Genomic DNA, 142,317 nt, shown 5'->3' with positions numbered 1-142,317 from the left:
ATGGCTGCTCTCCAGCAGATCCTCCCCTGCTCACACATGTCAGAGACACTGACACGGCCTCCACACCAGCTGGGGCCACATGTCAGAGACCATGAAGTGTGTCTGCAGGAACATGAAGGTGCTGTGGTAACTGCTTAGAAAACAAAAACTCGGCTGTTGTCAACCTGAGCCCTGAGTCGTGAAAGAGATCACTTGGGCCTGGGTGGCGGGGGCGGGGGGTAAGGAATCCAATGCCACCAGCAGAGTGCCACCCTGCTCCATGAATCTCTTCCGCACTCACATCATCTCCTCATCAGACACAGGCCACTAGAAGACAGATGCTCTGCGTGGCTTGTTCACTGGCCCCAGGACCCGGTTAACAGAAAGTGCTCAGCAACATGGGTGAATGCTGGAATCTGTGAATAGTCCCTGTTCTTCTGTACTCCATGCCCTGGGGAGGGGAGTGCTGGGAGCAACTAAGTGTGGCTCTAAGGACAAGGGCCTTCCAGGGTGGAGTGGGAGGAGGGTTGGGAAAGGGGGTGGGGTGTTGAAGCAGCAAGGGAGAAGATGGAATGGTGTCATCACCAGGGTTTTTAGTTGCCAGAAATAGAAGCCAAGTCTGGATGAAATAAGCAGGAAAATAATTCAGCCCTAACCAATGATGGGTGGTAGGTGATGTATGGAAGCCCAGCTCCCTCCCTCCCAGCTGGCATAACTCTTCATTGGCTCTGGTTGCCCACATGGTAACTTGCTGATCATGCCTCTTTTATGGGCACCCTCCCTCCCCTGGCCTACTACCCCTTTCCTCTACTGGGCTATCTGGGGTCACCTCCCACATAATTGCCTGGTCTCAGCATCAGCTTCTGTAGGAATCCCATACCGGAGCCAGTTGCATCCAACTGGTAAACCAGTCACATGTCTTCTCCTAGTTGCAGGGGAGGTTGGAGAAGCAAGAATAGGGCATTTTCAGCTTCCAGGGCAAAGTGGCTCCTGGTGGTATGTCATCAGCACCCCTATAAGAAGCTGTCCTAGTCTGTTCTGGCTGCTATAACAAAATACCACAAGCAGGTAGCTTACAAACAACAGAAATTTATTTTTCACAGTTCTAGAAGTCCAAGATCAAGGTGCTAGCAGATTCAGTGGGCTTGCTTTCTGGTTCATAGAAGGTATTTTCTCACTGTGTCCTCACATAGGGGAAGGGCCCAGGGATCTTTCTGGGGCCTCTTTTATAAGGGCACTAACCTACATTAAGAGGGCCCCACCCTCATGATTAATTAACTCCAAAGGCCCCACCTTCTAATACCATCACCCTGAGGATTGCTATTTCAATACATGATTTGTGGGGAGACATAAACATTTAGACCACAGTCTGAGCATATTCAAATTAGAATTTGAGGAGGGTTTATAAAGGGGGCTTCCCAGGTATCCCTAGTGGTAAAGAACCTGCCTGCTAATGCAGGAGCAGGTGAGACAAGGGTTTGATCCCTGGGTTGGAAAGATCCCCTGGAGGAGGGCATGTCAACCCACTCCAGTATTCTTGCCTGGAGAATCCTGTGGACAGAGGAGCCTGGTGGGCTACTGTCCATAGGGTCACAAAGAATCGGACATGACTGAAGTGACTAAGCATGTGCATGTGTATTTATAAAGGGCCTCTTGACAAAGATGTAGGGGGCTTTCGAGAGGCAGAAGGGACAGTGTAATAACTCAGGATTGGTAGTGGTGGAGCAGTCACCATCCCTAGGTCTGAAGGGATGAGGGGAGGGAGCAGTGTCTGGAACACAGAAAGAGACATGCAGAGACATTCCGGAGAGGAGTGGTGACACAGGGACAGTTAGCCCAAGGCCACCTCATTTGTCTCTGAGACCTCCCTTCCTCCCTCCCTCCCACCTCCTGCCCAGTGACAGGCTCAGATATGCCAGCCTCTGGGCCAGAGCAGGATGGAGCAGGATGAGGATGAGATGTGGAGGGCGGATGGAAGACATCAGGCACAGCAAGGAATTTCCTGAACAAGCGAGGGGCCTCAAGTGTGACAAAGTGTCAGTGGAATGTCAATGAAAGTGTTGCACTGGAGCTGAGGGCTCCGTGGCTGCCCCTCAACAGCATCAGCCATTCCATTTCCTTGGTAACACCACCTCTTTCCCTGTGGGCCCTTTCCCCGCTGGTCTCTCCAGAGCTGTGCTCGGAGTAGAGTGCCCATGACTCACAGAGACCTGGCTCAGCCAATGACCTCTGCAGCCCCGGCCCAGTCACTTCTTCTGAGCCTCTGTTTCCTTAAATGCAAAACCAGGAGGGTTAATCAGATGACCTCCCAGGATCGCTTCTATAGCATTGACCTTCTGGGAACGCTCACCATCCCCTTCCAAATAGTCCTGGGAAGGGAATAAAACGGATCGTCTTTTCGGGGAAATCAAGGCTCAGGGGGACTTTCTGGAGGTCACTGACCACATGGGGACTGGACCAAGACTGCCAATCTGGTCAGAGCTGTTTCTGGAGCCAGGCCTGCCCTGGCCCCACTCTCCTCAAGGGTACGGCCCATAGCCATGTTTATTTTCAACAACTAAGTAGCCAGAGTGAAGCTGCATGCTTTGTCTTGTGCTCGTATGTGTGTGTGTGTGGTTGTGAAGGGAAAGGTGTAAGAACAGCAGTTTCAACCAGGCTTCTAGAGCTTGCCAATCCCCCTGCCCCACTTGGGGATTCAGGGTCAGTGTAATGTCACTGCTGGGCTTTTGAGCCTATGGGCCTACAGACCTCAAAGGGCTTAATTTGTAGGGAGTTTCAAAGAGTTGCAGGAGGCCTGTGCCAGCAACTCTGAGCCCCGCTGACAGTGGCCCTGCACAGCTAAATCCTACCAGGTCTAGGAGGCCACCCACCCCATGGGCCTGTGTTCCAGGCACATGAAACTAAGACCAGATCATGTTACATCACAGCCTGAGGCTCTGAAGGGCCCTTCATGCCAAGGCCAGGAGCCCTTGAAACCACTGCCTTCCCTAGAATTGTAGGACGCAGAGAGCTGTTAAATCAGTCAGGTTCTGAAATTAGAATTTTCAAATGATTGCTCTGGAACAATCATGACCTGAGTACTTGTCCTCTGGCTTGTACTGCGCTTGCCCATGTTGGTTTATTTTTACAAAGTGAAGTGAATTGCCAAGTTAGAAGTCAAGCTGGGATTTCTGGTTACTTTAAGGAATTGGAAAACCTGGCAGCACCAGGCTCACATTCCTGCCTGGGAACCTTTGGTTGTTGCAGAGATGCCCCTCCTCTCCCCCGACCCTGGATAAGACATGCCCTTCAACTCATCCCAGTCATCACCATTCCCTCTTATCTCCCCGCTCAGAGCTGAACATCCACTCGTGTTTATTACTGTTTCTGCTGCTCTTTCTCGAATCAGAGAGTTATGAGGAGACTGAGATATTTTGGGTCCTCCCCATTTCCAGCAAAATTGGGAAAACAGTTTATTTACATTACTTGGCTGCCCCTGGGGTCAACCACCTGTTCTGTTGGGTAGGGCTGCTAAGGTCGAAGTTTATCTCCAGGGCTGTGTCCGGTCTCTGTCCTCTCCTCTGCTACCACCACCACCATCATGGTCACCATCACATCACATTTATTGGTTAGACTGTGTACACAACGAGACAAGTCAAGATAGTCCTGGATTTTGGTCGAGAGGCAAAGCTTGGTGAGCCAAGAAAAGAGAGTAAATGAAGCAGCTGGGGCCAAAGAGGTTAGGTCTAAATGTGATGAAGAATTCACCACGCTAGAAGAGGGGCTGCAAGGGAATGGTGTAAATGACACCAGCCTCCTGGCTTTCCGCCCTGTTCCTGACCTGTAGGGCAGTGTAGCAGTGGCTGTAGGGCCTAAAGCAGCTCCACCTCCTTTCCTGGGCTCGAGAATATTGAAGAGCTAAGGCAATTTGGATAGGGCTGAGGGCTGGCCTGTAAATTCAGCCACCTCATTGGAAAAAAAAGAGAGTCTCAGTTTTCCATCTGTCTAATGAAGATATGGAGATATAGGCCCTCTGGGTTCCTGCATGGGACCTTTCCAGTTTGGCACACTTGTCCTCTCAGGACCCGCTTCTCTCACCACACTGGCCCACTCCGGTTTCCTGGAGGGTCCCCCAGAAGCCCTTGGGGGGCATACTGCAGGCACCTCTCCCCTGTCAGGTGAGGCAAGCATTCGACCCGGTAGGAGAATTTCAGGTGACCGTGGTTCATGGAGCACGACACCTCATGTGAGCCAGACTTTGGGGTGCGGTCACAAGTGCCGAGAAGGTCATCGTCCCAGCCTAAGTCTGCGTCCCAGACCTGCACCCTCAGGGGGCCCCCGGTGGCCAGGAGCACATCCCCGAAGTCCAGCCGCGTCATCCACCTGGGGTTGTTATCGTTCCATACTGTGGCGGTCCTCTGCTCCTGGCCGGCAAAGAAGACCTTCAGATAGGCGTCTGTGGCAGTGATCCAGTCTCCCCACAGACCTGATGCCTTGAAGTTCATGACCTCCAGGTGGGCCAGGCCCCTCTTCCGGGGACAGCAGTCCTGGGTGGTGGCTGCTGAACCAGGGCACATGCACTGGCATGGGTTCTTCGGGTTCTTGTGCTGCCCCGGGGGGCACGAGCGGCTGCAGTCCCTCCAGCGTGCCCTGTCAGTCACGTACTTGCTCACAGCTTGCCTGAGGGCCTCCCGCCGTGGGTCCTGGCTCTCCACAAGCATGTGCAGAGGCTCCAGCGTGTAGTCCACCAGGCCGGGGCTGTCCTGCAGCGAGGCCACCCAGGCTGAGAACTGCTCGGGCCCAGCCTGGTTCCCGAAGAGCAGGTCATGCATGGTGGAGTGGTGGCCACCATCAACGCTGGAATGGCGTTCCCGGTAGGCCTGGTGGAAGGAGGTCCCCATCTTATGCTGCTTCTTCTTCTCCTCACATGCCTTGAATGATGGCGAGGCACGGGCTTTGTCGCTTATGCTGACCTCAGCCTCGACAGTCAGGCAGTCCTCGACCTCATTGGCCGTGAGCCCCTCCAGGGCCAGCTCACAGGTGCGCAGGGCAGTGAGGGCTGAGATGCGGCCGCCCAGCTCCATGGACCGGATGAAGTGGGTACCGTAGCTGGAGATCAGCCTCCAGTAGTTGGGCTCAGTGGAGGTGTTGAAATGGGGGGGCAGCATCTTGAGGGCCCTCTTGAACTCAGGGTGTACTGGGGGATTGTGCACCAGGTGAAAACTGAGGGGTGAGAAAAACAGCAGGTGATCCCAGTGGTGGGCCCCTTTCAGTAACCCCCTTGAGATTGCCCAAAGTGTCAGAGCTAGGACTTGAACCCAGATGGCCTGGCTCCAAAGCCCAAGCTCTGAATCACCAAGCCAGCAGGGAAACCCACTCTGCCCATTGCCCCTTGGTAACCTAGGTAGTTTGTATAGGTATTTCTGTTTCTCTTACTCAAAAACGTTTGTTTTTTTCTCTTTATTTTCTAATTTTAAAAGCAATGATACCTTACCGTTGGTAACTTTCTGGCTTTGGAACCTAGTCCTGTGGACTTTGTCTGTCTGTCTGTCTCTTGGACGGGGTCCTATGTGCCTAGGCTCCTGACAGCTCTGGCTGTGCAGTCAGGAGGTGCCCTGTCTCACTGTGTGGGAAACATGGCCTTCCATGAGAGAAATCAGGGTCGGTGACTCTAGGTCCCATGGAGACATGCATTTCTCAGGGTGACGAGGTCCCTGAGGACTTGGGGCGTGTCTACTTTTGTTCAACCTGTAGTCATAATTCCCAGCACAGAGCCTGAGAAGGCAGAAATGAAGAGTGCTTGAGTGGATGAAACAGGCCCAGGGAAAAGAGGGACTGAGCCGGGTCTCCTGCCCACTGGAAGCTGGCAATACCCAAGAAAGAGGGGGTTGGGCATCTCCTCCTGGTGGAAGCAGCCTCCGGTCCCCCCCTTACCTGGTTCCAGGACTCCCAGATCACCCCGAGTTTCCCATGCCTTTTCTCAAGTCCCCTCCACCCCCAGTGCTCACCTGTAAAAGCGACACTCCACTAAGTCCAGGCTGAAGCGGTACTTGTCCTGGTGAACCTTCTGGGCGGCGAAGTTGGCAGCCTGGGAGTGGGAGCCCGCCACAGTCACATGCACATTAGCGTCTGGCTTGGGAGACACGTCCAGCCCCAGCTGCCAGTTGTTGCGGATAACGTTGGCCGCCTCCCCAGCCACATCCTCGGTGGAGCGGCCCTCATGCTTGACCACCTTGCGCTTGCAGCCCGCTCCCTGGGCACGCCAGTCGGTGATCGCCAGGGGCAGGCGCTGGAGGGCATCCTTCTGCAGGGCATTGCGGCAGAGTGTGCAAGTGCCATCGGGCCGCAGGAAGCGCTGCGTGTCCACTGGGAACGAGCCTGAGCGCTGGAGGCTGGTCACGTCCACACCCTCCCCTGCCAGCCAGGAGCCCGGCACAAACTTGAGGGCACGCTGGCACTCAGAGCGCGCGGCTGTGTAGCAAGGGGCAGGGGTGGGCGTGGGCAGAAGCAGGAGGATGCCGAGGAGGAGCACTCGGGCGGCCATGGAGCTGTGGAGACAGGGGGCATTTGGTCTCCCAGAAGCTGTGGGCAGGGGCATAGAGGGTGGTCAACCCTTCCTCCAACTGTAGGTTATCAGGACATATGTGGTAGAGAGGGATGGAGATACATCTCTTAAGTCACTGTATGTCAGAGCTGGTATGGCCTTTACAAATCTGGTCCACCCCCTGCATTGTACAGCTGGACCCAGGAGGGGAAGGGACTTGCCCAAGGTCACACAGAAGAGAAACCACACAGAGACGACCAATAACAGCCAGGCGGAGACCCTTAGTAGGATTTCAAATAGGAGTCCAGATGGATGGTTTTGTCCCCAGGACCACAACTACTGTTGGTGGAGAGGGGTTCTGCATGCAGAGGAGGGGGCAGAGAGTAGTTGGAGCAGATTTGAGGAGGAATCTGGGGACTCTAGGGAAGCCTGGATTCTGGAGAGGGATCATTTTGGATTCAAGAACAAGGCATGCTTTCTTTACCCACCCCACCTCTCTCACCCACCCCCACCCTGCCCACCCATTATTAAGCCCTTAGCAGTATTGGGAAAGAAATGAGGTCACGCATCACTATCTTCCTCCCCATTGCGCCTTGGGGGCCTCCCTCTGAGCTCGTGGAAGAACATCAGCCTGAATTCTAGGATAAAAGCTGCCTGAGCACCTGTGTCCCTAGATCCAGAGTGGGGAGGAGCCGTTCGGTTTGCTCTCCTCCTGATGCTCGTCTCCTCTTTGGCCTTCCCTGCCCCGCTCTGCGGAATTCTGCTCATATCTGTGAGCTGCCTGTCACTAAATGCTTAGCTAAAAGGTTCTTCCTCAATTGGAGGTGGCTCAGGAGCCTCACTGGGGCTGCTTATGAACTGGAATCTCCAGTCTATCCCTGTCCAAACTGAGCTCCTCAGAGGCCGCTCCCCTCTCGCACCTACCAGGGACAGCAGCTTCTCGGAGGCCCAGGGGATTATGACGGGCAGGAACCTGCTCTGCATTCTAGCTTGGAGCCTCCCATGCCTTCCCCAAAGGAGTGGCGAAATTCCAGGGAACACAGCAGGCCCCAGGGAGGTAAACAGGAGAAGGGGAGTCTTTGGAATACCCTCAGATCATCTCACTTAGGGAGCCAGCATGGTTCATAACTTTAAAAAACTGAGTCTCAGGACCTTTCCGAGGGTTCGGCAGGTAAGGCTCTGTGCTTCCACTACAGGGGGTGTGAGTTCCATCCCTGGTCGTGGAGCTAAATCACATATGCTGCATGACATGACCAAAAAATATTATTACTCATTTCCACCCTGACCCTCATCATATTATCTTCCAGGGAGCCTGTTTCTGGGCTTTTTTAGTTTTGACTGTCAGCATTTGAAGGGGCCTTAAAGACGACATACTCTAACTTCTTCATTTTGTATAACAGAAAACTGAAGCCCTAGGAGGGCATGAGGCTGCCCAGCGAGTCAGTGGTAGAGCGCAGTCTAGACGCAGGCCTCTTGTCTTGTGGGTCACAGCACTTCCTGCTCCATCAGGCTCTTCCCCAGACAGGCTCCTGTGCCCCTCTGTCCCCACCCAGGGGCTCCCAGCCTCCCTGGGCCCCTGCTTCCTCCCTACCTGGAGTCCTGTGCTGAGATGCTCCTCTGCAGACACTCTCTCGCCCCACGGACAGCTCCTGAAATGGTGATGCAGCCCCCCAGGCAGGCTCACCACACTGCTCATCATCCAGGCCACAGCTCACATCACTTCTGCTTCCTGCCCCGCCCCCACCAGCTCTAGTCACAGGTCCCTTATTCTCCCCCCCCCGCCCACCAGCACCCACCCTGTCCTCACCTCCTCATCCGGGCTGCTGACAGCCCTCAGGAAACAAGCGGTGAGGGCCAGAGGCTCATCTGCCAAGCAGTGCTGCCTGGGCAAGGGAACCTGGGGCAAAGAGGTGAGGTTTCGCAGGTGGAGCAAGAACACAGGGGTGTGAGAGCTTTGAGATTCAACTCTGGAGTTGATGACAGGCCAGCAGGAACAGTTTCCCTGCTTCTCCCTGCAGCATCGCATGTGTGAGCTGTAAGAGGCAGTATAAAGTAGGAGCTTGGGAACCAGGCCGCCTGCACTTAGGCCAGCTCGGTTGCCCAGTAGCTGTGTGGCCTGGTCAGCATCTTTAGCCTCTCTGTGCCTCAGTTTCCTCATCTCAAAATGCGGGTACTCTTAGTGTAGACCCCATGGGTTATGAAGATGAAGGTGTGAAGTGCTCAGACCAGCGCCTGGCCTTCCGTGAGTATTAAAGCATGTGACCATTCCTTCCTCCCGGGGCAGTGGGGAGAAAATAAATTCTGTTCAGACCTCTTTGCTCACTTCCTGCCCACACCTGCAGCCCAGCCCCAGGGCCAGGTTCTGGACCCCAAACACATGTTCCAGGACAGCGTCTCCTGCTCCCTAGTCTGTGAGGAGAACCAGTGGCCTCACTGGTCTCCAGCCTCCGCACTAGCCGTGGTCTGGAATAGTACCCATGGCATGGATGGGTGGACAGCTGTGTGACCCTGCTGGGGAGAAAGATGTGGGTGGGACCAGGGGCCCGGGGTCTTCTCCAACTTCTGTCTTTACCTGAGGTTTCCATGGGTTAAGTGACTCACAGAGCAACTTCTTGGTGGGGGGCAAGATCATAGTGGTCTGAGGTGGAAGCATCTCGGTAAGTGGGGGACTGTTCTTGTGAGTTCACCCTCCAACCGCATCAGTAACAGGAAAAAATAGCCACAAGCCCCAGACCACGTGTGACACCATGGGATGGCTCATGCCTCTGAGCTTATGCCCCCTGCTGCGTCCCCTGCTCTTACGGGAACTGGGACTTAAGCCGTCTTCTCGAAACCCAGCCCTATCTCCTCCCCACAATGTCCCCCTTTCTCTCCTAGAATTTGCAGGCTCCTGACCCCCTTCTAGCTCCTGCCTGTGGCCAAAGTCAGATATCCAGGCTGTGGAGTTTAGTTTTGCCTGTGTTCAGAAGACCAGCTTAAAGAGCGTGGAACCCTGAGGAAAATCTGTAGGAAGACAAAGGGGAGATAGGGGAGACTGGTTCCAATCCCAACTTCAGTGTAGGCTTGCTGTGTGACTCTTGGCAGTAGAGTTTTCACACCGTTCTAGGTTAGTTTCCTCATCTATAAAATCAAAGGGAGGACTTTGAAATTTCTAGGGATCCTTAGGCTCCTAATGATGAAATGTGCATTTAGCAGTTTTCATCTGGTGTATAAAGTAGCTAATGTCCAAGAGATGCTGGTGAGGGGCAGTCTGTGAAAGAGCAGTGATGACACTGACGTTTGCAACTTCTGATGACAGCTGTCCTCTCCAACTGAAACTTCACACTTGAAATGTGTTTTAATCACAGTTTTTCCTGAGAGACGTAAGTTGCAGTTTTCAGAAATCATCTGTATGGTTTATTGTTAAAAATTTTGTTGAAATATAATTCACATACCATATAATGCACCCATTTAAAGTATATAATTCAGTGGGTTTTAGTGTATTCACAGAGTTGTGCAGCCATCACCACCATCAATTTTAGAACATTTTCATCACTCCCTCAGAAAAACCATGTACCCATTAGCAGTTACTGCTCATTTCCCCGGATACCAATCTACTTTCTGGCTCTGTGGATTTTCCTTTTAACTGAATCATACAAGGTATGACTTTTTGTTTCTGTAGTATTATTCCACATAATATTTCCAAGGTTCATCCAAGTTGTAGTATGTATCAAAACTGCCTGCCTTCTATGGCTGAATAATATTCCATTGTATGGACATACCACATTTGTTTATCCATTTATCATTTGATGGATGTTTTGGTTGTTTTCGCTTTCTGGCTATTGTGAATAATGCTGCTATGAACATTTGCATACAAATTTTTTTGTGTGAGCATATGTTTTCATATGTCTTGGATCTACATGTAAGAGTGGAATTGATGGGTCTATAGTAACTCTTTTTCATAGAACCGTTTTCCTATGTGCACCGTTTTACATTCCCACTAGCAGCGTACGAGGTTCCAATTTCTCCGCATCGTTGTTATTATCTGACTTTCTGACTACAGCCATTCTTGGGTGTATGAAGTGTGGTCTCACTGTGGTTTCAGTTTGGATTTCCCCAATGGCTAATGATGTTGAGCATCTTTTCATTTATTTGTTGGTCACTTCTGTGTCTTCTTTGGAGAAATGTCTATTGGAGTCCTTTGCCCATTTTTGAGTTGGGTTACTTGTCTTTTTATGATTGATTTATAATAGTTCTTTATCTACTTCAGAGTCTAGACCCTTTTCAGAAATGTGATTTGCAAATATATTCTCCTATTCTATGAGTTGTTTTTTCACTCACTTGATGGTATGTTTCGAAGCATGAATGTTTTTAATTTTGATGAAGTCCGACTTACCTATTTTTTCTTTTGTTGTTTATACTTTTAATGCTGTATCTAAAAATCTTTGCCTAACCAAGGTCATGAAGATTTAATCATATGTTTTCTTCTAAGAGTCTTATAGCTAGCTCTGACATTTAGGCCCATGATCTACTTGGAGTATTGTACAACTTCATTCTTTTGCACATGGATATGGATTTATATGGGCTTCTCTCGTAGCTCAGTTGGTAAAGAATCTGCCTGCAATGCAAGAGACCCACGTTTGATTCCTGGGTTGGGAAGATCCCCTTGAGAAGGAAATGGCAACCTACTCCAGTATTCTTGCCTGGAGAATCCCATGGACAGAAGAGCCTGGCAGGCTACAGTCCATGGGGTTGCAAGAGTCGGACACGACTTGGTGACTATCATCTCATCTCTCTCATAGAGTTATATATTTATTTATATATATTTATATTTATCTATATTATATATATATATATATATATATATATATATTAAGGTTACAAAATGTTGACTCTTGACAGAAAAACTTCATGGGTACTGTAGTAGAATGCATGAGAAAGATATTGATCCTGATGGTATCTACCTGCATAAACTATACCTACAGTAGACATGAACCATAATCAAAGATGGAGATCCTTTAACAAATCCAGTGTTTAGACTGTACTTACTGTGCTTATTTTAGAGATCCAAAATATAGTCCCAGACATTGTTCCCTAAATCCTGTCATCATTCTTTGTTCCCTTTTCTTTATAGATTTGTGAAACTTTGGGATTCTTCCTCAAACGAGTTATCCATAGTTATGCTCGAGTTACCACCTTTAGTTTCATGAAATAAATTGGAGTTTTTCCCACTTTCTCCATGCTGTGGCAGAGTTTGTGGAAGGCTCAGTCTTTGTAGTTGGGTAGATTTGTAGATTTGTAACTGTAGGGTCCATGTCTTCAATAGCTCTATCTGGGTTTTTTTTTCTGGTATTGGTTTTGGCAAGTTACATTTTTTTTTAGGAAACCTTGTCTGTAAAATTTCACACTTGTAGACATGAAGTTGTTTACAATTGTCTCTTAACACTTTTTTTTGAATCAGTAGCGATACCCCTTTAAAAGATTATAATTTTTATTATGGTTTTTCTCTTTTTTCTAGATCAGTTTTGTTAAAGATTTTCACTACTTTTCTCAAAGAATCTGCTCTTGGCTTTATTCATCTTCTTTATCATTATTTTTCATTTTGTTCATTTTATTCTTATCTTTTTATTTGCTTCCTTCTTCCTGTATTCTTTGGACTTTTGTTCTTTTTCTAACTTCTTGAGTTGAATCCTTAGTTCATTAATTTTCAGTCTTTTTTTAAACTGATGTGTAATTGACATGTAAACATTAGTTTCAGATGTATAACATAATAATTTGATATGTATATATTGTGAAATCATTACTACATTAAGTCTAGTTAACATCCGTCACCCTGCTTAGTTACAAAATCTTTTTTTACTTGTGATGAGAACTTTAAAGATCTATTTTTTTAACTTTCAAATACACAGGATAGTACAATTAACTATAGCCACCATGCTGTAGATTATATCCCCATGACTTACTTATTTTATAACTGGAAGTTTGTACCTTTTGACCTCCTTCACTCATCTCACTGACCCTCCAATCCCTACCAATTTATTTTCTGAATATATGAATTTGGCTTTTTTAATAAAGGAGTCCATATATAAATAAGATCATATGGTATTTGTCTTTCTCTGACTTATTTCACTTATCATAATGTCCTTAAGATCCATCCATGCTGTTGCAAATGGCAAAATTTCTGTCTTCTTTATGGCTAAATAATAATTATATGTGTATATAAAATTATATATATATATATATATATATATATATGATTTTCTTTATCCACTCTTCCATTAGTGGACATTTATGTTGTTTCTATATCTTGGCTATTGTAAAGAATGCTGCAGTGAACATGGGCATGCAGATGACTTCTCAAGTTGGTATTTTTGTTTTCTTTGAACAAATACCCAGAAGTGGAATTACTGGATTAGACTTGCTTCTTTTTTAATGTAAGCATTTAAGCTTCTATGAATCTTTCTAACTGCTTCTCTAAAGTTTTGGTGTGAAATGTTTTCATTACTGCCTAGTTTTTTCATATTTTCTAAATTTCCTTATGATTTTTCTTTGACCTATGAGGTTTTTTTTTAAGTGTGCTTTTTGCGTTTTCAGGAAAATGGAGTTTTAAATGCTTTCTTTTGGTTATTGGTTTCTAACATAGTTGCATTGTAGTCGGAAACATGTTGTCTGTATGACAACCGTTCTTTGATGGTTGTTGAAATCTTCTCTGTGGTCTACTAAATGTGCAGTTTTTGTAAATGTTCCTGTACTTGAGAAAAATATCTATTTGCTAAGTTTTGGAGGTAGGGTTCTATATTCAAATCTTTGGTTTTGTTGATACACTAATTACTGAGAGAATCATGTTAAAATCTCCTACTGAGAAGACAGTGTTCAAAATCTGTAGCTTTCTCCCTGCATCTAGAGTTCTGTCAACTTTAGCTTTATGTTTTGAGGCTGTTTTATGAAACAAGTGTAGTGTTGTTTCATCTTCTCAGTGAATTGAATTCTTTGTTTAATGGCCCTTTTAATCCCAAATAATATTTTTGCCACAGTATCCATTTTGTCTCATGTTAATAAAACTATCCTAACTTTTAAAAAATTATATTGCTGTTTTAAACTGTGCTAGATTACATGTAACATAAAATTTACCCTCTTAATCATTTTTAACTGTATCAACTTTCTTTTGATTAGTACTCACTGTGGAGATTGGGTTTCCCTGGTGGCTCAGTGATAAAGAATGCACCTGCAGTGCAGGAGATATAGAAGATGTGGGCTCGATCCCTGGGTTGGGAAGATCTCCTGGAGGAGGGAATGTCAACCCACTCCAGTATTCTTGCCTGGTGAATCCTGTGGACAGAGAAACCTGGCGGGCTACAGTTCACGGGGTCACAAAGAGTGGGACACAGTTGAAACAACCACGAACTCACACACTGAGATCCTCTGCCTTAACTGTCAAACTCCCTGTGTTCTTATGTTTTAAGTGGGTCTCTGCTAAACATAATTAGATTTTGTTTTGTCATCCAATTTGAGTAACTACATAATTGCATTAAGTCCATTTACATTTATTGTGATTATTGTTCTGTTAAGAGTTGATTTCTACCATCATGGGTTATATTTTTTTCCTTGTACTGCTTTTTCTGTGATTCTATTTTCCCACTCCTTTCCTGCCAATCAATTCTTTTAGATTGACTAAACTTTAAAAGAAAAAGTACATTCTTTTTTTTCTCTAATGGTTTAGCTCTTAAAATCTTTCTGATTTTTTGTGGTTACCCATAAAAATGCTAATAACATCCATTCTTTGCCAGATCTAACATTCTTTACCATTATTCTTCTTTCTAGGGATACTTAGTATGCTATTACCTAAAATCACCCTTACTCATTCTGAGGATTATTTTTTTTCCAGTATTTTAGTTCTAGCTTACTTATTCTCTACTAAATTAATCACTATTAATACACTCAAAGTCTGTTTCTATTTCCCTACACATTTACCAATTTCTTTGCTCATTATTCTCTGGGCTTCCTTTGAGGATAATTCTGCTTTTTCTTAAAGTGTGCCCGTTAGAAGGGTTTTCAATGGGTGTCTCTGGTGGTACACACTCTCAGTTTCTGTTTACCCGAAATGTCTTTGTTTCATCCTTGTTTTTGCATCATGATTTCAGCTGTCTGATGCTTTGAAGTTATTGCTGGTTGGCATCTCTCAGCTCTTTGAAGTTTTTTTTTTTCACTGTTTCTGGCTTCCATTGTTGGTGTAGTTTAATTGTCATTCCTTTTATAGAGAATTTGTCTTTTTTTGTGTGCAGGGGAGAGACCGTTTTTAATAGCTTTTCATTTTTGATTTTCTGAAATTGTACAGCAAAGTATATATCCAGATATGAATTGCTTTTAATTGATCTTGTTTGGGATTTATTCTTCCTGCACCCGAGGATTCACATCTTTCATCGTTCTAAAAATCATCTTGGCTGTTATCCCACATATCCCATCTCCCTCATTCTCTCTATGTTTGACTTTTGGAATGCCAATTAGCAACAGAATAGGCCTTTTCATTCTCTCTTCCTGGTCTGTTATATTCTTTCTTATTGTCTACTTTTTGTCTCTCTGTATTATGTTCTCATTATTTTTTTCCAGTTCTTGTTTCAGTTCACTGATTCTTACTTTAGCTTTGCTATTTAATTCATCCATCGAGTTTTTGTTTTGAGGTATGGCTAAATTTATTTATTTTTATTGGGTTTTTCTCTTTTCATTTTTCAGAAGGCAATTTGGACAAGTTTCATATTTTTTTAAAAGACCACAGGTATACTGAACTGATAAAATGTATGGGTTTTAGAGTTGATTTGGAGCTTAGATCCCAGCTCTGTGATTCAGCTTTAGCAAGTGAATTAATTTCTTCAAGCTTTTTATTTTCCTCATTTTTAAAAAAGATAAAATTGATGTATTAATGATATTTCATCATTAAATACCAACGTCTTAGGGTATAATCTATAGTTTTGAGTAAAAGGACTACCCTACTGGGTTATGAAATGTATTTAAGAATTAGAAGCCTGTTATAGTCACATCAGCAAAATTGCTAGAGACTGTGGCAGGTGAGGAACAATTCTAGTTTGGAGAGCTGTGGAGATCTGGAAAAAAAAGAAAAGGAAAAAACCTACACGAGCAAAAGTTAGATATGAATATACATTTTTTCTTCAGTAAACATTTTACTTTTTCCTATTATTATGACTTGCTTAAATTAACATTTTAAAAGTGAAATTTATTTCTTATTTCAAAAATTAAAAAAAATATTATTGGAGTAAAGTCAATTTTAGTTTCCTCATCTTAAAAATGGGGTAACAGTAGCACATAGCTCACAGAGTTATTTTAGGGACCAAATAACACGTGAAAAACACGTAACATAATACCAGGTATAAAATGCAAAATATCAGCTACTATCTAAAAATCCCTGAAAAGTCTCCACTGCCTGTGTGGAAATCTAGAACTGAGATTTTAGCTTAGGTATACATTCACCATGATGCAAAAATCAAAACAATAAAAAGATATACAGTGAATAAGCTTCCTGATCCTTGCCCCACCTGCCTAACCCTCTAATTTATGTTCACAGGTGCCACTTTTTTCTTTTCTGAGTTTTTTTGGTACCTTCTCTGATTTTTTTTCCACACTAATATAAGCAAATACTTGTAAAATTTTTTATTTTCTCTCCTTCTCACACAAAAGAAAACATGTTATACATCTTGCTTTGCAGTTTGATTTTGTTATTAAATAATATTCTTGGAAGATATTTACATATCAGCATATAGAGAGTTTCCTCATTCTTTTATTTTTCAAACACTTGCATAGTATTTTATTATGTAGATGAACCATAATTTGGCCAGCCTCCTGTTGATGGACATTTGAGTTGTTTATAGTCTTTTGCTCTTACAAACAATGCTGCAGTGAATAATCTTGTACATATCTCATTTTGGATATTTGTAGGTATATCTGTGTATAAATTTCAAGAGGTTGAATTGTTAGATCAGAAGCTTATTTATGTTCAATTTATGTTTACATGCACAGATGCATATACATATACATACATATATTATGCATATACATATACATATAGAGTATACACACACACACACACACACACACACACACGGCTGTAGTCCATGGGCTCTCAAAGACTGAATGACTGAACAACAACAATATATACACATACATATGTATATATATTTATATATACCCTCCATAGGTTTGACATCAATTTTTGTTCTTACAGCAATGCATATGTAGGCCTCTTTTCCTTAGTCTTATCTAAAGAATATGTGGTCAAACTTCCCGATTTTTGTTCAGTTCATTTTTACTTTCTTTTTTGGCCATGTCACATGGCATGTGGGATCTTAGTTCCACGACCAGGGATTGAACCTGTTTCCCTGCAGGAGAAGTGTGGAGTCTTAACAACTGGACTTCCAGGTCCCTCATTTATTACTTTCAATGATTTATTTTTTACTTATAAACTCTGTTTCATTTTGTTCCAGCTTTTGTGATAATGTTTTCCATTCCTTTAAAAAATTTGAAAAACATTCACACACACACACACAAAGAAAAACATTCACACATACTTATTTAAAATTTTATGTCAAGTCATGCCAATACCCGTCACCCTTGGTGCATCAACATCTTTATGTCGTTATGTCAGCTGAATCTCCCCTCTTAGTGGCTTGTATCTCTGAGCGTTTTGTTTGTAAGTTGAGATTGTGGGCTCATGCTTGACTGTCTTCACCTGGGTTGAAAAATTCCTCCAAAGTAGGTTTGCATTTGGTTTTGTGAGGCACTTCCCAGTTTGACCAACCCAACTATTTGTATTTATTTTTTGGCTTGGCATATTCTGATCCATACATGTGGCACAAATGTGAACCTCAAATGAAGGGAGAGTAGATCTGTGGTTATGATGTTTTAGGAGAGATTGTGTTTTTCCACTCAGATTTGAGAGTGAAACAAACAAGTGCCTTTCTTGGCTCCCTTTCCCAGTAAATAAATTTCTTTTTCTAGTCTACCCTTTCATTTACATTATTAGCCCTTTGAGCATTTATTTAGGTTTTATGTGAGATGATTTCAGCTTCTCTACCACCATATCCCTCCCCAAGACATGGTTGCCTTTTACAGCTCTGGTCATTGTAACTTAAGCTCTGGTTTTCCTGGATAGACACATGCCCTCAGGGCATCCACTGCAGGTCTGCCAGCTTTTCTCCGTAATTATTACTTCTTTGGTTTTTGGCACCTTGGGATTTCTCTTACTTATTTTCAATTTCATCTGTGTTTTCTGATACATGTTACTATATTTACTCTGGCCTTTCTGGTGTTTTGCAGAAGGGGAAATTTTAAGGATAATTATTCTATAATATTTGATCTCACAAATATTCATTTAATAAGTATTTGTTCAAATGTTCATATTATTCAAATAAAATAGCACCTACTATGTGCTAGGCTATTATATTTTTTCTATTTTATTCCAGAAGATTCAAAAGATTATGTTTATTAGTATAGCAACCACCAGCTAATTCACACACTATTAAATTAATGGGAAATGCTTTCCTATTTTAACAAAGAGATCTAAGCATGGTGGATGCTGACATTTTCATGTGAAGTCAACCCAACTTGGATAGCCCTAAGAGGGCATTTGTAACACTCTTGTTTGAGGTTCACCCCACCACACTAATCTCTACTGATAAATCTCTATTAATAAAACAACATTAATAAAACATTCTAGGAATCTAGAATGCTAATGTGTATATCACACAAATGAGTAGCAAAAGTAGAATCTCCTTTAAAAATTCCTTTCTAATTTGTTTTTTTATTTTTTGGCTCTACCATGTGGCATGTGGGATCTTAGTTCCTTAACCAGAGATTGAACCCCCACCCCCTGCATTGGGAGTGCAGTCTTAATCACTGGACTGCTAGGGAAGTCCCTTAAAAAAAAAATCACTGGAGATAATGAAGGTTGCTCTAAAGATATGTTACTGTGGCAATCTCTCAGAATGTTGAAACTACGAAGACGTCAGGCTGTTCCTCTCTCCTGTCCTTTCTGTATTTCTCTTTCAGACTATGAACCTCTTTATCTCCTCTTGTTTCTCTGCTCCACTCTTCAGTTTCATTAGGTGCCTTTTTGGCTCCGTCAGCTACTTCAGTGGTTCCATCATGGCTGTTTAAACATGGCAGCCCTGGGAAGCCTGGTGGGTCAGCCGGCAAACATGGCAGCCCAGCCTTCCCAGTTGGCTCCCAGGGCTCACCCTTTTGATCCTATAGCATGGATTTTACGTTTATAAAGACTGTCACACACATTATTGAATCTATACCTAACAGTGTTGTGACCTAAGCAGAATCTTGTTCTTCCTAATTATTTTATTAAATGAAAAACTGAAACCCAACAAGTAGTACTTGCCCACCATTACACAGCCAACAATTGGCAGAGCAGGGACCAAACCCAGGTTTTCTGGCTCAAGACCGAGTCTTTCTCAGGAGCCCAGCTCACATACAGATGCCTGGTAAGTCCAATCCAAATGAAATTCCAATGTCTGGAAAAATTGAATTTCTAACTCATCAGTGAGCTCCCAATTTTCTGAGATTTCTATTAAAGAACAGAAGGTCTGGGATTTCTTTGTGAGAATGGTGGCCTCAGAGTTTAGAAAACCAGTGTGGGTTTCGTGAATGTCTTGAGGGCTCTGCTTGGCCATATTGGGAGTTTTGTAGTGGATTACTAGTGGCCAAGGGCTTGTGAAAATATACACGTCTCACTGAGCTTAAACCTGAATGGAAAAAGAAAAAGAATTTCTGAGTAAGAGTCTGACTAATGGCTCTATGGAAGAAATTGAGCAGTGTCTGAGACTTTTCCATGTGCCTTTCAGCTAGAAAAATTTCATCTTAAAACTCTGTACTGTGCACAGTCATCTATTGTAACTCAATGATGAAGTCTTTACTGAACACCTACTATAAACTAGGTGCTGGCAGTAATAGAACCATACAAGGTAAGACTCTATCTTTAATGGAGACTAGAGTCCAGAGAAGTTTTGGCACCCTAGCTGAGTTTATAGTCTTGTGAACTAGACTGCCTGCTCAAAACCACTGCTTGATCCCAATTGACCATCAGCCTTGGATAAGTAATCTCTTTCAGCCTCAGCGTCCTCATATGTAAAATAGGGACAATGATTGTACCTACTCAGCTGTGCCTATAACTCAGAGTATTGCTGTGGAGATTAAAAGGTAACGTATGTAAAGGGCTTGGCACAGAGTAACAGATCTAAACAAAAGGTAAGTTGTTGGCATAAAATCTTAAAGAGGGTTTTGGATGTATGGCTTAGAAATGAGGAGCTAGAATAGTCCAGAGTGGTGGCTTTAGATTCAGTTATCCCACTGATGTCACCAGACTAAGATGCTCTTGAAGGATTGGCAGGTGGCAGACACTGTGCAGAGGTTTTCAGGGAGTGGAATAGCAGGAGCAATGGCAGAAAAGAGACTCACATCAAGGAAACAGCTTGTGTTTATGAGTAGGCCTAGTATGTAGGGGAAAGATAGGTAGGTATTAGTGACTCTAAATATTATAAATATCACACATTTAATACTCACTATCTGCCAGGAACCTTGAGAATTGCCTTAAAATTATGATGTAAATTAATCTTCCCAATACCACATGAAATATCCCCATGAAATGCTGAAACTTGTCAGCCAAATACCTCTTTTAGGACAAAGCCCTACACTGAAGAGAAATGGTTAGGAGTAGAATCTGAACCAAATGAGACAGTGAAGAGTCAAGTACGTTGGCCACCTGATGCGAAGAGCCAACACTGGAAAAGACCCTGATGCTGGGAAAGATTGAAGGCAGAAGGAGAAGTGGGTGACAGAGGATGAGATGGTTGGTGACATCACTGACTCAATGGACATGAATTTGAGCAAACTCCAGTAGATAGTGAAGGACAGGAAAGCCTGGTGTGCTGCAGTCCATGGGGTGGCAAAGACTCGGACACGACTGAGTGACTGAACTGCTGCTGCTGCTGCTAAGTCTCTTCAGTCGTGTCCGACTCTGTGCGGCCCCATAGATGGCAGCCCACCAGGCTCCGCCGTCCCTGGGATTCTCCAGGCAAGAATACTGGAGTGGGTTGCCATTTCCTTCTCCAGTGCATGAAAGGGAAAAGTGAAAGTGAAGTCACTCAGTCGTGTCCGACTCTTAGTGACCCCATGGACTGTAGCCTACCATGCTGCTCCGTCCATGGGATTTTCCAGGCAAGAGTACTGGAGTGGGGTGCCATTGCCTTCTCCAAAGTGACTGAACAATAGGAAGCAATTCTCAAATTCCTGTCATGTTTTAAAGACATTTTACAGTACAACAGAAGGGGGAGACCTAGAGTCATGAATCTTGGCCAAGAAATCTGCCCATTCTTCCCATTCAGAAATACAGGGAAATCTACCCCCCTTAAACATGGGCAACAGCAAAGAGCTGAAGGGAGAAACTCAGGGTCCTTATAAGAAAAGCAACTGATGAGCATAATAACAGGCCAGCAGACAATTAAGTTCTCTAGAAAAGCATGCCTATAAAACAAATGAAAAATTTAATATTTCAAAATAAGTTAAAAAAAATTTTAAATGACTAAAGGTATGAAATGAAAGCATAACACAGGATAATAAAAATTCATAAATGAGATGATGGGACAAAGAAAGACTTAAAAAGAGTTCATGTAGAATTCAGTAAGGAAAAACTGTTTTTCTCCTCTAAAAAGAAAAACCATCTCAGAAATGAAAGCATGTGAACACAAGAGGGAGTAAATAACACAAATAATATCATAAGAGAAATAGAAGATAAAAAGGAGGAAAATTAAAAAGAAATAAAAATAAACTGGAGAATGGGGAAAAAAAGGATATGAGAGAAAATGGTAGATATGGAAGAGAAGATCCAACCTGTGTATAAAAGATTACCTGAGGAAAATTCAAGCAAAGAAACAGAAAAAGGAACAGAGTAAATACACAATCTCAATGACAGATTTTAATTTACTTCTCTCTGTAACTGATTAAACAGACAACAATAAAATCAGTAAAGATATAAAAGACTTGAAAAGCACAATTGGTAAGCTGATGCAATTAATATGCATAGAACACTGCACTCATGTACCGAAGAAATACATCTTCTTTAAGTGTACACTGAACATTGCTCTAAATCATCTATCTGTTGGGCCGTAAAGTAAGTCTCAGAAATAGAATCAGATTCAATGGATTGAAAATTTACAGGGATTATTGTTATGTAATGGTTTTAGCTAGAAATCAATAACAAGAACAAAAAAAAGAAAATCCCAAGATGTTTGGAAATCAGCAAATAGACCCTAAGACAAAGAATAAATTAGACAATGCTTTAAACTGAATGATAATAAAAATATAACATGCTAAAATATGTGGAATATGATAAAGTCATGCTTAGAGGGAAATTTTCAGTCATAAATGCATGTATCAGATAAAAAGAAAGATTTATGATCAATAAAAGCAGAGACATTACTTTGCCAACAAAGGTCCATCTAGTCAAGGCTATGGTTTTTCCAGTGGTCATGTATGGATGTGAGAGTTGGACTATAAAGAAAGCTGAGCACCGAAGAATTGATGCTTTTGAACTGTGGTGTTGGAAAAGATTCTTGAGAGTCCCTTGGACTGTAAAGAGATCCAACCAGTCCATCCTAAAGGAGATCAGTCCTGGTCGTTTATTGGAAGGACTGATGTTGAAGCTGAAACTCCAATACATTGGCCGCCTGATGCAAAGAGCTGACTCATTGGAAAGGACCTTGATGCTGGGAAAGATTGAGGGCAGGAGGAGAAGGGGACGACAGAGGATGAGATGGCTGGATGGCATCACCGACTCGATGGACATGAGTTTGAGTGGACTCAGGGAGTTGGTGATGGACAGGGAGGCCTGGCGTGCTGCAGTTCATGGGGTTGCAAAACTGAGCGACTGAACTGAACTGAAGGTATCTATTTCAAGATGTATAAAAGGGTAGCAGATTAAATCCAGTGTAGAAAAGAAATGATAAAGAGAGGAAATTAATGAACTAGAAAGCAAATATACTATAAAGAAAAATCAATAACACTAGCTGTTTTTTTTTAAATGACAAATAAAAATCATTAACCTTTAGCAAGATATATAGAAAAAGAGAGAAAGAGAAGGTGCAAATTGACAAGATCAGGAATGAAAAAGGTGATATCATTACAGGGCCTATGAACATAAAAAAGATCATAAGATGATATTAGGAACAATTTCATGCCCATAAATTTGACAATTTGGATAAAAATCAATACTTTTCCTAAAACCGTAGCTTACTAAAGCTAACATGGAGAGAAATTAAAAACTGGAATAAGCTCATACCTAGAAAATAAATGTTTTTCCTTTTTATAATTAAGATTTGTGTTCCACAAAAGTCACCCTTTTAAAGTATAAAATTTAGTGGCATTAAGTACACGCGCAGTGTGGTGCAACCGTTACCTGATCAGTTCCAGAACACTTTCATTACTCTTGAAAAGAAACCCGTATCCATTAGCAGTCACTCTCCAATTTCTCCTCCCCTCCCAGTGCCAGTCCCTGGCAACTACTAATCTACCTTCTCTCTGTGGATTTGCCTATTCTAGAAATTCCTTATAAATGTAATCATATGATGTATATATGTGGTCTTGTGTGTCTGGATTCTTTCACTTAGCATGAGCCTTCAAAATTTATCCATGTTGTAGCATTTACCAGTGTTCTATATTTTTCATGTCTGAATAATATTCCATTGTATAGTTATAGGTACCACATTTTGATTATCTAATTTTCACGTGATAGATTGTTTCCACTTTTTGACTATTACGAACAATGGGGCTATGAGCATTCATGTACAAGTTTTTTTTTTTGTGGACATACTTTTTCATTTCTTTGGGACATATACCTAGGAGGGAACTGCTGGGTCATATTGTAACTCTAGGTTTAGCTTTTTGAGAAATTACCAAACTATTTTTCCAAAGCAGCTGCACCATTTTACATCCCCACCAACAGTGTATGAGGGTTCCAGTTTCTCTACAACCTACTCAACACTTGTTGTTATCTGTTGTTTTGATTATAGCCATCTTAGTACATGTGAAGTGGCACTGAGTTATTTATCTTACCATTTAGTTGTAAATTTCTTTGATATATTCTGGATACTAGACTCTTCAGATGTATGATTTGCAAAACTTCACTCCCACTCTGTGGGTTGTCCTTTTCACTTTCTTGATAGTATTCTTTGAAGCACAAACGTTCTTAACTTTGATGAAGTTCAATTTATTTTTTCTTTTGTTGCTTATGTTTTTGATGTCAAGTTTAAGAAACAGTTGCCCAATACAAGGCAGGATTACCTAATCCATGAGGATTTACAGTTGTATCTTAGTCTATAAATTTTGTGATATCAGATTTTGCCTTTAGGTCTTTAATCCACTTTTTTTCAGGTGATAAATTAGTCTTGCTAAATATCCCAAGAAAATCTCCACTATTAGAAAAACATGATTACTATCAATGATAAATATTACCATGAAAAAGACAGTATGGATATGAAAAATCTAATCCTAAAGCATACAGTCTGAATGGTGTAATGGTGGAATAAAGAGAATTCCTGCTTACTATTATTTTTCCCTTTCAATTTTATTGAGATACTGTGTAAGTTTAAGGTGTATGTACAGCCTAATGACTTGACTTGCCTATGCTGTGAAATGATTACCACATTTCAAACAAATGATTAAGTTAACATCCTTTGATCCATTTTGAGTTAACTTTATAAATGATGTGAGGTAAAGGTTCACCTTCATTTTCCCCCCATATGTATAGCTAGTTGAGGCTTCCTTGTTGGCTCAGCGGTAAAGAATCCACCTGCAAGGCAGGAGCTGCAGGAGACATGGATTCGATCCCTGGGTGGGGAAGATCCCCTGGAGGACGAATGGCAACCTAATTCCAGTATTCTCACCCAGAGAGTTCCCATGGACAGAGGAGCCTGGTAGGCAACAATCCATAGGGTCGTAAAGAGTCAGACATGACTTAACACAAACACACATACACAGCTAGTTGTTCCAGACCATTTGTTGAAAAGACTAATTTTTCCCCATTGATTGTTCTTGGCACACTTGTTGAAAATCAGTTGACTATAAAAGCATATATTTGGAGATTTCCCTGGTGGTCTAGTGGTTAGGACTCTGCACTTTCACTGCCAAGGGTGCATGTTTGATCCCTGTTTGGGGAACTAAGATCCCACAAGTTGCACAGCGTGGCCAAAAAAAAAAAGCATGCGTTTATTTTGGGGTCCTCAATTTTATTTCATTGATATATGTCTACCCTTGTGCTACACCTAAGAACCTTATGAAGGGCATTCTCAAAGAGCCAGACCTCCAGTTACTAGGAGTGTTTTAATTCCATCATCAAGCTTCTCTTCTGACTGTGTGCACTGGCACTGGAGTCAGCTTACCCTCTCCTGTGGCTTCTGTTGCCATCAGAGGCTGATGAGCCTCACATTTCTCCGCAGCTCAGGGAGCTGGGATGGGTTCCCTTGACTGAGTTCCAGAAACCTCAAACCTTTGTCTCAACCAACTTTTCCCTTTCGCTTCTGAACTTCTCTTCCTCATTTCAGGGGATGACTCCCACCAGCTTCCAATCACCAAGGCAAGAACCAATGGGATCATCTTTATTTGATCCTCCTTTCGCGCCTCCCTCCAATCCATCAACAACAATGTATAGTTACTCATCTTCTCAGGTTTGCGTCCCCTTTCCTAGACCTAAAGACAATAGGATCAGGCCTCCAAATCTTGCCCGTGGCTTATTGCACAGCCCCTCATGTGCTCAGATCCACTCCTAGTGAACAGATTGCTCCCCTATCCAACCACCTTCCATGCTCCCTACCACCTAAGGGATAAACATCCAACTTGGGAGGGGCTCCAAATATCTGGAGACAAATCAGATAGAATCATGGAGGCAGAGGAGCTGGCAGTGGGGGAGGGTGCGTACTGTGGATGGTGGAGGATTAAAGATCGAGTTTAAAAATATTGTTTTGAGCATCTTCTGGGACAGACACTGTGTTAAGCCCTTAATGTGCATTATCTCATTTGATTTTTACATAAGGTCACATAGGAAGCAGCAGAGCTGGGTCTGAACCCAGACTGAGTGGGCTCAGTCCCGAACTCCTGCCCTTGACCACCAGATGGCTTCTGTGCGGGGCTGTGGGCAGCCAGTTCTGCACCACAGCAGTTGGGGTGAAATACCAGGGAGGACAGTAATCCTTGCTCATCCTCTTACCCCTCATTTTCTTGTCCTGCTTTTCATTTTGCAGATGAGGAAAATAAGACTCAGAGGTCCCTCAGCCAGCAGAAAGCAGAGCTGGATGACACAGAACATCGACCTCAGAGCTTCCTGGGAGGGGCATCTGATGTGATGAAGGTAGCCCTGATTGAGGAACGGGGAGGCCCAGCTTCCAGGCTGGTGCACTCACGTGTGCATAACCTGGAGGTGATGGGAAAGTATCACCTCTTCATCTGTTCTCAAGCCAGCCCTGTCTACTGCCAGGGCTATTGTGAGGCCCAAGGAGCTAAAGCCGGTCTAGTGCTCCAGGGAGCAGAAGCACACTATGCATGAACACAGGCCGGTGAGCAAACATCAGAGGTCCTTACCGCTGTCCAGTGATGCTGAGGGAAGGGGGTGTCTGGGTGCCTGGAGAAAAGATTAGACCATTAGGGAGGAGGGCATTCTTGAGCTTAAGGTGAGAAACGACCGTCTTAACAAGTCAGAATCATCCTGTTTTGAAATGAGCATCCTTCAGAGGTACTGAGCTCCCACCCCTGGGGAGAGGCAAGCAGCTGATGGAGAATGTGCCCTAGGGGAGACAAGACATGAGTCATCTCAGTTCCAAGACCAGTTCATATTGAGATTCTAGCTTTCTGAGAGGCTGTGCTTCTCAATGCAAAGAGAGTTCTGGGGGTAGACCCTGCTATGTTTGAAAGCTTATTGACAAGAAGTGAGGAAAATGCTATTTTAGGTTTACCAGCAGATTTTTTTTAACCAAGGAATAGTTGATTTACAATGTTTCAGGTACACAGCAAAGTGATTTAGTTATACATACTTACGTGTATATATATTTCAGATTCCTTTACATTATGAGATATTGAACTTAGTTCCCTGTGCAATAGAGGAAGTCCTTGTGATTTATCTATTTTATAAATAGTAGTGTGTATATGTTAATCCCCAAATCCTAATTTATCTCCCCACTGCCCCTCTCCCCTTTGGTAACCATAAGTTTGTTTTCTGTGTCTGTGAGTTCTTTTCTGTTTTGTAAATAAGTTCACTTGTATCATTTTTTTTTCTAGATTCCACATATAAGTGGTATCATATTTTTCTTTCTCTTAGCTGGATCATCCCTAGGTCCATCCATGTTGCTGGAAATGGCATTATTAGATTCTTTTTTATGGGTGAGTAATATTCCATTGTATATATTAATATTTACCACATTTCTTTATCCACTCCTCTATTGATGGACATTTAGGTTGCTTCCATATCTTGGCTGTTATAAAATAGTGCTGCAATGAATCCTGGAGTGCTTGTATCTTTTCGAATTAGAGTTTCCATATTTTCCAGATATATGCCCAGGAGTGGGATTGCAGGATCATATGCTAACACTAGTTTTAGTTTTTAAGGGAACCTCCATGCTGTTTTCATAGTGACAGCGCCAATTTACATTCCCATCAACAGCGTAAGGGGGTTCCATTTTCTCCACATCCTCTCCAGTACTTATTATTTGTAGACTTTTTGATGATAGCCATTCTGAGTGGCAGATCTTTTATTGTTTTTGTTCTTCATTTCGTTTGGGAAAGAACTAAAAGATAAAGTTTATCTTTGGGTTAAAGATGGAGCTTTGGTTAAAAAGGGAATCCACTTTAAAATGGGCCTTTGGAGAAGAGGAAGAGAATGGATCAGATTCTGAGGGGCCTTGGGATCAGGCCTATGGGTCTGAGGTGGGCAGTGAGGGACGGAGTCGTTTTCCCTCTGACTGAGACCCACAGGAGGCTTCAGAGCCTGGTCTCTGGGGGTGGGGTGGGAAGTGTGATTGTCTCCAGTCCCACCCAAGGTGGGCAACACACAACATGGCAGCAAGCAGAGGACATCTGAGGGACAGGAAGTCAGGAGCCTCCTTAGAGGTGGCCAGCAGAATCCACTGGCTTCAGACCCAGGGTCGGTTTGAAAGTGGTCTTTGCTGCAGCATAAGGCCCTCTGGAGAATTATAAAATGGTTTTGTTGAGCGTTAGCAGCCCAGTGACTGATACATCTCTTTCTTCTCGAAAAGAATTTCCATCAAAAGAAATACACTCATGATAGGCATGTTTGTTGTTCCTTGGAATCTCAGAGCAGCTTCTACTGATTTCAGAGGTATCCGAAACTTTTCCATGAATTGACCACCTGGAGCAGGTGATTAGGACTGAGTGGGGTGAGGAGGAGGCTAGGACAGCCCTGTTTGGCTCCCATTCCAGGATGAGGAGGATGGAAACAAGGCCCCTAAGTGGTCTGAGGAGATTTGGGACTAGAGCAAAGTCAAGTTCATTGTAGCCCCTTCACTCCCTGTGCAGCAAGGGGCCCTGAGCAGGGCAGGTAGGGCCCGAGAGCCACCCAGAGCCCACATTACAGGGTCCATGTACTTAACAGCAGGCTGTCCTCATTCTCAGAGCCCAGCAGCATGGATCTCAGCACCCGGTAGAGCATTGGAGGGGCCAGCTAAGGGCTGTATAATGATTCATGAATTCATTGCACAGCCAGGGCACCTTCACAGAGCACCTGGTAGAATAAAAAGCAAGGGAAGTCATACCCCCATCCCACCCCCTCCCAGTAGCTCTTGATCTGCCCCATCAGCCACCTCCTAGCCCTCTGTTTCCTGGACAAAGGACCTCAGTGGAGCTTCCTGGGAACCCAGGCATCCCTGGTTGCTCTTGGGGAAGGCAGCAGGCCCAGCCTTTGGGTTGCATGGGATGAGCCCTCCCCATAAACCCCACCACAGTTCCTGGGAGCTCCCCCCAGACTTCCTGAGGGCTGGAGTGCAGGCATCTACTACTCTCGGGTGTGGGGCACCAGGAGCCTCAGGTAGGAACTCAAGAGACCCTTCACTGAGGGAACAGGAGTCTTTGACCTCTGACTTCTGGGCAGTAAGCTTGGGGTCACAAGAGCCAAGGCAGTCATTGTCCCAGCCAGAGTCCTGCACCCTCAAGTTCCCTCCACCCTGTGGCCAGGAGCACGTCCCCAAAGTCCAGCCGTGTTGTCCACCTGGGATTGTTATCATTCCACACTGTGGTGGTTCTCTGCTCCTGGCCTCCAAAGAAGACCTTCAGATGGGCATCCGTGGCACTGAACCAGTCTCCCTGCAGACCTGTTGTCAGGAAGTTCATGACCTCCAACCAGTCCAGGCCCCTCTGCTGGGGACAGCAGTCCTGGTTGGTGGCCACCAAGCCACAGCACACACACTGGCAGAGGTCACTGGGGTTCTTCCACTGTGCCTCCAGGAGCCAGAAAAAACTTTGTGCAAGAGGCACTGGGTATGGATGAGCTCATAGCTTTGATTTTGTTTAATGTTTCCCTCTGATTATAAAAGCAATACTTACTCATGTTAAAAGTTTAAAAAGTATAGAAAAATTATTCAAACAACATAGTAAATGCTCTCTCGGCAGAATTCTCCGTCTCCATCTCCAGCCATATCACTGACTCCCCTCTTGGTAAGCTAGCACTGCAGGGTCAACCCTATCCCAGGAAGGCTTCTTTGAGACCTCCCAAGCGGCCTCTGCTCATCCCCCTCTCTGTCTCTATGCTTCTCATTGCAAACGGAACATGGCTACTCCTTCCTTCCCAGCATTACACTCTCCTTGCCCTTTCCCCCACCCAGCAGGCCTCACCTCTGCAAGAAGCGGCACTCCACCAAGTGCGTGCAGAAGCTGTATTGGTCCTGGAACATCGGCCAAGCCCCGGGTCACTTTCTCAGGAGAGTGGGAGAGCTGGTTTTGGCCCTGGCCAGGTAATGCTGGGAGCTGGAGCCCTGGGTGGGCCAGTGGGTGAGGGTCTAACGCAGGTGTTGCAGGGTAGCCTGCTACAAGGCATTAGACCAGGGGGTGTAAGTACCACTGGGCCACAAGAAGTGCTGTGTGTCCTCCAGGAAGGAGCCCAAGTGTCAGAGGCTGGTCACATCCATGTGTTCCCCCACCAGCTGCAAGCTGGGCCCAAGGGTCACAGCAGGAGGTGGGTGCCTGAAAGAGCTGTGGAGTCAGGGGCACTGGCTCACGGGGAGCTGAGCCCGAGAAGGAAGTATAAGAGCAGGTCTCTGCAGCTTCTCACCTCCCTCCCTCCTCAGCCTCTCCACGCACCACTGACTCAGCCACACCTGCCCTCTTTCTAGCACCTCCACCTCCAGCACGGGTAGGTCTCCTTGGCAACAACAGAGTGAGTGTGGGGTGCAAAGCAGGAGCTGAGTGTGGCTCTGCTGAGTGTTCTCAGGGGCCCTCTGGAAGGGAATAGGCCCCATTCTGAAGCCAGTGGGCCTTGGTCACTGGTGCTGAACTGAACTTGGGTCTGCTCGTCCGACAAGCAGTAAAGCCAATCAGCTGACACCGGGTTGTGGTGAAGGAAAATACAGCATGAGTTGCAGGGTGCCAAGCAAGGAGAAGGGGCAGCTCACGCACAAAACAGCCAAACTGCCTGATGGCTTTCAGGCTAGGGTTTCCACAGGCACACTAGGGGTGAGGGTCGTGGGGTATGTTGATCAGCTCGTGGACGTTCTTCTGATTGGTTGGTGGAGAGGTGTTATTTCGGGAAGCTCAGTTGTCACTTTCCTAGTTCCAACCAGTCTTGGGTCTGCGTTCTGGTGGTCATCATGCAGTTAACTTCCTCTACCTGGTGAGGGGGTGAGGGTGAGTCTTAGTTTCTGCAAAACAACTCAAGGATATGTGTTAGGATGTTATCTATAGCCCTTGAGGAGGAACTAAGTGTCCTTGACCTCGTTTTATGGCTAAGCTATTATTATTTTGTTTTATTTGACTGCTTTCCTTTGTGCTCCTCTAGTTATTAACTCATTACATTTGTTCTCTTGAACTTGGGGAATGCCTTTCTATAAGTAAGATGCAGGGGACAAAGGAGGTTTGTCCTGGGAAGGCACCACCAGTCCTGCTCGATTTCATGACCAACCATCCCAGTTTGCCCAACAGGGACTTTGATTCTGTGACTGGAAAAGTCCTGGGCAAACCAGGAGGAGTTGCTCACCCTTGTCACCCACTCAGCCAACATTTGATCTGTGAGAAATAGGGCGGAGATCCTCTAGACCCACGCGGCTCTGGCCCCACTGTGGTCACTACATCTTTGAGACCTTGGATGCTGTGCTGAATGGGTTCCAGTTCTGGCTCGGTGACTGTGGGCCAGAGCCTCTGTTTTCATGTCTGTAAACAGGAGCACTGATAAACACTTGCCCAGCAAATCACACTGGATCATTGTGGATGTGGAAGGACCTAGTGGGGACCTCTGACGAGTGGCTGCTGGCATTCTGGTTATCTTCACCTCTATTCTCATTTCAGTGGGGAGAGCTTAGAAAACTCAGCCCAGCCTGTGGTCACCATGTCCGTACCCTGCTGCAACTCTGTTTACTTGCTCTGCTTCCAGTCCTTTGTGATGGAAGCACGTTTGTGGGCCATTAAATCATTGCCTCTCTCACCTGTACAGCTTAGTACAATATAAAGGGGCTTTCACATCCACGCTCAATTTTATTTGGTAATTTTTCAATTTTTCATTTACAGAGCACAGACTATACCAAAGCCCCCAGACCCACATATCTGAGTATTTTGTCATCCTCATTTAGAGCAAGAATACTAAATGCAGTCAGAATAACAGTGGACATTTATCAAGTCCTTATGATGTGCCAGGCACTCTGCTAAGTACTTTGCATACAGTGACGGTCCAACAAACCAGCTCTGTGATTTTCCCACTTTACAGATGAGAAAACTGAGACATGGTAGGGTGGTTGTTCAAGAAATATTCCCCAAGTCACAGAGCTGGTAAGTGGTGAGCCAGCATTGCTTATTTTCATTAAGTCCTTCTGGATCCTACATCTGACAGGGACAAACCAGTAATAGTCCATAGAATACCCCTGCCACAGTATCTACTCCCTGAGTTGGGAGTAGCAGGCTGCTGAGGTTGGAGAGAAGATGGAAAGAAGGAGGTGGAGGTGGTTGATAAGGTACCTCCAGTTAGTGCCGTGCCCTGGGCAGGATGTGGGAGGAACTCAGGTTGAAATATTAGACTTATGTTCTCCTGAGGTATGGCTTTGGTCAGTTCACCTCCACTTTCTGCCTTCAGTTTGCCCACCAAAGAAATTGTTGGCATACTAGTAGTCATCATTTGGAGCACTCCTACTTTGTGACAGCTTAGCATTTCCTGTGGGTTATCAGATTAATCTTTACAAGATCCCTCATGAGTAAGTACCTTTTTACTTTTCATTTTACAAATAGGGGAAGTGAGACACTTCAGAGGTGAAGTAACCTGTACGAGGTCACTTGGGTGGTTGGTTAGTGGTGTACAGGGCTTAAACCTGGGCCTGTTTGGTTCCAGAGCCCAAAGCTTTAACCTCTGGGCTAAATGTGTGGAGGCCTCAGGTTCCTACCAGCTGGATGAGATCTGGGTTCCTTTGGGGCTTTCTCTCTTGCTAGGGTCAGGGAAGTAATGTGAATCAAGTAGGAAAGAAGTCCCAGTGTAGGAGTCCTCTGTTGGCAATCGTATCTAAGTCAGGGGCTGCACTCCAGGGGGGCTCCATTATCAGCTTGATGTGGTCCAAGAAGTGCCCACTCCGTCCTTAGGCTCCTTCCATCTCCTAGACTGCAGTCACCTGGCTCTACCACCGGCTGTCACCTGGAGTGTCTTGGATTCTGCTTCCAAATGCTCTCGTCCAAGGTAGAGCTCAGCCAAGGGAAGAAAAGGATGTGGCTCATGGCTTGCCTTTGTACTTACGAAGCAGGTAGACTCTCTCACTTAGCTTATCGTCTGATATAGCCCCCACAGTATCTTTAGGGAGATGTCTGTGGGTCTCTGTATGTGTGTGTGTGTGTGTGAAGTCTCTTCGGTTGTGTCCGACGCTTTGTGACCCCATGGACTGTAGCCCGCCAGGCTCCTCTGTCTTTGGGATTCTCCAGACGAGGATACTGGAGTGGGTTCCATGTCCTCTTCCAGGGGATCTTCCTGACCCAGGGATCAAACCTGTGTCTCTCAAGTTTCCTACATTGGCGGGTGGATTCTTGACCACTCGCACCACCTGGGAAGCCCAGAGTGTCTGTATATGACTGTATTTTTGAGGATTTTTGTATAACAAGACAAAGATCTTATCTCTCCCCAGGGCAGAGGGCATATTTGTCCGCTGTGCCCCCAGAGCAATGATGAGGCAGATTTGCTAGTTGCCCCGTATTGTGAGATTGGAATTTCCTAAGCTCGGGGTTCCTCATTTGTGAACAACCCTCTGTGAGCACAGTATCCACCTAGGCCTGCCTCCAACCTGCTGGGGCTTTGGGACGAGGGGACGTGAAGCTCATGTTGCTTAAAATGCCATGAGCAACCAGGTTCTTGGTCTTCAACCCAGGAGTTTAGGGGCTTCCCAGGTGGTGCTAGTGGTAAAGAACCCATCTGCCAATGCAGGAGACATAAGAGATGTGGGTTCGATCCCTTGGTCTGGAAGATCCCCTGGAGGAGGACATGGAACCCACTCCAGTATTCTTGCCTGGAGAATCCATGGACAGAGGAGCCTGGTGGGCTATGGTCCATGGGGTCACAAAGAGTTGGACACGACTGAAGTGACTTAGCATGCCAAGAAACTGGGGACTAGCCTCCAAGAAGGGTGACATCTCAGACCCTTCATAGCTCTTCACAGGTTTGATGATGAGGATGAGTAAAGATGGAGACATGTCTTTCTCAAAGAGGAAACGCTAAGCGCCTGATGGAGGCAGATCCCCATGGATGTGGTAGCAGAGGCTCTCCAAGTGTTGGCAACTGGTTGGGGAGTGAAGGTCCTTCACTGTCCTCCCTGTTAATGAGGCTGTAGGGTTCGAGGAAGGAGGGAAGTATGCTCTCTGCCTGTCACTTTGGCTGCTGTTCACACTCCTGCAGCCAGGAGGAAGGGGGGCCAGGAGTCCCGGAGGCTGGCAGACAGCACTAGCTGGATCCTATCTGAGCCCAGGCTGCTGCAGCGCTGCTGCAAACCCAGAGTGTGGGATGGACCGCAGCTGTGGGCATCTCTTCCGGTGATGGCTCATTCCACCTGCTTCCTGAGCCATTTGCCCTATGACCGCAGTGCACCTTCCAAAAGCCGCTCCCTTGGGACAGAGGGAGGGCCCTCCCCTCTGTGAGGCACTTAGGGTGTGGCTGCCTCCAGAGAGGGCTCATTTCTCAGCTGCTCTCCGGACCACAGGGCTTCAGGGATGTGTGGACATATTCTGACCACTTGGTGGAGGTCAGTCACTTCCGAGTGGGAGAAGCCTCCTTTGGGCCAGCTGGAGTGGACTCAGGGAAGCGCATGACTTGGGAGCCCTGGTTTTGCAATTTGGACTGTACAATCTGGGGTCCACTTTTAGCCTATTCTGGGTCTGGGTTTTCCCTCCGTACCTCAGTTCTCCCTGCGCTTTGCTCTCTTCATGACCTTGTCTCTATGTCTCTACCCCTCCGCCCCAGGCACAGCTCCACTGACCCTAAGTAACCATGTGGTGACTGAGTCAGGGGCCCTGGGAGGGATTTCTGACCCAATTCCCACCCCTACAAGCCTCCCAGTTTCCCAGGCTGACTTGGCTAATTGATCTGCAGGCCTTGCCAAAAAACATATCCTGGAGGCTTGCGGAGTGTAAATGTGCGCGGCTGGCTGTGGGGCTCACTGGCCTCAGCTGCTTGGAGTTATAAAAAGAACAGAAGTGCCAGTGGCGTTGGGGTGACTAATGGTGACCACTGGGGGTGTGGCCGTCAGCTGTGAGATGATGTGTATTCAGCCTCACTCAGTTCCCAAGGCCTGAGTGTCCCTGGAGGCTGATAGCCTTTCTCAACTTCTAGATGGGGTTGCTTAAGCCAGTGAGAGCTTAATCAACACACAGAACTCAACCAGGCGTGGAACTGAATCAGTGACCTGCAGAGCCACAGCCACTGAGAGCTGGCCGTGGGTCCAGCACTGTTCTAGGCACCGTAGGAAGCCATGCGCAAGGAGGAACCATTGTGACCCTAATGATTTGGTGAGAAATGGTGTGCTTGCAAACCCCCCAGGAGCTTGGAGAGGGTAGATTTTGGAGTCTGAAGAGCTGACTCCAGGTCCCAACACTGTTGCTTACTTGGGCTGGTTATTAACTTCTCTGGACCTCAACTTAAGTCTCATCTGTAAGTGGAACAGTCCCTACCCAATGGGGATTACATGAATCAGGATAGTAAAATAAAATTGAACCCAACATTGGGTCCTATGGGAAGGAGATGTTGTCCCTGGCTGGGTCACACTTAGAATATGCAGCCACCACCTCACCCCTACCCCCAATATCCCCCTGCCTGAAGGCCGAGCTGACCTAGCCCTGCCCTTAACAGCAGCCTGTGGTACCCACAGTTTGGGCCACCAACATATCATTATCATTATTATCTAGTAACAGGAGATAGGAGAGGCTCTCTCACTGGGGACTTTTTACTTAAGCCCACGTCCATAAACCATGGTGGTCATGGTCCTCTTGGGCAGGCTGTAGAAGCTGGTGTGTTTTCCTCTGCAGTTATCCACCTTGCCAATGGGAGCTTGGCCTGCAGCTCCCCACACTGGTGCCAGTGTAGATATTTTCTATCCTAATCTAATACGAATCCACATGCCCTCCATGGCAATGAGTTCATTCTCTTAGAGAAATCACTGAGCCCCATGGAGAGTGCAGCTCACCCAGTGTGGAGGGCCGAGGGGAGGGGACCTTGATGCTGGTCCATGAAACATACATCCATTGAGCATCTACTGGGGGCCCAGCCCTGGTGAGGCAAAACCTGAGCCAAGAATGGCCCCATCCTTAAGAAGCTGATAAGAAATGATTCAATAAGAAATATGCGTCTTTTTCCAGACCACGATAAGAATCTAACACCACAGCAGACTTTAGAAAGCACTAATGACTAATTGATGCATTCATTCGTTGATTCGTCAAACATTTACAAAGCATTTACCATGTTTCAGACTATGTGCTAGGTAGTAAGTAAAGGTGGGATGAGCCCTTTAGTTCATAGTTATTAAACTGATTAAGTGCTTTCAGCATAGGGACTTTCCAAGATAAAGATGTGGAGCAGAAGAGGGAGTGATTGGATGTTTTGCTAGCTGGGAGAGTGGGAGTAGTATTGTGTCTGGGAGCATTTCATGGAGGAGGTGACCACTGATACAGGATTTGAAGGAAGAGTCTTGGCCTGCGGGATGGAAACATGAGGCAAAGGTCCTGCCCCCCGCTGAGGAAACAGCCTTTGCAAAGGCCTAGGGGCTGAATCATGGACAGTTGGGGCTCAGAGGCACCACAAAGAGGACCTCATCCCCCCACTCCTGGTGCAGAGGGTTCAGGGACTGCTCAGAGCCACCCAGCCAATCAGCAGCTGTGTTCTGAACCTGGCCTCCTAACTTTCCTGCCAAGTGTTTCCTCTTGCTGAGCCAACACTAGGTTTTGTACAAAACATCGTCTTCCCGACTTGAATCATGAGCGGGTACACGTTCAGGTCATCTGAATTTAGTTCAGAGTTTGTAGAGCAGAACTGGAGGGGCTGATGTCTACTGGGATCTGTGCAGTGCTTTCCATGGTACCTTGTACAAAGGTGTTTTTCAGTCACTCAGTCATGTCTGACTTTTTGCAACCCCATGAACTGCAGCACACCAGGCTTCCCTGTCCACCATCTCCCGGAGTTTGTTCAAACTCACGTTCATTGCGTCGATGATGCTATCCAACCTTCTCATCCTCTGTTGCCCCCTTCTCCTCCTGCCCTCAATTGTTCAGTGCAGAGTTGGTGCTCAGTGTCTGTGGGCTTCTCCATGGCTAGATGGTGGGTGACAGCCTCTCCCTCTTTTGGAGGGCGCACGATGACAGCTTTCAACTCATGATGGCTTGAAGCTAGGGCTTGGGAAAGCTCTGTGCACTCGAAGGCAAGAATTTCACAGGCCAAGCGTGAGCACCTGAGTTGCCCTCAGTTTGAAAGGGGGCAGGTCATCCTGGAAATGAACGAACATAGATCACCTCCTGCTGCTCTGCCCTTTGAGTGGTGCAGGGAGTGAGGCCTTCTCAGTCACTCAGGGCTTTCAGTTTTAGGACCTAAGAAGGAAGCAGAAGTGCCAATAATATTATGCTTTTGCTGTTCTGATTCTTAAAGAGCTTTCAGACATGACTGGTATGGTGTGTGTCCATTCTTATGGGAGATAGATATTTGTAGTCTCATTGTCCAGGTTTAGAAAACTGAAACTCAAAGGTGCTACAGCCCAGGGTAACCTTCGGAGCAAAGCTGGACTTGGGTAAAGAGAGGGAAATCACCACTGCCTAAATTGTGTTTCAGAGACTCAATTTTACCATCAGACTGCTATTCCACTGTTTTGATAACATATAGAAACTGAGTAGTATTCTCTTTCTGAAGTGTATCAAATATATGAACCAAAGTGTATATCTTGATGTTATAGTCTATATTGATATATAATTATATAACACATAGTTATTAAATTATATTATACATTAAACATAAGCTATGCATTTAATATCATAGCTTATGATATAATATCATACATTTATATTTATATAAGATATATAATATTTATTGTTGTTTTTCAGTTGCTCAGTTGTGTCTGATTCTTTATGATCCCATGGACTGCAGCACACTAGGCTTCCCTGTCCTTCACTATCTCCCATTTTATAGTATATATTATATAAATTATATATTAAAATATAAACTATAACATAAAGATCTACGCCTTAATATATGTATATCTGCTATATTTCAGAAAGAGGATGCTGTGATAAGCACCCTCTTCCACTATATCTTAACATTTTCATCCCTTTGGGCTCTAAACCCTCAAGTACTCAGTGCCACAATGTGAACAAGGAATTTGAGAGCAGTTTTTAAGTCTCACTGGCTTTCTAAATCCTAACGCTGCCCCTGTCCACTCATAGAAGCTTTCTAGTGGCTGCTGAGAGCCCTCTGGATGGACCAGATCCCTGGACACGAACTTTCAGGCTCCTCGAGGTCAGATCCACTCACCTCTCTCCACCAGCCACAGGGCACTTCCTCCAGGAAACATCTTCCAAAGGCTCACCTGTGGGTTTGGAGTCCCTGCTGTGTGCCCTCAAGCATCTGTGTCCACACCCCTCCAAGCAGGTCATCCCCCCACCTGGACTGCCCAGGTCACCTTGGGGTCACCCCTTGTCTGTCTGACCCTCACTCGATGGTGAGCACGGAACACCCAGACTGGTTTGCCAAGGTCACTTCTGGACCCCTGGTACCCAGCACAGAGATGGGATGTGGGCATGCCAGGGGGAGGTTAGATGTTGGCTACGAGTTCGAAGCTGGAGCAGCGAGAATCCATGTCCTGGGAGTGAGGGAGGTTGCCCTGAGCCACAGAGGGAGATGGGACCAGCTGTGGCACTTTGCTCAGCAGGCCCATTTTGGAAGGTTGGAATCATCCTGAGTTCCCCCCTTAGTAACCTTTCACTCCCCTCCCTCCTTCTCATAGAAACCTGATTTGTCCATCTTCCTCGGAGCAGCTGTGTCTTCCAAGGAGGGCCTTGGCCCTTGTTGAGGACTGGCTGAGGAACAGGCTTAGGGAAATTCTGGACCCTGAGGGCCAAGGGAGCCTCTGGAAGCCACTACCTTGTTCTTCAAAGGGGACACAAGAAAATGCAGAATTCTGCAGGACAAATGTGCTGGTTTCCTCAGTTGAAAAAATGGAGAGGGAAAAAGGAGGAGGAAATTGTTTAGATAAGGGATCTGCAAAACTTCTCTGGAAAGACCAAGGAATAAATATTTCAGTCTTTGTGGGCCGTACTGGCTCTAGAGAAACTAGTCCCCTCTACTTTTGTAGCTTGAAATGATCCCAAGAACATGTAAACAAGAGGAGGTGGCTGGGAGTATTTACAAAACAGGCGGTGGTGGGGGATTTGGCCACAGGTGTAGTTTGCCTGCCCCTGGTTTAGATTAAAAGACTCTTCTGTGACGCATCAGCCAAATGCCTTGTGTGGACTTTGTCTGGACCCTGGTTTGAACAAAGCAAGTCTTAAAAGTAAAATTAACAGAACAAAAAATTCTGTGACAGTTGGGGAAATTTGAACAATGATTCGATATAGGATGGTTTTAAGGAATTGTGGTTAATTTTGTTAGGTGTGACAGAGACATGATGGTTTTTGTTGTTGATGTTGTTTTGTTTTTAAAGAAGAGAGTTGTTGTTCAGTCACTAAGTCGTGTCCAACTCTTTGGGACCCCATGAACTGCAGCACGCCAGGCTTCCCTGTCCTTCACTATCTCCTGGGGCTTGCTCAAACTTATGTCCATTGAGTCAGTGATGCCATCCAACCATCTCATCCTCTGTCCCCCCTTTCTCCCCTTGCCCTCAACCTTTCCCAGCACCAGGGTCTTTTCCAATGAGTCAGTGGCTCTTTGTATGAGGTGGCCAAAGAATTGGAGCTTTAGCAGCAGTCCTTCCAATGAATATTGAGGACTGATTTCCTTTAGAATTGACTGGTTTGATCTCCTTGCTGTCCAAGGGACTCCCAAGAGTCTTCTCCAGAGCCACGATTTGAAAGCATCGATTCTTCGGCACTCAGCCTTATTTATGGTCCAACTCTCACATCCATACATGACTTCTGGGAAAATCATAGCTTTGACTATACGGACCTTTGTTGGCAAAGTGATGTCTCTGCTTTTTAATATGTTGTCTAGGTTTGTCATGGCTTTTCTTCCAAGATGGGGAAAAAGTGGAAACAGTAATAGATTTTATTCTCTTGAGCTCCAAAATCACTGCGGATGGTGACTGCAGCCATGAAATTAAAAGATGCTTTCTCCTTGGAAGAAAAGAAGAGAGAGTCTTTATCATATTAACTACTGATACTAAATGGGAGATTATGCCTGAGATCCAACCACCTTCTAGGGTATGGAAGGTAGGGAGTAAAGAAAACAAGACCATTTATGTGCTGGTAATGATTGAAGCTGGGTTATAGGTAATAGGGTGGGGATCTTCATACTATTTTATCTTCTTCAGTATATGTTTGAAAATTTGTGCAGTAAAATTTTTTAAAAGTTGGGACAAGAAAGAACTCCCTCTTCCATTGCCTCTGGTGATCATCGCATCTGGTGAACATATGTTACTGGCGCTAATGCAGCTATCTTGTGACTAAGAGGGGATAAGCTGGAGGGTGAGATTAACCACCAAGCCTGGCAAAGTGAAAAAAGGAAGGAACTGGGTGCTGGATGGTTATGTTGGGTTGCCAGATTAACCAGCCCAGAATGTGCCTGCTTCAGTATTCCATATTATGCGGGGTAATAAATTAAGCTAATATTTAATTTTTTTGTTGTTACATGTAACTCCACTGATCTAGAAAGGGGAACAGAATGGAGGCCTGGCTCCTCTCTGCTGCAGGGTGCCACCATGGCATCTAAGGGGACACCAGCGTTGTAAGAAAGGTTTGTGAGAAGTGGGTCCTTGCCAAAACTCTGAGTTTTTCTAGCAGATCCAAGTGGCTCCAGGAAATGGAAGCAGTCCCTGCTTGTGGCCTACCTCTCTTGAACCCCAAGGGGCCGGTGTCAGGCTGCACTGGGCTTTGGCTAGAAGGATGGGATGCTAATATTTCAATCATAGACTGCTAGTTTTTGGAGAGGAAATGGCAGAAGCAGAGTTACCGAAGGACAGCTGGCCTTTCTGGCATCCTTCACTACAAGGACAGAGAGAGCTCTTCTCCCTGAACCCTCAACACACAGTAACCACAACCACACAACGTCCACACACAGGGCACAAACAGCATTGTTTCTAACTGATCTCATGGTTCAGCTGGTCTCAGGGGTATCAGCTGCTCTGTAATATATGACAAATCACTGTGGTTAACTTAACCCATCCGGGTCTCCTAGATACGGTCATTAGACATTTGCCAAAAAATGTGCAGAGGGAATTCTGGGGGATAAAAGGAGAAGGTGATGTGGGGAAGGGCCACAAGGCACGATGTCTGGTTCCTCTGGATGCCCCGGAGCTCTGCCCAGGACTCAGAGGTCACATAAACTCAAGCCCAGGCTTTGGAGATGAGATGGGAGGTGAGGGGGGCAGCCTTCTATAAGGAATAGGTCCCAAATCCTCAGTGAGTCTGTTTTCAGTCCCAATTTGGCCCTGATTTTCAAGGCTTTGCTTACGACAGTGACTATAGGCTTCCTTGATAGCTCAGTTGGTGAAGAATCTGCCTGCAATACAGGAGACACTGGTTTGATCCCTGGGTCGGGAAGATCCCCTGGAGAAGGGATAGGTTACTCACTCCAGTATTCTTGCTTGGAGAATCCCCATGGACAGAGGAACCTGGCGGGCTACAGTCTATGGGGTTGCAAAGAGTCAGACATGACTGAATGACTAAGCACACGTGTGTGCACACACACACACACACACATCTTGTTGTTCAGTCACTCAGTTGTGTCTAACTCTTTGTGATCCCATGGACTGTAGCAACCCTTTTAGATACCATGGACTGCAGCACACCAGGTTTCCCTATCCCTCACCATCTCCCCGAGTTTGTCCAAGTTCATGTCTATTGAATCAGTGATACCATCCAACCATCTCATCCTCTGTCACCCTCTTCTCCTGCCTTCAATCTTTACCAGCATCAGGGTCTTTTCCAATGAGATGGCTGTTTCCATCGGGTGGCTAAAGTATTGGAGCTTCAGCTTCAGCATCAGTCCTTCCAATGAATATTCAGGACTGATCTCCTTTTGGATTGACTGGTTGCATCTCCTTGCTGACTAGGGGACTCTCAAGGGTCTTCTCATGTACATATATATATATATGTATATATATATATACACACACACACATATATATGTAAAATATGTATATATATTTATGTATTGGGCAGTGCCATGTCTTGGTTGCAGCACACAAGATCTTTTAGCTGTAGCATTTGAAGTCTTAGTTGTGGCACGTGGGATCTAGTTCCCTGACCTGGGGTTGATCCAGGGTTCCCTGCTTTGGGAGTGTGGCATCTTAGCTACTGAAGCATCAGGGAATGCCCTCAAGTGGTTCTTAACTGGGATCATCAGAATCCCCTGAAGGACTCATTAAAACACAGATTATCTGGCTGCACCGTCTGAGCTTCTGATTGAGCAGGTCCAGGGCCTGAGAATCTGCATTGATGATGGACTTTGAAGTGATGCCTTTTCTGTTGCTCTGGGGAACCCTGATTTGAGAACCACTGGCCTAGAACTTCTTGGCAGGACAATGGGTCTCAGGTATCAGGAAGAAGACAGTCAAACTTTTGTTTGTCGTCACTTTGGGCTGAGGTGGGAGCCAATGATAGATGGCCAGAGAAGGCTCATCCAGGGTGGGAGGAGCCTAGAGTGGTGATGCTCTAAAGTCGTCTGACCAGGAACCAGGAATCTTGGGGTGTTATTTTGCTTCTGAGTCATCTTGCTGTATGACTTGAAAAGATCGTGTTTGCTCCCTGGGCCTCAGTTTAGTGCTTTATAAAATGAGAAGATGGCACTTTTCTGTATGTGTTATAGTTTTCAAGGGGGTTGAGGATAGAGACTCCAAGGCGGTTGTGAGAATGGAGGCAAGTATGCAAAGTGCCTGGTCAGTAAGTGGCAGCTGTGATGACTACTTCGTTATTTTTAATATGTTTTCAAGGCTTGGGGGAGACACAAAGGCAACTCTTCTCCCCCATCTCTTCCTGGAGCCTAGTGACCTTCATGTTGATGGTAGAATCAGAACTTGCAAGTATATGTCTCAGGTTTCCCCCTGGAATGATTATTCTGGGAAATACTAAACTCTCCAAATTTTCTTTCTTTCTTTCTTTTTTAAAACAGCTTTATTGAGATATAATTCACATACCATAAAATTCATTCTTCCAAAGTGTACAATTCAGTGTTTTTATTATATTCAGGGAATTGTGCAACCATCATTTCTATCTGAATTTAGATGGAAGTCCCAAATAGCCATTAGCAGTCACTCCCTATTCTTTTCCTCCCCAACCCCTGGCAGCAGATAACCTACTTAGTATCTCTATACAGATTTATCTGTTCTAGCCAGCTTTTATACATATCTCCCCAAATTTTCTATGAACTGTTCCTTCTCCAGCCCCCCTTTTGATTATTTAATATTTATTGAGGGTCCATTAGGTGCCAAACACAGGACAGGCACTGAGGATGCAAGATGGAAAAAAAAATTCAGACAATCTCCCTGCTCCCTGTGGAACCCATGATCTAGGGGGGAAGCATATGTTATCTGTGAATCACACTGAATAGGTAAAACTTAACAGCGAGAAGTGCTGTGAAGGTCACATCACAAGGGGATGTGACCTAGTTGGGAGGGCAGGACAGGCTTCAGACAGTGACGACAGGGATTGTCTGGGCAGAGGCAGGATAGAGCATCCAGGACAGAGGAGACAGCCTGTGCAAAGGCCCTGAGGCAAGACGAGCATGGTGCATACCTGGAGCTAGGCTGGAGGGCTGTGAATGTATATGTCTCGGGTTTCCCCCTGGAATGATTATTCTGAGAAATACTAAACTCTCCAAATTGTCTTTCTTTTTTAAAGCAGATTTATTGAGATATAATTCACATGCCATAAAATTAATTCTTCCAAAGTGTACAGTTCAGCGTTTTTATTATATTCACGGAATTGTGCAACCATCGTTTCTATCTGAATTTAGGGGGGACATAGAGGCAGCAAGGTCAGCAGGACCATCCTGTGCAGAGCCTCAGAGACTGTGTTAGGGTGTCTAGTCTTCATCCCCAGAGTAAGAGAACCTCTGGAGGTTTATAGCAGAGGCAGTTACATGACCTATGGTGTGTTTTAAATATGTCCTCAGATGCAGTTGGAGTAGAGGTTTCAGGGGGCAGAGCTGGGGGGAGAAGGATCTGTTAGGACAAACTTACAGCAGTGGCCAGTGAAGGGATGCTGGTGACCTACTGGGGTTGGGGGGCACGTTTGAGATGGAAGTAGCTGTATTTGGGGGCCCTTTGGAGTAGATTCCACAGGGCTTGGAGTTGAGTTGGTGACTAGGGTGGCCTGGCTGTCAGGCTTCCTAACTGGGTGGATGGTGGCGGCTCTCACTGAGCTAGGGCAGGATTCCCTCTCTCCTTGCCCGAGTGTGTCAGAGCCCAGCAGGTCACTGGTCACAGCAGGAGTTATAAGCAAGGGATGCTCTGTGTGTGTTTCAGGGTAACATCTAAAACACAGCAGCTGGCACTCAATGATCGACAGCCACCTGCTGTGCCCCCGAACCGTGACAACACTGCACCACCACTGTGTCTTGCTCTTGTCCCCCCTGCCCCCTCCCAGGGGCTGCCTGGCTTCTTGCTGTGGAGACCTGTCTCAGGCTGAGACTCTTACTTTTTTAGGGGGCATCTGTGGCTCCCCCTATGAGGGGAGATTTTTTTTTGTCTCAACTGGAGACCACTTCCTCTTCCTTTTGGAAGGTGGAGCAGGGGAGGGAAAGAAATGGTGCCTGGAGGAGACAGGCTGTGCTCCTGCTAGTGAGCTAGCAGGTGCCCGGGTTCTGAAGCCAGGGGTCCATTCTCGCTCTAGCTGGGTGAGTAGAGGCAGGTCCCCTCCCTCTCTAGAGGGCACCTGTGAAATGGAGGGTGGGGCACTGGCTTGGAGACTGTCTCAGGGCATCTCCAGCTCCAGTCTCTGGGGTTTTGTCTGTGCTCGGAGAACAGGCTGCCTTCCTCCCCAGGGGGTGCTCACAGGTGACCCCGCTCCTTCATCCACAGGCTGCTTCACCATCCCCCTCTCCCCTGGTTGTCAGGCTTTCTCACACACCTGTCACGTCTTCCAGGGGGTTGCTGACTGTGCAGTGCAAGCTGTTTGCATCTCCTCATTCCCTACCAGGGCCTTGGATGGGAGGAGTGTTGGGCAAGTGTCGGAGGGCTGTGAGCATGAGAAACATCCAAGCCATTTCCCCACCCATGTAGGATCTCAGGTGAGAGACTGGGGACTCAGAACTTGCCTTCCTTGGGGAGTGCCAGCAGATGCCTGTAGATTGCTTTGCTCTGGCTCTGATCTTCTCCAGAAACAGGGCCGGCCACCCAGCCATTTCCCCCACCTTCTGGCCCAGACTCTGCACTCTGCTCTCATGTCCCCTCTTCCCAACAAAGGCTTCCTCAGTAGAAAAGAGCTTGGACATACATTGTTTGCCAACACAAGCAACCATCGTAGCCCCAGGGAAGGGGGTTGGAGTAGAGAACCAGGGTGAGGCTTTGCTCTCTACTTGCCAAGACTGGCTCCAGGGAAGGCTCCAGCCCACAGTTCATGAGTCAGGCTGCTGGGGTCCCAGCTGTAGTCTCTCCCTCTTGACTTAATCAAGTCTAAGGCAGGAAGTAGGGGGTGGAGTCCAGGGAGGGCCTTCTGTTACCACAGGGCCCCCCACTCTGCAGCTGGGGAAACTGAGCCCCTGAGAAGGGAGGCAGGCCATTTTATCCTGAGCTCCCCTGCTGAGTTCGTGGAGGGCCAGAATGGAGACAGTTCACTGCCTCTCCTGCAAGTTCCATTAACATATGGGTCCCCCTCACACTCTTGCTTCATCAGCCCTCACACACAAAATCACACTCTAGCCCTTGACTTCACAGATCTTAAAGAACCAGAAAGGGGAGAAAGAGAACTCTATTCTTGCCAGACTTAATATAGATCAGTTTGGTAATGCCATTTCAAATAACTGGATGCTCTGATGTTGCATGGAATAGAACACACATTGCATTTCCACAGGACTTCGGAGTTTATGTCTGTGGCTCCCGGTATCTTCACTCTTTGACCTCACCTTTGACAGAGGAGGAGTGCAATACAGAGAAAAATGACTTGCCCTTGGTCACTTTGTGTTGGGCAGAGTCTAGCCCAGAACAGTCTTCTGACCCCAATCCTTGTCTCTCTCTCCCACTCAGCACTAGATTCTGGGTTCTAATGCCAGCTCAGCTGCAAATGAGCTGTGTGACCTGAGACATGTCATTTCAGCTCTCTGAATCTGCTTCGTAAATGTACTGGCCCTCCAAAATCCTGATGTCATTTCATTCATTCCATGAATGCTGCCTCTCAGGAGGCCCTGAGTCAGGTCCTGGAGCTGTGAGAATGAGTTTTCTAGCTCTCTGCCCACAAAGCGGGAACATATTCAGAGCCCAGGGAGGGTATAGACTAGGAAACCTCATGTGGGGAGAAAACAGCAGGAACCCAAGTCCTCTTTCAGGGGACCCAGAAATTCCTAAGAGAAGTCAGGTCAGAGAATTTCCATCCACACGTTGGCTATGACAAAATGTCTGAACTCAGAAGCAGAAAGATTAGGGGTCTTCATACACTTTACAGAAAGATTCTTTTATTTGGCGATTCTTAAAAGCAAAACTGCTTTCTCCAATTCCCATCTCTGGATTTACAGTGCATTTACAATTGTTAGGAGCACATTTATAGAGTAAAGCAGGAAAGAAAGCAGGAGTTGGGCTTTTTGCCTGACTACTGAACGGGTCTCAGCAACATTGCAAAACCAGCACCCATTCTTATCTCTTAGACTCATTTTTTCCCACCGAAGGCTGTTTGGCCGATACGTGGGTGGTAAGTTTGGAAGCACAGGATGGTTATCATTTACTGAAACCTAACTATGTGCTATAATTAACACCCATTTCACAGATGAGGAAGCTGAGATGCAGAGCTAGGATTTCAATCAGGGCTCTTTGACTGTAAAGGCAGGGCTCTCTGCCCACCTTGCTCAGCCCCGCTCTGGACTAGGACACAGATCAGTCACTGCACTTGGGGGCAGGTGACTAGATTCCAAAATGGATAGATTCAAAGGGTGGAAGAATACTGAGGGCATCAAGACCGTTATGAGAGAAAGGAGACCCTCTCAGGGCGGAGGGTGGGGGTGGGGGTGGGGTGTTCACTATCTCCCATCCAAAGGCAGTGGGACATCCCATCGGCCCAGTGGCTCTGGAAACAAGTAAAGTAAGGGGGGCCGTCAAGTAAAGCGGAGCGGAGGAGCCTAGGAAAGTAAGGGCCGTCACTCCGGGGGAGCCAAAGAGGCCGAGGGGACACTCGCCCAGGGCGCCCGGAGCCCCAGCTCTGGCTCCGCGTGGCACTTCCGATCCGCGCCCTGTGCCCCGCCCACGGGCGCTCTGCGCCCCCTGCTCCGACCCGCGCCCGGCCCCGCCCCGCCAGTGTGCCCACCCCCGGCCCGCCCCGTAGTCCCCTCGCCTGGCTCCCGGAGCGTCCAGGAGCGTCGAGGCGCTGGCGGACCGACCCGCCGGCAGTTGGCACTGGGGACGCTGGCGCGTCGGTCGCTCCGCTCTCCCGCCGGCAGCCACGGGCGCCCGGAGCCAGCGGTCCAGGCGGCGGCGCCGCGCAGGGGGCCGGGATCGGGCGGCAGGAGGCTGCGAGGCGGGAGGCGGCGGCGGCGGAGGAGGAGGCGGAGGCCGGCCGGAGCCCCGATCGCGCCCCAGCGTCGCTTGCAGCCCAGAGCTTGGGGCTCGGCGCCCGCTCGGCCCACAGCCACATGGCTCCTTTCTGCGCACGGCTGTCCTGCCTGTTGCTCTTGCACTGTGCGCTCTGCGCCGCCGCGGGTAGCAGGACTCCAGGTGCGTGCGGGTTGGGTGCGTGGGGGCGCACCGGTTCGGTATGCACGAGGGTCGGGGTGGCCCGAGGTGCCCAGCAGCGTTGAAGTGGGTGGGAGGCTGTGCGCACACTCTGGCTGTGCTCTCTTTTCTTCCCCCAGTGCCGCCGAAGCTGTCGGGGATTTCTCTCCGTTTCTGGTGCGAGACTCCGAAGAGACCCCAGGAGAGGATTGGGGGAGAGAAGCCTTTTCTGAGGGGCTGTGTATCTGTCTCTTTGTCTCAGTGTTTCTTTCTCACTCTCCTCTCTCTCCTCTTTCACTGCCTTCTCTGTCTCCAGCTTGTATGCATGTGTGTACAGATAAGTGCCTGTAGGTGTGTGTCAAGTGGTTGCCCCGCACCCCAGTGAACACCAGGCACTCACACTCTTGCACAAACACACACATATCTCTCTCCCCCAGTATTGTCACCCTGAGCCTTGCACACACCCTCTCGCAGACACCAGACACACTCCACCGTCACCCGTGCAGAATGGGATGCCCTTCTGGTGTCTCTGAGCATGGGGAGGGCGCTCTGGTCTTTCCCCGGCAGAGTGCCTGCTTGTTTGAGCTCTGTTCATGTACGAAAGAGGATCCCTTTGGCTGAAATTTTGAGGGTCTCCTGCTGAGCTGGATAGAACCAGAGGAGAGTTCGTTGTCCCCCACCCCTCATAACTGCCTTGGGCACGAGGGATTTTCAGGACACATCATTTTCTAGGTTTTTATCAGTGCAGTGAAGGGGGCTGGGAGGCAAGAGATAGAGCCGTGTGGAAATGAAAATTCCTCCCAAGCTCCTATCCATGAATCACTCGGCCTGGAAGCCAGGGAGCTGTCATTCCTGCCCAGCCTGGCTGGGCTTAGCGAGAGCTGTGTAAGAACGGGCCGCTGGCACGTAGCCTGGAGCATGGGGCCATGACCTCACACTTAATTCAGTCCGAGTGGGCAGGTCACCCGTGCGTCTCCTTTTATTTTTGAAGATCTATATTTACCCAGCTTGGGGCTGGGCCATGTAGAAATTTCGGCAGCCCTGTGCTGCTTAAAAAAGTTTCCTTTCTAAACTTGGAAAAACGTAGAACCTGTATTCCTTCCCTTCCCTCTCCAGCTCCTCTTTTCTCCCTGATGCATGCCCAGGATGCCCTGAGTTTCTAGGTGTGTTTGTTTTGCCAGCTGTGTTCCAGGAGCTCAGCGAGGAGGGCCCTACCCTAGGCTGGGCTGGTGACTTCAGTTCCCTGGGGAGTTTGGGCACCCCTCTCTTTGCCCAGGGGCTTTCGGGGAATTTCGTTTGTAGTGCCCAAGTTGGAAGGTTTGTTGCTAGAGTGACAGGATTCTGTTTGGCATCATTTACTTTCCTCTGCTAAGTGTAACAAAGACCTGGGGATTATTGCGAGCAATTTGTGTCTAGCAATTTATGAACTTGAACACCCATCATCTGAGTGCAGAGATCCAAGAGCTGAGGAAGCACTGGGTGAGAAAGGGATGAATTTGGGCTAAGAGGGTCCCTCCAAAGTGACCGTCAAGGTTGCAGATCCTTTCCTGTCCCCATGGGGTTTCCAGCTTTGCAACCCGATGAACTGTGCCTGCCAGGCTCCTCTGTCCATGGGATTTTTCAGGCAAGAAAACTGGGGTAGGTAGCCATTCCCTTCTCCAAGGGATCTTCCTGACCGAGGGACTGAACCTGCATCTCTCGTGTCATCTGCATTGCAGGCTGATTCTTTACCTGCCAAGGCATCCGGTAACTCTTTCTTTATTTCCAACAGAGCTGCGCTTCTCAAGAAAACTCAGTGACTATGGTGTGACAGTGCCCTGCAGCACAGATTCTCAGGGACGCTTCCTCTCCCACGTGGTGTCCGGACCAGCGGCAGCCTCCGCAGGGAGTATAAAGGGGGACAGGCCGCCCTCACCACTGTCACACTCCAGTCACCTGCGGGTGGCTCGAAGCCCACTGTGCCCTGAAGGAGTGACCCTGCAGCCTGGCAGGACGGGGCGCTCCTCCCTCTACTTCAATGTCACTGTGTTTGGGGAGGAACTGCACTTATACCTGCGGCCCAACCGGCGGCTGGTTGTGCCCGGAGCCTCGGTGGAGTGGCAGGAGGACTTTCAGGAGCTGTTCCGGCAGCCCTTGCAGAGAGAGTGTGTCTACACCGGGGGTGTCACGGGCATGCCAGGGGCAGCTGTCGCCATCAGCAACTGCGATGGATTGGTAAGGGACAAGCCTCTCATCAAGTTGCACTCCCCCATCCTCTCCCTCACTTCCCACCATCCCCCCCTCCGCCCATGAGCCAGACCAGTGTGGTTTTCTCCTTGGCTCCCATGTGTTTGGGGTTCCTGTGGGCATGGCCTGAAGTTTGGGCCAAGTTGGGGGCTGCGTTGCCTTCCAGAGAGAACCCCACATGCCCCACTGGCCACCAGGTTCACACTCTGTTGGCTTTAAAGTGGCCAAGATAGGATGGTACCTTATCCTGTTGATCCTCCACCATCTACTGACACACCGGGACCACTGTTCACCTGTTAGGGATCTGGGTACAGATGCACGCAGGTGTGAGGCAGGTGTGCTTTGCTGGGGTTGGGTCCTGGCTGCGCCACTCATGAGCCACCATGCTTTGGATATGTTACTTGCCCTCTGGTGGTCCTTTCCCTTACATGTGGAGCGGTGTTTAATCTGCACATATTTACTGTGCGTGCTCCTGTGTCCAGGCTGGCGGATATGGCACTGCCTAAGATAGACATGGCCCCTGCCCTCCTGGACCTGATGTGCTGGTGATGACAATATGACCAACCTCACCAGGCAGCATGGCCAGTGGTTGGCACCTGCTTGGCATATGGTCAAGGCTGTCAGTGTCATCTGCTGTTACTATCTTTACTACTATGTCCTTTCTCATGCCCCACTGTCTCTGGCCGCGAAGCCAGCCTGCTCTTCTGTGGCTCTCTGCTCTGAGTTCCCTTTCTTAGGACTCTGTTTTCCAAGGCACAGGGAACCTCCTGCTAGTTGGTTCCATGTTGCAAACCAGAAAGCCATGGGTGGCTTCTGTCCTTCTCACACTCAACTCCTGCTGGATCCCATTTCCCTCGCTGCTCTATCTGCTGTGTGTCAGGCCCCTGTGAGCCTCCGTGGCAGCTCCAGGGCCTGGATGGGTGCTGTTTTCACGGTCTCTGCTTTACCAGGCACAGGCTGATGTGTCCAGGAAAGGACCTGCTCGCCCCTCTGCCTTTCAGCTTTAAAAGAGGGATGAATCATTTGGTGCAATTGTAAGGGGGGTTCTTTCCTCACTGGCAGGGCTGGGAACACTTCTTACCATTTTCCCATTCTTAAGAAGTGTCTTCCTGCTCAATGTCATGGCTCTTTTGTCTAGATCAGTGTTTCTCAATCTTTTTTTTCATTATCGTCCCCCGGAGGAGCCTTTTAGATACGTTTCCTCTAATTGCTCCCTGATGAAACCCTAATACCATAACTATATTGAATATGTCTTTAAACTCTCTGTGTATCTATGCTTTATGTACAAAATGCATGAATTTTTTTGCTTCCCGAAGAATCAATTTTTGCCCATTGGAGACACCAGAGCCCCCACTGAAAGGCATGGTCTAGGCAGTGGTTGTTTCTTAGAGTGGAGTGTATACCAGAATCACCTGGAATGTGAGGGTTCTGTGGAGCAGACTTGGAGGAACCCAGACGGGAAGGCCAGCTGGAGGAGGCTGAGACCTTGTCCTGCTGCCAGGGTGAGCCTTGGCTGCCAGCCCACCCTGGCTCAACAGTCCAGCGACTCTCCTCAGCAGGAGCCCTCAGTTGGCCTTGGCTAGCACTGTGCAATGGCCACCAGTTTGGGTTGAAAATCTAGAGTGACATGGGAAGTCATCCAGAGACGCAGTGTCTTTATGACAGAAAGCACCAGTGCAGGTCGGTGGCTTGGGCTGAATGACAAGGTCACCTGAAGTCATCAGTCACATGGGCTGTAAGCTGTTCGGTGACAGAGATGGTCTCCTTGACCACCTCCATTAATGTCTATGGGGATCTAAACAAAGGCTTGAGTGGTGATCATTGCCAGTAATAGATAGCTACCCACCCTCTTTGCACTCTGGAAACCTTGTCATTGAACCAGCTCAGCAGGTGTTGACAAGTGGTCACTGGACGCTGATATTGATGACTTGTGGTGGCCTCTGAGTAAACGTTCTCATTGGCTGTGTGACCTGGGCAGGCCACTTCCCCTCTCTGGGCTTATTCTTTCCATTTGTCCAAAGAGGGGCTGCCCTTGCTGCTTGCTGGCAGATGGAAATCGATTCTGCGTGACATTTGCAGAAGTTGGGTCCAGTGTCAGAGGCTGTCCACAGATAGGCTTCTGGAAGCCTGTTCCACAGTAGAACTGAGGCTCTGGGAGTGCCTTGCCTGGTCCCTTCGCCTTTGGTAGGAGGAAGAAGTGGATGTCGTGGGCTGGGCCCCTGCTTGTGCCCTCAGCTGTCTCCAGAGACCAGTCCCTAAGTCCAGCTCTCGGGAATCTCCCCAACCAGTTCCCTGACAGGGATCACGGTCCAGCACAGAGGCCCCCTGCCCAGGCAGGAATTTTCTCACTTCCAGTCCCCTCCAGAAAACTGCCCTATGTCCCATGAGATCAGATGCTCTTCTCTCTCACCCAGCTGAGCCACCTTGGGGTTCAGAGTCCACAGTGCAACCCTTCTGATGATCAGATTTAACTCTGCATCTTTATGTGCCCTCTGGATTTAAACCCCATCTTCCTGCATATCTTAAATACTAAAATACAGTCATTCATTCCAGAAAAATATGTAATGAGAGCTGGCCACAGGCTGGATCCACAGGGAGATGGAAGAAAGTGCAAGTGACACAAATAAGAACAGTGACAGTCACAAGCCATAGCCATAGCCTAGGCGCAGCACACACTGTCATATGCATTCGTTAAGCTCATCCGTTATGTAGGTGGGGAAACTGAGTCATGGGGAGGAGATACGGAGATAACACAGATAGCTTCTATTGGCACAGGACTTCATAGTTTGTAAAACTTTCAGTTGTACAAACTATGCACAACTATGAGTTGTGTATGCATATAGAGTTGTTGCCCTGCCTTGCAGTTAGGTCCCTGCCCTTAGGGAACTTGGGGTACCCCACACATAGCTTCAACATTAACTTTTTGGTTTTCCATAACATAGTGGGGATGGGTACTTGGCAAGTAGGAGTGATTATTATTGTTGTCTTAGCAAAGATGATATTTGAACTGAGCCTTGCAGGATGAATAGAAGTTTGTTAGTGCCAGAGAGGGAGGAGGGCGTTCTGGGCAGAGGAAAGAGCTTGCCAGTGAGGGAGCAGCATGCTGGTGGGGCCAGGGAGGGGATCCTAGAAGACACACTGGGCAGGTGGGCCTTGCTCTGACCATGAAGGAAGCACAGGATGGGAGAGGGGGCCCAGGACAGTGATGTGGCAGTCTGTCATCTGAGAAGTCTGGGCCATGTGTTGGGAGACAGGACTGTGTGATCCCAGGCAAGCTACTATCCTGGGCCTCTCTTGCCTCCTGGGTGTCTCCTGGAGCCTGGACTGGATAAGCTCAGAGCCCTTCCACCTCTGGCATTGGTACTTTGTGACACAGGGCAGGCCTTGATGGAGGAGCTTGAAGCCAGGCTGCTGTAAGTCTATGGTTGACTGCCGCTTCCTGGTGGGGCCTGGGGCCTGTTCTTACCAGGTCTGGGCAGGGCAGCAGGTGCAGAGATGAAGGACATTAGTCCAGAGCTTGGCCTTCATGGCCTGGCAGACTTTCCAGCTGTAAATGGTCTGAACAAACCCACCTTTGTGTGGACAGCCTTGCAGCCTTTTGGACTTGAGCTGTTCTGGTGAGAAGTGCTGTGTCTAAATAGGTGACTTGATCCTCATTTCCAGCTGGAATCTGCAGTGGGAGGCAATGACCATGACCTCTTCCACTTCTGTCATCCCAGAGTCGCTCACCATGGGCACCAGGACAGATACAGGCGGATTCTGTGCACTGTGGTTAAATTCATACCTGAAACTGAGGAGCAGACACGTTATCTTACTTCCTATTGACTCTGCTGGAAGACCTGGTGTGTCAGAGTCAGAAGGGGGTCAGAGGAGGGACCCAAGAATGAAGAAGCTAGGATCCCTGCCCTGGATGAATCTGGAGGGTAATGAGACTCAGACATAAAAGCAGACAGATTGCAACCTTTTGTGAGGCAGCAGGGGGAAGACCCATTTGTTTTGATTAGGTCATCAAGGAAGACTCCTAGAGGAGGTAGAATTGGCTCAAGACTGTTCAGACATTACAAACACAAAAGTGTCAGGCCCTTGGTCAGCAAGAGAGAACTGCTGATCCACGGCAGCCTTGAGGATGTGTAGGGGTGGGGGATAAGGGATGTGGGGAGGCCCAGTCATACCTGTAGGGGGTTTCCTATGGGGTTGGGGGCAGCTGTCAGACATTGGGGTCCCAGATTGGGAGTGGGCCCGGGCAGTGGCAGCAACCTGCTGGACTACTCTGCAGGGCTTCCCTTGGGGAGCCTGAGCAATCAAAGCGGCAGTCCCCTCAATGCTCCTGTGACCCTAAACCTCAGGGTCTGTGGGCAGGGAGGGCCTGGGTCATCTCAGGACCCCTGGTGGGAGGCAGGTGCAGAATAGACTGTCTGCTAATAACTGTGGCTCTGAAGTCCTGGGAAGCACGTGAAAGCCTAGGATGGGGGCCACTTTGTGAGTCCTGGAGGGATTGTGGGTTGCAGGAATGGGGTCAGCAGAATGGGGCCCCTGTGAACCATGTGGAACCCAGGCAGCCAGCCTCCTGAAGGCCACTTACCCCACTGCTGTCTCTGTCTCCTGGGGTTGAGCCTTGCCACCTCTGCACTGGGGTGATGGGGGCCAGACTGCCTCATGTCCTCCCTTTGCCCTCAGTGCCCCTGTGAGTCACAGGCCTGGCGCAGAAGCAGCCGCACGTGTAAGATTTGTCACCATCTGGTTCTGTTTTCCACCCTCTGTAGAACGTGCATTTTTAATGGGTTACAGAGGAGACAGACCCCTGGCAGGCAATGTGGGGAGAGGGCAGGGGAGGCTGATGCCGGCTCTGCTTCCTGCCCCTGCCTAAAGTGCAAGTCCCAGCAGCATTCTGAACCTCAGTCCTTTTGTCTTTAAAATGGAATCACAGTGCCTGGTGGAGGGAGTGTGTATTGGGGATTGACAGTTTAAATGGTCCAGGGTTTCTTAATGAGGTGATGAGATGTCCTAAACTTGATTGCGGCGATGGTTGCACAACTTTATGCAGATACTAAAAACTATCACATTCTGTACTTTAAATGGGTGAATTGTATGGTACATGAATTATGGTTCAATAAAGCTGTTACCAATAGTACTTGGCCTATAGAAAGCCCTGTAACAGGCATTTTTAGTCATTAGGAGGAAAAAGTGATTTTTAATCATTAGGGTGGCAGAAACTGTGGGGTCGCTCTACTCTAGTGCAGATTAGCTGTGTGACCTTAAATAAATTTCTAAATCTCTCTGTGCTTTGGATTCCTCATCTGTAAGGAGGCAAGGAGAACAGTCATCTATAGGTGTTCAGAGGATTAAATAAGTAAAAAAGCGAAGGGTCTGATATATGTTCAGCCTTAAAATATGGGGATTATTAATAGTAACATTTGTTGTTTTTAAAGTAATTACTACAATAATTACAGTTATCATTAATGGTGAGAAATAACTGTAAATATTGTTAAAGTCCCTTGTACTGCAATGGTATGTAGAGTATCAGTGCTCTCTGATGTGAGCCCTAGGCTACCTCTGGTTCCCAGGTTGGCCAAGCCCTGCCTTCCCTCTGCTACGGCAACTTTCTCTGCAGAATGAGTCAAATGATGCTTGTTCAGTGCATGGGAATATATAATGACTGGTCTATAATACCAGTCGTATCCGGACAGATCCGACTTTTAGTCGGATCTGAAAGTATCTGGACAGATACTTTCCAGGGCAGGCAGATACTGAGAGGTGCCAGGTGGAGCATTCTGTTAACAATCTATGGGCCCCTTCCCCCAGCCAGGTCCTTGACCAGGCTCTGGTGATGCAGGGTTGAAACTCACACCTCTCTCCCTGTACTCCAGAACCTACAATTTAAAGAGAAGACAAATATGCACACTAGACAGCATGAGACAAGTTCTGCATAAGGTACTTGGTAGGAGGCCTGCAGGTGAGTAGTAAGGAGAGATACTCAGGGAAGGCTTCTTCACCAACTGAGCTGAGACCTGAGTTCGATCCTGGGGTCGGGAAGATCCCCTGGAGAAGGAAATGGCAAACCACTCCAGTATTCTTGCCAGGGAAATCCCATGGATAGAGGAGCCTCATGAGCTGCAGTCCATAGGGTCGCAAAGAGTCAGGCACGACTGAGTGACTAACTCAACTCAGGGAAGGCGTCACAGTGGAGAGTACTTTTGGACTGAGTATAAAAGCATAAAAGCATCAATAAGAGCTTTTAAAGCCAAGAGGTAGGAATTGTAGGCATTCATAGGGAAGGAAATCTTGTGTCTTCATAGGATTCAGGAAATGGCAAGTCTTCACAGCTCTCTATGGAAGAGGAGAGTGATGAAAACGTAGTTTAGAGAAGCTGTGCCTCCCTGTGGAGCTCAGCCTTGCCCCTGGGCCATAGGGAGCCATGGGAGGTTTGTAAGCAGGAGTCACATCTGTATTTTGGGAAGATGCTAATCTTTCCAGCTGCATCCCAGCACGGTGCCATTGTAGCAGATTTGCCTGGGACTCATCGGTGTCTTTGTGCCAATATCCATCCTTGCCCTGGGTTTGCTCCTTGCTGGTTAGGGAGTAAGTGAGCTTTCCTGACAGCTCCTTGGGAAGCTCCTGGCCCTGCCTTGCTGTCTGTGCCTGTCCTGGGATGTGGAGTATGAGACTTGGAGTTTCAGAGATGCCCTCATCCAACCGTCCAGCATGCCTGTCCCTATACATCTTGACCTGTGGGCTGCCTATCTCTACACGTCTGTGCCAACAGCCATGGAAGGGGCAGAGGATATCTGGCCCCGCACTGATGCAGAGATTGTCTCCTTGCTCCACGTGCTTCTCCAGCCTTGGTGGTGGCACTTGCTCTTCAGACCCTCAACCCTTCCTAGCCGGGCTGGTGTGTTGTCACCTCACTTTGCAGACCCTGCCTTTGCTCATTCTGTTCACATCTCCCACAGTGCCTTCCCCTTCCCTCTGCTTGAGGCATCTGCCATCTTGGCCACCCTGTTCCCAGAAGTCAGGAACTGTCTGATTTCTCTGCATGCTGAGCACGGGGCTGGGCTCATGATACAAGGGAGGTCATGACTTCAGGAGCAGGGCATAACACAAGAAAGAGAAGAGGGCTAAGTGCTAGGGGAGAGGTGGGACTGTGGCAAACTCCTGTTTGAAGGGAGTGCCAGTCTGGTATCACCTTTGAGTATTTTAAGGCAAAATCAGAAATAGGGATCTATAAGCAAAGTATTCTATTTTTTAAGACAGGGCATGGGCCCAATATAGCAATTTTTTTTTTTTTTTTTTTTTGGCCAGTGAGCAGTACGTGCAGGGGATGAGAGCATGACCCCTGCAACCAGACTGCCTTGGTTGAAATCCCAGCCTTACCTTTTTCATGCTTTGTGGCCTTGGGCAATTGCTGAGCCTCTCTATGCCTCTGTTTCCTCATCTGTAAAGTGAGGATAATATTAGTCACTCTATAAGAGTTGTCATGTGTGCAGAGAGCTCTTTTAACCTAGTACCTGATAGGCTTCAGCCCTTGCTATTGAATGATGTGGATTTATTGGTTGAGTCTGCCAATCTGAGGGATTAGGTGTGGGAAAGAAGAGGAGAGGAAGTCAAGAGCACCCCAGTTTTCTGTGTGACACCCCTAGAGGGGTCTCTGGGCCTTCATCTGGGAGGGCAGAGCCTGTTGCTCCCAGCCTCATCCAGGCCTGTTCATTTTTTCCTCAGGCTGCAGCTTGCTCCTTGCCCCAGTTTGCATTCTTCCCCTGGAACATTCCCATTAGTCTCCTGAAGGCCAGGGTCTGAGCCTAGTGACCTGTGTGTCTCTACAACCCCAGCACTTGCCTCAGGATAGACCTTCAGTGGATGCTGTGTGTCGACGGATGGGGAGAGGGAACATAGACGTCTTGCTTTCAGAAGTAGCTCATGCTGGCATCTTCTCACCCCCACCAGAGAGGGAGGAACAGCGTGCCTGAGCTCAGGGACAGGAGGAATTGTGTAGCCATCTTTGCAGTCGTTCTCCCATACAGACCCTAGGCAAGTGGGTTGATCTCTCTGAGCCTCAGTTTCTGTATCTGTAAAGTGGCTATCCCTACCTTGTAGTTTTGTTGATTAGGAATCAGGCACTTAAAAGTGGTGCCACAGTGCCCAGAACAGTAAGTGGTAGTGTTTGCTACTATTATTGTGGGTCTCTTGGGATAAATACAGAAACTGTGGCAGGTTCCATAGTGGGTTTGTTTCCAGACCCCTGGCTGCTCATTCTACTGCTCTTGTTTCTCAGAAGACCAGTGGGGCCTCTGTCTGAGTGGCCCAGGGTCTGGGTCCTGGGTGGTTTTCCACTCCTCAAGGCATCTGATCTTGTAGTCGTACCTTTCTAGTCTCCCCATGGCTGTGCCTTGCTGTCTGCCCTGGGTTAATAATGTATGTAGGATATGGAGTAGAAGCCAGACATCAGCTCACTGCCACTCCTTCCGAGCAGAGCCGGCCTCCCATTCCAGGGAGGGTTGGTCTGGGGGCTGGTTTTATTTTTCTTCCCTGGCATCTTCAGGTTGGCTGGAGGCAGGGTAGCCTCTGGGCTGCTCTGTGGGCTGGTGAATGTGGTAGGGGCTGCGCTTGCTTTCCATCTGCCTTCCAGCCTCAGTGCGGTCCAGGCCCAGGGGTGGGCTTTTGGTGAGGACTCAGGGAATTTCTGCATTTCCTGGACCCTGCAATGGAAAGTTCCCAAACCATCTGCCAGGCCTGGGCTTCTATCTTCAGCATGCAGGCCTTCCCCTGCCTTTAAAGCCTTAGAAACAACAAGAACAACAACAACAGGAAGAACAACAGTAATATTTGTAGACTGCCTCATTTCTGGCAGCTCCAAGGAGCTCCCTATCAGCGTAAATAACCCACGTGTTATGAACACCTCCAGTTCAGCTTCATTGCCAGAGTTCACCCTAACTTTGGCCTGAGTGTGGGCAGCTATGACTGGAAGAGACTTTGGGGGCCTCTCGGTCCCCTCCTCACTTTCCAGACAAGGAAACTGAGGCTCAGGGAAGGGAGACTCCCCCAGGGTCACACAGTGGGTGACCATCAGGGCCAATGGGGTTCAGGCTCTTGAGTCCCAGTCCAGCGCTCCTCCCCCGCCATTATCTCGTGTAGCCTCTGCCGAGGTAGTAAACAGGAATTGCTCCTCAAGGTCATAAACCCTGAAAGGCCAGGACTTGGTGGCCATGACAACGACTTCAGAACATAGGTGCTTAAGGGACTGGTCCATCAATTGCCCCATGGGGGGCGTCCTGGGAGTCCTTGTGCCTGGGTCCTGAGTGGGCGTGTTTGTAAGGCTCCCACTGTAAATGTGAGTGGCTCAACTTCTTCAAGTCATTGTCGTGAAGACTGGGAAGCCCCTTAAAAAAAAAAAATGCCAGCCTCCCTGTTAGCAGTATTTTAAGCTCAAATGAAACTTCCTGGTGCTTGTCAGCTCCAAGTGGCCATTGCCACTGTTTTATCCGTTTTCATAATTTTGGAGGCCAGTGGGCTGCTGTTCTGCACACACTGCTTGTCATGGACTGTGAAAACCCTGTGGTCTCCTTTTCTTCTGCTTTCCATAACATGGCAGAGAGGTCAGTAGAACAGGCCCTTTTAGAGAAACGTCTGAAGGTAGGAGTGTTTGCTAGGGCACAGTCATTCTGAATGTAAACCTTATTCCCAACGGGTTACTTAAAGCCCTTTGTCAGTTTTTGCTTTTAAGCCAGCCAAATATTTGTACCTTTGATCTGTCCAGAAGACACTTATACCCCCAGGGTGCCCCGCCCCGCAGCAGAAGTTCATTTCCGTCCCTTGAGGTTGGCAGGAGCCCACACTCTGAATTAGCTCCTCCAGCGCAGAGAAACCTTGTTGAGCCCTTGATGTTTCATCACCTCATAATTCACAGTCCCGAGGCTGTCCCCTGAGCCACAGCCGCATTTTGTGGGAGAGGTCTCTCTTATTAAGGGCCCAAGAGGGTTCATTTTGGAGACTTGGATTCGAGGATGTCTGCTGAAGGTGATTTTGTTCTGAAGTTGGTCCTGTGTTGTGGATCATTATTTGTCCCCCTGTGGAGAAGCTCACATCTAGAAGAGGGATAGACAGACCTATCTGGGAGGGATAGAGGATCTGCCAGGAATCACTGGAGGGGGCAGTGATGGGAACATTTGAGCTGAGCCAGAAGGGATCCACAGAGCTCTCTGCAGGGCACAGGCATGAGACCAGCGTGGACAAGCATGGCTCCCAGTACAAAACAGGCTCTGTTTGGCTTTCGAGGGGTGATTTTTGTCGCTAATAATCCCCAAAGGGAAACAAACAGCTTGACAAGAATAACAAGTGGTGGGGTGGTCCAAGGGTGATGGCAGTGCCCTCCCTAACGGCCCTCCCCACTTCCATCAATGCCCCTGGCCATCTCTTTACCATCAGCAGCCAGAGCAGTCTTGTTGGAGCCAAGTCCTCCCCATGATACTCCTCCAGGAGAAGCCAAGCAGCCTCCCTCCTTCCAGGCTGCCTGTGACACCCCTGCCATCCCTCCATGGCCCCCTTCACTCTTCTCCCTCCCCAGATGCTGCATGCACCCACCCCTCATCTCACCCCTTGCTTGTCCTCCAGGGTCCCCTCTTAGCAATATCTTCCCTGACTCCCTTATTTAAAATTTCAACCTCCAGTTCTCTCCTCTGCTTCCTGTTTCTCTACTGGTGTGCTATGTTCTTATGGCTGCCTGTCTCACCTCTGGTGAAGGTCGGCCCCAAGTGAGGAGGGATTTTTGGCTGTGTCCCCTGCACACCTGGAATGGGGTCTGCTCAGCAATCATCTGAGGAATGAATGAGTAGTATTACAGACAGAGGTTTAGGAGAAGTAAACTGCAGAGATGTAAGTGAACATGTAGAGTGAGTGGGGAACCTGGTGAGTGGCCTGAGTGACTGCTGCTGCTGCTCCTAAGTCGCTTCAGTCGTGTCTGACTCTGTGCGACCCCATGGACAGCAGCCCACCAGGCTCCGCCATCCCTGGGATTCTCCAGGCAAGAACACTGGAGTGAGTTGCCATTTCCTTGTCCAATGCATGAAAGTGAAAAGTGAAAGTGAAATCGCTCAGTCGTGTCCGACTCATAGTGACTGCATGGACTGCAGCCTACCAGGCTCCTCCATCCATGGGATTTTCCAGGCAAGAGTACTGGAGTGGGGTGCCATTGCCTTCTCTGCCTGAGTGACTGGGACGTGGGCATTTGAACTGCTAGTAATAGGGGTTAACACAAACAAGCTCTGGGGAAGTGTCAGAGTTCTAAAAAACTTGGAAAACATACAAACAGTGCCGGGCCCTGGGCAGGGTTAAAGATAACAATGGGCCTCATTTGATGGTGCTTTCTAGCTAATGTGGTTTTGTCCACTTCTCCCCTCTGTAGAGGAAGGCAGTGATGCCTAAATGTTGTCAGGAGACTGTCAGGAGTTCAGGCATCTAGGTCCACTCATCTTTCCATTCTCCTGTGCTCACGTGCCTTCTGTAGTGCCCTCTGGAGTAGGCTGATGTCAGGGTGGATCAGAGGGGAGCCCTGGCTGGGACAAGTGACCTGCTGGGGCCCAGCCCTCAGCTGCAGCCGCACCTTTTCCTGGCACCACCCCACCATCCTCTGGCTTGCCTCTGATCTGTAGGATTCAGGCCTTGATGGGGGGAACCATTCCCCAGCTCAGGGCCTGGCAGCCACACTGCCTCCTGGCATTTGAGGGCTAGTTCCTGTCTCCTCGTCTTGAAGCCCCGACTGCTGCCAGGACTTTGAGCCAATCAGGGGGCCAGGCAGAGCTCCCAGCCCAAGCTTGGTGGGCCATCCATGGTGGTGACAGAGGGATAAGCCTCAGAGCCACGTGGCTCCTAGGCACGGGGAATGGAAACTGGTGGCGGCTGCCAGCCTGGCAAGGTCTGCCCTGGACTCTGCCTGGGCTCCAGGGTGGGGGTTTGCCGCACAAGGGGACTCTCTGAGCACCTGCAGGTGAGGCCCTGCCCTGCTGCTAGGCCAGGACCCATGCTGCTGGGAGGCAGGGCATCATAAGAAGTGAGTGCCCTCCCTTTAAGCACATTTGCCAGGCTGGAAGAAGTTGCAAGAAGATCTAAGCAACTCTGTTCTCCAAGGGGCCAGAGGACAGAATCACTCACTGCTTTCAGCAGCAGCAGCAGCATAGAAAAGATATTGTTACTAATTGTCCTTAATCTCTGCACTGTGGGCTCCTAGCTGGGGGGTTGTGACATCATTGACTGGCCACTGGCCACACCAGTAGGTCACAGATTCCCTCCTTGCTTCCCAGACACACTCAGCTCAGGGCAGTTTTAGCAACTCACTCCTCACTCACAGTGGAGTGACACCTCAAGGGGAGAGGGTGGCAAGGTTCTGAGACAGCACCTAAGGCATAAATCACATTTGGTCCAGGTGATCCTTGGCCATGCTCAGCCCAGGAAGATGCTCACACTGTAACAGGTGTGCAGTCACCCGGCCTGTCCTGGCTCCCCTTCCCCGAATCCCATTCGGTCAGGGAGTGTACTCATTGTCCTTTGTCCCCTCTCTTTCTTGTGCATTTCCTGTATAATGGCAAACTAATTCTGGTCGAACACAGCCTGCTGCTACTGCTCTTTTTGTGAAACATGGATGATCACTTAAACATCCATTTCGTACCATTGCACCATTTGGAAGCTTCCAGAATTGAGGCCAGGGGTTCCGAGCCCTGGCTGCACATTAGAATCACCTGTGCAGGTTTGAGACACTACTGATGCTTGCTCCCCTGACCCCACCACAGATATAATTCATTTGTCTGGGCTGTGGCCTGGGCATTAGGCGTTCTGCAGATTCCACAGGTGATACTAATGGGCATCAAGGGGTAAGACCCACTGTAGTAGCATTCTGGGAAAGTCTGCTTTGTGTTTGATGGAAAAGCTGGGGAATCGGGAGAGCCAGGCTGAAGAAGGAAGGAAAGACTACCCTGCCTGGTGTTAGGTTGGGCTTCAGGAGGGGACATTTTCCTCTCATTATGTCATTCCCTTTAGTTTCAGGAGTGGAGACTGAGGCTTGGAAAGCATCACCCAGCAGCTTGAGTTGGAGCAAATTCCGGGAGATAGTTAAGGACAGGGAAGCCTGGTGTGCTGCAGTCCATGGGGTCGCAGAGAGTCAGACACGACTTAGTGACTGAACAACAACAACCCAGCTGGCAAAGGTGCTGCCTGGGTCCCAGCCACAGGTGTTTCACTCCCAGGTGTAGCTGCTACATCCTTTACAAGGAGGTTGGGTGATAGAAGACAGGGGTTCCATTGGGTTTATTTCCTTTTAAACTTTGTTTTAAAATCATTGTTATGCAATTTTTAGTTGCTTATTGTAGCAGGCAAACGTTCTGTGCAGAATCAGCTTTCCTATTTAGATAGGGGAATCAGAAAAGTTAGAAGACACCTAAACGTTTATAGAGAAGGAAATTGCCTACAACTTCACACTTAGGTGGTACATTTTCACTAACCTTTTGTCTGCCTGTGTTCCTTTTAAAAATGTTTTGTTGGAGTATAGTTGCTTTACAATGTTGTGTTAGTTTCTGCTGTACAGCAGAGTGAATCCGTTATACTATACATATATCCACTCTTTTTTAGATTTCCTCCCCATTTAGGTCACCACAGAGCATTGAGGAGAGTCCCCTGTGCTGTAAGTAGGTCCTCATTAATTATTTTATACATAGTAGTGTATGTACACTAGCCAATCCCAATCTCCCAGTCCATCCCACCCTCTACTCCCCACCTTGGTAACCATAAGTTTGTTCTGTACATCTATGACTCTCTTTGTCTGCCCATGTTCTTTCTCACATTTACAATTCCTGAGAACCAGCCTCTTCTTAGTAAGGACTTTTTCCGTAAGGATGCTTAACCATTGGTATTTTTTCTCAGGGATTTCTTCCTATGTACAGACAGGGGATCTGAGCAGGTCAAAGCCAGGTTGCAGTGGAGCCAGGACTTAGGGGTGAACCATCCATAGTTCCAGAATGTTGCTCCCTTCATGAGCCACTGGTACTCCCAGGCCCACTTTGAATCATAGTCATGCTAATCATGGCAGCACAGCAAACTCTAACACTTAGACAGCCTTGCTGCTGGCTCGGACTGTTCTAGATTCTCCATGTGTGTTTCTCCAAGCAACTCATAAGATCAGTACCCTTATAGTCCTGAAGCACAGGGATGTTTAGTAACTTGTCCAAGACTCCATGGTTTGAGCCATGGCAGGCCCCAGGGATCCTGGCTCTAGGGTCTCTGCACTGACCCAGCACACCCACCACATTGCTTCTCCTTGAGAAGGGTCTTTGCTGCCAATGGACTGCTAGCTTCCCTAGCCTTTCACCCAGCAGCTCCCAGGGTGTGGGGCCTGCAGAGGTCATGACCCTGGAAGTGGGCCGAGCCCGCACGCGTTCATCCCAGAAAATTGCCTCCAGCTGGTGGAGGCCGTCTGCTTCCTGGGTCTCTTCCGAGCCTCCGGCGGTTCTGGGAGCCCTGATGCCGCCCGTGTGGGGTGTGTGTTGCTCTTTGGGGCCAAGCCTGGCGGCTCCCGGCTCCATCCTCTGAGGGTACCTTCCTCCAGCCTGTCCCCAGGGCTGCAGCTCGGCGTGAATCAGCTTTCAGACTCTCCTTGGCTTGGGCCCAGGCCTTGGCAGCCCAGCGTCCAGCAGAGCTCCTGTGGCTTGGGGCTTCACATCAGGTTTGAATTATGTGGAATCTCAGTGTCCGCAGGCTTTCATCCTGGCTGTGCTGAGTCACGCTTCCGTGGTAGCAGGCAGCCTGTATGCCTCCTGCATGTGAGTTGGCTGAGGGCATGTGTGGTGTTCGCCTGCTCGTGTGTTGTGTCTCTGTGTGTATTGTCCCTTTCTGTGCTCTGGGTGCTGCATGTCCCTTGTTTCCACGCGTATATGTCATTTCTCTGCCTGTCTCATATCTCTGTGTATACCAGCCTTATTAACGGCTTTATTGAGATACAATCTACATACCATGCAAGTCACCCATTTAATGTGTACAGTTCAGTGGATTTTTATTAAATGCACAGAGCCATGTAATTATCGTGTCTGTGTACTCAGTCTTGTCTGCCTCTTTGCGACCCCATGGACTGTAGCCCACCAGGCTCCTCTATCCATGGGGTTTTCCAGGCAAAAATACTGGGGTGGGTTGCCATTTCCTCCTCCAGGGGATCTTTCTGATCCAGGGATCAAACCTGTGTCTCTTGAGTCTCCTGCTCTGGCAAGCAGATTCTTTACCACTGCCCCACCTGGGAAGCCCATGTAATTATTACCATGTTTAATTTTAGAACATTTTCACTATCTCAAAAAGAAGCTCTGTGTCTTTTGTCAGCACCTGCCACCCCAAATTCATTACCTCAGCCCCTGGCAGCCACTAATCTATTTTTTGTCTCTATAGATTTCCCTGTTTTAGATTTTTACATGAATGGAATTGTATAATATGTGACTTTTTGTGATTGACTTCTTTCGCTTAGCATAATGTTTTCAAAATTCATCCATGTAGAATTTTTCAGCATTTCTTTCTTTTTTATGGCTGAATAACATTCCATTGTACAGATACACTACATTTTGCTTATCCATTCATCTGCTGATGGGCATTTGGGTTGTTTCCACATCTTGGCTGCAGTGGACGCTTGTGTAAAGGTTTTTGTAGACTTATGTTTTCATTTCTCTTGAGTTTATACTGAGTAGAATTGCTGGCTCATGTGGAAACTCTGTTTAATATTTTGTGAACTGCCAGACTGTTTTCCAAAGCGGCTGCATCATTTTACATTCTCACCAACAATTTATGGGGGTTACAGTTTCTCCACATCCCTGTCAACACTTATTAGTGTCTGACTTTTTGATTCTAGCCATCCTTGTGGGTGTGTAGTATCTCACGGTGGTTATGATGTGCATTTCCATAATGACTAATGATGCTGTGCATCTTTTCATGTGCTTAATGGCCATTTGTATATTTTCCTTAGAGAAATGCTCAGATTCTTTCCCCATTTTTATTTCATTTCTTTTGCTTTATTTTTTTGAATTTACTTATTTGTTAATTTATTTATTTGGCTACCGGGTCTTAGTTGCAGCAAGCAGGATCTCAGTTGTGGCATGTAGGATTGAACCTGGGCCCCCTGCATTGGGAGCATGGCGTCTTAGCCACTGGACCACCAGGAAAGTCCCTCTATCCCCATTTTAAAATTGGGTTGTCTTTTTATTACTGAGCAGTAAGTGTTCTTTATATATGTTAGGTATGTCACTCACAAGGAGAGCTGAGGCTGGTTTCTTATGTTTATGTACCCCCACCGTCAAGCCCAGCATGCAGTAGATGCTTCATGAAAACATGAGGACCTATTGAGGGAGGAAAGGGTGGCCTCAGGGTATAGGGGTTTGTGGGTAGGGCTGCCCCCACAACACTTGTCAGGAATCAGACAATGGCCCAGGATGATCTCTCAGAGGGGCTGGTCCCTGCAGGCTATGTCGGATGCATCTTTCATCCAACTGAGTTAACAAAACTGTGAGGGAAGTTGGAAGACCTGCAAAAGCCTAATCCCTGGGTCCACCCGTTCCCTTGATTTTTGACTTGAGCAACTAGGGAAAAGAGTTTCATTTGCTGAGATGGGGAAGGCAAGGGGAGGAATAGGTCTGTTTTAAAGGTTGAGGTGCCCAACAGAAGCCCAGGGTCTGTGTCAAGGAGGCTGTTGGACATTCCTCCATGGAGTTCTGGGAGGGGTCAGGGCTGAGAATGTAATTTGGGCTGCTGCTGCTGCTAAGTCGCTTCAGTCGTGTCCGACTCTGTGCAACCCCATAGACGGTAGCCCACCAGGCTCCTCGTCCATGGGATTTTCCAGGCAAGAGTACTGGAGTGGGTTGCCATTGCCTTCTCCTGTAATTTGGGAGGTATCTGCAAATACATGGTATGTAAAGCCATGGGATCAGGCGAAGTCCCCAGGGAGCATGTGTGTGGCTGAAGGAGCTGAGAGAGACCAGGACAAAGAAATGATGTCTGGCTCTGAATACATGAGGTCTCAGGTGACTATGACGAGGGCAATTTCTAGGAAGTAGTGGTTCTAGAAGTCCCTGTGGGGTGGATAGAGAAGAGGTACAAGGCACAGAAGTGGAGGCAGTGAGAAGTGTGGACAGCTGTGCTGTGGAGGGAGAAAGAGACCCTGGCAATAGCTGGGCAGGGCTGGGAGGGAATTGCACAGAGATCAAGTGCATTCATGTGTCAGCGAAATGATCCAGGAGAGAGGGAGGGCCTGGTGATGCGGTAAAGAGGGATGCTAATTGCAGGAGTTAAGTCTTGAGGAGGTGAGATGGGGATGGTCCTAAGCTCAGGGTATGGTGGGAGGAGGGGGGGGCACAGCTATGGGAGTTCATGCTGTGATGGGAGGGCGTGCTTGATGGTGTCTGTTTTCTCCTTGAAAACAGGAGAGAGTGGGGGTGGGGACGGTGTTAGACGTCCAAGCCCAAGGGAAAGTGAGAACACCGGTGTAACTGGTAGTGCTGCAGATTCCCCAGTCAGCATTATGTTCACCTGAGAGCTCTGGCCACTGATTTCAGGTGAGACTTGTGAGGACCATGTGCATTTCCTCTGTCAGTGTGCAGACACGGAGTGGGTGGAGACTTGGGTTAAACCGGGACAGAGGCTTCTCTGGGAGAGCAGGATGGAGGGAAGTGTGGGAGAGAGTTATGAGTGTTTGCAGAACTATTATGTATTGTGATGGAGAAGTCCAAGGTGATGAGAAGGGAAGTAAGAACTTGGAGGGGAGATTGACAGTGGTGGAATGGTGGGTTCATGTGTTGGAAGTCTTAATGAAGTTTAGTGGTAGCTGGAGCCAGCATGTTGGAGTTATTGAGGGAGACAAGGAGATACCCACAGTCAAAGTTTCTGAGGTTGTAGCAGGTGATATGGTCTTGGGGGGAGCCTGGCTGGCAGTGGCTGGGGATAGAAGCAGGTGGCTATATTGGGGGAGAACCTGGCGGAAGCCACTTCTGATTCTCATGCCAATCCTAGTTGTGTGCATCGTCCCAGCCTCCACTTGCTGGGTTATCTTTTGTCTCTTCCAGTGGCATAGTTTCAGGTTAAATTTGCTGGAAGCCTAGAACCTAAGACAGCACAGCTGGCAGTAAAAGCCTCGTGATGGAATTCCCAGAACAAGTTCAAGCCTGAGAACACACTCTCCTTGGGAGGTGGCAGGATGCTTGGGTTGGGGGTGGCCTGCACTGCTTGATTCCCTACTGGGGAGGCCCCACAGAGACTGGCTTTGGAACGAGAAGGAAGGGGAGACTGGCCCACTACTCCATCTTGAAATGGGCCCTCCTTCTGGGCATTTGACACAAGTTAGCCAATCTGAGAGTGCAGCAAGAGACCTCAGGATTCCCTTTTCCCAGAGGACCTGCAGCTGTCCTCTCAGAGTCAAGCCACTGGCTCTGCCTGGACCCAAGTCTGCCCCTTGCTCACTGTCTCTGCATCTGACTCAGCACAGATGGACCCTTGCCCTAGTCCTAGGCATCCCTTGGGGATTTCTTTCTGTGGCCTCCCTGGAGATCTGACTGTTGGTTCATTGTACCCTCACCTCCCAGTTTACATGCAAGTATGTGCAACTTTACAGTAAACATGTTATTCTAACATGTATGTACTAATTTCAAAATAATGTGACTTCAATTATCTGCTAAAATATTTGAGTCCTCACCCTGATGACAGATAGCTGCTGGTAACCAAGTGAACTCATTTATGACCCACAGTAGTCACCTATCCAGTCATCACCTGGCTCCTTCAGGTGACCTGGAATTACGCTTTGGACTTGGGTTTTTTCCTGAGGGGAAACTGGACTGGAAAACCACAGTTAGCATGACCTGAAGGCCTCTGGATGAAGATTGCAGCAGCAGGTGTCACCTTTGCAACCAAAAACAACGTCACAGCCATACTAGAAAATTCAAACCGGCCCCTCCATCAGCCACGCACCTTCCAGGAAAGGACCCTCAGAAGCAGCCTTGTTAAAGGGTTCAGACCAGGGCAGAGGGGGCCGGGCCTGCCCACTGGTGGGTTTCTATTTGGAGAAATTGCCTGAGGGCCTGTACGATGTGTGGTCCAATTGGATAGAATCAGCTATTTGTTGTTGTTTTTATTGCATGAAGATCCTTTCCAGTATATATTTCCTGCTTACTGTTTCCAGAAGAATAAGTTATGGGTGAAAACAGATATGGCTGACATTTATTTTCCATTCTACCAGGATTTATTTTCTCCCCCTTTCTTGATTTCTTATACAGAAATTCGATTTGATTTTAGTGTCTTAAAATTAGCTACCACTTTTCAGAAATATAAACATCTCATAAATTGAGAGACAGGAGTAATTAAGAGAGGAGGGGGAGAGACAGAAAGTTCCTGTTGCCAGTCTGTCTGCCCTGAGTGTTGCCTGGTTTCCTGGCCAGGGCAGTGCTGAAGGAGAGCATGGGCCAAACCTCTCCTGATGCAGATGGGGAAACCAAGGGCCTTGGGGAGGGACCAGCCCAGGCTGCCTCCTGATCTGGTGGCTGGGCCTGCCTTCCCATCCCTTCTCCAGGAGGAGGGTCTTAGACACTAAGAGTGAGCCCAGACCTGGATTGGAATTGCTTGTCAAGACCTGGGGGTGATGCCCAAAATACATGAAGATGATCATTAGGGAGGTCCTGCCTTCAGTGCCAGGGAGGGCTGGTGAGATCCTCAGTTACAGAGAGGTTTGAAGCTTATTTTCCAGGTTGCATGTCAGAGCCTTGGGTCTTCTCCCTAAACAGTTCACTGGGGTGGGAAAATAGGGGTTCTTCTAGCTGTTCCCTGGGGAGAGGCCTGAGGATGTGTTGGGGGGCTAGACTAGTCCCAGGAATCCCGGGCTTCCTTGTCTGCTGGAGCCGAGCTGGTGTGTGAGGTGGGAGTCCTTTCAGGGGAGCAGTCACCTGGGCAGTGAGCGGAGTTGGCTCCCTTTAGGGCTGAATGCTGATGCTTCTGCTCATCCTCACGGCAGTGGTAGAAGGTGGACTGGTTTCCATCGAGTGTTTTTGCCCAGAGGTGGGAAGTGAACAACCTGCTTGCTCTGCAAGGTCAGTCCCAGAGGCCCAGGGACTTGCAGATGGGACTGTGAGAGGAACGTCTCCTTGCTCCAAATGGGCCCCCAGGTCAGAAGCGGGCCCCGGGATGGCCTGAGGTAATAGAGCCTAGTGATGAAGAGCCACACGGAGCTGAGCTCTGCTCTGGTGCTGTCCCTGACTTGATGAGTGACTCCGGGCAAGTTATTTAACCATTCCGTACCTCTGTTTCCTCATCCATGAGATGGGTCTAATATAAATGCCTACCTCATAGGGTTGTTGTAAAGATGAATTAAGATGTGTAAATGTGAGTGGCAGATACTGTTAGTGTTGCTATTCAGTCGATAAGTGGTGTCCAACTCTTCGCGACCCCATGGACTGTAGCACACCAGGCTCCTCCGTTCTTCACTGTCTCCCGGGGTTTGCTCAAATTCGTGTCCATTGAGTCAGTGATGCTATCTCACTCATTACTAGCAATGATAATAAGACTTCACCAAGGACAGAATGCAGGGAAGTGTGTCGAGCTCAGTATGACAGTAAAAGTGTCCCCGCAGAGACCAGGTTACATCTTGAGAGGGGGAGCTCTCTGTCACTAGAGGCATCCAAGCAAATATCAGAGGCCCCCTGACTAGCGTATTGAAGCTGGAGACTGGGGCAGACGTGGTGATCTTGAAAGGGGGACATGAGCCGGAAGGGAGTGCCTTGTAGCCCAGCCCATTCTGTGAGCATTTTTCTGAACTCTGCAACCCTCATGGGAGGCCCTGAGGTCTGGTGGCCATGGTGACTCTGGGTGGTGAGGCACAGGGAATGCCAGATTCTGGAGAATCCTCTGGGGCAGTGGGTTAACCAAGTTCCAGAATAGGGGAGGCTACGGTGAAGTGACCCAGTGTGTATGTGTAGGGGGGTCACTGAATGGAGTCTTCTGCCCCCTGGTCTAGAGAACTCTCTCTCCTCTGCTAGAGTTTGGCCTGGATGAAGCACAGGTCATCTGACTTCTGCTGTAAGGGTCTCTTGCTTTGCTTGGTCCAGGGGGGCTTCAGTGGGGTGGGAGCACTGACCTTGGGGATTAGACAGAGGTACAGAAGGTGGGATGGGATGGATGGGCGGGGACCTTGGTGGAGAGTCTCTCTTGGCAGCTGAGCTGCAGTAGCTTTGGGTGGAAAGCCCTGGGCCCTGCCGCCCTGTGTACCCTGGAAGACTGGCTTCCTTCAGGGGCTGTGCATATCCTCAGTGGCAGAGGCTCTTCGACTTGGCCATGACTTATGCAGGGCTTCCCTGGTGGCTCAGACGACAAAGAGTCTACCTGCAATGCAGGAGACCCGGGTTTGATCCCTGGGTTGGGAAGATCCCTTGGAGAAGGAATGGCTACCCAGTCCAGTATTCTTGCTTGGAGAATTCCATGGACAGAGGAGCTGGGCAGGCTACTGTCCATGGGATTGCATAGAGTCAGACGTGTCTGATTGACTAACACACTTTCTGTGCAGGTTTGGCATAGCCTCTGCCCATGAGCCTGAATGCCTCCCCAACCCCACATGGCCCTTCCTGCTCCTACATCTGCATTCAGGTCCCTTACTTGCTGTGTCCTTTCCAGCTCATGTGGGTTTCTTTTGCCACCCTATCAGTTTCTCCCTTCTTTCACCATAGAAATTACTTTCCCTCTGGCCATGGGGATCGAGCGAGAACTACCAATCCCAGGGTGACCATGAGAGTCAGGCCAGACTGACCACAGGTCCCCTGGGCTGTACCAGATGGGACTATGCAAGGAAAGCCTTCTTGTCTCTGGTGTCAGAGCAGAGATGTACCTGTGAGAACATACCTTGTCTGGGAGAGTGAAGCTGATGCAGAGGGTTTGTGAGGAGGGTGCGGAGAGAGCCAAGGCATTGCTGCTGCTGCTGCTGCTGTCGCTTCAGTCGTGTCTGAATCTGTGCGACCCCATAGATGGCAGCTCACCAGGCTCTGCCGTCCCTGGGATTCTCCAGGCAAGAATACTGGAGTGGATTGCCATTTCCTTCTCCAGTGCATGAAAGGGAAAAGTGAAAGTGAAAAGTTGCTCAGTCATGTCTGACTCTTAGCAACCCCATAGACTGTAGCCTACCAGGCTCCTCTGTTCATGGAATTTTCCAGGCAAGAGTACTGGAGTGGGGTGCCATTGCCTTCTCCGGAGCCAACACATTGGGCCCCTCATTTCCAGTGCCTGCACCTGCCATGGTTTGTCCAGGGACCTACACGCTCCCCTCTGGTCCAAGAGGGTGCAAGCTGAATTTCTGCCCCTTGCAACCATGAGCCTGATGGATCCCTGTCCATCAGGTACACCTGCCAGAGCACCAAGCCCAACAGTTTGGCCATCTTCTGCTTCTCTGTGGCCTCCTCTATCCAGATGATGAACAACTCACAGCCAAAGGCCGGGCCTCATTATCTGTTTTTCACTGCCCTGGGCACGTGGCAGGTGCAAAAGTTAAAAAGAGAAAGCACTTTAAAAGAAAGGATGCCTGCTTAATATAGAGTTTGACGTTGACATTTTAATAAGCAGACTGGAGCTTTTGCAGACAGTTGAGTGTCCTCTGATAAAATGGTTACCTTGAGGAGCTCCAGACTTACTCTGGTAATGCTGCTAATTTCCCTAGAACATTTTTTGGCCTCCTGATTGGTGCAGAAGGCAGCTATCTTGGTTCTGATCCAAAATGACGTTGGCAGTTTGATGAAGACACATAGCTGGGAAGGACAGGAGGAAGATGGGTTGTTCTGGGAGGTTCAATGTCGTGTGTGCAGGAAGCCTTGAAGGGAGTTCCCTAAGAAACAAGCTCAAAACAGACTGAGGTGGGAAAACTGGTGGAATTTAGTTGCGTAAAGTAATGACTGCTTTAAAAAGAGGCAGCTCCTATTCAAACAGGAAGGCCCAATAGATTTATAAAAATGGTTTCCTTCATTCCCTGTTTTGTGTTCACAGCTGCATTCCCAGTGTCTGGCACAAGGCTGGTATGTAGTAGGCACTCCATAGGTGTTTGTTGAATGAGTGAAGGAATTCAACAAGTAAGTATTTATTAAGGATTGCCTCCTATCGTCCAGGCACCGTGGCAGGTGTCCCTCACTGCTTTAAAGAGCTGACGTGTGCATGGGGGCGGGAGACTGTATAGCTACACTCGTATTCACACACACTTCGTTATATATTTCATTTACCCCTGTGAATATTGCCTTCATCTGGGACCTAATGACATGTTGGTTGGGCTTGGCCAAGGTTATATTTTTATGTTTTTTATTTCCAAAGCCAGCACTTGATATTTTTAAGGGACTATTGATGCAGGTGAAAAATCAGATTAAAACATCGAGCACACACTCCTGGGGCACTGTCCTTGCTCGTTTATTGTCAGCAAACGCAAGCTGCACACACACGCTTTAAATCTGAAATAACAGCACTCTTTGCTGGAATTGGGGTCCAGTGCCCACCTTAGGGGGGCTTCCCAGGTGGCATTGATGGTAAAGAACCCGCCTACCAATGCAGGAGACATAAGAGATGCAGGTTCAATCCCTGGGTCGGGAAGATCCCCTGGAAGAGGGCATGGCAACCCACTCCAGTATTCTTGCCTGGAGAATCCCATGGGCAGAGGAGCCTGGCAGGCTACAGTCCATGGGGTTGCAAAGAGTTGGACATGACTGAAGCGACTTAGCATGCATGCACCTTTGTTTAGAGGAAATGTTACATGGAACCCCATGAGTGCACAGCACAGAAAAAGTGGATCTGTTATGGACACGATGGGAGGGAGTGAGGGAAGGAGAGAGTGGGACGAATGGAGAGAGTAGCGTGGAAACATCTACACTACCATATGTAAAATAGATAGCCAGTGGAAATTTGCTGTATGACTCAGGGAACTCAAGCCAGGGCTCTGTGACAACCTAGAGGGGTGAGATGGGGAGGGAGGTGGGAGGGAGGTTCAAGAGGGAGGGAACATATGTATACCTATGGCTGATTCATGTTGATGTATGGCAGGAACCAGCACAATGTTGTAAGGCAATTATCCTTCAATTAGAAATAAATCAAAGAAAAAGAAAAGTGGCTCTGCTCTGCTTGCGATGGGCATGGGGGCCCTGCTCGACCACCTAACACCCTCTTCCCACTTCCCTGCTGGCATCCGAGGGTCCCCAAGCCCCTAGAGGAAGAGCCTGCTCTCGTGTGGTCACACTCATTTGCACACACATGCACACCTGTTCTGCTGTGTATTCACGTCTCTGCTCTCTCCCCCTTCCCCCCTGCTTGCCACATCCCTGGTTCAGGCTGGCCTCATCCGTACGGACAGCACTGACTACTTCATCGAGCCCTTCCAGCGTGGGCAGCAGGAGATGGAGGCCAGCGGGAGGAAGCACGTGGTGTACCGGCGGGAAGTCGTCAGGCAGCCATGGACAGAGCCCCTCGGGGACCTTCACAATGAAGGTAGGCTGTGGTTGGGGGTGCCACGTCTACCTCCCTCCACATCACAGGGATGTTTTTTTCAGGTAACTTCTGGCCTGGGCTTTTCAACTCCTGGCCTCAGTCTTCTCGTTGGTGTAATGGGTCTGGGCCACATAGATCTACTGCACCAGCAGGGAAATTGCCCTCCATTTTAGGGGCTACCATAGCAGGCTGGAGTGGGGGCCAGAGGAGTGACTTGAGCCCCCTGAGTCTTGAGCCCCTCCTTGAGTCTCAGAGGGGCTCAGCGTTGCTTTGCAAAGCTGTTCCTCTGCCAGGACAGAAGGTGGAATGACTGCAGTTAGCTTCTCCCCCTGGAAATCATCTCCACCCCTGGGAACCACAGGAAGGAGTTTCTTTGGGCACTCCTAGGGAGACTGCCTGGGGTCAGGCTACCAGTCAGCTCTGTGTTCAAAAGACCGTTTAAAAATCCTACCTCCAGGGACTTCCCTGTGGTCCAGTGGTTGAGAATCTGCCTGCCAATGCAGGGGTCACGGATTCAACTGTTGGTCCGGGAAGATTCCACACGCCAGGGAGCAACTAAGCCCATGTGCCCCAACTACTACAGCCTGCACACCCTAGAGGCTGTGCTCCGCAACAAGAGAAGCCACTGCAATGAGAAGCCCGTGCACCACAACTAGAGAGTAGCCCCCACTTGCTGCAACTGGAGAAAAGACCATGAGCAGCAACAAGGACCCAGTGCAGCCAAAAATAAATGAATAAATAATTTTTTTAAAAAACAGCTTAAATGTGAAAAAAAAAAAGATATCCTACCTCCAATGTCGTTTACTGTGTGACCTTAAGCAAGTTACTTAACATCTCTGAACCTGTTTTTCTAATCTGTAAAGTGGGATGATCATTGCTAACTCTGAGGTTTTATGTGTTCTGTTATAAATGTTGTAATGTGTATAGAACTCCCAGCATGGAGCTTGGCATGTGGTAGGTGTTTAATGAACGGTTGCTGTTGTTAAGGCTTTGTTACTAGGGTAACTGCTGCCAGGTTGGGGTGAGAGTCTCTGAGAGGGGCCCCTATGCAGCCGGTGAGCAGTACTGGAGCCTGCCCACCAGTAGTACGCAGGACCCATGGTTGAGCCGGTGAAGTGGTGAACGCGTTGTGTGCTGGTCCTAGGCCTGTGCCAACTTCATAGTCCAACTGAGCTTTGTCTCAAAGCCCCTTTGGCCATGAGGACATGCGTGGATTTCACCTTCCTTCCTGGGTGGAATCTGGCCATGAGTGACATACCCTCCTGCCTGGACCCTGGCGGAGTCGGGCCCAGCGTGAAGGAATGCCTGGAAACCAGTTGTCCCCACGTACAATGCATCCTTTAAAGCCTCAGCTGCTCTCCCCATGTTGCTCTTAAGTGATGCCACACTTATGTTATGATGGTGGAGGGCTCTGCAGTTATGTTATGATGTGGGAGGGGATGGGGGGAGCCTCGGGTGGCTGGGCAAGGTTTCAGGAGCTTGGTGGTGACCCGCACTGTTACCTCCACCACTGTTGGAAGGAATGACAAGTCTCCCTTGGGCTCTGTTTCATCTGAGGCCAGCTCTGAATCAAAAGACCGCAAATCCTCCCTTTTGAGAGAGACCTTGGGGAAGTCCTACGCCAGGGCTGTGAGCCTGGAACCAGCTTCACAGTCGGCCACCATGATCAGCGACTGGGAGGCTGAGACCACTGAGCTCCGGGTGGGGTTCAGGCCTCGAATGCTGTCCTGTCTTCCCCTTGTCAGGTTGCCTGGCTGTACCTCCTGTGGGCGGTGTTGTGCCCTGGGCCCATCTGGGTTCTTCCTTAGAAAGACAAGGGTGATAGGGGACTTTCTTGAAAACCTGTGACTCACTCTGTTATTTAAAGGCGAGCAGTGGGTCTGAGCCTGGTATGTGAAGTTCTTTTGGGTGTGCCTGTCTCCACTTAACATTCTTGGTTAAGATGAAAGGTTTGACCTCGAAGGCTGTGCCCTGGACGTTTCCATGCTCCTAATGTTGTCCTGTCCTCCCTCAGCCCAAAGTCCTGCTCTGTAGCCCTCTTCCCACCATCTAGGTCAATGGAACGTGGATGCTTGTGTGCCCGTAGCCAGAATTCTGGCTTCTTGGCTGGGGTTCGGGGCTACCAAACACCAGGGCAGTTCATTCCCTCAAGGGCAGCCAGCCAGCCTGGGGCTTAAGGCTGCTGTTGCTGCCATTTTTTAATTGAGAGAAAATCCATTTTAATGTATACAATTCAGTTTTTTTAAACTATATTCACAATTTTGTGGGATCACCATTATTGGGATCACCATCACATTACATCCCACATTAATGGGATCACCATCACCATTATCTAATCCTAGAACATTTCCATCACTCCCATAAAAATACCACATACCCATGAATCAGCTGTCACCCCCATTTTCCCCTTCTCAGCTCCCTGGCAACCACTAATCGACCTTCTCTCTCTAGAGCTTTGTCTCTTTTGGACATCCCCTATAGATGGAATCATACAGTCTTTGGCCTTTTGTGACTGGCTTTCTGTCACTTAGTGTGTAAGATCAATCTCTGCTGGTGCGTGTCTTAGTACTTCACTCCTTTTCATGGCAGAGTAATATTCTACCACACGGAGAGACTACATTTTGTCTATCTGTTCATCTGTTGGTGGAAATTTGGGTCGTTTCCATTTGGTGACTGTTATAATGCTGCTGTGAACATTCATGTACAAGTTTTCATGTGAACATATGTTTTCCATTGTTTTCAGTATATACGTAAGATGCTGTAAAGATGTAGGTCCTATGGTAATACTCTGTTTAACTTTTGGGGGAACTGTCAAACTGTTTTCCAAAGCAGCTGCACCATTTTATATTTTCTTGGGGCTTCTTGGGTGGGCTCATTGAAAGTTTCTGGTGACCTGCTGCCCTCACCCTTCCCACTTTGAGAATTCCCTATATGTGGCCTGAAGGATGAGAGACACATAGAAGAGGGTGTGAATGGATCATCTCCAAGGTCTGCGGCTGATGTCAGCAGGCCCTCCCCAATGCCTCTCACTGTTTTTTGAGATGGAAATCTGGGTGGGCCCTGTTAGGGTGTGATAATGGGGAGTGGCAGGCCTGGGTGTACATTCTGGATGTTTGCCATGAACTTGCTGTGTGACCTGAGATGAGTCAGGTGACCTCTCTGAGCCTCCCTTTGTCAGACCTGGCAAGGAGAGCTGTGAGGAGTTGAGCTTCCCTTTTCCCTTGCAGTCCTGAAACCTCCAGGCACTGCTCAGTGTGTTGGGAGTGGCTGTTGTAATTCAACTCACTCCATGGAGAGAGCCTTTGACCTTCCTTGTCCCTTCCTGGGGGTCTCTTCCCCTCTCCCCCAGGAATTTGTCTCTGGGCTGCTGCACTCACCATTGGGCTCAGATAGCAGGGCCACCAGGAGCTCTGGTGCAGTATTACCTGCAAAGAGAGAGGCACTGGCCTCAGGGGCAGTGAGGGCGGACACTGGTCCAAACCCTGCTCACCAGTCTATACATTGCTCAGAGGGCCAGCTGCCCATTTCTGGCCATTTCTAGGCACAGTGGCCATACATTCCCCAACTCTTAAATCTAGGGCATGGTAGATTCCTTTGCATGGCAGTGCCACTAACCAAAGGGAAAATAGAAACAGCATGGAGCACTGTGATTTCCTTTTGCTCCATACTCAGCCTTCAGCCCCTGGAGTACCCATGTGCATGGAGGCTTAGAGGCAGAACTTGGGTGCCCGTCGAGTCATCCCCGAGGGTTACCACACTGTGGACGGTGGCTCCTTACCCTCAGTCACGATGGGTCCTGCAGTTGCATCTCCCTCTTCTTGGAACCCTCTGGTCCCATGCTCCAGCAGGTCTCCTGCTCCCCCTCTGGCCAGCTCAGGTGTGCCCTCCTCCAGAAGCCTCTCCCAGCTCCCCAGTCCTAGGTTGGATCTTGGTGTGGAAGCCTGCCCTAGTCAGTCCTGCTGTCTGGTACTTGATGGTACTCTATTGTTACTCCCCAGTTTCTTATCTGTCATCTGCACTAGGCAGGGGAGCTCAAGGACAGGATCCTACCTTCATCACCCACCACCGTCCACCCTGCTAGTAAGTGTGGGGCCCCTTCTGCAGCCACGCCTCTGGATATGTGCTGGAACTGTAGTGGTGGCATCTTTACAGCCTCAGCCCCATCTTGTAGGCAGAGGGGTTTTCAAGTAACTGTGGATAAATGAATATTCTTAGAAATCAATGCACAAGAATCAGAGCTTCAGGATGGGATGGCAGGAAAGTCATTAAGACATTTGAAGCTTTCTTGAGAGACCCTTGCCTCCTATCCTGCTTCCAAAGCTTGCCCTGTGGTGTCCTCATGTACTCCTCACTCCACTGCCCCAACAAATGTTGCTCCAGTTCTTATTCAGGCTATGGTGTAAATGACTGATAACTGCTTGAGCCATATGTTTCAAAGCATGACCTTTTGATTCAGACAGACCTGGACATGCTACTTTGAACCTTAGCTTGTTTACTTGTATAATGGAGTCAGTAATCTGACAGAGTTGTCATTAAGGATTGGATTGGATTTGATTAGGAGTCAGCCAACTAAGGTCCATGAGCTAAATGAGGCCTGCCACTTGTTTTTGTAAATAAAGTTTTATTGAAACCCAGAGACACTCATTTGTTTATATATTGTCTGTAGCTGCTTTTCTATTTCAGTAGTCAAATTGAAGAGCTGAGATGGACCACAAACAGATGAACCACAAACCCTAAAATATTTACTATCTGATCCTTTACAGAAAAGGCTTGACAGCGCCTAGATTATGTCATACAAGTTAATGCTGGTTAAATAAATAACCTTAGCTAAAAGGTCAAAGCTGTGATGAGGGAAATTTGGAGTTGCTGGCAATGATTGAGAGGGATTTGAGGGGCATGGGGCATCCTCCAGAGGTCCCTAAAATGCCCTCCATGGGCCACAGTAATATCACAAAACATTTTTTCCTGTATTATGATGTTTCTACCCACTGCCATCTTTGATTTTTACAGCAAGCATTTCTGGCAGGAGATGAAGGATTATTCTTTCCCATGTCGCAGGAGGGCAGGGGAGCCCAGAGAGGTGGAGGGGCTTGGGCTGGGACGTGACAGGGAGATAGAACTGTGCAGGAACTGGAGCCTGGGCCAGTTTTCACCTCTCTGTTCCTCACTGCCTCAGAGATTTGCCTCATCCTCACGTCAGGGAGAGGGCTCATGCCCACCCATTACCTGGCCTGGCACAAACCCTCATGTTGTCAGAGGCAGGGGAAGGGGTGCACATGATGGGGGCAAGGGTTGATCAGCGGGCGGCATCATGGTGACAGTTTCTTACGTGGATTTGAACCTCCGTCTCTTCCCATCCCTGTTCCAGCTTTTGGCCTGGGCGACCTTCCCAACCTGCTGGGCCTGGTGGGGGACCGGCTAGGAGAAGCAGAGCGGAAGCGGCGACACGCCACGCCAGGCAGCTACAGCATCGAGGTGCTGCTGGCGGTGGACGACTCGGTAGTGCGCTTCCACGGCAAGGAGCACGTGCAGAACTACGTCCTCACCCTCATGAACATCGTGAGTGTGCCCAAGGCCTGGGGCTGGGTGCCGGGGCTGGAGTCCGGGCCATTGGCGCTGGTCTGATGGTTTGGCGGCGCTGGTTTTCCGGGTGGGCTCAGGGAAGTCACCGCCTGCTTCCTCGTCCAGCTGAACAGTTTCCATGCTAAGATGGGCCCGAGCTGGCCTGGTGTCCATCCTGGGCCTTGGCCTGGTGTCAGCTGCATGTGACTGTGCTGAGATACCTACAGGCAAACTGGAGCTTGTGGACAGTGGTTTCTGGGCTTGGTCATATTCAGAGCCTGGGTCAGGTGAGGCCAGGGGTCCCACTTGTCTTAGAGCTGAAGGGATTTCCCTGAGATTCATCATCTGGGGCAAATGCCTAGGCTGGAGAGACAGGCCACTGGGCTGTCAATGTGTTAGCAGAGATCTCAGCACCTCAATGTGTGGCCCTGGGTGTTCACAGAGATCAGACAGGAAGGGAAAATGAGGATTCTGGGTAAATTTTGAGACAGGTGAAGCAGAGAGGCCATGCACTGTCCACAGTGAGTGGTTACTGCTCAGTTGTTGCCAGAGGTGCTCATGCAGAGATGCAGGGCTCTTGTCATGGATAGGCCAGTTGTTTTGTTTTTTTTTTAAAGAAAAGTCAGAAATACAGATAGTTTGTTTTTTTTTAACTTTTTATATGGAAATTTTAAATTGTGATATCCAAGTGAAACTCCTAATTTTTAAAATGCTAAAATAAAAATGCTGTGAATGCTGAATAAAACCTATCTACATGTCATATTTGGCCTATGGGCTACAGATGGGCAGCTCTGACCTAAAGGCGCAGAGATGAGGGAGACCAGAAAGGAAGGGAGGTGGAAAACATCAGAGGTGGGCTCTGCACTTTTCTGACAAGAGGCCTTTGTTGGAAGTGCCTGTGGCTGTGGCCCTGGGAGGACAGGGACCAGTCTAGGGGCCAACGGTGGACATTGATGATAATGTGACTTTCATGAGGGGAGTGGTAACGCATTTCTGGGAATGGAACAGTTGATGAGCAAAAGTGTCAACCCCTCGGTCATGCCAATCCCCCAGGCAACATTTATAGCAAAATAAAATAGCATGATGCTGCCTGTGCTGTCTGGTGTCCATAATCCAGCCACACGGGAGGTGAGGTAGCTGCTGGGAGGGTATGTGGCCAGCCTCTTGTTGGCTGTGTGACCTCAGGCATGGGACCTGTATTCTTCCAACTCTGTAACTTGCAAATGATGGAAAGCAAACTCGAACTAGATTAAGGAAAGCAAGTGGGTTAGTCGCTCAGTCGTGTCCGACTCTTTGTGACCCCATGAACTGTAGCCCGTCAGGCTCCTCTGTCAATGGGATTCTCCAGGCAAGAATACTGGAGTGGATTGCCATTCCCTTCTCCAGAGGATCTTCCTGACCCAGAGATCAAACCTAGGTCTCCTGCATTGCAGGCAGATTCTTTACCATCTGAGCTACAGGGAAGATCTAGGGAAAACAGGGCTAAAAATATGGGCCAGGTTGTGGGAGAACAGGATGAAACTGTTTTAAGTGTAATTGGTACTAGAGGCTTACATGGACTCTTCAAGTCCTCTTCTCTGTCTGACATTCTAATTCTCTTGACCAACTTCTCAAAAAGACGGATTCTGGCTATGAGCATTATGAAGCTGACATTTTTTTTCCTCTAATTTTTTAAAATTGTAGTTAATTTGCAATGTTGTGTTAATTTCTATTGTATGGCAAAGTGATTCAATTTTATATATATATATATATATATATATACACACATACACACACATTATTTTTTAAATATTCTTTTCCATTATAGTTTATCATAGGATATTGAATAGAGTTCTCTGTGCTATACTGTAGGCCTTGTTGTTTGTCCATTCTGTATATGAATGCTTACATCTGCCCTCAACTCTCTACCCTTTGGCAACCACTAGTCTGTTCTCTATGCCTGTGATTCTGTTTCTGTTTCATAGATAGCTTCGTTTGTGTCATATTTTACATTCTACATATGAATCAGTATCATATTTTACATTCCATTTATAGGTGATATCATATGATATTTGGCTTTCTCTTTCTGACTTAGTATGGTAATCTCTAGTTGCATGTTGTTGCAAAGGCATTCTTTCTTTCTTTTTTATGGCTGAGTAATACTTCATTGTATATATTTACCGCATCGTCTTTGTCCCTTCATCTGTTGATGAATATTTAGGTTGTTTCCATGTCTTGGCTCTTGTGAATAGTGCTGCTATGAACATAGAGATGTATGTATCTTTTTGAATTATATTGATAGTTTTGTCTGGATATATGCCCAGGAGTGGGATTGCTGGATCATATGGTAATTCTGTTTTTATTTTTCTGAGGAACCTCCCTACTGTTCTCCACAGTGGATGCACCAACTTACATTCCCACCAGCAGTGTAGGAGGGTTTCCTTTTCTCCACACCCTTCCCAGCATTTGTCATTTGCTGACTTTTTTATGATGGCCACTCTGACTGGTGTGAGGTGGTACCCCACTATAGTTTTGATTTACTTTTCTCTAATAATTAGCAGTGTTGAGGATCTTTTCAGTGAAGCTGATTCTTACTGCTATAGCTCCTTGACCAGAGACAAAAGAAGTTTCCCCTTGAGTTCCCAGGCAAAAAGTTCCTGGAGCAGGACTCTGAAATTTGAGTCACACAACCACCCTTTGGACCAATCACTATATGTTGGAGAAGGAGACAGAGTTTCCCAAAGGACAAGAGGGACTGGATACAGGCCTGAGCCCTGGAGAAATTGTTCTGAGCTCACCAGGCACCCCAATCTGTGTCTGTTGTAATAATATTTAATCCCTGAGAACCTCCGTTTTCCATAATATTGTCTGCTCTTGGGTTGAATGTGTATGAAGTCTTTAGCACACACCTGGCACTTAGGAAGTACTCAAGCAGTGTGTTCTGCATTCTTATATCTTTATTGTCTTTGTGTGTGTGTGTGGTTCTTTGTCTAAGTCTCTGAAGGTGGAGTCCTTGAGGGTGAGAACTTTGACTTAGACTTTTTTTGAACCCCAAGAGCACACAGCATGGGTATTTAGTCCAATACTTGATAGGTGATCAGTAAATGTAGAAGTTAATGGTGTCTATGGGAGAAGCAGGGAGCCAGCATGGGAAAAGGGGGAAACAGTATACTTCTGTCTGCAATGCCACTGTTAAGAAAAGGGCAAGGGTAGAGATCAGCTCCAATTACAGGAGCCCCAGGGAGGGGAGGAGTGCCAGGAAGCCTGCCCCTTGCCACTTCTTTGTCTGAATACTAATTCTGTTATTCCTGGGGACTGGGATTTGATCCCTGGATTCCCTGGAGAAGGAAATGACTACCCCCTCCAGTATTCTTACCTGGAGAATCCCATGGACTGAGGAGCCTGGTGGCTACAGTTCATATGGCCTCAAAAAGTCAGACATGACTGAGCGAATAACACACACACACACAGCCTGTGGTTTGCAACTCAGAGAGCAAAGGCTACCGCTTGCTGCCATTTGAGAAAGAGAGGGAGGGTAACTATGTATATGAACACACCCACCTCACTAGAGCACTTGACGACCCGCCCAGACTCGATAAATTGCTAGTCCAACCTAAGACCACACAGCTGAATACTAATCCCATTAGTCAGAGAGTCAAGTTGGCCCCTGGAGCCAGCAGGTGGAGAACAGGAGTTGGGGGGAGGGAGTGGGCAAGGGGCCAGGGGAGCCCTTAGGAAGCCCTCAGTGTTAGGACCCTCGGTCCTGGATCCTGAAGACCCCAGGAGTATGAATGGGCTCTATTCACAGCCCCAGAGTTTGCTAAAAGATAATTTTCAGAAAAAAACCAAAATCATGAGTTTCATACAAAAATAAAAACAGGTGTCGTGTGAAAGATTTTCAGTTCAGTTCAGTTGAGTCACACAGTCATGTCTGACTCTTTGTGACCCCATGGACTGCAGCACACCAGGCTTCCCTGTCCATCACCAACACCCAGAGCTTGCTCAAACCCATGTCCATTGACTCAGTGATGCCATCCAACCATCTCATCCTCTGTCATCCCCTTCTCCTCCCGCCTTCAATTTTTCCCAGCATCAGGATCTTTTCAGATGAGTCAGTTCTTTGCCAAAGTGTTGGTGGCTAAAGTATTGGAGTTTCAGCTTCAGCATCGGTCCTTCCAATGAATATTCAAGACTGATTTCCTTTAGGATAGACTGACTGGATCTCCTTGCAGTCCAAGGGACTCTCAAGAGTCTTCTCCAACACCACAGTTCAAAAGCATCAGTTCTTTGCCACTCAGCTTTCTTTGCAGTCCAACTCTCACATCCATACATGACTACTGGAAAAACCTTGGCTTTGACTAGATGGACTTTTGTCAGCAAAGTAATGTCTCTGCTTTTTAATATGCTGTCTAGGCTTGTCATAGCTTTTCTTCCAAGGAGAAAATGTCTTTTAATTTCATGGCTGCAGTCACCATCTGCAGTGATTTTGGAGCCCCCCAAAATAAAGTCTGTCACTGTTTCCATTATTTCCCCATCTATTTGCCATGAAGTGATGGGACCGCATGCCATAATCTTCGTTTTCTGAATGTTGAGTTTTAAGCTAACTTTTTGACTCTCCTTCACTTTCATCAGAGACTCTTTAGTTCTTGTTCACTTTCTGCCATAAGGGTAGTGTCATCTGCATATCTGAGGTTATTGATATTTCTCCCGGCAATCTCGGTTCCAGCTTGTACTTCATCCAGCTTGGCATTTCGCCTGATGTACTCTGCATAGAAGTTAAATAAGCAGGGTGACAATATACAGCCTTGAGGTACTCCTTTCCCAATTTGGAAGGAGATCCAACCAGTCAATCCTAAAGGAAATCAGTCCTGAATATTCATTGGAAGGACCAATGCTGAAGCTGAAACTCCAATACTTTGGCCACCAACACTTTGGCAAAGAACTGACTCATCAGAAAAGACCCTGATGCTGGGAAAGATTGAAGGCGGGAGGAGAAGGGGACAACAGAGGATGAGATGGTTGGATGGCATCACCGACTCAATGGACATGAGTTTGAGCAAGCTCCGGGAGTTGGTGTTGGATAGGGAAGCCTGGTGTGCTGCAGTCCATGGAGTTGCAAAGAGTCAGACACGACTGAGCAACTGAACCGAACTGATGCTTAACTTAATAAAGGAAAGAGAGGAGAGAGGAGGCTCCATGGGAAGGGCAGATAGGTCTTTAGGGAAGACAAGTGGACTTTAGGAGAACAAGTAGGAAATAAGAAAGTTTGTGATGACACATGTTTATTCAGGTGCAAGTGGTCTTTCTGTCTGTCTTTTTTTTAATGGCCATGAAATTCCCCTGAGGAGAGGATTCATAGTAGCTCATTTTCTCGGGAGTTGCTGCTTTGTCAAAGGAGGGAATTTCTTTATATACATATATATATATATATAATTTATTTTTTTTATTGAAGGATAATTGCTTTACAGAATTTTGTTGTTTTCCGTCATACCTCAACATGAATTAGCCATAGGTATACATATATCCCGTCCCTTTTGAAACTCCCTCCCATCTCCCTCCTGGGAATTTCTGAGATGCTTTATTTCTGCATCTGTTGAATCTCAAGTGTCTTCAGCTTAAAATAATATTTATACCAACTCTGAGTTCTGAGTGGGTCCTCACACAGACCAGGAATGGGACCCTGGGAGTGACCCCAGGAAGTGAGTGATTGGATGTGTATGTGTCCTGGAGGGACCATGGCCAGTTCGTGAGGTCCCTGCTTGGGGTGGAAACTCACATGTTGTAGGTTTTACACCACTGTGCGCTCTTGGGAAGGCCCCCACCAGACACACGGGCGCTGAAGACCCTGCAGGGGGGCCTGCTGGGGAGCCTGTTTGCATGGTCTCGGTTCTGTGTCTTCTCAGAAGTTCTGGAGTGCTGTTGGAGGCTGGTTCCTTGCTCACTGCTGCCTTGCCCTTATGGGTGTGGGAACAGAGGGGTGCAGCTTCCCACAAGGGCTCCTTCCTCTCAGGGAGAGAGGCTTAGGACACTGAGATGGACCTCGCCTAAGGAGCTGCTGCCTTGCAGACCTCCAGCTGCCACAGGGGAAAAGTGAGGTTTGGGGTTCTGACTTTCCTGGGGGACAGCAGCCAGCCAGCCAGAATCCCACCTGTGACCATGAGTGGAGGGGCCCAGACAACCTCTCCCTCCCAGGGGACCAGCAGCTCATCCTGTCCATTGTGTGGAAACCTGTATTTGGCTGGGATGCTTGAAGCCCGGCTTCCTTTCAGGATTTCATGAAGCCGGGAAAAAGAGTGTCCCTTTGCTCTTCCCTCTCAGCACCTGCCTGCCTGTGACCATTTCTGATCCTGGTTTCTGGGGCCCGGGCTTGCCTGGCGGGATCAGAGAGAAGAGATCTGGTTCCCTGGGTGGATGGTGCTAACCCAGGGAGGAGGGGCAGAGCCCTTTGTGGAACTCAGAATGATCTGATCAGGCCCCAGTCACTGCTGCTCTCAGGGGCTTCTTGCCCGTCACTTTTCTTTTGCGTTAACCTGGGGATGTGCCGTAAATATTCATGGAGCTTCAGATGTTGGGCAACGACTCCTTCTCAGCCCTCCCTCACATGCTGCTGTGCCCTGGATGGACTCGGCTTTCCCTGTGCCTCGGTTTACCCATCTGTGTAGAGGATGTTTCCTTAAGACTTCTTAAATCTCAGGACAAGGGATCATGTTTTAAAAAATTTTACTAGAATATAGTTGATTTACAATGTTGTGTTCGTTTCAGGTGTGCAGCATAGTGATTCAGTTATTTGTTGTTGTTTAGTTACTGAGTTGTGTCCGACTCTTTTGTGACCCCATGGATTGTAGCCTACCAGGCTCCTCAGTCCATGGGATTTCTCAGGCAAGAATACTGGAGTGGATTGCCATTTCCTTCTCTAGGGGGTCTTCCTGACCCAAGGATGGAACCCATGTCTCCTGTATTGGCTGGTGGATTCTTAACCACTGAGCCACTTGGGAAGCTCCCAATATATTCACTCTTTTTCAGGTTCTTTTCCTATATAGATTATTACAGAATATTTGGTAGAGTTCCATGTGCTATACGGTAGGTCCTTGTTGGTTATCTATTTTATTATATAGTAGAGTATGTCTGTTTAATTCCAAGTTCCTAATTTATCCCTCCCCAGCACCCGATGTTTCCCCTTAGGAAAGTGAAGTCATTCAGTTGTGTCCGACTCTTTGCGACCCCATGGACTGTAGCGCTACAAGCTTCCTCAGTCTAGGGGATTTTCCAGGCAAGAATACCTGAGTGGGTTGCCATTTCCTTCTCCAGGAGCTCTTCCCGACCCAGGGATTGAACCCAGGTCTCCCGCATCGTAGGCAGATGCTTTTACCGTCTGAGCCACCTTCCCCTTTGGTAACCATAAATTTGTTTTCAAAATCTGTGAGTCTCTCCTGTTTTCTAAATAAGTTCATGTATATAATTTTTTAATTAGATTTGACATATGAGTGATATCATGTGGTATTTTCTCTGTATTTTCTTTTTCTGTCTGACCTAGTATGATAATCCCTAGGTCCATTCATGTTGCTGCAAATAGCATTATTTCATTCTTTTCTGTGATTGAGTAATATTCCATTGTATATATTTAGCACATCTTTATCCACTTCTCTGTTGATGGACACCTAGGTTGCTTCCATGTCTCGGCTATTGTAGATAGCGCTGCAATGAACATTGAGGAGCATGTATCTTTGTGAATTATGGTTTTCTCTGGATATACACCCAAGAGTGAGATGGCTGGGTCATATGATAGTTCTGTTTTTAGTTTTTTATGGAACCTCCATACTGTTATCCATAGGGTTATATAAAATTACTTTCCTATCCTCTCCAGCATTTATTCTTTATAGACTTTTTGATGATAGCCATTCTGACCTGTGTGAGGTGATAACACCTTGTAGTTTTGATTTGTATTTCTCTGATAATTAGTGATGGTGTGACATCTTTTCAGGTGCTTTTTTGGTGATCTTTATGTCTTCTTTGGAGAAATATCCATTTATATATTTTGGCCACACCACGGGGCTTGTGGGATCTTACTTCTCCAACCAGGGAGGGAACCCATGTCCCTTAAGTGGAAGCATGGAGTCCTAACTACTGAACCACCAGGGAATTCTTTTCTTGTTGTTGTTCAGTCACTTGGTCATGTCTGACTCTTTGAGACCCCATGGACTGCAACATGCCAGGTTTCCCTGTCCTACCTCTCCCAGAGTTTGCTCAGACTCATGTCTATTGAGTCAGTGATGCCGTTCAACCATCTTGTCCTCTGTTGTCCCTTTCTCCTCCTGTCTTCAGTCTTTCCCAGCATCAGGATCTTTTCCAATCAGCTCTTCACATCAGGTGGCCCAAGTATTGGAGCTTCAGCTTCAGCAGCAATCCTTCCAATGAGTATTCAGGGTTGATTTCCTTTAGGATTGACTAGTTTGATCTCCTTGCAGTCCAAGGAACTCTCAAGAGTTCCACCACCATTCAGAAACATCAATTCTTTGGTGCTCAGCCTTCTTTATGGTCCAACTCTCACATCTGTACATGACTCCTGGAAAAACCATAGCTTTGACTATGTGGATCTTTGTCAACAAAGTGATGTCTCTGCTTTTCCTGAGAAATGTCTATTTAGATCTTCTGCCCATTAGAGCTTCCCACATAGAACTGCATGTGCTGTTTGTGTATTTTGGAGATTAATCTCTTGTCAGTTGCTGTGTTTGCAAATATTTTCTCCTATTCTGGGTGTTGTCTTTTCACTTTGTTTATGTTTCCCTTTGCTGTGCAAAAGCTTTTAAATTTAATTAGGTCCCATTTGTTTATTTTTACTTTCATTTCTGTAGAAGGTGGATCAAAAAAGATATTGATGTGATTTATGTCAAAGAGTGTTTTTCCCCATGTTTTCTACTTAAGAGTTTTATAGTATCTGGCCTTACATTTAGGTCTTTGATCCATTTTGAATTTATATGTATGGTGTTAGAGAATATTCTAATTTCATTCTTGTACATGTAGCTGTCTGGTTTTCCTAGCACTGCTTATTGGATAGACTGTCTTTTCTCCATTGTGTATTCTTGCCTTCTTTGTCATAGATTAATTGACCACAAATGCGTGGGTTTTCTAGCCTGTTCCGTTGGTCTATATTTCTCTTTCTGTGCCAGTACCTTACTGTTTTGATTACTGTAACTTTGTAGTGTAGTCTGAAGTCAAGGAGCCTAATTTCTTCCAGCTCTGTTTTTCTTTCTTAGGATTTCTTTGACCAAGGGAACCACTTGAAATGTAAGAGGCAGTTTTCAGCATTTAGTGAGTGTCTGGTGTGTACATAGTATTACATATGGACTCCTGTTCTAAGGGACCTTTGAGGGCAGTGCAGAAGGAGATGGTGTCCCTGTGGACTTCTGGAAACAGGAAGGCTTTCTGGAGGCATTTGGTGTTGAGCCAGCCTTGGCAGGGAGAGGTCTGGTAAGGTGAAGAGTGTACAGGCCAAGCATGGTGGCAGCAGTGTGAAGGGGAGGTGGCAAATGCCTGCAGAGAACTCTCAGGAGGATAGCTATGCCACGATGGTCCATCAGGCAGTAGCATGGACTCTCAGATGGAGAGAATGCATGAAGAATAGTACCTGATGGTGGCACACAGGTGGATATATGACAGGGGCAGATGGATGCCAGAGGCCAGATGAGGCTGTGATGGCGCAGCAGAAAGAACCAGAACTCCAGCTATTGCGAGTATCTCAAATATCACAGTGTCATTCCAGTTCCTACCGCATGTCAGATGCAGGGCTGAGGACTTGACGGGCAGGCTCCTTGAATCCTCACCGCTGCCTGATGCAAGTGATGTTCTGCAAGTCTCAGAAGCCAAGTGACAAATGGCAATGCTGGGATTCAGACTCTTCACTGTCTGATTCCAAAGCTAGCTCTTTCTTTCCACTGCTGCTGAGGCAGGACTTGAGGTGGGAGGGTTGCTGGGCTCCCAGCCCTGGAAGTGGGAAGCATGAGCTGCTTCCTGAGATGGGTCTCCCTGGCAGGGTCAGGATCACGAGCTTCACTGTGAGATAGTCTTGATCTTGACTCCTGGCTGTGGCTGGACTGGCTGGTGCCATCAGGTACCCTCTCATTGCCTGGGGTGATGCACCGAATCCTCTCTGGGATGAAGAATCACATGGATATGAGTTTCAGAGATCTCCTCAGGCCCAGAGCCAGAGCAGAGGGAGGTGAGAGGGCAGAGAGGCCCTTTCATCAGTCCTCCCCAAGCCAGTCTGTGTGTATCCCCCCTGTCTGCGTGATAGGCCCCTTGCCCACCTCGATCTTTACCTGCCCCACCCGGCTGATATTACAAAGATGCAGAGCACCAAGGCCTCTCAGATGTCCTGCTTGGAGAAGCTTGGCGCCCCTTCTAGATCCTGGAGGTTTGGCTGTCAGACCCAGACCTTGGTGCCTCACCCGGGAGCATGGCTTTCTGTTGTCACTGACTGTTAGATATTCATCGTACCAGCTGGTTCAGAACAGCACAAAGACCTCTTTCCTGCTGACAGAGTGTTGCTCTGGCAGACCTCTTCCCTTCAGGGGTATGTGAGCAGCTCAACCTCCCTGCTCACTGGGAGGATACAAATCCCCCTCCTCCCTCGCTTTATGTCCTTCCTCTTCTTTTGTCTCTCCCCAAGGAGCTTCCCAGTGCTTGGATGGCACTCAGAGACCACTCCCCCCAAAAAGCAAAAATGCATTCACTTTAAGGTAGTGGTTCTTGACTGGAGGCAATTTTGCTCCCTAGGGGACACTTGGGAGGGTTTGGAGAAATGTTTCGGGTGTCACAGCTGGAGCAGGTGGGGTGTTCCTGGCATCTAATGGGAGGGGCTTGGGGATGCTGCCAAACACCCTCCAGTGCACAGGATGCCCCACAAGAGAGAATCGTCAGCGTCAGAGTGACCTTAGTGACCACGTGTGACTCCCCCCCCACCCTACAGTGTAAGGTCGAGTTCCCTGGTGGTCCAGTGGTTAGGACTTATGCTTTCACTGCCGAGGACCTGGGTTCGATCTCTGGTCAGGGAGCTAAGATCCCATAAGCCACGTGGTGCAGGCAAAAAAAACCAGGGGGTGAGTGGATTATGATCTCCAGTTGCCCCACACAAGAAGTCCACTGGGTAGAGAACAGCGCCCCCCACAGGCCCAGTGCCGTAGCTTCCGGCAGGCGTTTCTGGCAGGAGAGACATGGTGATGAAGAGGACTGCTCCTGTGTGAAGAGAGCCTGACAGCTCACCAAGGGCTCTCGTGTCCAGCTTCTCCTTTGCAGGTATGGGACACTCTGGAGGCCAGACTCCTGAAATCCTGATTCTGGGGTGATCTCCTAGGCCGCTTCTCAGCCCCCAAAGTGGGAGGTAGCCATTTTAAACTAAATAGCAGATGCTGCTGGTTGAGCCCATGCTGTGTACCAGGCGCTGTTCCAAACACTTGACTTCTGCCTCACCTTCCATCCTCAGGCCTCCACACACCCAGAGTGTGGATCTTTCCCACCCCCCTCACAGCCCCTCTTCAATCACAGGCAGACCAACCAGGGCCATAATTGCCTGAATTTTGGAGATAAGTCATGGGAGATAAATGCTGAGTATTGTGGACTCGTAACAGGGACTCTGTTGGGCTGGGAGGACAGGCCCTAGGCACTCTGGAATCAGCCTGCACAAACAGCCTAGGCATGAAGTGGCCTGAATGGCCGGGTCCAGGAGGCCCTGGGAACCTGGGGACAGCCACACCTGAAGAGGTGTGCTGGTTAGAAGGTAGCTTAAAGCGCAGGCTTGTAGTCCATACCAGCCCGTGATCATGAACTTGTGGGGCGGGGTTGGAGCAGCTGAGAAAGGAACAGGAGATTGAGCACTCTCCTCCCACCTCCCAGAGAGCAGCCTCACCTCTAAGATCTCACTGGTCACCTCGAAGGCAGGGCCTACCAACATGGCATATGAGTCAGTGTGACTCCCCAGTGAGGTCTCAGTCCTAGCCCAGGGCACAGCAGGGCCCAGCTCTGGCTCCTCAGTGAGTCACCGTCTGAGGGCTGGGGGACAACAGGGACCTCAGGCTGCGGGCAACAGTGTATCACTGGCATACATACACATGTATGCATGCAGGCTTGTGTACAGTACAAGTGTTTACACACGTACATATATATGTGCCCATGTCTATGTGTGTGACACAGATGCATGCACACGTGCATACACAGATGAGTTTAGACATCTGTGTAAACACATGCCTATTAACTATATTTGATGAAATCAAAGACCTTATCAATTGTCAGATGCTGTCTTATTTATGAACTTGAGGAAGAGGAAAAATACTACTGATTAAATTCTGATATAATGCTTTCTTGGGTTTCCCTGGTGGCTCAGATGGTAAAGAATCTGCCTGCAATGAGGAAGACTTGGGTTTGACCCCTGGCTTGAGAAGATCCCCTGGAGAAGGTCATGGAAACCTATTCCAATATTATTGTCTGGAGATTTCCATGGACAGATGAGCCTGGTGGGCTACAGTCCATGGGGTCTCAAAGTCAGACATGACTGAGCAACTAACACACAACACACAGACACAATGCTTTCTTATCACTTAGTATTTGTACTTATTGGAAGAGCTCTTTAGCCTTATTTAGGCTTAGATTTTGATCATATATTACTCATATTTTTATAATTTGAGTATTTATCTGGCTGTACTGTGTCCTCATTGTGGCACTGAGATCGTCTGTCTTCATATGGCATGCGGGATCTTGTGGCATACGGTATGGGAACTCTTAGTTCAGCATGTGGGATCTACTTCCCTGACCAGAGATTGAACCCAACCCCCTGTATTGGGATCACGGATTCTTAGCCACTGGACCACCAGGGAAGTCCTCTTGATCATACATTACTCTTGTACGTACACAGATGTGACAGTATGGGGAAGTGAAGTATTCCCATAACTTCCTCACATTTAGAGTCCTACTTGTCCAAGTCACTTTCAGTGTAGGGTCATCAAAATCTGTGCTTTTCAGCACAGTATTGTCCCCTGTGCCATCAGGAGCGTGGGTGATGACGGAGAAGCACTCCACTCTTCCTCTGGAATGTCATCCAAGGCACCAACACCCGTTCTTCAAGCTTCCACATGGTGTTTTCTTTTTTTTAATTTTAATTATTTATTTTAATTGGAAGCTAGTTACTTTACAATATTGTAGTGGCTTTCGCCATACATGGACACGAATCAGCCACAGGTGTACATGTGTCCCCCATCCTGAACCCCCTTCTACCTCCCTCCCCATCCCATCCTTCAGGGTCATCCCAGTGCACCAGCCCTGAGTGCCCTGTCTCATGCATTGAACCTGGACTGGCAGTCTGTTTCATATATGATAATATACATGTTTCAATGCTGTTCTCTCAAATCATCCCACCCTCACCTTCTCCCACAGAGTCCAAAAGTCTGTTATTTATCTCTGTATTTCTTTTGCTGTCTCACATATAAGGTCATCGTTACCATCTTTCTAAATTCCATATATATGCACTAATATACTGTATTGGTGTTTTTCTTTCTGGCTTACTTCACTCTGTATAATAGGCTCCAGTTTCATCCACCTCATTAGAACTGATTCAAATGCATTCTTTTTAATAGCTGAGTAATATCCCATTGTGTATATGTACCACAGCTTTCTTATCCATTCATCTGCTGAGGGACATCTAGGTTGCTTCCATGTCCTAGCTGTTGTAAACAGTGCTGCAATGAACATTGGGGTACATGTGTCTCTTTCAATTCTGGTTTGCTTGGTGTGTATGCCCAGCAGTGGGATTGCTGGGTCATATGACAGTTCTATTTCCAGTTTTTTAAGGAATCTCCACACTGTTCTCCATAGTGGCTGTACTAGTTTGCATTCCCACCAACAGTGTAAGAGGGTTCCCTTTTCTCCACACCCTCTCCAGCATTTATTGCTTGTAGACTTTTGGATAGCAGCCATTCTGACTGGCATGAGATGGTACCTCATTTGGCATGATGATGGTACATCATGGTGGTTTTGATTTGCATTTCTCTAATAATGAGTGATGTTGAGCATCTTTTCGTGTGTTTGTTAGCCATCTGTATGTCTTTTTGGAGAAATGTCTGTTTAGTTCTTTGGCCCATTTTTTGATTGGGGCGTTTATTTTTCTGGTATTGAGCTACATGAGCTGCTTGTATGTTTTTGAGGTTAATTCTTTGTCAGTTACTTCATTTGCTATTATTTTCTCCCATTCTGAAGTTTGTCTTTTCACCTTGCTTATAGTTTCCTTCGTTGTGCAAAAGCTTTTAAGTTTAACTGGTCCCATTGGTTCATTTTTGCTTTTATTTCCATTACTCTGAGAGGTGGGTCATAGAGGATCCTGCTATGATTTATGTCAGAGTATTTTGCCTATGTTTTCCTTTAGGAGTTTTATAGTTTCTGGTCTTACATTTAGGTCTTTAATCCATTTTGAGTTTATTTTTGTGTATGGTGTTAGAAAGTGTTCTAGTTTCATTCTTTTACAAGTGGTTGACCAGTTTTCCCAACACCACTTGTTAAAGAGATTGTCTTTTCTCCATTGTATATTCTTGCCACCTTTGTCAAAGATAAGGTATCTATAGGTGCATGGATTTATCTGGCTTTACAGGTGAATTCTACCAAAAACTTAGAGAAGAGCTAGCACCTATCGTACTCAAACTCTTCCAGAAAATTGCAGAGGAAGGTAAACTGCCAAATTCATTCTATGAGGCCACCATCACCCTAATACCAAAACCAGACAAAGATGCCACAAAAAAAGAAAACTATAGGGCAGTATCACTGATGAACATAGATGCAAAAATCCTCAACAAAATTCTAGCAAACAGAATCCAACAACATATTAAAAAGATCATACATCATGACCAAGTGGGTTTTATCCCAGGGATGCAAGGATTCTTCAATATTCGCAAATCAATCAATGTGATACACCACATTAACAAATTGAAAGATAAAAATCATATGATTATCTCACTAGATGCAGAGAAAGCCTTTGACAAAATTCAACATCCATTTATGACAAAAACCCTCCAGAAAACAGGCATAGAAGGAAAATATCTCAGCATAATAAAAGCCATATATGATAAAACCACAGCAAACATTATCCTCAATGGGGAAAAACTGAAAGCATTTCCCCTAAAGTCAAGAACAAGACAAGGGTCACTCTCACCACTACTATTCAGCATAGTTTTGGAAGTTTAGCCACAGCAATCAGAGAAGAAAAAGAAAGAAAAGTAATCCAGATTGGAAAAGAAGTAAAACTCTCACTGTTTGCAGATGACATGATCCTCTACATAGAAAACCCTAAAGACACCACCAGAAAATTACTAGAGCTAATCAATGAATATAGTAAAGTTGCAGGGTATAAAATTAACACACAGAAATCCCTTGCATTCCTATACACTAACAATGAGAAAACAGAAAGAGAAATTAAGGAAATAATTCCATTCACTATTGCAATGAAAAGAATAAGATACTTAGGAATAAATCTACCTAAAGAAACAAAAGACCTATATATAGAAAACTATAAAACACTGATGAAAGAAATCAGAGATGACACAAATAGATGGACAAATATACCATGCTCATGGATTGGAAGTATACTACCCAAAGCAATGAGTATATTACCCAAAGCAATCTATAGATTCAATGCAATCCCTATCAAGCTACCAATGGTATTTTTCACAGAACTAGAACAAATAACCTCACAATTTGTATGGAAATACAAAAAACCTCGAATAGCCAAAGCAATCTTGAGAAAGAAGAATGGAACTGGAGGAATCAACCTTCCTGACTTCAGACTATACTACAAAGCTACAGTCATCAAGAGAGTATGATACTGGCACAAAGACAGAAATATAGATCAATGGAACAAAATAGAAAGCCCAGAGATAAATCCACATGGTGTTTTCTTGATCCTACTGGAAGGTGGCAGTGCAGGTTTTCAGACAACTATGGTTCACATACCTTCCTCAGATAGTCCCTGAACAGTTCATTATCTGAAATGTCAATGGATTGCAGTATCCTATGAAGCCACCAGGAATAACAAGAGACTCTTGCTAGAACAGGCAGTAGCAATACACCAGAACTGCCACTTGGCCTTCTACAGCCGTAAACAGGGAGGACAAGCAACCCAGCCTCATGAGATGCAGCATGCATTGAAGCACCTCATCTGCAGTTACCACATGCCCTTTTGCTAGAAAGGTTAGAGCTTGAGGGACAGTAGGGCTGGCCCCAGGACCCAGGATTGAGAAAGGGCCAGAAGTGTTATTGTAGCTGTTCCCCTGCCTTTAAGCAATGCCGCTTGCATCTCTTCAGGTTCAGAGGCACTGAGGGGCCTCGGTAGGCACATGAGCGGGGGCTGGCCTTGACTTTCAACTGTGGTTGCTACAGTTGTGTGTTGTCTACTGTTGCTGCCCATAGACAAGTGCCTCCATCACTTTGGGCTTGCTTTTCTGGCCATGAGAACATGGATAACGTACCTTGTTCCTTGGAGCTCCTTGGAGGAATGGCTGACTCTAGAACTAGGGCAGGGAATACCCGAGATGAACATCTTATAATACCAGACAGTAAGGAAGTACCCTGCAAGACCCCCAAGCCAAAAATGATGGGCATGTGTTAAAAGGAGAGGAGCCAAGTAAAAGAGCTCCTGATGGCTAAAGCTGAGACAATTCCAGCAATAAAATAAACAATAAGGTGTTGAATTATAACCCAGAGTATAAAATAAATATCCACAAGTCCATACTGATAAATGAATGATTGAATACATAAATAAATGGAGAAGAAGAAACACATCTCTGCAGAGGAATTTCAAATAACTGACATAGATCCTCTGCCCTCGAGGAGGTGGATTTTAACTCCCTGCTCCTCAAGTATGGATGGTGCATAGTGACTTCCTCCTGAAGAGCAGAGCATGGAAGCTGGACTGAGTGGCGGGGGAGGCCGTGACTCTGCAGTGGAGAAAGTTGGCAAGCAGCTTCTCTGCAGGTGGTCAAGGTCCACATCAACAGTGATGTCATGTTTGTAGCATGCGCTCTTTTTTTTTGCCATGCCACGTGGCACGTGGTATCAGTTCCCCCACCAAGACCGAACCTGTGCCCCCTGCAGTGAAAGCACAGAGTCTTAACCCCTGGACCAACAGGCAAGTCCCATAGCACGTACTTGTGACATAATGTGATGAGGGTGCTCACCTCTGTGGTCTTCTTCCCTGAATCCATATCCTCAGTCTAACCATGAAGAAACCATCATACATACCCAAATTGAAGGAGCGGCTGCAAAATACTTAACCAATATTCCTAGAAACCATTTAGGCCATCAAAAACCAGGAAAGTCTGAGGGACATCAGAGAGGAGAAACAGCCTGGAGCAGCCAAAGGAGATGTTAATTGTTGTTCAGTGGCCAAATTGTGTCCAACTCGGCCACTCCATGGACTGCAGTATGCCAGGTTTCCCTGTCTTTCACCATCTCCCAGAGTTTGCTCAAACTCCGCGTGTCTATTGAGTTGGTGATGCCATCCAACTATCTCTCTCTCTGTCGTCCCCTTCTCCTCCTGCCTTCAATCTTTCCCAGCATCAGAGTCTTTTCCAATGAGTTGACTCTTCACATCTGGTGGCCAAAGTATTGGAGCTTCAGCTTCAGCATCAGTCCTTCCAATGAGTATTCAGAGTTGGTTTCCTTTAGGATTGACTAGTTTGATCTCCTTGCTGTCCGAGAAGGAGATAAAATGACTAAATGCAATGTGCTGACCTGGATGCAATCCTGGAGCCCAAAAAAGGGACAACACCCATAAATTAGGAAAATTGGAAAAAATATGGACTTTAGTAAGTAATTCCCTGGTAGCTCAGATGGTTAAGAATCTGCCTGCAATATAGGGTACCTGGGTTTAATCCCTGTGTTAGGAAGATCCACTGGACAAGGGAATGGCAACCCACTCCAGTATTCTTGCCTGGAAAATCCCATGGACAGAGGAGCCTGGTGGGGTACAGTGCATGGGGTCACAAAGAGTTGGACATGACTGAATGACTAGTGCGCACACACACACAGAGTGTGTTAGTATTGGTTCATGCATGGTGACAAATGTATCATAGTCATGGCAGATATTAATCACAGGAACTCCACACTCTCCATGCTGCTTTTCTGAAAATCTAAAGCTATTCTAAAATTTGAAGGATATTTATTTAAAAGGAAAGAAGGGTTATGACTTCTTTCCAGGCAGGTTGCTGGGAGGGTTTGCGGAGATGATGCTGGGAAGTGTGGGCTGTGTCAGCCCTTGGGTGGCAGTGTGTGCCCTTTCCTGTTTGAGTGCAGGGCGGGCCTGAGACCCCAGGGACTGGCTTTTTCCACATTGCGCCTCCCTGTGGAGCCCTGCTGGACCTAGCTGCCAAGCAGGAGGTGGACATTGTGCTCTGGAGCCTCTCAGAAGCAATGGTCCCTAGGAGTGAGGTTGGCCCCCTTAGGGTTGGGCAGGAACCGTCTCTGCTGGAAGCAAGAAGGAGAAGCCCATCTTAGCTTGGTCCAGAAGGGAAGGCTGCCAGCTGCCAGCTTGATCCAGAAGGGAAGGCCCACTCACATGGGCTCCCCAGGGCTTAGCTCTCCCCCTCCAACCATGGGCTGAAACATGGGCATTTCTGCCACAGGCACCCTGAGTCTGACCCTGCCTTCGGGCAGAGCTCCCATCCAGTAGACCCTCCTTCCCTTCTTCCTATTCCCTGGGCTTGACCGCAAGGCCCGTGGGAGGCCTGGCCATGCAGGGTTACAGGAGAGCAGAGAAAGGGTTTTTACAACAACCCCTGTCTGTTCACTGGATTGTGTGGCTGTTCAATGGACATAGAAACCCCCTCCCTTCATCTTCACCACCACCCCAGCCAGCCTGCCACTGAAACTGGTTCTGGATAGCCACTGTGTATAGTGGCCAAGAGCCACAAAGATTTGACCCCAGCCCTCCCACTTTCTATCTGGGTGACCTTGGGCAAGTTACTTACTTAACCTCTCCCGGCCTTGGATTTCTCACATGTGAAATAAGAATAATTCCTCCCTCCGTAAGAGTGCCCTCAGCAGGGTGCCTGATACATTGTATGTGTTGAGTGACCAGAGTTGCCCTCCAACCCTAGTGCTCTCTAGCCATTGTCTCCCTTCTGTGGTTTTGTCTCCCCTTGATCAGAGAGAATCTTGACCTTTCCTTGTTTTTCTGGTACACAGACAATAGCCATCCCGGACCAATATGTTATATGGAACTCTGACCTGGGGCGGGGGGGGTCTTGGCAGATGACCTTGAATTTGGCCGAGATGTGGGGAGCAGGGAGACCAGACACAGTGTTCTTTTCTGCCCCATGGGTGTGTCTTGGAGCAATCATGCTTGTGCGTACAACCACTGGAAGCAATTCCTGATCTCCCCTGAGCTGGCTTGTTGGCCTCACCTCTGGCATTTGAGAGGTAGTCGTGGGGGGCGGAGGCTGACAGAGCCAGGCCTTGAGTGCACAGCCAGGCCAGAGCCTGTTGGGAGCAGCCCTCTGTGTGTGCCAGAAGGCTGGGGTCCTGGGCCTCTCAGGCAGCCTCATCCTCTCTCTGGGGCTCCAGCACCAGCTCAGGGCTGTGGGTGGAACCCATGTGCCTGGCAGCCTTTGCAGTTCTGCTGAGCATGGCAGTCATGTCCAGCCACCTCCTTGTCCTGTGCGGAGTGTCAGCATAGCTCCAGCTGAATCAAAGCCACTGAGGTCCCACTCAAGGGCCAAGAAGGGTGTGTATAGATGAGCCAGGGCCCCAGAGAGAGTCCATACTGGGGGACCTGGAATTGCAAGGCCAACCCTACTTTTGGAGGTGGGAATAAGGGAGAAAAATTAGCTGCTTTCTTTTCATTATCCTTATTTCATCTAAGAAAACATCAGACTGTCTCTCATTGCTGAACCGTGCGCCTATCACAGCCTCAAAACTCTTCATCCAGTCTTGTACTTAGACTGTCTTCGGGGATGGGGTTCATTTTCCACCTTCCTTTCCTATGGATCCTTTAGTGGGGTCCATGTGCCTGTCTGTTTTCTTTTACTTGCTAATGTCTTCATTTCATCATGGTCCTTAGAAGATGGTTTACTGGGTCCAGGATCCTAGGTTGATGGTTTCTTGGTGCTTTGATGGTGTTACTTCAGGGTCTCCCTAGTTACTGTTGAAAACCTACTCCAAAGGCAGTGGTCCTTCCTTGGTGAGTGACTGTCTTCTTTTTCTTGCTGCCTGTAAGACATTCTCTTTGACTGATGTGAGCTTGAAGGGAAATTCCTGAGAGACTATGGTCACTGTCTGTCCCCAGGAGTGAAGCCGAAGCACTCAAGAGGGAGACTTGAGGCCACTGGGGGAGGTGCACAGGAAGACTGAATGGGGCTTATGGCACGGGGAACTTTCTAAGGGCCAAGAGTGCCTTGACAGGCTAGGAAGAAACTCCCCGTCACATGGAGATGGCCTCAGTTACTTTGATTGCCAATAACTTTGGGGCTGTTATGGTGGCTTCATAGAGTTCCTGACTTCCCCTCCCCTACGTCAAGCCTCTGCCCATCTCCTGTGAAGAGCTGATGACCTTCTCAGTCAAGGATCATTCTGGTTCCTACAGTAAGACCTGTCTGACCTCTCCTTCCCACACTCACTGTCTTCCTCCCTCCTGACGCCTGGGGTGGGGCATGATGGGGTCTGCACCAAGGGCTTGGTACACCCATCTGTCCCTTTAGTGTCCAGATTATTTCAGAGCACCGAGGGGTCTCTCCAGATGGCATGTCCCTTTCTGCTTGCTCTGTATTTGCATTTAGGACAGTAACCTGGGAGTGGGAGTTTGTGTCAGGAAGTACCATTCAACCTGCCACCTGTGTCAAACACTTGGCTCTGATTCTGCCTCCTGCACAGAGAACAGCAGCCTGCTCTCTCCCAACATGCCAGCCTGGAGGTGCAGTGTTAGAGCAGGGGTCACTGCAGCCTTTGATCGTCGAGGTTGGCCCGCTGAGTGAGGGACACTAATGAGTAACGTGGCAGGATTCTGGCAGCACTCTGCCTGGTCAACTTTGGAGAGAGAGGAGGGCAGGAAGGGCAGTGGCCTGGGTACTCTAGTTTGTTTTGTTTGGTTTTTTCCATTGGCCATGATGCCATGAGGCATGCGGGATCTTAGTTCCACTTTCCCTGTCCTGGGTCACTGGCTGGTGGATTTACATGTGTATACGAGGTGCCCAGATGTGGCTGTATGGAGCGTGCATTGCTTATCACCCCATCCTTGGTTGCACTCTTACAGTGCACATCAGTGGGATCTGAGACACCAGCCATGCCCTTGTGTGGCAGGAAGGCCCTGTAGCAGTGTTGGAGGGGCTGAGATGTTGGGGTTCTTTGTGTCATCCTACTGCTGCTTGAATATCGTTTCAGTGGGTCATTAGAGTCCTCAGGTTGGAATCCTGTGAGGTAGAATACATGTGCATGGTCTCCTAGGATGAGTCATACACAGGCGGTGGAGAAGGATGTCATCTGTTGATGCATTTGAGCACTTGGCTCCCATGATGTCTCTGCTCCTGCTGGAGAGGGGAGGAGGGTGGAGGGAGGTCCCCCTGCCCATCGCACTGTCCACTGTTATGTGTGCTGGGGGTTGGGGGGCCTGCTAATGTCTATGCTGTCCCACAGCAGGCACTGGTCTCTGTTCCTAATTGAGTCCAGACATAGGTGCCAGGCAGGGGGGAAGCCTGGTGCTGGCCCCTCTGGAGTCCACACACTTATGGTTGGGAGAGTGGGCTGGGGCTCCATGGTGCCTGGGCTTCTGCTGCTGCAGCTCTGTGCTCACAGGCTCTGTCCTTGCTGGTCCAGGAGGGGTGTGTCAGCATAGGAACAGATCTCTGGTCCCCGTCCCCACCATCCCATCCCTATGGGACTCTCATGTGTAGGGTTGGCCATGCTGTTCCTCCTCCATCTGCTGGACAGCAGTCCCTTTGTGGATTGTAGGCTGGTTCCTTTGCTCATGAGCTGAAGGGCAAGGCAGGGTAAAGTGGTGAGAACAGGGTCATGTGCAAATCTCCATCCTCACTCCCAGGAAGCCATGCTGGCAAATCAGAGGCTGGGTTCCACTTCTGCTCCATCACTGACTGTACCCATGGGCCTCTCTGCCTGTGGTGCTCACTCATCATCCCCAGATATTGAGTTGGCATGAGCATCCACATGCCAGGCCCATGACAGCCATTATGGTCCCCATTCTACAGAAACAGAGATTCGAAGGAGTCACCTGACATGCCCCAAGCCACCCAGCTGCTAAGGGGCAGTGCTGGGGATTAAACCCAGGACTCTGACTCCTGGCAGCTGCACTGCTGGGTACTGACACTGACTCAGTGAACACATCATTTCTCCTCCTGGATAAGCCACTTCTCCTAGGTGGGTAGTTACATAAGTGATGGCTCATCACATGTAGACATTAGAGGTGATGCTTTTAAATCCACAGAATGATGTTTTGTGAAATAAGAAAATTGCAAGCAGTATATTCAGTATTATTCTAATTTTGTAAAATGACACACATGCATACACATGTGTGGCAGGAAGCTGTGTTAATGGTACTTATTATATATCTGGTTGGTACTAACAGGAGACTTAACTATTTTTTCTTATTTTTTATAACTTGGGAGCTTCTTTTTTTAATTGAAGTATAGTTGATTTACAGTGTTGTATTTCTGCTGTATAGCAAGGGGTTCAGTTACACACACACACACACACACACATATATATACATTCTTTTTTAAAATATTCTTTTCTATTATATCATAGAATATTGAATATAGTTCTCTGTGCTATACAGTAGGATCTTGTCTATCTTTCCATATATAATAGCTTATATCTATTAACACTAACCTCCCACTCCATCCCTCCCCCAACCCCCCTCCCCCTTGGCAACCACAAATCTGTTCCCTAAGTCTCTGAGTCTGTTTCTGTTTCATAGATAAGTTCATTTGTGTTATATTTTAGACTCCACATGTAAGTGATATCATATGGTATTTGTCTTTGTCTGACTTAATTTAAAATGATAATCTCCAGATCCATCCATGTTGTTGCACATGGCATTATTTAATTTTTAATGGCTGAGTAGTATTCCACTGTGTGTGTGTACCACATCTTCTTTATACATTCATCTGTTGATGGACATTTAGTTTGTTTCCATGTCTTGGCTATTGTGATTAGTGCTGCTGTGAACATAGTGCGGTGCATGTATCTTTTGGGATTATAGTTTTGTCCAGATATATGCCCAGGGGTGAGATGATTGCTGTGTCATGTGGTCATTCTATTTTTAGTTTTCTGAAGAACCTCCATACTGTTTTCATAGTGGCTGTGCCAACTTACATTCCAACCAACAGCGTAGGAGGGTTCCCTTTTCACCACATCCTCTCCACCATTTGTTGTTTGTAGACTTTTTATTGATGGGCATTCTGACTGGTGTGAGGTGGTACCTCGTTGTAGTTTTGATTTGCATTTCTCTAATAATTAGCAGTGTTGAGCATCTCTTCATGTGTATATTGATCATTTGTATTTCTTCTTTGGAGAAATGTCTGTAGGTCTTCTGCCCATTTTTTTGATAGTTTTTTTGTTGTTGAGTTGTATGAGTTGTTTGTATATTTTGAAAATTAAGCCTTTGTCATCAATCTCATTGTTTACAAATATTTTCTCCTGTAGGTTGTCTTTTCTTTTTTTTAATAATATACTTTACTGTGCAAAAGCTTGTAAGTTTGATTAGGACACTCCTTTGTTCAAGATTAATTGACGATAGGCATGTGGGTTTGTTTCTGGGATCTCGAATCTGTTTCACTCATCTGTATGTCTGTTTTGTGCCAATACCATGCTGTTTTGATTTCTGTAGATCTATAGTATTGTCTGATGTCTGGTTATCTCTCCTGTTTTGTTCTTTATCTTTAGGATTACTTTGGCAATTCTGGGTCTTTTATGGTTCTATGTAAGTTTAATTTGGATTATTTGTTCTAGTTCTGTGAAAAACATCATAGGTAGTTTAATAAGGACTGCATGGAATCTGTAGTTTGCATTGGGTAGTGTGGCCATTTTAACAGTATTAATTATTCCAATCCAAGAGCATGGTGTATCTTTCCATTTATTTGAATCATCTTCAGTTTCCTTTGTTAATGATTTAGAGTTCTCAGCATATAATTATTTCACCTCCTTGGTCAGATTTATTCCCAAGTATTTTATTTTGGGGGGTGTGATTTTGAAAGTTATTGGTTTTTTTTACATTCCCTTTCTGATATTTAACTATTAATGTAAAGAAATGCAGCCAGTTTCTGTATGTTAATCTTGTATCTTGTTACCTTATTGAATTCAGTTATCAGTTTTAGTAGCTTTGTGTGACTTCCCTGGTGGCTCAGACAGTAAAGTGTCTGCCTACAATGCGGGAGACCCGGGTTCAATCCCTGGGTTGGGAAGATCTCCTGGAGATGGAAATGGCAACCCACTCCAGTATTCTTGCCTGGAAAATCCCATGGACGGAGAAGCCTGGTAGGCTACAGTCCATGGGGTCACAAAGAGTCAGACACAACTGAGCGACTTCACTTTTCACTTTCACTTTAGTAGCTTTTGTGTGGAGTCTTTAGAGTATATAGAATCATGTCATCTGCATATAATGACAGTTTTACCTCTTGCCTTCAATTTGGATATCTTTTATTTATTTTTCTTGTCTTATAACTGTGGATAAGACTTCCAATACTATGTTGAGTGGAAGAGGTGAGAGTGGGCATCCTTTTCTTGTTCCAAATTTTAGTAGCAAGGCTATCAGCTTTTCACTGTGGGTTCATCATAAATAGTTTTCTTCTATGTAGAGAGAGATTCCCTCTGTACCCACTTTGGTAAGGATGTTTATCATGAGTGGTTTGTCTAGTGTTTTTTCTGTATTTATTGAGATGACCATGTGGGTTTTGTCTGTTGTTTAAGTGGCATATCACATTGATTAATATGGATATATGGACCCATCCTTGTGAACTTGGGATGATGAATCCTGCTTGGTTGTGGCATATGATTTTTTATATGTTGCTGGATTCAGCCTATTAATATTTTGTTGAGAATTTTTGCATCTATATTCATCAATGATACCGGCCCATAATTTTATTTTTTGGTGGTGTCTTTTGTGGTTTTGGTATCATAGTGGTGGTTGCTTCATAGAATGTCTTTGGGAGTTTTCCCTCCTCCTCAACTTTTTGGGAAGAGTTTGAGAAGTATCAGTATAGATTCTTCTTTGAATGTTTGGTATAATTTGCCTTGAAGCCATCTGGTCCTGGACTTTTGTTTGTAGAGAGTTTTAAAATTACAGTTTTAAAATTCTATTTCACCTCTAGTGATTGGTCTTTTAAAATTATGTATTTCTTCTTGATTCAATTTTGATGGGCTGTATGTTTCTAGATACTTGTCCACTTCTTCTGGGTTATCGTTCATAGTATTCTCATATGGTTTTTTGTGTTTCTGCAGTATTGGTTGTTAGTTTCCTTTTTCATTTCTTTTTCGTTTATTTGAGTTCTGTCTTTTCTTGACGAGCCTGGTCAGAGGTTTGTCAATCTTGTTTACCCTTTCAAAGAACTACCTCTTGGTTTTATTGTTTTCCTTTCTGTCTGTTTTGTTTCCTCTCTGGTCTTTATTACTCCTCCCTTCTTCTGACTTTAGGTTTTGTTTGTTCTTCTTTTTCTAATTCCTGTAAGTGGTAGATTAGCTTGTTTATTTGAGATTTATCTCATTTTTTGAGGAAAGCTTATATCACTATGAACTTCCATCTAGAACTGCTTTTGCTGCATCCCACAGATTTTGTATGGTTGTGTTTTCATTGTCTTTTGTCTCAAGATATTTTTAAATTTCCTCCTTAACTTCATCGTTGACCCATTGTTTTTTTAGTAGCATATTGTTTCGTCTCTGTGTAATTGTTTTTTCCTCACTTTTTTTCTGTGGTTGATTTCTAGTTTCATGCCATTGTTGTCAGAAAAGATGCCTGAGATAATTTCTATATCCTTAAATTTGTTGAGGCTTGTTTTGTGCTCTTTTTCAATCCTAGAGAATGTTCCATACGCACTTGAAAAGAATGTGTATTCTGTGCTTTTTTGGATGTAATATCCTGAAAATATCCACTAAGTATGTTTTATTGTATCATTTAGGATATGTGCTGTCTTATTGATTTTTTGTCTAGAAGATCTGTCCATTGATGTGAATGGGGTGTTAAAGTCTCCTGCCATTTTTGTATTCTTGTCTTTTTTTCCATTTATGTCTGTTAGTATTTGTTTCATGCATTTGGCCATTTAGGTCTATTACTATTTGTTTTACACATTTAGGAGCTCGTATATTAAGTGCATATATGTTGACAAGTGGAAGATCCTCTCCTTGTATTGATCCTTTTATCATTATATACTGTCCTTCTTTATAGTCTGTGCTTTAAAGTCTATTTTATCTGATATGAGTATTGTGACCCCTACTTTCTTTTAATTTCTGTTTGCAAAAAATACCTTTTTCTATCCCCTCACTTTCAATCTATGTGTGTCCTTTGCCCTGAAGTGGGTCTCTTGTAGGCAGCATATTGTAGCGCTTGTTTTCTAATCCAGTCTGTCAGTCTGTATTTTTTGATTGGAGCATTTAGTCCATTGACATTTGAGGTAATTAATAATAGATATGTATTTACTGCCATTTAAATCTGTTTTCCTGTTGATTTTATATTTCTTGTCTATCCCTTTGTTTGTTTGTTTTTCCTTTTGTGGATTGTTGATTTTCTTTTGTATTATACTTATGTTCTCTTCTTTTTAGTTTTTGTGAATCTATTGCATGTTTTTGATTTGTGGTTACCCTTTTTTTCAAGTATGTTAACTCCATCCTATATCTACTTGCCTTAGACTGATAGTCTCATAGGCTTAAATGCATTCTAAGAAATGAAAAAAATCAACATTTCTAACTCTCCTCCCCCACATTTTATGATTTTGATGATCTTTTTTACATCTTCAGGTTCATCCTTTTGCTGTTCATTGTGGTTATCATTGCTTCCACAGAAATTTTTTTCTTTTTTAAATCTGTGTACTGTCTTATTTAGGTGATTTGCTTTCCAATTGTGATTTTCTCTTTCCTGTACATTCTTTTTTTAAAAAATATATTAATTTACTTATTTATTTGGCTGCACTGGGACTTAGTTGCAGCATGTGGGATCTAGTTCCCTGACCAGCAATTGAACCCAGGTTCCCTGCTTTGGGAGCATGGAGTCTTAGCCACTGGACCACCAGGAAAGTCCCATCTTTCTTGTATATTCTTACTTCTTTTCTATTTAGAGAAGACTTATTAATATTTCCTTTGGAATAAATTTAGTGTTGCTATATTCTTTTAGTTTTTGCTTATCTGAGAAATTTTTTCTCTCTTCTTCTATTCTAAATGATAATATTATTGGGTAGAGTATTATAGATTGCAGATTAATTCCCTTTTAATTAATTCTATGCTTTTCTCTTTTTGCCTTTAGAATCCTCTTTAACTTTTTCCATTTTTATTATATCTTTGTATAGGTATGTTTGGGTTTACCTTATTTGGGACTCTCTGTGCTTCCTATACCTGGGTATCTGTTTCTGTCTTTTGGTTTGGAAGTTTTTAGCCATAATTTCTTCAAGTACATTTTTAATCCCTTTTTCTCTTTCTTCCCCTTCTAGAATCCCAATTATGTATCAGTTGGCATGCTTTATTTTATCTCATAGTTGTTTTATATTGCTTTCATTTTTTTTTTTCATTTTGCTTTCTGTCCATTGTCCTTATTGGATGATTTCCATCATTCTGTCTTCTAGCTCATTTATTTGTTCCTCTGCATTATTTATTCTGCTATTCATTGCCTTTAGTTCACTTTCATCTCAGCAAATGAACTTTATTTTTCTTGGTTCCTCTCTATAGTTTCTAGTTCCTATTTACAGTACTCTGAATTTCTGTCAGTAGCCTTTCTTAATTCATTCAATATCTCCTTTTTGAAGTCAATGTCTATTAAGACTTAAGAGGTCTGTTTCATTGTTTGTTCTTTCAGGGGAATTATCTTGGTCTTAACCGGGAATGGTTCCTCTGCTTCTTCATTTTGCTTATATTTCTCTTATTCTGTGAGTTTAAGAGAAACAATTATGTACTGTGGTCTTAGAGGGCCATTTATATGTGGGAACATCCCTGTGTAGCTTGTGTGGGTTTAATATTTTCGGTGTGAGGGTTGTTTTTAGTAGGGATGCCTGTTGCCTCTTTCCTCAGTGTGTGCTGGCCATTATCTCCTTGATGGGGATGTGCAGATGTAGCAGTTTGTGCCTGGTCATGGGGTTCTCTGTGGCAGTGGTGGCTCACATGTGGCCCTGGAGCACGCCATGGGAGCAGAGGGAGCCTGCGACCACTTCTGGAGCCTAGGAGGTGAAAGTAGTGGCTTGAGACAGCTCCTGAAGCCTGGAGCAAGGTGTTGGGGAGGATGGTAGAGGCATGTGACTGCCTGGAGTCTAGGGGTGGAGGGGAGCAATGATGGCAGCTCATACACACCCCTGGAGCTCCTGTAGGTAATGTCCTGCCACCTGAAAGATCATGTAGGGAAAAAGGCTATAATGGTGAGTTTTGCCTCTCCTCCTGTGCATTGACCATACAGTGGTACCTGGTCTCTAAGGCAGCCCAGGCCTCCTCTGCATAAACCCTCAGATGGGATCACACCAAACTCTAGCCCCTTTGCTCATAGCCCACCCCGGCCCCTCCCCAGGTCCGATCTCCAAAGCCCAAGCTTCTGCACCCAGCCCCTGTCCACACTGGTGGCCATGTGTCTCAGGCTGGGGAGTGCAGAGTGATGGTACTGACCGTATGCACAGGTTTCTTTCCGTTCTAGCTGCTTCAAACCAGTTACTGCATTCTCCTCTGAGGCTCCAAAGCTTCCCCTCTGTCCCAACTGACTTCCCTGCTGGTGAGGGGACTTCCCAGGTGCAGGAACCTTCCCTCTTTTAATAGCTTCCTCCAAGGGGCACAGGTCCAGTTCTACTTCCTTCCTCAGTTTTTTTTTTTTTCTTTTTTGTCCTGCCCAGTTGCATGAGACTGTCTTGCTCTTTCAGAGGCCGAGAGTCTTCTGCCAACATTTGGTAGATATTCTGTGAGAATTGTTCCACATGTAGATGTATTTTTGATGTACTTATGGGAGGAGATGAGCTGCATCTTACTATTCCATCTCTAGATCACCTGTGACTTCTTTCTTTTCTTTTTCTTTGTGGGGAGTTGCTTTTCAAGGTTTTTAGAGTGAAATATTTTATATCCAGGAATAAAAGTTATTTAAAACAAAAAAGCTAGAGTGGTCTAGTGGGACCACTCAGGAGATGGACAACTTTAGGAGCAGGAGAGCTGCCTGTCCTTGGAGATGGACAAACAGAGGTGGTGTCCATCTGTCATGGACATGGTTCCAGGACTTCCTGAACAGGCGAGTGGACGGGGGCTGTGTTCTTTGATGAATTGTGCCGGGACTGCCCCACAGGTCCCTGAGCCTGTGGGAGAAGGGAATAATCCAGTGCACTGCTCCTCTCTTCACACTTGACCATGCCTGAGAATCAGTGATTCCCCTGAGAATCACTGGGGAGCTCGTTCCAACTCTGACTCTGATTCAGGAGGTGGGCCCAAGACTCTGCATTTTTAATGAGCTCCAAGTGATGCTGAAGCTTCTAGTCTAAGGCCCTGGAGCACTTTCCCCCTGGATTTGCTCTGAAGGAGTGCCCAGGTACTACAGAGCAAACAGATGATGCCAGGGGTCACGGGAAAGGTAGACAGGGCTGTGAGGATGAGTGACCTGAGCTGAGTGGTGTTTCTGAAAGGCCTCTTCAGAGTTGTAAAAAGATGAGAGCCTGAGTTGCTGGGTTTGAGAACAGGTCACTTCCCACTTTGGCTTTATGGAGAGAGCTCAGTGTTGGAATTCAGCCAGCCAGGATTTGAATCCCAGCTCTGCAGCTCATTAGCTGTGTGTCCTTGGGCAGGTTCTCTTGCCTCCCTCGGCTTCAGTGTCTTCATCTGAGGATAGAAATGCTTGCTGGATAAGGCCATGGTCAGGATGAAGTAGGATAACATGTCAGGTACCTGGCATTAAGCGGGCCTTTAATGAACACTGGCTTTTCCCAACACCATACACTTGTCTCTTCTTGCAGGTGGATGAGATTTACCATGATGAGTCCCTGGGGGTCCACATAAACATCGCCCTTGTCCGCTTGATCATGGTTGGCTACCGACAGGTAAACCTCTTTGTCAGTAGGTAAGGTTGGGAGGGAGATGGGGTGTAAGGCAAGAGCATCAGACAAGCTAGGGGGTCGGGAAGGGGGAGCAGTGTCTAGGAAACACTTTATTACCAGAATCAGAGCCCAGAGACCATGAGAATTGAGGTCTCAGTGGCAGAGGCATCTGGAGTTGATAAGTGGAACTTAAAATTTCCCTCCAGTCAGTTAAATGGACAATCCTTGATCCCTATACCTGGAGGTCCCACTCCTTGAATCGATAGGGAAAGTGGGGCTTAGAGAGGCGACAGCGACCAAGATGAGTCCTGCTAGGGTTGGGCCCGAGGCTCTGTTGCTTGTTCTCCCCCGTGTGGGAGTAAAAACAGAGTTTTCCTCTATAGGCTACTGTGAAGATTAAGTGACAATGAATGTAGAGAGGAAAGGCTCAGAACAGCACCTGACTGTTGAAGGATTAGAGATCATCAGTTCTCAGCAGATAGGGGTCCTGACATGGGGCTTGGCACAGGAACATTCCCTGAAGCAGGGTAGGATTATGTGCCTGCGGCAGCCAGGATCAGTGACCCTGGGGAAGGCACTGCTATCGCTTGGGCCTCGGTGTCCCCTGCTGATGGGAGCCTGTTGTGGTCTGCGGGATCTGACCAACCACCCCGCTCTCTGGCCCTGCAGTCCCTGAGCCTGATCGAGCGTGGGAACCCCTCTCGCAGCCTGGAGCAGGTGTGTCGCTGGGCCCACTCTCAGCAGCGCCAGGACCCTGGCCACGCAGAACACCATGATCACGTCGTCTTCCTCACTCGGCAGGACTTCGGACCCTCAGGTATGCAAGGTACTGTATTTACCATGGCCAGGTGTGTGCAGCTGCAGGGCAGGGGCTGAGGCTGTCTCTGGGGCCACCATAGGAGGACTGGAGGAATTTTTTTCAACAAAAAGATCCTTGGGACTTTGGAGCAGGACCTGGCCAGACAGGTGGGCAAGTTTGCAGTAGTTTCTTAGGGACCAGGGAGAGTGAAGGGGTCCCGCTCTGGTCCCTGCTGCTTTGGTTGAAACTGCAGTTGGCTAGGCATCAGGCTCTGGCCCTGTGCTCACTGTCCTGGGACCTGGCTGCTCGAAGGTCTCAGTGACTTTCAAGGTGCTCCTGCCCTCACTGTATCCTTCCATCTTCAGAAGCTGGCCATGGGGAACCTGCAACAGGGCCAGTGTGGACCTCTGGAAGGAAGACCCTGCTCTCCCTGCTGATCCGTGGCTCTGCAGCCCAGTGATCTGAGCTTTCTCATCCCCAGGACTCTCCCCACTGTGGAGTGGAGGAAATAATAGTATATTTGCCATCCTCTGTGTCCGGGCTGCTAAAAGGCCCAAGGGATGCATGGAGTGTCTGTGATAGAGGCTTGCTGAGTGCACTCTGCAAACTCAGGAAGCTTGGATCACCTCCCCCGGCCCCTAGCTTTTTGTAAGGGGAAACCAAGGCCCAAAGTGGCAATAAGGTTTGCCCAGGCCCCACTGCAGAGAGGAGACAGAGCTGAAACTCAGACTAGATCTCCAGACACCAAGTTGAGGGCTTTTTAGTGTTTTCTGGTCTGATGCTAGAAAAGGGTCAGCCTGTACCCAAAAGGGCTGCTTGTCTGAATCCCTGAAATCCCCAAGGTGAGCTTGTACACACACAGATTGACACACACATGTACAGATAAATGTGTACTCCTGCCCAGACACGTGCACACAGACACCCACACATGTGTGTACTCGCATGTGCTGTTGAGCACATCCAGACCTTCAGGACAGGTAGGACCCCAGAAACCTCTATACCCCCAGGACCATCTCAGGAAAGGGTTTTGGCAGTTCTGAAGACAGAGAATAGCTGTCTGGTCCTGATTGGCTGAAAGCCCAGGGCAAGGAACGTTCTCTGCTGTTGCCCCCTCTTCAGAGGTCTTCCCCAGCCCAGGCTGCCCTCCCAGCCGATTACGGGCCCTAGGGAGGCGGGGACGCAGCCCCCTAGATCACAGGCCTCTCACACAAAGCTACTCAGCCAGTGCTGGCCTCACCGTGGCTGCCATGTGCCAGCCCCCTGCACTGCCTGTGACTCCTGAGGCCTGCACAGCCGTGTCTTCACTCTGCCCATGTCCTCCCCTCCACGTGTCCACCCCCACCTCCCCAGAGTCTCTCACCTGTCCCCCAGCCCCAGCTCTAGGCCCCTCATAAGTCATTCCCTGGTCCCCTCAACCCCTTCTGTTAGACCCATTCCCTGGGTGACTCCCAGTCATCCCCACACATCCCTCTGTGCTCCTGGAATTCTGGCCCTCCAGGCCCACCCCTAAGTAACCTCCTGACCCTGGTCTGCCTGTGAAGCTGTCTGCCCCTCACGGGTGTGGATGTGCTGTAGGATGGGGGTGCAGGCTGGCACCTGATTCCTCTGTTCTCCCCATAGTGTCTAACTCACTGCCACCTGTTACACCGCACAGATGTGTGCAGCTTGTCCACTGACCGACTGGCTGGCTGGAAGGCTGCAGCTTGGAAGTTGGGTGTGTGCAGGCGTGGGCACGCTGCCTTGTTTAGAGGAGGGGCTGACAGGCGCAGGGAGCCACAGGCCAGGAAGGAAGGTATCACGCCTTAGGATGCAGGGGCAGCTTGGCCCAGGTGCCATACTGCACGTGCATACATACAGGGCGGGATGTTGCAAGAATCCTTCTTCCTCCCGGGACCCTCTGGCAGTGACCCGATCCAGGTATGCCTGCAGTGGCTGGCTCAGCACAGACCTCGTAGCGTCCTGCCTCACCTGTGTGTGACCTCTCTCTGCCCTCTCTCCTCATCCCCGGCAGGGTACGCGCCTGTCACTGGCATGTGCCATCCCCTGAGAAGCTGTGCCCTCAACCACGAAGACGGCTTCTCCTCGGCCTTTGTGGTGGCCCATGAAACCGGCCACGTGTAAGTGGCCCCAAGGGGGTGGGCTGTGCCTTGAGCTCCAAGGAGGTCTGTGGGTATGGGAGGTTTTGTCCCAGTTCTGATTACTGTCTCAGGGTCCTGGGAGATGCCAGAGGAGCTGCCCTGAGGGGGAGGGAGCACCAGGGCCCAGAGAGCAATTCTGGGTCTGCCTTGGGCCCAGCCCCCAAATCCCAGGGCTGTGGGAGACCAGACGTGGCCCTGCCTTTGGCAGGTCAGTGACAGTGTCTCCTCAGAGGCAGCACTGTGCTCTCTGGGTGGCCTCTGTCCCTCTGTCCAGTCACCCCTCGAGGCCTTTCCCGCTGCTTGCATGTGGAGCGCTGGCTGGAGTCCATCTTAAACAGGTGCATGTAGATCCAGGACTCGGGCCAGGCTGGTGGCTGGCTTACGTGATCCTCAGACCTGGATTTGGTTTAGAGTGTATTCATTCATTCAGGCAACCACTATTTCTTGAACACCTGTTGTGTGCCAGGCCCTGTTCTAGAAATAGGGCTTCCGTGGAGAATGGGACACAAAAGCATGCAAGACGCTATGTGCTGGGAGAAAACAAATAATCCACCATCCAGTGTCCAGAGGTGATGCACACCTGTCACAGTCACGCCTCCTGGCCTTGTCTGTCCACAAGGCAGAGCTGAGGGACGCCCCCAGCTTGCCTGTCCCCAGCCAAGGCATAGAGTGAGGGCCATTTTTTTGCAGCTGGAAGGACATGGGAAGGAGTGGGCCAGCTGCGAGGGTGAGCCTGCTGCCCACGGTCAGCTGTGCCCCTCTCTGCATCTGCCTGCCCCTGCGGTTTCACCCCAGCCCTGCCCTTCACTGAGTGGGTGGCACCTCCTCTCTGGGGCCCTCGTTTCCTCAGCTGCAACACAGAGGCTGACACCAGGGAAATCTCCGAGGGCCCTTCCTGCCCTGGTGGCCAATACTTCCACATATTCTAGAGCTAGGAGTTTGTCTTCCTGTATGTGGGGGGCACTCTTCACTCACAGAGCCGCTGCCTGCAGAGAGACAAGGTCAAGCTTAGAGGCCCACGTGTCTGTCTAGTGGTCAAGGCTAGATGCAGATGTCTGGGAATGTGTAAGAATTTAGAACCTTTGGGCTTTGGTGTTACATACTAACTATGAAGGGCTTCCCAGATGATGCTAGTGGTAAAGAACACGCCTACCAATGCAAGAGACGTAAGTGATGCGGGTTTGATCCCTGGGTTGGGAAGATCCCCTGGATGAAGTCACAGCAACCCACTCCAGTATTCTTGCTTGGAGCATCCTATGGGCAGAGGAGCCTGGCGGGCTTCAGTTCATGGGGTCATAAAGAATCAGACATGACTGAAGCGACTGAGCATGTACACTAACTATAAAGAGCAAACTTTTACGTTTAAACTATCTTTATGGCAGGTGGGTACCACACACATAGCTCTGGTAGGCCAGGTGGAGAAGCTAACTAGGCTGGTACACAGGGAGGGCGCCGTAAGCCAGGTCATACTGAACAGAATGAAGCTGGTCCTTGCGGACGAGGCCTCAGGTTTGGAGGGAAGACAGTGCAGAGTGTGTGAGTTGTTAACCGTGTTGCAGGCGGCCCCTGCTGTGGGCAGATAGCCCCTGGGCAGCGTGGCCAGGAAGGGTGTCCTGGGGCCAGAGTGGGGCTTGAGCTGGTTTCAGACACCGTGAGGACGTTAGGGAGGGTTTGAGGAGGGGGCTGGAGGGCAGAATGAGCTCAGCCTGATTGAGGGGCAATGTGGGGCCTCAGCTCACATCCAGTGGGGTGGCCCCCGCACCGCACAACGGGGAAACTGAGGCCAAGAGGCACAGTCTGAAGCCTGGTCAGGGCAGAGTCTCCAACCCACCTCCTCGTCTTCCCAGGGGTGGGCTCCCTGGGTGTGACTCAGGACTGCCCTCTCTGCTCCCCCACCTCCAGGCTCGGCATGGAGCATGACGGTCAGGCGAACGGCTGTGCGGATGAAACCAGCCTGGGCAGTGTCATGGCACCCCTGGTGCAGGCCGCCTTCCACCGCTTCCACTGGTCTCGCTGCAGCAAGCTGGAGCTCAGTCGCTACCTCCCGTAGGTCACCTCTGCCCTCTGCCTCTCCACCTCCCCCATCATCTCCCCTCCCAGCACCATCCCACCCCTGACACATGCTCTAGTCTGGCTTTGCGGGTCAGTTCCTGGGCCTCCGGGGATGTGGAGGCCCAGGACGAGTGTTGGATTCTGGAGCTCAAGGCCGAGGATGGGCGCAGAGTGGATTTGGGTGGGGCAGGTGCCAGCAGAGATACTGTCACTAACCTCTGCAGCAGTCGGCCGGGGCCCAGCGTACATCCTGCATGGTGGGCTGATTTGTCTTCCCCTCTCAGTGCAGTGAGCTCTCAAACTGTCTGAGAGCCAGCCCTTATTCTGGGCCATGGCATGAACTCTGTAATGTGGGTGAAATGGGCCCTATAAGAAGCCAAGAGCTGCGTGCCTAAGGCTGGTCCTGGTGCCCTTGCCTTGGAGCCCAGACATGGTCATGAGTGGAAGCAGGGGCAACTGTGGGGTAGTCCATTTTTCCTGGAGAATGCAGCAACTAGGACAGAGCAGCAGGCGGGTTCCTGCAGGCCTTCCTAGCTTGGTTCCCGCCCCCTCCTCTGTGAAGGGAGAGTTCCTGCCCCACCTGGCTCACCTCCCTGCCTCTGCCGGCAGCTCCTATGACTGTCTCCTCGATGACCCCTTTGCGCCTGCCTGGCCCCAGCCGCCAGAGCTGCCTGGCATTGACTACTCAATGGATGAGCAGTGTCGTTTCGACTTTGGCACCGGGTACCACACCTGCTCGGCGGTGAGTTCCCATGGCCTCTGCCAGCTGGGATGCCAGGTCAGCCTTCTGGGTCCCCAGCTGGTCATTCACGGAGCCACCATAGGGGGATACAGGATGACCAGGGTCCAGGCCCTGCCACCTTCTGCTATGTCCCCACCGCACCCAGTCCCATGGAGGGGTGGGGAGACAGCATGTGTGGGGGCTGGAAAATGCCTGGAAGGATGGGAACAGAGTAGAACACAGAGGGTGGGCCACCGATGGGATCCCGGAGGGCCAGGCTGGTCACTGGGGGAGTTTATCTGCCAGGTGGCCTGTGTATCAGATCAGGTACTAGCTCTGGGCTGGTAGAGAAATAGTTGCCACCCTCTGCTGTCTGGGTGTTTGGCAGGATGTTTGGGGCAGACTTCCCACCCTGGTGAAGTTCTCCTGTGTCCCACGTAATCTCTCTCCAGAGGTTCAGTTGCATGCTCCCCCCCACCCTCTGCCCTGTGCCTGAGATGATAGATAGAAGGGAGCAGAGCCCTGTTCTCCCCTGTAGGACAAGGCAGGGAGAGCCTGGCCAATCAGCTGAGCCACCCAGGGGAGGATCAAACAGCCACTGAGCAGGGCCCAGGCAGAGGCTCAGAGAAGGGGACATCCCAGGGCAAGGGGGATGTCCCGCAGGGGCAGGCCTTGGTGCCTTGAGTACGTCATACCTTCCCCATCCAGGAACGTAGCCCCCTCCTCAGCTCTGCAGGACCTGAAGGCCCTGTGTGGGGCCATCTCGTGCACGGCTCAGGCCACACTGGGACACCTGGCCTCCGCTTTGAGGGTGGAGAAGCAGCTGGGAAATGGGATTTCAATGCCCAGAGGCTGTGTGTGTAGGACACGAGTCTGGCTGGCAGGGGATGATAGGAGAGAAAAGGAGATTGGGGCTTTCCTAGACAATTAGAAATATAAAGTTACCAGCCTTATATGAGGACATGGTAACCCACTCCAGTATTTTTGCCTGGGAAATCCTGTAGACAAAGGAGCCTGGCAGGCTACAGTCCATGGGGTTGTAAGAATCGGACATGACTTAGCGACTAAACCACCACCCCAACCTTATATGAGAGGGAGATGGGAGTCCTGACCTTGTCTTCGTGCTGCAGGGTCTGGGCTAGACTGGCAGCTCCCTCCAAGCCCCCCACATGCACAGAGCTCAGGGGGCATCAGCAGACCCAGCCTCCCCACAGCCTCAAACCCTGGTCCCTGCTCAGTGACAGAGTGGCCTCTGCAAGATGTGGAGGGAGGCCTTGGAGGGGAGAGCAGAGGCATGTGGGCTGTGGCTGGCGCCTTCTCGGTGGGGTTGCTGGAGGCCACTGGCACTTGGGGTGGAGTTGAGTTGGTGGATGTGTAGGGCTCTGGTTGGAGGGACCCCCCTGCCTCCCTGGCAGTGTTTGGCCCCAGCGTCCACCCACACCCTGCCCCCTCCCTGTCGCTGTCCCGGTTCCCCTGGACAACTCGCCAGAGCTGGAGGGCCAGTCCAGCCCGGTGACCCCACCCCCCTTGCCGCACAGTTCAGGACCTTCGAGGCCTGCAAGCAGCTGTGGTGCAGCCACCCCGACAACCCATACTTCTGCAAGACCAAGAAGGGGCCCCCGCTGGATGGGACTGAGTGTGCACCAGGCAAGGTAGCTGTGGGCTGGGGCTGCAGGCAGAGTGCCTTCCTGGGTGCGCCGGCCCCTGGGTGGACCTGCTGCCCCGCCCAGTGTGATTGTGAATGCATGGTGGCCAGGGCAGGGTGGGAGTGTGGGACAAGAGTGAGCCTTGCGTGCAGGCAGATGGGTGTGGAGTCCTCACATGAACTGACACACACTTCCGCTCCTCTCCCGGACCACAGTCCTTGGCTTCTACAGCAAGCAAGAGTTTGGCCTTGTCTCATAGTGCAACAGCAGGCATGTTTACTCCCATTTTACAGATGAGGAGAGTGAGGCCCAGGCCGGTTAGGGAGCTTGTGGAGGTCAGACAGAGGGTGATTAGCAGAGAAGGAGTGAAGGCAAGGCTCCGGGTATTCTGCCTGCTCACCTCCCCCCTGCTCACCATACTGTTTCTCACCCCTCTTCACCCACCACAGCCAAAGCTGCCCGTTCACTACTTTCTGGTGTATGTTTTCACTGTCTTGTGTGTGTGTGTGGGGGGGGGTGGTTCAGGAGCCCCCGGGTCTGAGAGTCTTGAGCTGAGGTCTGAAACCCACCTCTGTTCTATCACTGGCCCTGCCTCTCCCCACAGCTCTGTGTGGTGACCTTGGGCCAACCTCTGACCCCTGCCGAGCCCTGACCAAGCACGTCCCTCTCCTCGGCTTCTTGTGAAGTTAGGAGTCCTGTCAAAGCAAATGAGGGAGCTGGGAAGAAGCAGGGTGCTGCCCCCACCAGCCTGTCCCCTGCCCTTCACCCTCAGCAGACTCGCATCTGTAAATGGTCTATCCCTTCACAGATGGGTGGAGCTTTTAAAAATCTCTATCCCTACAGAGTCTGACTCAGTCTGGGGGTGAAGCTGAGACATCTGGAGTTTTAAAAGTTCCCCTGGGTGACTCCAAGGCTGAGAAACACAGAGTTCTGTCTCGAAAAGGACCCAGAGAGCTTTGCTGTGTTTCTTACCTATGGCCCTACAGGAAAAAGGAAGAGAGTTAACCTGGGTTGAGCCCTCCTTTGTGCCTGGCCTTGTGCTGAGGACTTTGTGAGTGTGGTTGCCTTCAGTTCTGAGAACAGTCCCATTTAACAGGCAAGTGCACTGAGGTTCAGCAAGGTGAAGCTCTGCCAAAGCCACACACAGCTAGTAATGGCCAATCTGGGATTCAAACCCAGGCTTCTTGAACTTGAGGCATACACCCTCCACTGTGTGGCTGGACCTCCCAGGTAGCTGGCTTCCCTCCCATGAACATACCTGCTTGGGGTCCCAGATGGTGATGTCGAGGTCCAGAGCCAAGATCAACTCTAGATTGTGTGGGAAAATCATGTCTTCTCTCCCTTATCAGCTCTTTGTGACTCTGGGGGTGGTAAGCCAAATAATTGCAGTTCCTGTCATCATGATTATACCACCTGCTGTTATTGGAGGGCTGTGTGTGAGTGCTCACGGCAGCCCTGTGGGCGAGTGCTGTTATCCCCATTGTCCAGCTGAGGAATGGGCTCTGAAAGCGATATCCTTTGCTGAGGGTCATTCAGCTCACAGTAGGGGTTGGATTCCGTGTGACCCCGAGGCTGGTGCTCTTAGCATTCCTTTCTTTGGGCTCACCCATGGTGCCCAGTTGGGCACTTTCTATGGCAGTGGCTCCAGGGTGACCTCACACCCTCTGCTCCATCCCAGTGGTGCTTCAAAGGTCACTGCATCTGGAAGTCGCCGGAGCAGACTTATGGCCAGGATGGAGGCTGGAGCTCCTGGACCAAGTTCGGGTCGTGTTCACGGTCCTGTGGGGGCGGGGTTCGATCCCGTAGCCGGAGCTGTGACAATCCCCCGTGAGTGTACTTGGCTGAGGTGGGCAGGGTAGGGGCCTGAGGGGCTTGGAGGGGGAGGTACAGGGGGGCAGGGCCCAAGAAAGAAGGTCCCCTGCAGGTGGCTACATATTCCAGTGGATGAGGACCCAAAATTGTTGCGGGCACCAAATCACTTCCACCTTGGTCAGACATCTCCCATTGGGTCTGACATCTGAGAACGGGTCTGAGCCAGTGATTCTCAATATCTCATGTGCAGAGAGTCTGGGTGGGCCCAAGGCTTGGTCAGTTTAACAAGCCCTCCAGTGACCCTGATCCTGTAGCTAAACTTTGAAAAAACACTGTTCACTAGCCGTGTTTTAGGAGAACAGATTCCCCAAGTCTGTTTCCTACTACATGAAGCAAAACTTCTTTCAATTTTTCTTATCTCTTTCTAATGTCAAATCCTCTCCTTACCTCCCCTTCCCCCATTTTTCAGGATTCTGGGGGAACATCTATTTCTCCCTTTTATCCTCTCCATGGGGTTCCCCTCCAGTGGTTTTGATACCTCTGAGCACCAGCCCTTTATGGCCTCCATCTCCCAAGCTGATGTAGCCTGCTTAGAACAGCTTCATGGGAGCTGGGGGCTGGCCTGATCTGGCCCTGTGGGTCTGCTGGTCCCAGGAACCAGGGATGCAGAACCTCTGTGGGGCATGGCCAGCCTAGCCCTCACAGCAATGAGTGATGTGATGGGGACCTCAGAACGGCAGGGTCCTAAGATCACAGAGGCTCAGTGGTGATCATCTTCTCTCCAGCATCTTCAGGACTAGTCCTTCCTACTCTGCTGTGTGTATACCTCCAGGGATGGGACTCTCAGTGCCTCCTGGAGCAGCCTGTTCCCATGTCAGATGGCTGTACTGACCCTTTACAAGTAGGAGCCAAAGAGAACAGCCTTGTAACTTCAGCCTGTTGGTGTATGAAAGCTGGGTTAGAGAAAGGGCCAGCGGTGCCCACTCTGGATAAACCACCTCCCGGTCATAGCACATAGTTATTCCCTTGATCAAAGCTCCTGTTTATTGAACTGCTCTGAAATAAGAACTGTTTTTATTTTATGAGGCTTAAATGAAATGTGTGTACTCTCAGCACCATGCCCGGCACAGTTTAAGCGCTAATGAAGGATGGCCTCTGTTCTAATTACTCCAGTGTATGGACCGCTTTCTCTGCACCAGGTGGGGTGCTCAGCAATCCTGTGCATTAACTCACATAACCCTCCCAGCACCTCTGTACAGAGTTCCAGTAACTCCGTTCACTTGAATACTTTGTACCCATAATCCTACCGAATCCTTTTAACTTAATGAGGACGAGAGTACAGATTGCTTAAGGATACCTTTTTAAAATTTATTCTTCACAGACACACCAGGAGGTGGATAAAATAAGAGGTGTTACGGTCCCTCCTTGAAAGGGGAAATTAAGGCATAGCAGGACTTGGGTGTAGATTCAGCTAGATCTTCTGACTCTAAACCCGTCTCTTTTACCACTCCTTAGTTTGTGGTGATAGTAAATGGAAATGGATGCAAATGAGAGCAGTTGAGTCGTGTGTTGGGGGCCTAGTGTATGTCAGGCCTGTGTAACAGGTGAAAGAATATGCGAAGATGAGTAAGACTGATTTCTCTTCCAGCCCAGTTGGAGCAGTTAGTCTTTCCCTCTTGTCTTCCTCCTCTCCACCCCATCTCTTGCCCCGTTTCTTTCTTTCATTCTCTCTTCTGCCCTATCACCCACACACAAACACACAAATAGGTGGCATATGCCTGAAGGGACCAAAAGACTCTGAGCTCAGCAGCCCTCACAGTGGGGGTTCCCCCCTAATTTTCAAGTTAGTGGGGCCCCTTTTTATGATCCTCTAAAGGGCTGAGCCACCCACGTGGCTATGGGAAAGCCTGCCACCTGTCCAGCCTTTCCAGCCAGCACGGTCTCTTTATGCCTGCCCCAGCCCAGCTTACGGAGGCCGCGTGTGCTCAGGGCCCATGTTCCAGTACCAGGTCTGCAACAGCGAGGAGTGTCCAGGGCCCTACGAGGACTTCCGGGCCCAGCAGTGTGCCAAGCGCAACTCCTACTACGTCCACCAGAACGCCAAGCACAGCTGGATCCCCTATGAGCCGGACAATGGTGAGTGGGGCCCTGTTCCCTCCACCTCCCGCCCATGGCCTTGGGCATCTGCTGGGTCCTTATCTTCCCAGACAGGGCCTTCCATGCCTGGCCCACCAGTAAAGGTGGAGGGACAGTGGTGGCACCTAAAGGAGCATTGCAGTTGGCAGGTTTGCCCCATGCCTTTGTGCAGGCCTTTGCACTGTGTTCACTGGGGGCCCACTATCCGCATGAAAATCATCCTGGATTTGAATTCTTGTGCTATTTCCTGGCAGATGCAAGGGCAATGTCTTGAGCAGGGGTCACTTGGCCCAGAAGTATCTTTGAAGCTGGCAGCAGTGCTGGTGGCGGGGCAGGTGCTTTCAAACATGTCCTGCCATGTGTGGAAGGCCCTGTACAGGTGCAAGCATTCCTCGCTTTGCATTACCAGTATCCAGAGAAGCTCAGTCCTATTACTGACCATGTTTTTAGGTTTTTGCCGATTGTACTACTGTTTCAGGCGTTAATGAAAATGATTGGAAAGTCAGGTCAATGGGAGCCTGTGGGATCCTCCCACAGAGCCCCTCCAAACTGCCCTGGACACAGGCCTTGGGACTCATGCAGAGGGTCAGAATTTTTGGGCTAAGCCAGTGCTATCTGTTTTGGAGCTTTTTAGTGATGTCTCTCATAGTGGCAGAGGATGAGATGGTTAGATAGCATCACTGACTCAATTGGCATGAATTTGAGCAAACTGAGAAAGAGTGAGGGACAGGGAAGCCTGGTGTGCTGCAGTCCATGGAATCTCAAAGAATCAGACGTGACTTAGTGACTGAACAACAGTAACTCGTAGCGGCAGAGAGAAGCCAGTGAAGGGCTGAGACTCATGCCATCTTACTGCCTTCAGGCTGGAAGGACCTTCAGCTGTCCTCTGACTCTCCCTTGCCTGGCCAGCCTCTCCATGGTCCTTCCATGACCCGATGCTCACCCCCTACCACCCAGCCCTCAGCCTCAGGCAGTACTGATCAGAATGGCCTTTGCTCTCCTGAGCCCAGGGCCTCCTCCTTGTAGCCCTGGTTTCAAAGCATCCATTGTAAGACCCTCCATTCTTCAGCTCTCATTTAGAATGAGAGTCTTCAAGTTGGAAGGGACCTCAGAGGGCCTGTGTGTTGCCTGCCAGTGCACAGATCCCTCCAAGACATGCTTGCAGGGAGTGTCTCTTCCCTGCTTAGACTCCCCCTAGTCTGGGGAGCTCACCACTTCCATGCCACTGTTGGCTGACTTTCAGGGCTGCCTGGAAACCCACTTGCTTGAGGTATACTGGTTAGGGTCTTGCCTTTTCTTGGGAGGGTGAAAGCTCCCTACTCCTTGGCCCCTGGCCCAGGTCCTACTGGAAGTATGGCTGCTCCTGTCTGTGAGATCCAAAATGATACTGGATGTTGTGACTCTAGACTCAAGTCCTGAGTGCTGGGACATGATGTCACTGGGCAACAGACCTTAGGGTTGAGGAGCCAGGAGCCAGATGGTTCCTGTCAAATTTTGCTTTGAAAGCTTTGCCGATCCATCCAGAACCTACACAGACTGCTGTAACATGGGGTGGAGAAGGGCTGCAAGGTCAATGGGACAGTTGGACTTTGGGTTTTCCCAGGACTTTTACACAAATTCCAGGAAGTTAGCTAAACCCCAGCCTCCCTTTTTCTAAGAAACACAGCAAGTGTTTATAAGTTCTCCAGAACCTACTTTTATAGGACATTACTAGCTTAGACAGAGAACATTTGATTGTCAAAACTAGAAAGGACCTCCGGAAAGGACCTCCTTCCTTCCGTCACTGCTGCTCCATTTTGTAAGCCCAAACCCAGACCACTGTTCTGCCTTACTTTCACGAAGCCTGTTAATGTTCATAAACATGTTGAGACGCACCATCATACATGTGACTGGTGATGTGTATATAGAGATCAGAGCAGAGTCTGGCCCAAACCAGACAGCCTGGGTTAGAATCCTGGCTCTGCCACTTCCTGGGTGGCTGTGTGGCCGTGAGCAAATTCCTTAACCTCTTTGGTCCTTGGTTTCCTCCTCTGTAATGCTGGAACCTACTTCCTGGGGAGTACTGAGAGGTTTAAATTAGCTGATTCACAAAAAGCATTTAAAGTTGTACGTCAAGAATGTATAAAGGTTTTCGAAGTCTGGCACATAGTAACCTTTCATTAAGTGTTGGCTTATTGTTGTTGTTATTGTTTTATCACTTGCTGTTTCTTAACAGCGTGATGTGGCATTTTACTGTTGGGGGTAATAAATCAGGAACTGAGGTTCAGAGAGGTCAGATAAGTTACCCAAAGTCACATGGCTCCTAAGTGCCATAGCAGGGATTTTATGCCCAGCTCCACACCTGGTTCTCCCCGCGTTGCCCAGAGCTGGCCCCTGGGGCTTCCTGTTCAGGCCATGCGCTGGTGTCGGCCTAGGCAGCCCCCTTTCTGCAAGCCCAGCGGCCCAGTGTGTTCCCATTCCCCGCAGACGCCCAGAAGTGTGAGCTGATCTGCCAGTCAGAGGACACAGGCGACGTGGTCTTCATGAACCAGGTGGTCCACGATGGGACTCGCTGCAGCTACCGGGACCTGTACAGCGTCTGTGCCCGCGGCGAGTGTGTGGTAGGTGGCCCCCTCTGGACCACCCACCCTCTGCCTGCCCCAGGAGACTGGAGGGGTGCAGGACCTCCCCCTCCTTCTGTCCCCTGGGAAGACAGGCATCACCTCACCTTCCCCACCCATGACACCTCTTGTCCTCAGCATAACTCTGGGATGCTGGAAAGGGGTCACTGCCCAGCCCCATTCAAGGAGAGAGGCGTGGCTAGGTTTAAGAGCTTGACTGTGTCACATAGCATTTTTGTGGCTGAGTCCCGTCCAGGAATGCCTCTCATTCTACGGTGCTTTCATGTCTGGGGACTGGAGAGGGGGCCAGGGGCTGCCAACCCACACGTGGCAGTGCGGGTGTGGAAGCCTCCTTTTGCTGACCCCATCTCTGACTTCAGCCCGTCGGCTGTGACAAGGAAGTGGGGTCCATGAAGGCAGATGACAAGTGTGGGGTCTGTGGCGGCGACAACTCCCACTGCAGGACTGTGAAGGGGACGCTGGGCAAGGCCTCCAAGCAGGCAGGTGAGCAGGTGGGGGTGGCGGATGACCAGGAGCAGTGGGGTTCTGGTCCAGCCAGGGCCCTAGAGAATGAGCCATCCCTGGTTGAGCCCTTCCCTGCTTGAGCCAGGCCACAGTTCAGGCAGAGAGAGGGGGCCCTGGAGCCTCTGCCCTGACTGTGGTCCCTCACCGTCCAGGTGTGCTGTTTCTGCACTTGGGCTCAGGAGCTCAGAAGCATTTCCTGCTCGGCACTGTGGGTCATAGGAACTCAGCTTGGCCTGGGCCTGTTGGTAGGAATGAGGGTGAGATAGGTCTAAAGATGAGGCCCAGGCAGACTAGCAATTTTCCTTTACATGCTCATCTTTTACCTGGTTTTTTTCATTTGTTGTTGTTGTTTTTTAACTGAAGTGCTTCCTGCTTTGAACCCCTGGTCCTTTAAGTTCCTTGACTTCTCTCCGTACCTCTATCGAAAAGGGCCAGATATTAGTCCTTTACACTTTAGTTTGAACTAGATTCATTTCCCCTTTGGGAGCATTTCAGCTTTGCCTTGTCTCTCCTTGTTGGGGGAAAGTTAATGGTTCTGAGAAAGGTTAGTTTTCAGGCGTTGGATTGGGAGGATTATGGGGACCCCCTAATGCTGGATCTTCACAGCTTGTTTCATCTAAATCCCTACAGTGGCTTTAAGTGTGAGAAGAAAGGGGAGAGGGGAACCTCAGGAGAGAAGAGAGGGTCAAGACAGTGGGAAATAGTAGCAAGTGATGCACACACTGAATCCATGGTTTTTATAGAGCATTTCAAGCTATGTAAACTGTGATCCTCTCAGCACTTTGTGAAGAAGGGCCCATTCCTATTTACAGATAAGGAAACTGAGCTTCCTGGGTACCTATGAGGAGTGGGGGTGATGGGAGATGCTGGGCGTGGTGCTCCTAGCTCAGGATGCTCATGATTTTTCTGGAACCTCTTCTGTGGCAGGGGCTCTCAAGCTGGTGCAGATCCCAGCAGGTGCCAGGCACATCCAGATTGAGGAGCTGGAGAAGGTCCCCCACCACATTGGTGAGTATGGGGGTGCTGGGTGATGGGCAGCCAGGCCCTGGGACCTGCCCTGAGGTGTGGGGGAGCTGGGAGAAAGGAAGAGAAGATTCTAATGTAGGGGGCATTTCTTGAATTTGAATAATGTGAGAGAATGCTTTTTTGTTGATTGATTGATTTTTCATTTGTGTTGAATTGGAGAGAGGCTCCATGCTTCAGATTTCAGAGGTGTGAAAGGGGATCCAGGGGAGATTCCTTCCACCCTCTTCCCCAGGAGCACTTTTCTTCCCCAGGGGCAACCACTGTTCACTTCTTATGCACATAGGTACCTTTTAAAGGTAACCCATTTTCATAGAATGTATTAGTTAATGTTTGCTGTATAATACATCATCCCCGAACTTAGCAGCTTCATGCAGCAAGTGTTTATTAGCATCAGGTCTCTGGATCACCAGTTTGGGCTGGGCTCAGCTAGGTGCTTCTTCTAACTCATCCTCCTGGACTCACTCACCCAAGTCCTGTCACCTGGTGGGGATGTAGGGACCTGGTTGGTACTGGCTGTCAGCTGGGGTTACGGGGGTGACAGGGTCATGTCCCCAGCTGGCTAGCCTGGGATTATATGCACATGGGATCTGTCACATGGTCCTCAGGAGTGGCAAGAGCAGGCAAACCCCAATGTGCAAGCCCTTTTCAGGTCTCTGCTTGCGTCCTGCTTTCTGGTGTCCGAGTGGTCTAAACAAGCCTCCTGGCCAAACCCAGACTCAAGAGGTAGAAACAGAGTATCTCCTAATGGGAGGTGTGATACATCACAGTGCAAAGAGGTGAACTAACAGGAATAGGAGGAATTTGTGGCTGTTTTTGCAGTCTACAATGGCAACCCACTCCAGTACTCTTGCCTGGAGAATCCCATGGATGGAGGAGCCTGGTGGGCTGCAGTCCACGGGGTCACGAAGAGTTGGACATGACTGAGCGACTTCACTTTCACTTTTCACTTTCCTGCATTGGAGAAGGAAATGGCAACCCACTCCAGTGTTCTTGCCTGGAGAATCCCATGGAGAGAGGAGCCTGGTGGGCTGCCGTCTATGGGGTCGCACAGAGTCTGACACGACTGGGGCAACTTAGCAGCAGCAGCAGCAGCAGCAGCAGCAGAGGGACCCATCAATTATTCTTATTATAATGATGCTTAAACACATAATCTCTAAGCTAGATGCCTACCCTTTATACATACAGCAGTTATACAGCTATAAAACCAAGACATTAAAAATGACAGCCCCCCAAATCAATCAGTAGAATTAAAATTAAGACCATAAAGGTAAGAAGGGGAGATTTTTGTGTGTTTCTTTGCTTCATTCCATTTTTGCTGAAACTAAATTGGCATAAAAAAATTGAACATGTGCAGAAGAGGCAAATCCATAGAGACAGGAAGTAAGTTAATGGTTGTCAGGGGCTGGAGAGAGGGAGAAATGGTGAGTGACTACAAATGGGTCTCAGATTTCTTGCGGGGGTGATGAAAATGTTCTGGAATTAGATAGTGGTGATGATTACACAGTCACAGAATCGCACCCTTTAAAATGCAGAGTTGTATTCAATGTGAATTTTATCTCGATTGAAAGCACATTAGTATGGTTTAGAGCAGGCTCCTGGCGAGCAGGTGGGCAGAAAGCTGCTGCCCACATGCTGGGCAATGCTGGGTTCCACATACTTGTCTATGTTCAGACTCCTTACAGAGGGTGCATGGTTGTGATGTCCCTGGGCCATGGCATGTCCCAGAGCCCCCTCTTACCTACTACAGCCACCAAGTCGCACTGCTTGTTACCAGCTCATCATGAACACAAACACAAAATGTAACATCTCTGGGCAAGTTCATATATTACAAAAATGCCAGCGTTTGTATTTTGAGGTTATTATTAAAATAATAGAAAACATTTTAAAAGTCTCCTGGAGAACTTGCATTTCCTGTGCATCTACATTAGCCCAGCTATAGAAATTCCTCATCTGCTCTGGAGGGCACCTGAGTGGAGTTGAAGAAGGAAGAATGGGAAACTGAGGCCCTAAGTGGGTTGTGGGTGATCTGTGCACCCTCATTTACCTGTGGAATGAGCCAGTCTGGACCCTGGTCTCTCATCTCCCAGCCACATGCCCCTGCCAGCCACACCTCTGGCTGTGAGATGGGTGGGCTTTGGCTTGGCCATCTCCCTGCACACCTGCCTGTCTGGCTCTGGGGAATTGTGCCAGCACAGGGGCTGGGGAGGGACAGGGGCAGGGAGAGAAGGTCATTTACCCTTGAAAGAAGGTGGTTACAAATACTCCTCTTACTGCAGCCCTACGGATGATTCCATACTGTCAGCAGCCCCTTGGGCTGCCTGCCCAGCTCCTTCCATCCACCCCTACCCTGTGCAGATGTCTAGCCTTCCCAGGGAGCTAGCTCGATGGGCTTGTAGGTAGCAGATGGGCTTCTGTGGAGGTTGGGGTAGAGGCACCTGGCATCCAGGGCAGGCTCAGAGTGAGCACATTCACTGTGTGTTTGTAAGGTGAGTCCCTGAGTGTTAGAGCTCTCCAGGAGCCTGGGTGGGAAGGAAGCAGAACTGAGACCTGTCGTTGGCACAGATTGTGTGACTATTATGTGTGTGAGATCCACAGCAACCCTGTTAAAAATGTGCAGAATATATATGCGTGAGTGTGTGCGTGTGTGCCCGTGTGTGCACATGCGTGCTGACAGGGTGTGTGCTCTCTGGAGAAGCCTGGGACAGGTGGCCGCCTTGGCAGTGAAGGCCAAGGCCCTGTCCAAACACATTTGGCACTCCTGGAATTTAGGGGCATGGACTCTGAAAGGAAGTGAAGGGAGAGAAGCCATGCTGGTAACATCCATTGTGTGCGGGGCCTGAAGCTGGCACTCGTCATTTGTTGGAGCCTTGTGACAACCCTATTGTTACTCCATTTTGCAGTTGAGGAAACTGAGGCCCCAAGAGGTTAAGAGAATTGCTGGAAGTATGGAGTGGGTCAGTCGCAGGGCCTGGGCTCAGAGCTGGTAGGACCTGGATGGTGGAGAATCCAGCCCACCACCCACTGGAAGGTGGGGTGTACAGCCGGGGGCAAGAGGACAGCAGTAGCCATGAGCTATGGGGACAGACAAGGGCCCTGCCTAAGGCAATGCTCGGCGCTAGCCCAGAAGGTCTGGCCATTCTGGAGCTGGGAGAGATGAGGTTGTGGGGAGTAGGGGCATCTCTCCTCCCGCTCACCAAAGAGGCTGGCCCTCCTGAGAGCTGGACCAGCAGCCTCTGCGTGTCCAGGACACACCCTTGCCCATCTCGGAGCCTCTGATTCCCCCTCTGGATTAATAACAGCACCAACCTCAGAATGCATGTGAGGATCACACTTTGGCAGTGAGCAGAGTGACCAGCCTGTGGTTGGTGCCCTGGATCCCTGGCTCTTACGTTGTAATTACACCAGGTGCAGACAACCCAGGGCTCCAGAGCTTTTGCGCTCCTCACCTGGCTGAGGGCTCAGGTCTCAGGGTGCAGTCCTTCTCCGAAACCTGATGCTTCCAGGGTGAATAAGGCTGTGAACCGGGGCCTTTGCTGGGGTGTCTGCAGCCTACACACCTCCCGCCTGCCAGCCAGTTCCAGTTATAGGATGTGAGTTACTCACTGGCTGGGACTGTGAGGGGTAGACATTTACAGATATTTTTTTTATCCACCCACTCTGTGCTTGGCCCTGTTCTGGGCCAGGGACACCGAGGTAGAGGAGATATCCTGACAGGCCATGGGAGAGACAGGATGTCTGTAGTTGCAACTATAACTCAGATGCTGCTTTGGTGACAGTAGTAGTGCCTACCATTTATTATGTGCCAACTGCATGCCATGCACTCTGCCTCGTTCTTTATATATATGAACTTTAATTGTCCCAAGAGCCCCATGGAAGGGTAGGTGGGCATGGGATACTGATCATCCTCAAAGGGCATTTGCAACTTATAGATGGTGAAACTGAGGCAGCACAAGGACGCTAAGTAACTTTTCCAGATCAATCTGACTCCAGAGCCTATACTCTTAGCCTTTATGCTCTGCTATAGAGGTTGTTTGGAGAAGGAAATGGCAACCCACTCCAGTATTCTTGCCTAGAGAATCTTGTGGTCAGAGGAGCCTGGAGGGCTGCTGTCCATAGGGTCGCACAGAATCGGACATGACTGAAGTGACTTAGCGTGCATGCATGCATTGGAGAAGGAAATGGCAACCCACTCCAGTATTCTGGCCTGGAGAATCCCAGGGACAGAGGAGCCTGGTGGGCTGCTGTCTATGAGGTTGCACAGGGTCGGACATGACTGAAGTGACTTAGCAGCAGCAGCAGCATAGAGGTTGTTATTGTGCTGAACCTTAAATGTGGGTGGAGATCTGTCAGGCAGGGAGAAGGGGAGACCAGGTGAGAGGAATGGTGTGCACCAGGGTCCAGAGGCAGGGCTGCTGTGTGGGGGCAGTGGGACAACTCATCTGACTGGGGAAACGCTCAGGTGGGGAAGGAGTGACAGGTAAGCAGAGAGCCCCGAGGGGCCCATGGGGACGGCCTTGAAGCCCTGAGGTGTGGCTCGTGCTCCTGTGGAGGGGAATAGAAATCTGTGTGACCCTCTCCCCATGGCCAGCGGTGAAGAACCAGGTCACAGGCAGCTTCATCCTCAACCCCAAGGGCAAGGAAGCCACGAGTCGGACCTTCACCGCAATGGGGCTGGAGTGGGAGTACGCGGTGGAGGATGCCAAGGAGAGCCTCAAGACCAGCGGGCCCCTGCCCGAAGCTGTCGCTGTCCTGGTGAGCCCTCGCCCTACTTGGTGGCCCCTGACCACACCCCTTGCTGCCCCAGCCCAGTCCCCTAACTCACTGTCTCTCCTGCGGAGCCAACACTCCTGTTCCTGTTCAGGTGTCTTTGGGAGACTGGGCAAGGCCAAGGTACCCTCCTTACTTCCAGGCTGGTGGGATGGAAAGTGAGAAAGGAAAGAGAAACTGTTGTCTTACTGTCCGATCAGAGACGCCCCCTTCAGGGAGCCTGTTCTCCATAATGCAGGCTCAGAAATAGGGCCCAGGAGGAGCTGGAGGACCTGGGTTGGTTCCCCCATTATTCTGCCATCTTCTGGTGTTCGCTTGCATTGTGACTTTGCCAGCAAGTGCATCCAATGGCCTGTGGCTCAAGGGTGCTGTCTGACACTGCCAGCTACTGTCCCAGCTGGGGCCCACCTCTGCCCACACCTCCTCTTCCTAGACCATAAGCCAGAACTTATGGATCAGGGATTGTTAACTTGGGAGACCAGACCAGGAGAGGCTCTGTTGTCACTGGCTAGTGGCAGGTAGACCCTGGACCTGCTTTGTTCCTGGTGATACTCTCGCTAGTCAGGGAGGGCCTAGAGGACAGGGTCTGAAGCCAATTGGTGTCAGTATATTAATTCAATCCAACATGTGCTTCCTGTTCAGCCTATATGTATTGCCCACTCATACACCTGTGGCCAATTGATTTCCAACAAGAATATCAAGAACATTCAATGGGGAAAGAAGAATCTCTGCAACTAATGCTGGCACAATGGGATATCCACATGCAGAAGAATGAAGTTGAACCCCTGCCTCACACCATATACCAAAATCAGCTCAAGATAGATCAAAGCCCCAAGAACAAGAGCTAAAGCAATAAAACTGTTGGAGAAAATAGAGGGATAAATCATGACCTTGGATTCCTAGATATGATACCAAAAGCATGAGCAATGAAAGAAAAAAAAAAAGATAAATTGGTCTTCATGGAAACTGAAAGCTTTTGTACATGAAAAGACATTTTCAGGAAAGTGAGACGATAACCTGAACAGAATGGGGGAAAGTATTTGCAATCATATATCTGATAAGCGTCTCTATCGTAGACCATCTTCAGGAGACAGGCAGTGTGAGCGCTCTCGTGAGCAGGATAGACCAGCAGACATGGTTCCTACCCTTGTTGGAACTTAGGTGTGTGGGAGGGAGAATCACCGATGGGCACACAGGCTGTTCAGGCCTGGCACACAGTAGGTGTTTGGCCTGAGTTTCCCCGTGGCTATGGGTTGAAAGTCCTCCCCAGGCCATACTTGGTGATGCCCCCTCCTGGCTTCCACTGGTTCTGCTTCTGACCCCACATCCTCCCTGGTGACTCCTCCTCTCTGGTCTCCCTATGCTGGCCTTGCTCTCCAGTCCTGTGCCACCTCCTCCGTCTCCCCTCAGGTGCTCCCCCCAGCTGAAAGCGGCCCCCGCAGCAGTCTGGCCTACAAGTACATCATCCACGAGGACCTGCTGCCCCTTATCGGGAGCAACAACGTGCTCCTGGAGGAGACAGACACCTACGAGTGGGCACTCAAGAGCTGGGCGCCCTGCACCAAGGCCTGCGGAGGAGGTACCAGCCTGCCTGACTGCACGCCCCTTGTGGGGCAGCCCAGGGCCTCTCGGGAGAGGAGTGGGAGGGATCAGGGGCCTGAAATTGTCTCCACTTACTGTGTCCCCAGCTCATGCTCCAGTTTCTCCTTGAAGGTCTCTGGGGGTGTGACAGCCTGCCTGGGCAGGGCTTTGGGGCTGCGCTGGGGGTGCTAGAGTCAGACTTGGGGCAGGATCTCTACCCTGCAAGGGCTCTCCCGCTGTGTGGAGAGGCTGCGGTCCAGAGCCATATCCCCACCTGCACTACGGCAGGGACACCTGAGATGGGCTGGTCAGGTGGCTTCCTTAGAAAGTGACTTGGGGAGGAGATGGTGCAAAGGCACAGAGGGAGGTAGGGCTGGCTCCTGGCCCTCCAGAGCTCACAGTCCCTGAGGCTCTGGGCCAGGATAGTGGGGGCCCTGGTGGAACTGAGCCCCCACGGCAGGCTGCCCTCCTTCCAGGGATTCAGTTCACCAAATACGGCTGCCGGCGCCGACGAGATCACCACATGGTCCAGCGGCACCTATGTGACCACAGGAAGAGGCCCAAGCCGATCCGCCGGCGCTGCAACCAGCACCCGTGCGCCCAGCCTGCGTGAGTGCTTCCGGGGGAGGGACGAGGAGGCTGAACACAGACGTCCCACAGCCCTGACCTCAGGATGAGGGGTGCTCCTCCAGCACTGGAGCATGGGGGCACACAGACCCTGCAGCCGGGACTCTGAGCAGAGAGCACCCACACACCAGACTCTGCCCATGGCCAGCACTGCCCTCCTTGCCTATCCATCCTCTCTGAGGTTTCTAGATTAACTTTCACTCCCAGAAAGAGGAAGATGCCACCTTTGTTCTGTCCCTCCCAGCATCCTTTTACAGGTGGGGAGGCTGAGGCCCCGTCTGTGGACCCAGCTTTCTCTCCATGATCCAGGGGGTCCATGGAGGTGAAGAGGAGCTCAGTGCTTCCAGGGCCTAGGCCAGGGCATGTCCACCAGCTCCTCTGGCCAGTCATCTGGGGCCCAGGGACGCGGCCTGGCCTGCCAGCTCCCAGCCACGGTCTAGCCCCTGGTTGGGATTCCCTGGCTCTTTTGAGCACAGGGTCATGTTCTTGGGGCTATTTGGAGAAAAGAGAGGCTTTTTTTCTCTTCTCTTGGGGCTTAGGGGAGAAAAGAGCCGTGATTGGTGGAGGATCGAGATCTGGCCTCTGAGCCTGTTGCCCAGCACCCCCTCAGCCCCTAGCAGGCTTATCTAGTGGCCCTCAGGCAGGGCCGAGGGTAGTGGGCCAGCAGGAAACCATGGAGAACCAAGTCCACCCTCCTGCCTCCCTGGAGTCCTCTCAGGGTTAGCGAGGGGATTCCGATTCATCCTTGCTAACCCACAGCATCTCTGCTCCTGTAGGGTGGAGGGGCCTGGGGCCAGGGCGGGAGCTGGTGACTGGTGCTAGAGCCTGCCATGGCCTCCCTGTGTCCAGCCCAGGCCATGGTCCCCAGCCCCCTAGCTCTCCATGCTTTTCTTTGACGCGTTACTTTTTATTCCGGCCACTTTCCCCACAGACATTGGTGGTCACAGGGTATGTGGGGCTAACGCCTTCATGATCCTCAGCAGGTTGTCCACCAGAAACATGGCTTGTCTCTTCATGTGTTAAATGCCAAGTGAAGTTTGAGAGCTTTTTGTTTTGTTTTCTAAAGGAAGGAGTTGGCTGAAATCCCTGGTTTACTAAACGATGCCTCAGGAAACAGAGGAGTGGCATTTGGGGGCTGCCCTCCCCCCATCCTGCCGCAGGGGTCTTACATTTTCTCTTTCTAGACAAGAGCAGTTTTGCTTTGGTCTAACTCTTCCAGTGGGCATCTGCTTAAGATGCCGCTGGGAAGTTGCTCTGTGGCTAAAAGATGCTTGGAGACCACCAGCTTGGCTGATCAGCCAAAGCCCTGCAGGCACTGGTGGTGATAGTGACAGTGCCTGCATTTATGCCACACCTGCTGTGTGCTGTGCACTCTGCCACGTGCTTTACGTATACAAGTCCTTTAACTGTCCCAAGAGCCCCCCGGGGGCTGGGGGTACTTCTGCTTCTGTTGTAGCACACGGACTCTCTAGTTGCAGTGTGGGCTCCAGAGCTCATGAGCTCTGTGGTTTGCAGCACATGGGCTTAGTCGCCCTGCAGCATGTGGGATCTTAGTCCCCCAACTAAGGATTGAGCCCATGTCCCCTGCGTTGGAAGGCAAAGTCTTAACCACTGGGCCACCAGGAAAATCCAGAGTGTTGAAAGAATCCTGATGTAAAGGTGGGCTAACTGTGGCTTAGAGCAGTCAAGAGCTTGCAGGGTGCAAGGACACGCAGGGTGGCAGGATTTAAATAGGCATTATACCCGTTTTTTAGACGAGGAAACTGAGGAGGGAACAAGTGACCTCCCTAAGGCCGCACACCTGGTGGCTGCAGAGTCAGGTGGATGGCTTGGCCCCCAAGCATTCCGAAGCCCAGACCTTCTCTCTGGCTCCTGCCTCCTGTGGTTCAGAAGGTGGGAACAGCTCTGGGAGAAAGTATGCCATAGTCCTGCCTTCCCTCTACCTTTCTCCCTGTCTGTCTCCAGGTGGGTGACGGAGGAGTGGGGCACCTGCAGCCGGAGCTGTGGGAAGCTCGGGGTGCAGACTCGAGGGGTGCAGTGCCTGCTGCCTCTCACCAACGGTACTCACAAGGCCATGCCGGCCAAGGCCTGCCCCGGGGAGCGGCCTGAGGCCCGTCGGCCCTGCCTCCGCGTGCCCTGTCCACTCCAGTGGCGGACAGGAGCCTGGTCCCAGGTGAGCTGTTCTCAGAGGGTGCAAGGGGCTGGGCCAATCGGCACTTACCCTGAAAAGTCCAGAAAGAGGTGGGTCTTGGAGGGGGAGCTGCCGAGAGTTCTGGTCGTCCATGCAGGTGGAGTTTCTGGCTGAATTTCTCTCCCCACATCTGATTTGATTTTTCTCAAAACTAAGTCCAACAGCTTCCATGTATGCTGGGACATGGGTCTGTGCTTGGCCTTTATATTATTCAGTATCTGCTTTGACCTTCACTGAGAGCTAGGAGGCCTGGGCTAATATCCCTGTGTTTTAGATACAAAAATTGAAGCACATTCTTTTCAGTATTTATTTTTATTTGGCTGTGCTGGGTCTCACCAGGATCCTCCATCTTCACTGTGACATGTGGGATCTAGTTCCCTGACCAGGGATGGGAGCTGGGCCCCCTGCATTGGGAGAACAGAATCTTAGCCACTGGACCACTAGGGAAGTCCCTAAAGCACATTCTTGCATTCAGGAAATATTTACTGAGTGCCAACTACATTCCAGGCACACTCTGCTAAGAATGCCTAGAACCCATTACCAACAGACCTGATTCTTGTCCTTGTGGTGCTTACAGTCCAGTGAGGGAGACATGAGACAAATACCAGAAACAAAAGCATGTACAAGTTGCAGCTGGATATGAGCAGAAGTAAGCAGGGTAACATATCAGGGAGGACCTCTTTGAGGTGGTGACCTTTGAGCTGTGACCTGAGGTATGAGCCATAGGAAGACCCTGAGGCAGGAATGACCTTGTTATATTCCAGAAACAGAAAGGGGCTAGAGCTGAATGGGAGGGGCAGGGGTTGTAGGATGGCTTTGGAGAGGTGGGCAGGGGTCAGATGCTGCAGGACTTTATGAGGAGTTAGTTATTCTAAGAGCAGTGGGAACCTTGAAAGGTTTTAATGTGTATCACAAGCTCTGATTTCAGGTTTAAAGATCACTCTGGCAGCTCTGTAGCAAATCCATTGTTGGGAGGTCAGCGAAAGAAAAGAGAGACAATAAGAAGGCTGTGGAGTGGTCCAGGGACCACAGGGTCTTGTGTTTTCTTAAAAATTCGTTGGGTTTGAGCTTTGAAGACATTACGTAGAGTGAAATAAGCCAGACACAAAATGACGAATACTGTGTGATTACTTAACGTGAGGTACCCACAACAGTGAAATCCATAGAGACAGAAAGTAGAAGGGTGATTACCAGGGGCTGGGGGAGAGGAGGTGGGAAGTTAATGTTTAATGGGCGCAGAGTTTCAGCTTGGGAAAAAGAATCAGTTCTGGAGCTGGGTGTTGAGGGTTTCACAATAGTGTAAATACACTCAATGCCACTGAACCATGCACTTTAAAATGGTCACAATGTAAATTGTATGGTCTGTATATTTGACTATAATTTTTGAAACCTCAACTGATCACAGAGATAAGCACAATAATGCTTATTATAATAGCAAAATGCCAGGAAATATTATATATATCTATCCATCCATAGGAAATTGTACCAAAAAAACCCCCATGGTCTGTTCACGTAATAAAATATTATACAGCAGGAAAAATAAATAAGCTTGAACTGTACTTATCAACATAGATAAACCTCAGAAAAATAGGTGAGAAAAAGCACTGACGTATGAAGGACAAAAACACTTCCAATGGGGCTACCATTTATGTACAGTTTAAAAAGACAACAACACAATATTTGAAAATATGCCAGAATGCTGATTTATTAACTTTGCTAGTGGGCTGTTTGAACAGGCGTTCATGACCAACTTCCTCATACTTTTCTGTAGGCTTGAAATATCGCACAATACAGAGTATTATATTTTTATTACTATTGATTTTAGGGGGTTGTGCTGGGTTTTCGTTGCTGCACGCAGGCTTTCTCTAGTTGTTGTGAGCAGCGGCTACTCTCTAGTTGTGGTGCGTGAGCTTCTCATTGCGATGGTTTCTCTTGTTGCAGAGCACAGGCTCTAGGGTATAAGGGCTCAGTAGTTGCAGCTCTCAGGCTCTAGAGCTCAGACTCAGTAGTTGTGGCCCATGGGCTTAGTTGCTCCGAGGCATGTGGGATCTTCCTGGACCAGGGATCAAACCCATGTCCCCTGCATTGGCAGGTGGATTCTTATCCACTGCACCACCAGAGGAGTCCAAAACAGAGTATCTTAAATAACTAAAAATCCCCACACAACCCATGCAGATTTTATATTCTTCTCCATAACATATAGCTTTATTTGTTTGAATATAAAACAGACAGATTGCTGGTCCTTAAGGGACCCCTTACATAAAACAGAGGTGACAGCTGGTGGAAGATCGTTGCCCCTGTAAGACTGGCAGAAACATTCCAGAGCTATTGTTTCTTGTAACTCTTCATCCTGGGAAGATGAACTGTCTTTGTCCTGTGGTTCTGTGTGGTGTGTGACTCCTATGTCTCCCTGGGTTGTCACCTTCCCCGGTATGCGAAGTAGACCTTTGCAAGTCCTTCCCATCCCACCAGGAGAGGCTGTGCTGAGTGTTCGCAAAACCCAGTGACCTCAGGAGGCATGGGTTTGATCCCTGGCTGGGGAAGTTCTGCATGCCATGTGGAGTGGCCAAAAAGAAAGCCCAAAACAAACAAGCCCAGTGACCTGGTCACATGAGGCACCTTCCCTTGCTTTTCCTGAAGTGACCCTACCCATCTATCGAAGCATGGGGGTCCAGGAGATGGTGTGTGTGGCAGTCCTAACCAGTGGCCTTCTGCTCCTAGCACCCATGCCAGGACACTTTTGAGCATGTCTCTGCATGCTGAGTTTTGGAAAGAAAAGTCATTGAATGTCAGAGCTAGAGGGATCCGTGGGGACCCCGACACCTAGCTCTCTTGGCTTAGCTGGTGTTACAGTCTGGGTTCCTGCATCCCCTTGACAAGGTATAATCAAGTGCATAGACCTGCCCCAGGTCCCTTGGACTGGTGGATGGCAACAGGGAGTGTGCCAGGGTGATACACAAATTATTTGAGGACCCAGGCACAAACTAGACACAGTGGACATAAGCAGTAGTGCCGGAAGGGGGTCCCACAGGCCACCTCCAGGGAGTGGGGAGGTTCGGGGGTTCTAAGATCAGGCCAGTGGCTCTTTCCCACCTAGTTGAGGAATATTTGGGCTTCCCTGGTGGCTCAGATGGTAAAGAGTCTACCTGCAGTGTGGGAGACCCGGGTTCAATCCCTGGGTCAGGAAGATCTCCTGGAGGAAGGCATGGCAACCCACTCCAGTATTCTTGCCTGGAGAATTTCATGGACAGAGGATCCTGGCGGGCTACAGTCCACAGGGTCACAAAGAGTCGGATACCACTGAGTGACTATGCAGCAGCAGCAGCAGGGGAGTATTTGAAGTTGCTGCACTGACCTGGAGAGGCTGTTGAGTGCAGTCCTTTCACGTCCCCCTGATCAAGCAAAGACTTGGCACCCTCCTCTGTACCCTTTCTGTCCTGCACGTTGGCTGGGCTTCAGAGCTCACCGCCTACTTCCTCTGTCTCTCCACCCACCCTGGCCTGTGCCCCTCCCGCCCCACCCCCACCCCCCGGCCATGGCAGTGCTCCGTCACCTGCGGAGAGGGCATCCAGCAGCGGCAGGTGGTGTGCCGGACCAACGCCAACAGTCTGGGGCAGTGTGAGGGAGACAAGCCGGACACGGTCCAGGCCTGCAGCCTGCCCACCTGCAGAGGTGAGCCGGGTAGGATGGGGTTTGGCCAGCTTCTCTGGCCTAGACCTGAGGCCCAGCCTAACTGGCTTCCCAGCCCACTGTTACCCTCCAGTACTAGAGCTTCTCCCCTCACCTCCCAGGAAATCTCCAGAATTCCACAGTGAGGGCTGACGTCCGGGAACTTGTGACCCCAGAGGGGCAGTGGGTGCCACAGTCTGGGCCTCTGGATCCCATCAACAAGATATCATCCAGTAAGTATATCTCTGGACCCTATCCCTTTCCCAATCTCCCAGTGTCCACGGCATCACAAGCATGGGCCATGCAGTGGAGCAGACCCAGCTTCCAGTCTGTTCGTGTGACCTTAGCCTCCTGAGGTGACCATCACCACATCACAGCCTTGGATCTCAGCTGTGAGCGGGGGGTGATGCTTGTAATGGTCCACAGTTCCTTATCTGCTGTTCCAAACTAATTGAAAGCTGCAAATGTCTCCCTGAATCTGGTGCAGACTCATTGGGCAGCAAAATCTGAACTGAACGAACAAGAGATTAGTTATTTTGTTACAGAAACATTGCCGTATTTGGTTACAAGGTGACCTCTCAGGCCCACCGGCGATGTTATATAATATGAATACAGTGAAGATTACTTTTCTGACTTCCAAAGTTCTAAATTATGAATCGTATCTGGTTCCAAGGTTTGGGGATGGCAGTGGTAGTTCTGAGCTGTCTTTATAGGGCTTTTGAGAGAATTAAAGGAGATAATGTATGCACTCCTGCCTAGCTGTCAGCTAACAGCAACAAAAACAGTAGCAGTCATTTCTCTCTGCTTCATGATCCTGAGCCCATCAGTTCATCTCATCTTTCCATCTATCTGCCTGTCCATCCATCTATCCACCTATCCATATATTAATAAATATTGACCAAGAACCTAACAGGCTTTATGTTCTGTACTTCCTTCCTAGGTTTTTTCTCTATTTCCCTTTTTCACTGTCCCAAGGACCAGGGTCTGACAAGATGAGTAGCAGAAAGATCCCAGACCCTGACTCCTAGTGAGAGGACCAGTTGGTTGGCTGTGTGACCTCATGCACATCTGTGAACCTCTCTGAGCTCAGCAACCTTATCTGTAAAATAAAGGGGTCTGATTAAATGTCTTCAGGTTATCTCCTTTGTGTAGTCTTGCTGCTGCTCTGCTCCTATGCTGAGGCTCAAGCGGTGCAAATGTCTGGTTTCCTTTCCTTTCACTCTCGGGAGCGAAGGGGAGCTCTTACTCTGGTCCTAGAATTCTGGCGCCACCTAGAGGCCACTTGTTTTCCATTTTCTCTAATCTTTTTCCTTCCCCTTAGCCTGCACCCTACCTTTTCTCTCCTCGCTTTTTCTCCTTCCTCCTCCCCTCTTCTTCCTTGTCCCCTCCTTGTCCCTTCCTTCTCCTCCTTTTCTCTTTCCCTGGCAAAAATTAGTAGAAAGCTAAGCTCCTGTCTTCACATTGTCTGGAAAGACCTACCTGAAGTTATCACAGAAACGCAAAAACGTTTTTAGATGACCTTTTAGCCAAAGCAAACAAAACTAACATAGTGAGCACTGCTCTATGCCAGAAACTTTTTAAATGCTATTTTCAATAATAATATTATTATTCATTGGTAAATGTCAGCCTTATCCCCGTTTTACAGAAGAAACTGAGGGTTGGAGAGTTTAAGGCCTCGCAGCTTTTAAGTGGTAGAGCCTTGAATGGAACCTAGATTTGCTTGATTTCACACTTAGTGGTGTGTGAATTTCACTGTGGATTTCACACTTAGGGGGCTTAGTGTTGCACATGCGTGCTGACTGGTGGCAGGACGTTTAGGCTGCTTGTCACGCTGAGTTACCAGCTGCCTGGTCCTGGCTGGAGCGGATCAGATTCCTCAGGGTTGACTGGGAGATGGTGAGGGTGAGAGGTGGAGGACTGAGTAGGCAGTGGGACCTGGAGGATGGGCACCTCCAGCATCAGTCCTTGTGCTGTGTGTACAGCAGAGCTCTGCGTGCGGGACAGATCCACCTTCTGCCAGACGGAAGAGCTCGATCGCTACTGCTCCATCCCCGGCTTCCACCGGCTGTGCTGCGAGTCCTGCACCAAGAAGGCCTTGAGCCTCGACCCTGGCCTGGCCTCACCACCACCCTTCTCCACTCCCGGGAGCCCCTTCTCAGCACCCGTGGCCCCTCCAGATGCTGTGGAGCCCTCTGTGGGGCCAACGGGATCAGACCACCATCAGCGAGACCAACCCACACCACTCCCAGGACCTGTGGGCATGAGCACCCCCGTGACCCAAAGCTACTTTGTTCCCCAGAAACCAACCCCTACAGCATTCCAGGGCACTTCCCCGAGTGCCCCCTGGGGCTGGATCGGGGCCCCTACCCCAGCCTCTGAAAACAAAGAGCAGCTCGGGGAAGACCCGAAGCACCCAGGCACCAGCCTTCCCTCCACGGCCCCGGTGACATGAGCCCTGCCTCGCCCTTCCCGCCAGTCAAGTTTACAATCTCTGTGCTGCCCCAAGACCCCCGGCTCAGAGGACACACAGCGGGGCAGGGGCCTGCACAGACTTCCTTTTAAATTATTTGCCTTCTTGTCATTCTAGTTCGGGGCTGTGACACTTTTCACCCTGTGAAATGGGTGTATGAGGAAGCAAAAGATCAGGGAAAGTCCTAACCAGAGATACCTCAGCAAGCAGCCCAGGTGACCGAATCGAACCTCTCAGGGGCTCCTGTCTGTCTCTCCTGCCGGGACTGAGGGCCTGCTACCACCCCTCCCTCACCTCCGGCCACCGGGCCCCACATCAGATCCCTTTGCCAGGACTTGTGAGGACCCCGGTGGAGGCCCTGGTCTACTGGGCCCCTCTGCCCAGAGAGGCAAAGCAGGACAGGGAAGGTGGAGGGAACACTCGCAGGTGGCCTGAGAGGAAGCAGGCTGAGGGAATTCAGCTCCAGGCCTAGGGTGGGTGGGAGGCAAGTTCATCTCAGACTCAGCTCTTTGTAGCAAGAGCTCTAGACAGCTCCTCCGGCCAAGGCCAAGGAGCAGAGTCCAGCTTGAGTGTGCTGGCGGGAGGGCAGTGTCGGTGGCCACCTCTGTACCTGCAGATGTCACTTCCTGTGACTTCTGGTGCCTCCAGGTTACAGGTGGGCCTCCTAACCTCACTCCAGCCCCCATCCCTGAGAAGGGAGCTCTGGACGCCCTGGAGCATGTGTCCTCACCATCCAGGGGATTCCCAACTGGTGCTAGACCCCTGGCTGGACCAGGAATGGCAACTGTGATCATCGCTTTGGTGCATGAAGGGAGCGCGGCCTGGAAGGTGACTTGGTGGGGCACAGGGAGACGTGAGTTCTTAGGCTGAGCCCCATCCACTGTTGCCCTCTATCAAAGACCACTTCTGCTAGAGTCAGGGGTCTTCTCCCACCTGGCTTAAGCTGGGCCAAAGGTGTATTTGTGGGGCTGGATAGGGGTAGGAGGGTGACCAGACTCCAAGGCTGAGGACCAGAGTCCACCCATAACCAGGCTCTGGGGTTGACAAGGGCCAAGTGCCCCAGGGCAGGACGTGAGCCTCTGCCCCATGGAGACACTGGCCCACAGTGCTGTAGGGCCTCAGCCGCCCCCCCAACCCCAACGTTACCTCCAATGGCAGGTAACTTCCCTTGACCCTCTGGCTCTCTGGAAGCCACCCAGTTCCCAGGACCTCTCCCAGGGGTCCTCACTCTGAGGCATGCAGAGGGTCTCCCAGACTCCTCAGCAGGCCGTAAGGTGCTGGCCAGTTCTTCTGTTCCCAGGGCAAAGGGGCCATTCTGAGCCAGGCTAGAGGAATAGAGACAGTGGGCCCCAGCCTGAAACCCCCTGGAGAATGGAGGCCCGAGAGGGGCTCCCCAGGTGCCCTCTCCACCTGCTGCCTACCCCCTCCCAGGACAGCTGGGACACACACTGAACCATTCCTGTGCGACCCAGCCCACCTGTATCAAGTGCCTTTGAGATCGCGATCTTTAAATTTTTATGTATTTATTAACATTGTCCTTGGTGTTTGTTTTGGACCCGAGAAAGTTGTGGTTGTGTTTTTCTTTTTCTCTCCGTTTTAGCAAAACAGGGACAGCAAAGCCAGAGCTCTACTGTCCTGGGCTGGTAAGATGATTGGGGTTGTGGGTGGGCAGGGAAGGGTCGGAGCCACAAGAAGACTTGGCCCCCAGCCTCCTCACCTTGGTTGCACTTGTTCTGGGGCTCCTCTGAACATCACCTCGGTGGAGAGGCAAGAGCAGGGCTGGGGGCCTGCGGGGTCCCACTTAGGCTG

General features: G+C 48.6%; 2 protein-coding genes and 1 long non-coding RNA gene across 4 annotated transcripts; 1 reads left to right on the top strand and 2 right to left on the bottom strand.

The window, feature by feature from the left end:
- Positions 1-3,563: 3,563 nt before the first annotated feature.
- Positions 3,564-8,220, bottom strand: PRF1 (perforin 1). Its single transcript, XM_081573859.1, has 3 exons — positions 8,094-8,220; positions 5,967-6,506; positions 3,564-5,181 (listed from the first exon to the last, which is right to left on the bottom strand). The coding sequence occupies exons 2-3, from the start codon at positions 6,500-6,502 to the stop codon at positions 4,053-4,055; spliced, it is 1,665 nt and encodes a 554-aa protein (XP_081429985.1). The 5' UTR covers positions 6,503-6,506; positions 8,094-8,220; the 3' UTR covers positions 3,564-4,052.
- An 18,622-nt stretch (positions 8,221-26,842) lies between these two features.
- Positions 26,843-29,846, bottom strand: LOC145539754 (uncharacterized). The gene is made up of 2 exons (XR_014077937.1): positions 29,384-29,846; positions 26,843-28,277 (listed from the first exon to the last, which is right to left on the bottom strand). It is a non-coding gene; the product is annotated as an uncharacterized LOC145539754 (long non-coding RNA).
- A 17,337-nt stretch (positions 29,847-47,183) lies between these two features.
- Positions 47,184-142,034, top strand: ADAMTS14 (ADAM metallopeptidase with thrombospondin type 1 motif 14). Of its 2 annotated transcripts, none has more exons than XM_081568010.1 (22): positions 47,184-47,265; positions 49,034-49,476; positions 73,821-73,977; positions 79,346-79,536; positions 109,668-109,751; positions 110,418-110,565; positions 112,559-112,664; positions 114,588-114,731; positions 115,347-115,479; positions 116,997-117,110; positions 118,783-118,931; positions 120,877-121,052; positions 123,519-123,652; positions 124,033-124,156; positions 125,105-125,185; positions 129,792-129,955; positions 131,381-131,549; positions 132,028-132,160; positions 134,144-134,351; positions 137,912-138,041; positions 138,161-138,271; positions 140,021-142,034. In XM_081568010.1, exons 1-22 carry the CDS (start codon positions 47,184-47,186, stop codon positions 140,488-140,490), a joined length of 3,651 nt encoding a protein of 1,216 aa, XP_081424136.1. In that variant the 3' UTR covers positions 140,491-142,034. The 2 variants fall into 2 exon arrangements, with proteins under 2 accessions (XP_081424136.1, XP_081424127.1); XM_081568001.1 differs by having other exon boundaries at positions 110,418-110,574.
- The last annotated feature ends 283 nt before the right edge of the window (positions 142,035-142,317 follow it).

The sequence above is a fragment of the Giraffa tippelskirchi genome, chromosome 2 (genome assembly GCF_054371585.1).
Source record: "Giraffa tippelskirchi isolate mGirTip1 chromosome 2, T2T-mGirTip1v1.2.pri, whole genome shotgun sequence".
In the NCBI taxonomy this organism is placed as follows: Eukaryota; Metazoa; Chordata; class Mammalia; order Artiodactyla; family Giraffidae; genus Giraffa; species Giraffa tippelskirchi.
This window is presented reverse-complemented; position numbering and strand designations above follow the sequence as displayed.

Coding starts and splice junctions, on each gene's coding strand:
- ADAMTS14 (XM_081568001.1), top strand. CDS start 47,184: ATGGCTCCTTTCTGCGCACGGCTGTCCTGCCTGTTGCTCTTGCACTGT. Junction 129,956..131,380: donor CCGAAGCTGTCGCTGTCCTG/GTGAGCCCTCGC, acceptor GTCTCCCCTCAG/GTGCTCCCCCCAGCTGAAAG. Junction 134,352..137,911: donor GGACAGGAGCCTGGTCCCAG/GTGAGCTGTTCT, acceptor CGGCCATGGCAG/TGCTCCGTCACCTGCGGAGA.
- PRF1 (XM_081573859.1), bottom strand. CDS start 6,502: ATGGCCGCCCGAGTGCTCCTCCTCGGCATCCTCCTGCTTCTGCCCACG. Junction 5,182..5,966: donor GTGGAGTGTCGCTTTTACAG/GTGAGCACTGGG, acceptor CTCACCCCTCAG/TTTTCACCTGGTGCACAATC.